The sequence below is a fragment of the Schistocerca gregaria genome, chromosome 5 (assembly GCF_023897955.1).
Source record: "Schistocerca gregaria isolate iqSchGreg1 chromosome 5, iqSchGreg1.2, whole genome shotgun sequence".
Classification (NCBI taxonomy): domain Eukaryota; kingdom Metazoa; phylum Arthropoda; class Insecta; order Orthoptera; family Acrididae; genus Schistocerca; species Schistocerca gregaria.
The window spans coordinates 246,315,772-246,459,950 of NC_064924.1; the positions used below are offsets into that span (position 1 = coordinate 246,315,772).

Genomic DNA, 144,179 nt, shown 5'->3' on the forward strand with positions numbered 1-144,179 from the left:
CGGGGCCCTTGTTTCGACTCAGGTCATTCAGTGCTCTGTCAAACTCTTCACGCGGTATCGAATCTCCCACCTCATCCTCATCCACATCTTCCTCCATTTCCATAATATTGTCCTCAAGTACATCGCCCTTGTATAGACCCTCTATATACTCCTTCCATCTTTCTGCATTCCCTTCTTTGCTTAGAACTGGGTTTCCATCTGAGCTCTTGATGTTCATACAAGTGGTTCTCTTATCTCCAACGGTCTCTTTAATTTTCCTGTAGGCGGTATCTATCTTACCCGTAGTGAGATAAGCCTCTACATCTTTCAATTGGTCCTCTAGCCATCCCTCCTTAGCCATTTTGCTCTTCCTGTCGATCTCATTTTTGAGATGTTTGTATTCCTTTTTGCCTGCTTCATTTACTGCATTTTTATGTTTTCTCCTTTCATCAATTAAATTCCATATTTCTTTTGTTACCCAAGGATTTCTACTAGCCCTCGTCTTTATACCTACTTGATCCTCTGCTTTCTTCACTACTTCATCCTTCAAAGCTACCATACTTCTTCTACTGTATTTCTTTCTCCCATTCCTGTCAATTGTTCCCTTACGCTCTCCCTTAAATTCGGTACAACCTCTGGTTCTTTCAGTTTATCCCGGTCCCATCTCCTTAAATTCCCACCTTTTTGCAGTTTCTTCAGTTTTAATCTACAGGTCATAACCAATAGATTGTGGTCAGAGTACGCATCTGCCCCTGGAAATGTCTTACAATTTAAAACCTGGCTCCAAAATCTCTGTCTTACTATTATATAATCTATCTGATACCTTTAAGCATATCCAGGGTTCTTTCATGTATACAACCTTCTTGCATGATTCTTAAACCAAGTGTTAGCTATGATTAAGTTGTGCTCTGTGCAAAATTCTACCAGGCGCCTTCCTCTATCATTTCTTAGCCACAATACATATTCACCTACTACGTTTGCTTCTCGCCCTTTTCCTACTACCGAATTACAGTCACCCATGACTGTTAAATTTTCATCTCCCTTCACTATCTGAATAACTTCTTTTACTTCATCATACATTTCTTCAATTTCTTCGTCATCTGCAGAGCTAGTTGGCATATAAACTTGTACTACTGTAGTAGGTGGGGGCTTTGTATCTATCTTGGCCACATTAATGCGTTCACTATGCTGTTTGTAGTAGCTTACCCGCATTCCCATTTTCCTATTCATTATTAAACCTTCTCCTGCATTATACCTATTTGATTTTGTGTTTATAACCCTGTAGTCACCTGCCACCGAACTTCACTAATTCCCACTATATCTAACGTTAACCTATCAATTTCCCTTTTTGAATTTTCTAACCTACCTGCCCGATTAAGGGATCTGACATTCCACGCTCCGATCCGTAGAACGCCAGTTTTCTCCCCCTGATCACGACATCCTCTTGAGTAGTCCCCGCCCGGGGATCCGAATGGGGGAATATTTTACCTCCGGAATATTTTACCCAAGAGGATGCCATCATCATTTAATCATACAGTAAAGCTGCATGCTCTCGGGAAAAATTACGGCCGTAGTTTCCCCTTGCTTTCAGCCGTTCGTAGCACCAGCACAGCAAGGCCGTTTTGGTTATTGTTATAAGGCCAGATCAGTCAGTCATCCAGACTGTTGCCCTTGCAACTACTGCAAAGGCTGCTGCCCCTCTTCAGGAACCACACGTTTATCTGGCCTCTCAACCGATACCCCTCCGTTGTGGTAGTACCTACTGTACGGCTATCTGTATCGCTGAGGCACGCAAGCCTCCCCACCAACGGCAAGGTCCATGGTTCATAAAGGGATACATATATTATGGGGTCCGAAAACACATATTTTCTTAGAAATACTGTAAACAAACTTGCTTGATTGTCGCTTAGGTACACGTAAGTTATGGGCTGTTGAACGAAAGCGCCGCTAGCGTAGTGAGCTAGGCCAGTTCCATTCCCCACTCTTACTTAATTTTTGTTTTTTCCTCATCGAAACTCGTAGGAACAGAAGAGTTAATAACGTAAGTAAATCAATAAGGAATAATAACAAAGTACCCAAATAAATTTCTCGAACTACATAGATTAATAAAGGATTAAAATATTAAGCCTCATTGTACGAAAACAATTCCAAGTAAGATAGCGGCGAATGTGGACTTCTAACCCATTTCGCAGCTGGCTGTGTTCATAAAATAAAGAATTTGTACACAGCGCTTATTTCAGTTGCTTCAAATCATGGAAATACACTGGCGGTAAAAAATCACAACACAAAAAAGATGTATCCAACATAAAATGAGAGTTGGTAGGCGTGTTTCTAGATCCGAAAGAAGATGTGTACTCAGATTTAGGATCAGTCGCATAAGAGTTGGGGCTAGCAGCGGCAATTGAGATTGGACGTGGTGAACTGATGTTAGTCAAGAATGCATTGAAGCCAACAAATGCTCCATTATGAACACCGCACTGAGTTCTAGCGAGGTCGTGTAAAAGGGCTGCGACAAGCTTGATGTCCAGTCTGCGATTTTGAAGAAGCTCCGCAAGGTCACATGGAACGACGGAGAGAAAAGACAATCGTATCCGGCGCATGACTCTTGCACGTCGTACAGCAGCTGCAGCAGCAATTTGAGCAGCAGTTAACACCACCGTCGTCAGTGGTTTCAAGCGAGAGCTCATTCGAGAGCAGAGTGAAGGTCTGTTGCGTTTTCTGCCAAAAGTTTGTTCTGCTTGGTTGCCAGTGATAGCCATGTGTTGGTTAGAAGGAGGCGCTTGCAACCAATCCGTTTGCGTGCGAGACACACTGGACCTCTATCTAGAGTTATTGTCTCGGGTGCAATTTCGTATGACAGCAAGAGCACTGTCGTGGTTATCCCACACACCCTGACTACAAATTAGTAAGTCAGTCTGGTGATTTGACTTGTGCTGCCATTCATGAACAGCATTCCTGGGGAGTTTTCCAACAGGATGAAGTTCGCCTACATATCACTGTTGTAACCCAAAATGCTCTATAGAGAGTGGGCATGTTGCCCTGGCCTGCTAGATCACCAGAGCACCCCACTGCCTAAAGCAGACTGCCTCTAGACCATGGGGGCACGTTGTAATGCCACGGTAATGACAGATAATAAATTAATCAAACTGGACAACCTTGACACGCATCACCAAAGTAGTGCCGACTCCTGCTGCTATGGAAATGTTGAAGACATATTACTGAAGCTCAGAGCATCCCGTGTGATATTTTCCGACTGTGGAAAAGTTTTCCCGTCGAAACAAGTAACAGAGATAATTTCAAGTTTTAATGTGACTTTGGAAGATATGCTATCGATGTTCCTCGGCGGCGAACACAGAGCTTTCGACAGAAATACTGCCCTTAGTGACGTTCGCGTGCAACACAGTGAAGCAAGACACTAAAAGCTTGATACCGATATTTCTGCTCCATGATCACGAGGTTAAAACTACGACGTATATTCTGTTTCCGTTGTTATCGTACTATACTTAAATGTCTACTTGAAACATCTAATCACATGGACCGAAGAATCAAGGCAGTTGAGTCGCTTACGGAATTCGACACTCAGCAGGTGGACTGCGGGTGTTATAAGGGCAGCTATCGGTCACTGAAATTCAGGCCGGGGACATACTACGGATTGTTAGGGCTGTGCGCATAATGGGACCATCGGAAAAGGAATACATGATGCCGTTCCGTTTCGTTCGTTGCCTGTCGAACGTAATGTATGAAGTCGAGGATTATGACCATTCATCAAGGAGACAAAAGCTTAGACACACCGTCCATGCCCTCCACATAGTTTCCTATTTCACTTCAGAGTCTCAAGTCTCAAATCGACGCGTGGGGTGGCAGCCGCAGGATCTGAGGCGCTTTGCCACGTTTTGGGCGGCTTCCCCCCCCCCCCCCCCCTCCCCGTGGGGGTTCAGTCCAGTCCTCCATCGAGCCTGGGTGTGTGCATTGTCCTTAGCGGAAGTTAGATTAATTAATTTGTAAGCCTAGGGACCTATAACCTCAGCAATTTGGTCCCATAGAATGTAATCACAAATTTCCAAAATTTTTCAATTCGATTATGGGCGGTTCAAGGAAAGAGAAGATCCACTCGACGATTGGTTATCTTCGCCGGGAGGGACTGCTATCAAAGCTCATCATATTGGGTGTAACAACGCAACCCGAAAGTGGGGATCTGCTAGCGCTAACGTATATACACTCCTGGAAATGGAAAAAAGAACACATTGACACAGGTGTGTCAGACCCACCATACTTGCTCCGGACACTGCGAGAGGGCTGTACAAGCAATGATCACACGCACGGCACAGCGGACACACCAGGAACCGCGGTGTTGGCCGTCGAATGGCGCTAGCTGCGCAGCATTTGGGCACCGCCGCCGTCAGTGTCAGCCAGTTTGCCGTGGCATACGGAGCTCCATCGCAGTCTTTAACACTGGTAGCATGCCGCGACAGCGTGGACGTGAACCGTATGTGCAGTTGACGGACTTTGAGCGAGGGCGTATAGTGGGCAGGCGGGAGGCCGGGTGGACGTACCACCGAATTGCTCAACACGTAGGGCGTGAGGTCTCCACAGTACATCGATGTTGTCGCCAGTGGTCGGCGGAAGGTGCACGTGCCCGTCGACCTGGGACCGGACCGCAGCGACGCACGGATGCACGCCAAGACCGTAGGATCCTACGCAGTGCCGTAGGGGACCGCACCGCCACTTCCCAGCAAATTAGGGACACTGTTGCTCCGGGGGTATCGGCGAGGACCATTCGGAACCGTCTCCATGAAGCTGGGCTACGGTTCCGCACACCGTTAGGCCGTCTTCCGCTCACGCCCTAACATCGTGCAGCCCGCCTCCAGTGGTGTCGCGACAGGCGTGAATGGAGGGACGAATGGAGACGTGTCGTCTTCAGCGATGAGAGTCGCTTCTGCCTTGGTGCCAATGATGGTCGTATGCGTGTTTGGCGCCGTGCAGGTGAGCGCCTCAATCAGGACTGCATACGACCGAGGCAACAAGGGCCAACAACCGGCATCATGGTGTGGGGAGAGATCCTCTACACTGGTCGTACACCTCTTGTGATCGTCGAGGGGACACTGAATAGTGAACGGTACATCCAAACCGTTATCGAACCCATCGTTCTACCATTTCTAGGCCGGCAAGGGAACTTGCTGTTCCAACAGGACAATGCACGTCCGCATGTATCCTGTGCCACCCAACGTGCTCTAGAAGGTGTAAGTCAACTACCCTGGCCAGCAAGATCTCTGGATCTGTCCCCCATTGAGCATGTTTGGGACTGGATGAAGCGTCGTCTCACGCGGTCTGCACGTCCAGCACGAACGCTGGTCCAACTGAGGCGCCAGGTGGAAATGGCATGGCAAGCCGTTCCACAGGACTACATCCAGCATCTCTACGATCGTTTCCATGGGAGAATAGCAGCCTGCATTGCTGCGAAAGGTGGATATACACTGTACTAGTGCCGACATTGTGCATGCTCTGTTGCCTGTGTCTATGTGCCTGTGGTTGTGTCAGTGTGATCATGTGATGTATCTGACCCCAGGAATGTGTCAATAAAGTCCCTTCCTGGGACAATGAATTCACGGTGTTCTTATTTCAATTTCCAGGAGTGTAGTATCTGTGACATTATGTAGATCTTGTGCAACAACGGGTTGCTTATTTTGATAAAATAATTTTGGATATTGGGCCTTGTCAATGTAACTACTAAAATAGTAAAATTGCCGAGGTTTCGACCGACTTGCTGTGGTCCTCTTCAGGGCGGTTCACTGCATTATACTGGTTCAAATGGTCCTGAGCACTATCCGACTTAACATCTGAAGTCATCAGTCGCCTAGACTTAGAACTACTTCAACTTAACTAACCCAAGGACATCACAGACATCTATCCCGGAGGTAGGATTCGAACCTGCGACAGTAGCAGCAGTGCGGTTCCGGACTGAAGCGCCTATAACTGCTCGCCACAGCGGCCGGCAAATATACTGGTGAATGTCTTCGGTTACATCGTGGCTACTGACGTCATATAACTAAATGTCATTGACAAATTTTAAGAGGTTCTTAGGGGTGGCTGTGTGATACGCTATTGCCCGTGCTACTCTAGTGACTGATTGGAAAGCGACTCTAGTGGGCGATTGGCAGAAGGTAGCGTATAGACTGTGTGTTGTCTGTGTCACTATGGTAAGTGACTGATGTCAGTAATAAACATGTTTCTGTCCTAAGTGCAACCACGCCTTCGAATATTGACTTGAATTTGTTAAGATACGATGGTATCACACTACCCTGCAGCGATATAAATTTAGTTTCGTGGTTTTACGTAACGTTTCCATCTTCAGTTTACACTTCTAGGTTCTTTTACTACCGATTAGGCGCTCAGATGAGCAGCTTTATCTCTGGTAACGTCTTTTTTTCATCTGTCCTAAAATAAATGAGAAACGGAGGGGCAGATGTAATTTGTCGGCACCTGGATATTAAGTTGAGCAAACGCTAACACAGAGACGCCAGATTTTCCCAAAGAAACGCTGAGTTTATTAACACATTGGTGTGCACTACATTAATTATTAACCTTCCCAATTCTATTAGATTTATATTAGTAGAATGACGCTGAAAGAGGCAACAAGACAAGGAAACTTAAAGATGGTAAGAGGCTCTTCTCCATTTATCATTACCTGGAGAATATTTAAATGAGTGGACTCAAACAGAGAGACGTCAAAGGTTTTGTAATTGATCTTCCCAAATAAGCGGCGAGTTTTTAATCGCGTTGTTGTTCGATTCTGTTATATTTGTACTATCTTGAGAGATTCAGCAATTCTGTAGATATTTAAGATAATTCTTATTTGTTGCACATTTTTAATTAGCACTCTGATATGTGGTTCTGAGTAGACAAGGTAGGTTGCTGACGCAACAGCCTAGACCTGAAGATGATCCAGGCTGATCGAAACATGTAATCTATTTAAAAACTGTGCAGCTGAGATGGAACAATAAATGACAGCTATCTTCAATATTATAGTTGTTGGCAGAAGGACGCTGAAGTGCAACGAGGCAAAGAGATTTGAAAAAGATATGACACTCTTCTCTAATGTACGGTCACAGACATACACACACACACACACACACACACACACACACACACACACACACGAGCGCGCACAAACACGACTACGAATGTGTAATAAAAATAGTTGCATTCACGAAGTTGGCAATGTTCACAGCCAACACAAAAATCGAATGAAGAAACACAAACAATACGTCGCATGCGGATCACTTGAAACTACAGAGGTGTTCCTCGTCTGAAGTTTTCAAAAGTTTAAAACTGCAAATGTAGAGTACGAAAAAACGGGTTAATAAAAGCATAAAATTGTAAACCGTTAATTTACTAGGAGATCTTACCCAACTTCTACCCCAGCTAGCAAAGAAGGGAAAAACAATGGACTTTCGAGCATGTAAGCAAGAGACAGAAACACCGTAAATAAATTTTGCCCCACATTATAACAAATAAAGTAATTAATCAATAAATATGAAAATGGAAAGAGTTCTACGTACGCCATAGTTCCAGAATGACCACTGAACAGTCGTTATAAATAAAAGCGAAACGTGTCTGGTGGAAACACTCTTTAATCACAGTAGGCTTGGAAAACAAACAGGAACTGAAATATAATGTATACGGCGGAAGATGACCATGCAAGCAATCAGACTGTAAATAGTCTTCACGGGTTTGCCGTCGGGAAAGCTTGAAGAGTCAGATCACACTATATCTTAACATTGCTTATTCTGTGTTAGGATCCTACTGATGACGTTACGTTCTTCTATAATTGGTTGTGATTTTAAATGCTTTGTAGTGTGTGGAGAGTGCTTTAGTTGAGAGGGCACAGATGTGAAGCTTGAGGTGGGAGTTGATCGTGTTTGTGCATTATAAAACAGATCTGGGTCACTGGTTTCCACAGGTCGCGAATCCACACACTCACTCATTATGACACGACACGCATTACCATCACTGTCAAAGAAACACTCAGGGCGCCGATGAAATAAGTCCAGAAAGGAGCAGAAATTTCATGTAGATCGAAAAACTAAATTTGCCTGTAGAAACAGACTATAACGTACGAGTATGCTTTTCCGACAGTGTATGTTCCGTGGGACATTTACATAGCACTTCATGTTGCACACAGAAGATATCCAAGGCGAGATTAGTCCAAATGAGATTAAAAGGACACAGTACGACTCGTATGACTCTATGTTTAGGAATTATACTGAGAAAATGTGTACACTGTGGTGATGATGGTATGCCTGAGGATCGTCTAAATGGCTGAAACTGTGTTCAGTAAATGAAAATAATTCATCTAGCTCCTGGAGGTGTCTCTGAACACTATGAGTTTCATGAATTATTTTTCAGGTATGAAGCTGCTCTTAAAATTTTTTTTGTAGACTATCGTCGATGCGATGAAGATACGATGACTCATGGTACTTATTTCGTAACCGAGTCAGGGGAAAGAGAAATGGCATACCAAAGTCATCTAAAGCCTTCGTTACACAGTTCCGTGAAATAATCCAAATCGAATCTGTATCGAAGAACGGTCTTGTGCGTTTTATGAGGCGTGACGGTAGGCTTCAGGTACCTGTAGAACGAAAGCGGAAGAAGTGATAAAATTCTCTGGAACTCCTAGCTGCGTGAGTAGGTTAAAAACCCACGAGCTTGAGACAGACTATTCCTCGGCAACTGTCAAGTGGTGATTGTCTTGGTTGATGGCTGTGATATCACTGGTGCCAAATGCAGCGCCATATATGGTAATGTTTCGATTGCAATACCGCCCCAACCAACTCAGTCTTCCGACGGTCATGTCCGTGATGTGCTTATCTATACTGAGGGTACTGGCAGAAATTTTTATTTCAATCGCTTCAGTTATAACACTATTTCACAACCGAAGCGATCGAGATAAACATTTCTTTCAGCACCCTCAATAATGACGGCAAACAGCAGCTAGCAATGAAAAGGACTCAGACAAGGCCAACCGATTCTAATCTTATTAAGTAGGTCGCTTGTGAACAACCTAAAACGAAAGACTAAGATATTTTGGCTCCATAACTAAGCAGATTCAGAAGGATGTAGGTTGCAGTAGGTACTGGGAGATGAAGAAGCTTGCACAGGATAGAGTAGCATGGAGAGCTGCATCAAACCAGTCTCAGGACTGAAGACAACAACAACAACAACAAGTTTTGAGGAAACTACCTCTAAAGTTAATATCGCTCAGTCAACTGAGAACAGAGGGCATCAATAGATAAGAGAAAATTGAACATTTGGTAACAGCGTATGAGTTCCGCCAACGCGTATTTTCCTAGAAATCGAGGAAAGAAACTTTCAACTGCCGCTCATGTTCCCATAAAGTAAGTGTAGCGACGAAGGCTTCAGAAAGGAGAACTTGTGTTCGATACCCAGTTGCGCTATGCAGTTGTTTTACTTGTATTTTTTCCGTTTCGAAACTGATGAGTATAGGAGGGTAAATAAAGCAACAGAGGATAATTACAAGGTAGGTATATAAATTTCTCAAATTGCTAGAATCAGTAAAAAATGAAGAATTTGATCCTGATCGATTTACAACGTCCCTTCCAATCACTCTGCAGGATCTCTTGATTTTTTTTTCGAAGAGCTGCAATGCCGGTACTTGCTTATACACATTCGAAGCAAATATAATCGCAGGACCAAGAACATCTAACGAATGCAACCAGAGGAAAACAAGCTTGGTTTACTTTTAAAAATATTTCTTTTCCTTTAATTAGTTTTGATGCATACCACGCATACGATAACATTGTCAGAAAAAGAGATGCTGAAAGTTGATCGCGCATTACGCCGTGAATTGTTATTGCGTCCTCTCGGTTGTGGAATTCGCACTAAGTTTCCAGAAGCAGACTGAAACTGAAGTCTTCAAAAAAAAATTTAACCTGGTGTGCAGTTTGGCGGTCCTTCTGTCGTGCAAGTAGGATGAGCCTCATCATTTATTAACATGCTATCACGCATGACGGTATTAATTTGTCCACCGCAGGTATCCAATATCATTCAACACTTGTTTTCTACAAAGCACGATTTTAAAGGGTTCTCAAAATTTGTTCTGCGAATTTAATTCTTTTACATTGACCACAAAAATACGCAGCACCCGAAATAATTAAAGTAGAGTAACGATATTTCGGAAATACATTTGTTTAGGTAACATATTTAAGTGATAACATTGCAAGACCACAGGTAAATGCAAGCTCGAGATAAGTCACTGCAAATGTGAAATATTGCTTCATTAATGACCGGTGTAGCCGCCAGAATGCTGAAAGGAAGCTTGTACACGCACACGCACTGTGTTGCAGCGGATATCAGTTTGCGAGACGGAGTTCCATGGCTGCTGCAGTTGGTCGCTTGGTCAGTCAATGATGGGACATTAATGCTGGTGTTGCATGACGCTGGTGTTGCCTCCTGATGCCGTCCTATATGTGCTAGATTGGAGACAGATCTGGTGATCTAGCAGGCCAGGGCAACATGCCCACTCTCTATAGAGCATTTTGGGTTACAACAGTGGTATGTGGGCGAACTTGATCCTAATTTATTATCTGTCACTACCGTGGCATTACAACGTGCACCCGTGGTCTAGGGGCAGTCTAGGCGGTGGAGCGGCACTGACCTGTTGTCCCGGCCACTGACGCTCGTGGATGAGGAAGTGGTTACACCGCCGGTACTTGCTCGTGTTGTTGTATGACTAGATCGTCATGGCACACAATTTTAGAAAGATTACGCCCTAATTCACGTATGAAAACCAATATACCAGACCCAATGCTTTCGAAGCAGAGCGTTTTTTGAGGGAAGTAGTTCGTTTACCTGCTACAGACCTAATTGGAATAGACCTGTCCATTGTAAGCAGTACAATGTACGTCAAGATTACCGACGAAGCTGCTTGTGAAAGAACTCTCGCCGCTTCCCAAAGAGGACACTCTGATGGCAGTGATGTAACAGTAGCTCCTTCAGGCTTGGGTGTCACAGTCATTCGGTTCTTTGAATTGCCGTTTGAGGTACCAGAATCTACATCTCCATATACTCCGCTAGCCACCAAGCGGTGTGTGGCAGGGGAGGCCACAATTCGCGCCCAAGTCATATTCCCCCCCACCCCCCGGCGCTGTTCCATTTGCGGATCGCGTGAGGGAAACTGACTGAACGCCACAGGACGAGCACTAATTTCCCTTATCTTTGAGTGGTGATCATTGCGCGACTTGAAAGACTGTGCTAATAATATATGCTCTACATCCTCAGTGAAGATCGGATTTCGGAATTTTGTGAGTAGCCCCTTCCGTTTTCCGCGCCATCTGCAAGTGTGTCCCACTTCAAACTTTCGATGAGATTTGTAACACTCTCGCGATGGCTAAATGTACTTCACGAATCTTTCCGTTCTTCTTTGGACGTTCTCAACCAATAACTAATGGATAATTTGGATATTTATTTACTATGTACTCAAGACTTTCCCTGAAACGTTCTGCGACGTTTATTGGGGATGCTGGTGGTCTATAAAAACATCCTAATGTAATGGTCAATCCTCGTCTGATTAACAGCTTTATCCAGACTATTTCACAGTCCGACCCAGTATCGATCTCAACTGCGTTTAAACAGCTTTCAACTTAACTGAACACACTACCTCCCATAGCATCAATCCTATTCTCTCTAAACATTGTCCAATCCGAGTTCAAAATTTCACTGCTTTTTATGTCTCATTTCAATCAGCTTTCGGTACCTACACACCTGGAAATTGAAATAAGAACACCGTGAATTAATTGTCCCAGGAAGGGGAACTTTATTGACACATTCCTGGGGCCAGATACATCACATGATCACACTGACACAACCAAAGGCACATAGACACAGGCAACAGAGCATGCACAATGTCGGCACTAGTACAGTGTATATCCACCTTTCGCAGCAATGCAGGCTGCTATTCTCCCATGGAGACGACCGTAGAGATGCTGGATGTAGTCCTGTGGAACGGCTTGCCATGCCATTTCCACCTGGCGCCTCAGTTGGACCAGCGTTCGTGCTGGACGTGCAGACCGCGTGAGACGACGCTTCATCCAGTCCCAAACATGCTCAATGGGGGACAGATCCAGAGATCTTGCTGGCCAGGGTAGTTGACTTACACCTTCTAGAGCACGTTGGGTGGCACGGGATATATGCGGACGTGCATTGTCCTGTTGGAACAGCAAGTTCCCTTGCCGGTCTAGGAATGGTAGAACGATGGGTTCGATGACGGTTTGGATGTACCGTGCACTATTCAGTGACCCCTCGACGATCACCAGAGGTGTACGGCCAGTGTAGGAAATCGCTCCCCACACCATGATGCCGGGTGTTGGCCCTGTATGCCTCGGTCGTATGCAGTCCTGATTGTGGCACTCACCTGCACGGCGCCAAACACGCATTTGACCATCATTGGCACCAAGGCAGAAGCGACTCTCATCGCTGAAGACGACACGTCTCCATTCGTCCCTCCATTCACGCCTGTCGCGACACCACTGGAGGCGGGCTGCACGATGTTGGGGCGTGAGCGGAAGACGGCCTAATGGTGTGAGGGACCGTAGCCCAGCTCCATGGAGACGGTTCCGAATGGTCCTCGCCGATACCCCAGGAGCCACAGTGTCCCTAATTTGCTGGGAAGTGGCGGTGCGGTCCCCTACGGCACTGCGTAGGATCCTCGGTCTTGGCGTGCATCCGTGCGTCGCTGCGGTCCGGTCCCAGGTCGACGGACACGTGCACCTTCCGCCGACCACTGGCGACAACATCGATGTACTGTGGAGACCTCACGCCCCACGTGTTGAGCAATTCGGCGGTACGTCCACCCGGCCTCCCGCATGCCCACTATACGCCCTCGCTCAAAGTCCGTCAACTGCACATACGGTTCACGTCCACGCTGTCGCGGCATGCTACCAGTGTTAAAGACTGCGATGGAGCTCCGTATGCCACGGCTAACTGGCTGACACTGACGGCGGCGGTGCACAAATGCTGCGCAGCTAGCGCCATTCGACGGCCAACACCGCGGTTCCTGGTGTGTCCGCTGTGCCGTGCGTGTGATCATTGCTTGTACAGCCCTCTCACAGTGTCCGGAGCAAGTATGGTGGGTCTGACACACCGGTGTCAATGTGTTCTTTTTTCTGTTTCCAGGAGTGTATTACAATATTGGCATTGCTACTGATTACTTCGGAGAGTAACTCGGGGATCTTGCTACAGACACTCCGACAGTTTAATAACTCGGGACTAAGCATATTTAAAGATTTGGGATGACTTGTTTAGGCGAACTAACAATTTTTACAGTTGGCACACCCACATCAGTGACATTAACTGGTGATTTTTCAGGCCAACGGGTTGTTTCCCGTGCGGACGAACGTAATCTAAAAAAAAAAAAAAGCTACACGCCACAAGTACTGTGCTACCCATGTAGCTGCTTACTGTGTGTGGTTATTGAACAGCTGCGGCCATGTGCAAAGGTACTCACTCATACGCCTGAACGCTGGGCGACTTTTAACACCTATCCCGTACTAAACGGCATGCGACAACTGCGGATCGTCATTAACTAATATATCCCTTCTTATTTGTAGACTAGAGGATGTAGAGCTATTGTGATTTACAATGGCCAGCCACGCACATGTTCTGGCTGTCGTAGAGAAAGTCATATTCTCTCGGAGTGCACCTTGTCATGCATCTCCCACATGGAGAAGCGTCAAAGCGAGAAGTCCCCACGCAACTGCCGATGACGTACGTGACGGTGACCCGCTGGGAGTTGTTGCCGAGTTCGGAGCGTGACAAGGACGTGTTGATGCGCGAGCAGACCGAGTTAGGGGAGCATGGAGGTGACACGGAGAATGCCCCTAGAGCCACGTAACGTCGCATGAGGGAGGAATCTTCCGCACCTTCACATGTAGCACGCGGCGTGGAAGTGGAGGTCGAGACGGTGGCGGGGGCAACGGACCAACAAACGATCGACGAACATAGTGATGCGTTGCCTACGGCGGCAGAAGGCAGGGTGCGCAAACAACGATCGCCGAAGCGTCGCAAAAAGCGTCGCCATTGTTCGGGTGCACGTCATCCCCTAGCCTAGGGGACACGGTACTTACTTTAGACAAATAAATGTCTGACACGGAACTCTTGTCTTTAGAGGACGCCGACAGGATGTCGTTTCTCTCACACAGTCCCTCTTCACTGACACCGACTGACCCAGCACTGCCGACGGAGGAGTCAGGAACAATGTCCCGGCAGCCACATCGAAATGCATCAGAGGGCGTTTCTGGGATTTATGACCACGGCGACCGGGCAGAACCAGTCGAAACATACAGGAATTGGCACCTGCAATTGATGACGACTCACTTACAGGATACACACCCCTAAACGAAAACAACGGAGGGCACCCCGTTGGTGGGCTCCCCTCCGAGCAACAATAATGGGCTAAAGCCGTTGCAATTCAAAATTACTTAGCACACGCATGACAACGACAACGGACCAAGCATATTAGTTGAGAAAAGTGAACATTAACACCGCACGTTCGCTTGCAAAGATGCAACTTTTCTGGGACATGGTTTACGCCACAGACATGGAGATTATGTTAGTGCAGGAAACCTGCAATGCTGCTTTTCCCGCCGTGCATGGATACAACACTTACCTAGCGCCGACTCCAGTCGTAGGACGTGGAACAGCGATATTAGTCCGGGAAGGGATTCCGATGTGTGATCTCGATTACTTCCCTTCGGCTTGGGGTTTGGCGATGACCGTAAACGGCATTCGTATTGTCAACATCTATACACCCTCCGGATCTGACAATCGATTGGTGCGAGCGCGATTGTACTCGGAAGAGACAGTGCCCTTATTCCATGGGAGATATCACTACATCTTGTTAGAAGGGGATTTTGACTGTGTTCTCACACCGAAGGACCAAACCCTAATTTCAGCTCCTCCTACACATTGCACACGATCTGCCGGGACATGGCACTAATGGACACGTGGAAAAAGATCCGTGGGCAGCGAGAGGGCTACACGTTTTTTTTTTACTAGCCACGCGGCGAGCAGGCTGGATCGGATTCACGTGTCTCACTGATTAGGGGGAGTACGTACGTCATATATCCACAGTGTTAAATGTGCAATATTGATGACCCATTATCTGAGAACCTGTGACTGATAGAGATCTGAAATTTTTAGGATGTATAGTATCACTCCTTTTCTGATTACTGAACCAGAATCAAAATGTACAGAGAAATAATTAGCTAGTTACGATTTTTTAAAAATGTTGTTCCATATTTTCTTTTAAAAGTCCACTTTTTCTTCCTTAAGTAAAAAAACCGTTAGAGGTAGCCATGTTTTGGGAGGTTCAGTAACTGCAGTATACCAAGTGGTAACATAGTGTAAAAGAAGAGATATGTATCTGTAATAGTTCCTGAGATAAAGGGTAAAATAATTTTAAAAATGTCATTTCCGGCAAATCAACATCAAACATTTTGTTTGATATTAACATACACAGGGATGCACGCCAGGTTCTAGAAACAGCCAGTCCCTTAATCAGCATTATCTGGTTACTGTTCTTGACTATCCTGCAAACCTAGAAGCTTCCTTCTTTTCCTGCCTCTTGCTTCTTTAGTCATTTCCTCTGCTGCACCCTGGCCTTCCATGATCCATTCGCTGAAAGACTTGCAGTGTGTTGGCACCTGGAGTGATACCAGTTTCCTCTAGTACCCTAATTCGTCCCTTTATACAATCATTAAACATTATCACAGCATCACAAATATCCCAGCATAGAGTTTTCCTTCCTACAAAGACATTTTTTGTTATGCGGGTCCAAATTGCATTATTGAAAGGCTCATTCGGGTTTTGTGTTCGACCATGGAGACATCTCGAAAGAAGGTCTGGATGAGCTAATTCTCTATATATTGATTTAATAGCTTCCATCACTGCAGATGGTGTGCTATTTTTGTGCCTAAATTGTCCCTCGCTACCCGCTGCCTGAGTTTTGCGGTACTTGCACCATGAATCAGCACCAAGTGGACAAAGACCATGTATAGGTGTATCATCAGTGGAAGATTTGTGGAAGAATGTAGCCCACACTGCTCGTTTTATCCCTTGTAGATCATGTGTATTGTTTCTTATTGCCATTCCGTAATAATGCTGGAGTTCATCAACGTTTTTGTCTATAAGTCTTCCTTCACCATTTAGAGTCTTTCCACCTGAAAACTTCTCTTTTCCTTTTGTCTGCTTCAGTTTTTGGAGACGTGTTGCCATCCGTTTTTGAACGTGACCCTCACATTCAATCTTAACAATCTGCTTATTACCATAACGTTGGCTTTCCACTACAGATTTGTAAGCTTTTGAATCACCATCCCCCGAGTGCTCAGTGTAACACACACCTCTCTCCTGTTGTGAACGTCTGAACATAAAAACAACTTCAGCAGCCTCCAAACCCCCACTAGTTCCCTCATAATTCTTGGCACAATTTGTTTTATGGCTTTCACTTCTTTCATCAACTGATTTACACTGATGACAGTAACTTATAAAACACGACAACCACAAAGTAAATAAAGAAAATGCATGTGCTATACCGCCATTTCTGTTTACACAGTACATCCTACCTCTTAACACGAACATTAACATCATGTCAAGGAATAAATAGCTGAAAACCACAGCCTTCTAGATTGAATAGTTCAAGAGATAGTGATACTTGGGCAACTCAGTGCAGAACGACCGGATAATTTCACAGACGCACTATTAATTTTGAAATGATAAAAACTACACTTCCAATTTGGATTTTTCGACAAATATGCGAAAAATTATTCACGAGACATCAAATATTATTAAGAGATAATAATCCGAAAATGTCAGTTTTTGACCCATTCAACCATACGTATTCCCATTAAGAGATCACTTGTTGGCTGCTGAACGTTGGCCCACAGCTTTTACGGATCAGCTTGCATATTTATGCACGTTAACCCTCCCACGGCAGCAGTTCTGGCGGAGCCGTAGTTCGTGGAAACTTAATTCATCCTTATTGGTGGATCTCGAATATCGCCAGCGGATCGAAGAAACATGGCAGACATGCACTCGCCGTGTTCCAATGCGCAGTACGGATATTTCGTGGTGGCTGCAATGTGCAAAACCGGCGATACGAAGAGCTCTCATAATGTCTGGCAAGGAAAAAGCGAAAAGACTCCGAGATACAGGTAATTATTACTAAATGGCGGTGCTTCAACTGTCCTAGTGGACACCATCGCATTTTATTGATCGCGAGACGTCGACTGGAGGGACGTTCTATCAATGCTCGACGATGAAGAACTTATTAGCATGCATCATGTGTCTAAGGGACATGCGCGTAACCGCCTGTTCTTGATCACATTGCTGCTGTGTTTCTGGAGCATTACCGCCTCCTTTTCACTGGGACGCCGACGGACAACAGGATAGGAGAAGAAATTTAGCGACAGATGCAAGCGGTGATGGATGGTCCGGATGCAGAGGCGTTATTGGAACCCCTAACGGAAAATCATACGGAGGACACTCACGAAGGGTGCGGTGCATAGATCCCCTTGGCCAGATTGGTTGTGCTACGGTCGCAGGTTCGAATCCTGCCTCGGGCATGGATGTGTGTGATGTCCTTAGGTTAGTTAGGTTTAAGTAGTTCTAAGTCATAGGGGACTGATGACCACAGATGTTAAGTCCCACAGTGCTCAGAGCCATTTGAACCATTAGAACCAGATTGGTTGAAACTGGAATTTTATAGCGAATTTGTGGATTTAATCATGTCTCAATTGGTGTCGATGTATAATGAGTTATTGAGAACTGACGCAGACGTTCCATCGCAATTCATAGCGGGACTGCTTATATTAATATCGAAATCTGCTGGGAGTATCAGCGCCCATCAATTTCGACCGTTCACAATGCTCCATAATTACTATAAGATCTTTACGTGAATGTTGGCGGCAATGCTCAAGACTGTAATATCAAAGACTTTACCACCAGACCAGGCTTGTCTAGGAGTTCGGAGCAACATACATTCTATTCTAGGCGTGACATAATTTCCCTGAAGGAAGCTTCTAACATGCGAGCGGCGTTCGTATCTGTGGATTTTGATCGTGCCTTTGGCAGGATAAGCCGTAATTTCGTCGACTCGGCAAAGCGACGAATGGCTATACGTCAGAATTTCATTACCGTTCTCATGCGCCTCCTTCGTGGCGCTCCTTCGACGGTGAGAGTCAATGGCAGAGAGGTAGGAACGGTTCCTATTTGCAGCGCAGTTTAGCAAGGATGTCCCTTGTCGATGATGCTGATTGCAATAGCGCTCGAACCGTTGATGCTGACTCTTAGACGGACTCTTACAGGCGCCCGACTCGGTGCTAGTACCTTCACGTGTCGTGCATATGCCGGCCACTTGACGATAATCGTTCCGTCGGAGAAAGATGTAAGAAGGTGGTTACCCTTCATTCTTCGTACGGGGTAGCAGCGGGTAGCAGGTCAACATGAATAAAACGAAGATTATGCACATCGGAGGAGTGCTGGGTGCTCTGCACAGTCATTTTACGACGGTGGACATCTTGCGGTGCTTACGAGTGCTGTTCACACGATCACTGCGGCAATCAGCGGCGACGAGCTACCGACGTCTTCTGCAACACGTCCTATTGCTTATACGCAACAATTCACTCCGAACCCACGACCTGCTCCAAGGTGTGGAACACACTAATGTCCATCTGGCCTCGCGACTGCCGCACCTGGCAAAGGTACTACCAATGCCCCATGGCATTGCTGACAGGTTAATGGCGGCCTTTGGATACTATGTCAGCCAAAGGATGTTGTTTAAGGTCAAATACGGGACTTTAACTCACGCACACCACTCTAGAGAACTTAATGTCACGAATGTGAGGAACAAGGCTCTTGGTCTATACCTGCGAGCGACACTACGGACATGGAGCCAATGGAATCATGTCGGCGATCCTCGACGTGCTTCTGCCCCCGTCCTATGAACCGCTGGCGGCTGTAGGCACTATATAGCCTTCTTTTTCTCACATCGCGCGATTCCATCATGTATTTAGTTACGTTCAGTTACATACACCTTCTACAGGGATCCCAACAACCATTGAGATACATCGATACGTGAGGCGTCATCATGGCAGCAATGTTGTCGAACGTGAATACACAACGAGCGATTGGCGGAGATTAGGCGAGCAGTCCATGCGCCTCTCCTCGCCACGATAGCGAGATCGTCTTGGTATACATTAAGAAACCGAAAGACAGTCAACCACAAGACAGTCAACCGCCAACGATTGTACGACATTCACATGGTAGATTCCCCGCTCTCCTTTATATGTTGCGTGCAGGACACAGACGAACATTCTCTGCACTGCGGTGTGGCAAAGGATGTTTGGCGGGTAACGCAACTCATCATGGCACTCCTCCGACGCACCGATGAACCCACGATCACGACGGACGCTTTTTTTCCTCAGACGCTGACTTTTTGCCCTCACAGAAAACGCCGGCAACCTGCTGGATTGGAGGACAAGCATCGCATACGTGCTCTCGTGGACCGTGATATCGGGCATTGATTACTGGCATTATCTACTGGCATTATCATCTATCATTGGACGTCACTCTAAGTACAAAACACACTTCTCGAACTTACTAGGCAATATGTTTCATGACACCCCCCCTCCCCCGTCCCCCCACAAGCGATAGGAAGTCTGACGTTTACGTTTACATAGTTTCGCGGGATACGATATTACTCCCATGAAGTGACGAGGATGCCACTTCGGCCCTATATTTGTTTTTCTATTTCATGTGTGATTTTTTTCTGGAACATTAAAATTAAATAAATAAAAAATAATAAAACAAATAAAAAAGTATTACATACGTGCACTATGTTTCCTTCCCGCTGCCTCTTCTTTATCCTGTCAAAAGACGGGGTCACAGTGGCCACGCCTCCAAGCACGACCCGTGCCTACTCTACCCCCTGATCTGCCATACCTTCAACATAAAAATGGGGTAGCGTTTTTAATTGGTAATCAAAGCGTTTTCGGTTCAGGATTCGTATTCCACCACCGATGGAGTTTTGATCAATAATCATCATTTGTGGCCGGAGACTTCTAGCATAAGAAGTCACCCTCAAACTGCCAACAGCATTGTCAAAGTAGGTGGAGGAGCGTACAGTGGTTTAGGCCACTCTCTTGTCCTAGGAGTGGAAAACTGCTCCTACAGGTGGAAGAATCAGCAATGATCAACGGCATGATGATGCAGAAGGCAGTGGAAACCACTGCAATGTGTATACACAGGACATGTGGTCTGTAACTGAGAAAGTGTCATTATGAGCTCTCCTTTGGCAAAAGATTCTTGAACAGTCCCCCATTCGGTACTCCGGGAGAGGCCTGCTAGGTGGGAGGAGGCCAAGAGAAAAAGATTGAATAATCAACGAAAGTATAACGTCCAGCGCGCATGGCGTGAGATGTTAGAATCTTGAACGTCATAGGGAAGTTAGAAAATCTGAAAAGCGAAATACAAATTCTCAATCTAGTTATTGTGGGGGTCATTGAAGTGAAATGCAAAGAAGACTAGGAATTCTGGTCAGTTGAGTGTAGGGTAATATCAATAGCAGTAGAAAATGGTATAACGGGAGTAGGATTCGTTATGAACAGGAAGGTAGGGCAGAGAGTGTTTCACTGTGAACAGTTCAATGAAAGGCGTTTTCTTATCAGAATCGACAGCAACCAACACCGACAACGATAGTTCAGGAATATATGCCGACGTCGCAAGCTGGAAACGAAGAGATATATATATATATATATGAGGATATTGAAAGGGTAATAAGGTACGTAAAGGAAGATGAAAATCTATTAGTCATGGGCTACTGGAATACAGTTGTAGAGGAAAGAGTAGAAGAAAAGGTTACAGGAGAATATGGGATTCGGTTTAAAAAAATGGCTCTGAGCACTATGGGACTTAACATCTGAGGTCATCAGTCCCCTAGAACTTAGAACTACTCAAATCTAACTAACCTAAGGACATCACACAAATCCATGCCCGAGGCAGGATTCGAACCTGTGACCATAGCGGTCCCAGGGTTCCAGACTGAAGCGCCTAGAACCGCTCGGCCACAGCGGCCTGCTATATGGGCTTTGGGCAAGGAATGACTGAGAAGAAAGACTAATTGAGTTCTGTAATAAAATTCAGCTAGTAATAGCGAATACACCGTTCAAGTATCACAAGAGGAGAGGTATACTTGAAAAGGCCGGGAGATACGGGAAAATTTAACTTACATTACATCAAAGTCAGACAGAGATTTCGAAATCAGATACGGGATAGTATTGCGTACAGGGGAGCAGCTATAGATTCAGGTCACAATGTAGTACGCTGAAGTTTAAGACGATAGTCAGGAAGGGTCATTATGCAGTGAAGTAGGATGCGGACGTACCAAGGAATGTCGAGATATGCCTGAAGTTCTCTAGGGCTATAGGTACGGCAATAAGGAATAGTTCAGTAGGTAGTACAGGAATGGACATATCTAAACAGGGCCATCACAGATGGTGGAAAGAAAAACATGTGTAAAAAGAAGGTAACTGCGAAGAAACAATGGGTAAGAGTAGATCTACCTCAGTAGACCGATGAAAGGAGGAAATACAAAAATGTTTTGGAAAACTCAGGAACACAGAAATGCAAGTCGCTGACGAATGAAATAAACAGGAAGTGCAGGGAAGCTAAAGCGAAATGGCGCATGAAAAATGTGTAGATGTCGAAAAATAAATGATGGTAGGAAGCACAGACTCAGCAGAAAGGAAAGTCAAAATAGCCTTCGGAGACATTGAAAGCATGGGTGGTAAGAGGAAATTCCACTGATAATGCAGATAACAAAGCGGATAGGACGAAAGAAAACATTTAAAAACTCTATGAGGAGAAGATTTGTCTGATGTGATAGAAGAGGAAACAGGGGTCCATTTTGAAGAGATAAGGGATCCATTACTAAATTCAGAATTTAAAAGAGCTTTGGGGTCTTAAAATGAAATAAGGCAGAAGGGATAGATAATATTCCATACGAATTTCTAAAGTAATTTGGGCGAAGTGGCAACAAAACTACTATTCACGTTACAGTGCTGAATTTGTTAGTCTGGTGACATAACACCTGACTTTCGGAAAAATATCATCTACACAATTCCAAAGACTCCAAGACCTAACAAGTGTTAGAATTACCGCACAATCAGCTTAACAGCTCATGCATGCAATTTGCTGACAAGAAAAACATGCACAAGAACGGAAAAGAAAATTGAAGATATGTTAGGTGACGATCAGTTTGGCATTAGGAAAGCTGAAGGCACTAGAGAGGAAATTCAGACGTTGCTGTTGATAGTGGAGGCAAGACTAAAGAAAAATCAAGATACATTTTTCGTAAAAGAATTTGACGACTGAAAATATCACTCCATAATGTAAAATGGTACAACAAAACGACTATTCACGTTGGTGTCTAGAGTGTACGAGTCTGGCGACACACCATCTGACTTTCTGAAAACTGCTCAAAATTCTGAGAAAAATAGGGGTAAGCTGTAGGGAGAGACGGTTAATATATGTACAAGAGCCAAGGGGGAAGAATAAGTGTGGACGACCAAGAAGGAAATGCCAGGAATAAAAAGAGAGTAAAACAGAGACCTAATTTATCGCGCCTGCTGTTCAATCTGTACATCGAAGAAACAATGATGGAAATAAAAGAAAGTTTCTGGTGTGGGGTGAAAACATATCACGATACGATTCACTGATGACATTGGTACCCTGAGTGAAAGTGAAGAAGAATTACTTGATTTGCTGAATGGAGTGAACAGTCTAATGAGTTCACAATATGGACTGACAGTAAATCGGAGAAAGACAAAGTAATGAAAAGTAGCAAAAATGAGAATTGCGAGAAACTTAACATCAGGATTAATGATCACGAAATAGATGAATTTAAGGAATTCTGCTACCTAGGCAGAAATATAACCAGTAACGGACGGATCAAGGAGGACGTCAAAAGCAGACTAATTATGGCAATAAGGGCATTCTTGGCCGAGAGAAGTGTATTAGTAACAAACTTAGCCCCTATTTGAGGAAGAAATCTCTGAGAATACGTCTGGTGTACAACACTGTATGGTAGTGAAACGTGGGCTGTGGGAAAATCTGAACAGAAGGAAATGGAAGCATTTCAGATGTGGTGCTACAGACGAATGTTGAAAATTAAGTGGAATGATTAGGTAAGGTATGAAGAGGTTCTATGTAGAATCGAAGAGGAAATGCATATTTGGACAACGCACACACGAGTTTGTTGCTAAACGTATTTGTGGTATTCCCCATTATTTTCGCGTTATACCGCTTTTCTTTGTCACGTTAATCTGTACTCATTGCACTGTTCATTCTCAACAACACGTTCTGTGATCCTTTCTTATGGTCAATGTCTTTCACCCTTAATTTTTATCTCAGTTATGAACCTTTCTTTAATTTCCGTCACTACTTCTTGATGTATAGATTGGACCAAAGTGGCGCAACGTTACATTCCTATCCTAACCCCTTTTTTATGCGAGCAGGTCTGTACTGACTTTCGCCGGCCGGTGTGGTCGAGCGGTTCTAGGCGCTACAATCTGGAACCGCGCGACCGCTACGGTCGCAGGTTCGAATACTGCCTCGGGCATGGATGTGTGTGATGTCCTTAGATTAGTTAGGTTTAAGTAGTTCTAAGTTCTAGGGGAGTGATGACCTCAGAAGTTAAGTCCCATAGTGCTCAGAGCCATTTTTTTTTTTGTACTGACATTCCATTCTTATCGTTCACTCTTGGTTCTTGTAGATAACTGCCATACACGTTATCGTGGAACATTAACACATTCAGAAAGCCGCCAAATGCTCGCAGTGGTACTACGCTGCATAATTTCAACGTTGTGTTGGTGTTACTGCACAAATTGTTGAACTACTAGTTCAAAGAAATAATGGCATCTTGAAAGAACGCTGTTTTACCCATTGTACTAAACACTCCATAATAAGGTGAAAAACACCGATGGTTTCTTCGAACGCAGCAGGAGCACTACCTTCGCAGAAGCCGTAAACATATACATTTACGTATCCCTCATTAGTGTAGATATGTCGCATTTAGGCCAGCTCGTGCACAACTAAAGTTAACCGGTGCTTCTCTCTGACACACTATCAGTTCCTCGCACTACTTCACTCACAACACGTTCGACGTGCTAGTTTTCTGACGGGAAGACAATCCGATACAAATAGAGTAAAAGCAACGATATAGGTTGTGTTAGTACAAAATATCGGAGAGCTTGGGTGGGTAAGATACTTTTGTGCGCGCCAGTAACTGGAAAACAATCGTACATTAAATGTATTCTATATCTCGGAAACCATTTTGAATAGAGCATATCCGTTTGAATTTTATTTATCAATTGAGAGTCGCTGTCATATCACTGAATATTCTCTTTTCCTCCTGGGACGCCATATATTTCTGAATTTCGTTGAACTATTTTGTACTTCCTTTTTTGATCTGGTAATTGAAGTATTTCTTCTGTCCCCAAGGTTTCTTCGCAGTTACCTTCCTTGTACCCATTTTGTGTCCTTAACTTCTGTGATTGCCATTTTTAGAGATGCTCATTTATCTTAGACTGAAAAGCCTATTACGGTATTTATTATCGCAGTATCTACAGCCTCAAAAACCTTCAAACACATCTAATCATTCTTCAGTAATTCAGTATACCACTTCTTGGCAAGTTGTCTTCCGGACAAGGCTCTTAAGATTCAACATATTCTTCTTCTTTACTAAATTGTGCCACGAATGTTATCTATAAGTGCCCCTGGGTACGCCTTACAATCCTGTATATGATATCGGAAACCAGCTGTAATCTTCCGTATCATCCGACCTCTTCCCAGTATACCTCCTCCTCTAGTGATTCCTAGACAGTATTCGCCGTTACTAGCTAAAATTTGTTGCAAAACTCAATTAGTCTCTCTCCTCTCTCATTCCTTCTACAAAGCTCATACTCAGGAAATCTTTCTTCTGTTACATCTCGTAATACCTCATCCCAGTCCCCAACGGTTATTAGACACCATTTCTTTTTAAATACTGAATTACCTGTTCATTATCCTCGTATACTTTCTCCGTCTCTTCATCGTCTGCTTGTGATATCCAGTGAATTATTTTTGTTGACGTTGGTTTCCCGTCTATTCGAATTAGTATTACCCTATAACTAAACGGTTGGTCTTAATTCACTCTCCGTCTTACTGTTCTATTCATGAGGAACGCTATTCATTTTATGCCATTATATGCTGCTGTTGCTGTTACTGTATACTCGTACGACCGGAAATCCCTATCTTATATCCATTTCACTTCACTGTGGCCCACTGAGCCTTTGTATTATGTTCATAGATTTGTAACTTCGTACCATGAGCAAATTTCTGACATTCCATGCTCTCACTCTTTGTATGTTACACTTTCGTCGGTAATTCAGTTTTGTCGGCAGACCCTACCTCATATTCGAATAGGGGAATAATTCGGAATGTTCTGCCAATGGGAAGATGATAAAGACACTTTTTTTTCAGTTCCTGTTAAAGGACATTGCACATCTTTATTTCACAGGTCCATTTTGCCTTCTGGGTCCTCATACCGATGATCACTGGTGATTTTGTCACCTTTTAGTGACTTTTCCCACCCCAACGGTGAGAGAGTTCCCTGAAACTCTATCCGCTCGTCCACCCTGATAAGGCCGTCGGCACAAAGACGGTGACAACTTATATCGGGATTCTGCCGTTAATTAATTTACTTAGGTATTTTTTTAAACCGTTACTCTTACCATATTTAGTAATGACAGGTCATACCAATATGTCGCGATGCCAGTTAATACGACTGAATCGTCCAGACACACAAGGTGCACAAGGTGCCCCTTTGCGTCAGAGCACGACTCCTTGCAAACTCGCTTAGAAATTATAGAATCATCAATCCGGATGTTTTAAATGGTAGCAGCAACTCCAACTCGACAGGTATCAACCAGTGGTCATTGACTGGAAAAGCAAATGGAGAATCAGTAACGCTGAACAACAAGTGAGTACATGCAGGACAAATAAGCAGCATATACAGAGATTAATACAGCTCAGGGCAATAAAATTCATGAAATGCTTAATTATTTAGAAATCAGTAGTAAGAGAATTCAAGAAAAAGATGACAATATGAATCAGATGAATTGTCTTCACACTATAATGGGCGTTTTTTGATCGGTATTTGGTGGTGCAGGAATAATACAGTACAAGTTCTTCTTTCAATACGCTTTTCTTCGTCAATCGTAGTGAAAAGTATTGATTTGGGATATCTGCTGAATTCGTTGTGCTAACCTATCTTACCCGAGCAAGCATATGAGGTACCAAGTAAATAAAAATAAAAAATAAAAAAAATCATGTAAAAATGGGAAATAAAAACATTGTTTTGTCAGTTTAACCTGTAGTTAACTATGTATTCTTAACATGCATTACTCTTCGAATCAATGAGACAGCAGCTACGACCTATTGTCTGTTGTTAGTGATGTTCTTTGTCTACTGAAATTAATATTGTCCGCTCATACTACTTAATATTCTCCATGTTGAAATCGATTCATAAAAGTTTTTAACTTGTGGGGATGATATCATTATTTCCTGCTTTCTTTAAAGGTGTAATTGTCGGAATATTCCACGAAAATTATTTCGAAGAGTTCACTACAGATTGATAATTCTAAAACTTTTCTACAGTTCTCAGCCACCTGTAATAGCAATTTTGCAAGTCCCTTACATTACAGTTACGTGCCACAGTGAGAATTATAAGATAATATAAATGAAAATTTGTCAAGTGATTCGTTTGCAATGAGTCGGGTTCTTTTAGTGTTCAGCCTTTATTTACAGCTTGTCCCTTGTCGTCAAAAGTTCTAAAATGCACTGCGTTCACTCTCTATTTCCGAGTATTTCTGTGTTTACCGTACACAAATACTGTAACACAGTTGCCTTCATGAATATTCTGAAGAAAAAGTTAAAACGGTTATCCGAAAATAGAGTCCTTAAAGCGAAGTTTTGAGACTGAAGTTAAAGTATTCAATGGAAATTCCAAAGCTGAAAAACACTTCCGAAACGTTGTTAATGAGTTTCTGAAACAAAGCTGTTTATGTTACAAAGTGCCGGGAATGATGCGCCTGCCAAAACCACACATTACCAAATGTTTTCATAAGTCTTCACTTTCACATGACGGAGGTGATTTCAAAGCAGTTGTTTACTTCACCGTTTGCACGAAATTAAGTTATTAACATCGTTAGGTGCCTCTCAGCGAGCTAAATCAGAAAGGGATCAGCGGTACATGTCAGACTATTGCACATGACAAAGGGCTGCAGTTGTGAATTATGTAGCCGTTTTGGCTTAGATTTGCCTTAGGTATTAATAATGAGAGAGGTAATAGATCGAGAAGCATTCTCCTAGGCCCAACTGCAAACTAACAGTTAAACGAAGTAAACTGCGATGTACACGTTTCTAGCACATTCTCATAAGCTGATTATGATAAAATGGTAACAGTATATTAGAAAATGAGCAATGTTCACATCGTCTGTACATTTTGTTACTAAGCTAGAAGTTGCCAAATAAATCAGCTCCTATGTCAAAATACAGAGTGAGAAAATAAGCAGGGAACAAAGATTAGCCAGACAGAAGAAAAACGCAGTAGTATAACTGGACCACAACATGCTTGGATATAGTTTTAAAATAATTTAAATGACTGAAAACCATAGTTAGGCAAATATATGACCACGGAAGGTGGCATATTATGTGACAATCAGTAGGATAAAATTTCAAATAATTATTTATTATTATAATACATGAATGAGAGCGCAGGCGATAGATTAAATACAGCGTCAACAGAAAAAAGTACACAAAACAAAATTCCTTAAGATCTTTCACCACTGAGCTAAGCGCAAAATTAACTCGGTAGATTACGAATGAAATTTTCCACCATGTCACTACAAGCAGACAAATATACAGTAACAGATGAAAAAACGATGGACAACCCTGAAGTGCCCAGCTTCTAGCCTAAAAAAACTGTAATGGTGAAAAATGAAAAACAAACTTGTCGAGACAGTTGCTTCTGTAATATGAACGTTAGACTTGCTGCGGTTCTCTAATTAACGAAATTTATAAGCTACAGTGAAAAGTTGTAGCTACGACTGGCGCGACTTTTATTTCGCGGACCAGAAGCTCTATGTACATAGTTGATATGGCTATTCTTCGGCGCTTGTTAATACAGAATCGTTACTGATGTAATTGCCTGATCGAAGTATCATACAAGATGTCACAAGGGAAACAATCCTACTGGACCCACTTATGCGCCTCGTGTGATTGTCAACAATTGAATACAGATACTCCCTCGTGTATTTGGAACTTTTAGATGAAAGTAGATCTCGTCGAAAAATTTTCTGAACTCTGAACGCAGCTTCATTATATTCGTATCAGGCATTACATATCACAATCGCTTAGCAAGAAAATTCACTTTCAAAAGTTTGTCACAGAATATTAAAGCGTTTTTAAAGGTAATTGCAATGTAGTTGTGAGGGACCTTGATATTTCAGTAACAGTTAATTTAAAGCAGTTACTTAAGGTTAGTAATGAGACCAAAGGATGGTTCGGTTTCTCGGAAAGTACTTTAATAATTTTCTGTAAACAATCGTTGTATGACAGTAAGCTACGAAAATCGGATATTTATTTGGAATTATAAATGCGCGATACGTCAAATGAAGCAACAGTACCTGAGGTAGGGGTCGGCATGATATTGTCACGGTTTACCTCTGTGGTCAAACTTGTTCACCTGCTAGAAAAAAAATTCTGACAGAACGAAAGTTGTTGCTTAATAGTATGCTTCCGCATGTTGTGCCAAGTTGTTATTTCCATTAGATTAAATTTACTTTCATTCCCAATGTTCCGTAGTGAGGAGGTCCTCCAGGATGTAGAACATGTCACAAAAACAATAATACATGACAAATATTTACAAATAAAACAAATAAGCTAATGTCGTCTTTTTTTAATGAGCACTATATGAAAGAATCATTTTACAACACTCATTCACTAAGATCGTATTAATGCACTGAATTTAAAATTTTTAAAAAATGTTTACTTTTTTATAAGGTAATAAACATGTAATAGAACTACTACAATACTTATTTACGATGAACACATTACTGCACTGAAATGGTGCAGAAGTTAGATTGTACAATATATAAAATCAGTTGGTTCTACTGAGAAATTCATCAATGGAGTAGGAGATGGCCACCAATAAATCCTTTAGGTTTCTCTTAAACTGAATTTCATCGGTTGTTAAGCTTTTGATGGCTGTTGTCAAGTTATTGAAAATGTGTGTTCCTGAATAATGCACACCTTTTTGTATGAGAGTAAGTGAATTTAAATACTTGTGAAGATTATTCTTTTCTATAGTATTGATTTCCTGAACTGAGATGTTGATTTGAAAAAGTGATATATTTTAATGCCAAATTTCATTAACGAATAAATATATTGGGAAGCAGTAGTTAGTATCCCTAGATACCTAAACAGACCATGATATTCTATTGCTGCTTAGTTTACAGATGCTTTGTTGATAGAGCGGTAGCTTAGATGTAACTACATTCTTCAGGAAATATTTTCAACATTTGGAATTTATTAACGTAGAAATGTCTCAGTTGCTGCACACATACACGGTAAACACTGCTTCTGTCTTTTTCATAACAAGAAGAAATCTTATCTATTGTCGTTACTGCACTCAGATGCAATGTGGTCCTTTCCGTGGAAGAAATAGTTACATGGTACTGAAGAATGATTTCGTAACATGTCTACAAATTGAAATTGATAATGATAGTACAAAAAGATGTACTTCGAAACGGAATTTGCTTTGATATATAATTTCTCCCATTGAAAACTTATTGGAAGCTTGTGTGTGACACAGCTCTGCACAGAAATTCTTTCTAGCCGAGACATACGTATCATTCCTCTTTAATAAATACAGTGGTGACAGCGACAACAGAGAAATGTAATTACTTATCAGAAAGATCACGTGGCTAATACAGTTATTGCATTTTGCACATATGCTTGAAGGTCCTCCAGAGACCACACCAGGTTCTGGATAGCTGTACAGCGGACCAGGCTGTCAGTTCCCGTTTTTTTTAACCGAGACCGCAGCCATCGACAAGCCTTTAAAAATAGCGGCGCGCCCCTTAGCTGTTGAGGAATATGGACCTCCAAGAACGCCGTTTATCGACGTCGCGAACAGCTTTGTGAACATTCAGTGGGTAGAAGCAAAACACGTCAGTCTCAGGTCTGAGTCGAGGCGGCCTCATTATTTCCCTCTCCACAGCGTGAAAGCAAACGATGCTAATAAGCTAGTCAAAGGAAAGTTTAGTTCAGTACGAAATGCTGAGCTTCAATATTTTCTTTCTATATTAGGGCGAGACTCAGATTGGTTAGTACTGCAGGGAGACCACTAACTAGATCCATCGACTCTGACACGAACAAATCAATGATGGCCCATGCCTGCACATACTAGTCTCAGACACAATACTGTCATACAGCTAAGTTTCTAGTGATCTCTTAATTGTTTGGACTACTTTGTCACGAAATGCTGAAAACACCTGTCGGTACAATTTTGCTTCCCCTTCCAATCCAGTCATTAAACTATTTCCTAACAGCGATGTAAAGTTTTTCAGCAGTCATTACAGACAGTCTGAAACTGTCGATAGACTGTTGTACTAGAATTTAATCTACAGTGGAATAAATAATAAAAAAGAACGTTTCAAAATTTCACAGAGTGTTAGAGAGATATACCTAGTGAATTGCACTGTGACATACATTAACATAGCGGGTCAGTAATCCCTTAGTTGTCATGAAGATTAACTGAGAAGGGTGGGATGATTCTAATGTGTACAAAGATGCACAAAGTATGTGAGAGAGCCGTAATTCATTCCTGAAGTATCAGGTGGAAGTAATTGGCAAGCGAGAAATCGATAACAAGGGTGCCCATTATGCAGAAAGCAGTTCCACTTACTAAAATTCTATGCAGAATGGAGTTCGATAGCTGTATGAACGGTCAAAATATGGTGTGCGTTAAGTTCTATACTAACAAACGATATATCAAAATAATGGATTTTTTATGATAAACGAAATTGAAACTAATAAAGCGAAGTTTTAAATTTGAAAGTGACTGTTTCGTTTGCTGCATTCATTATTCGATCCTAAATCCTATTAGTTAATGCAGATTTTCCGCGAACGTATAATTCTATACCTATTTATTGATTGCTACCAACATATTTCGTCACTGTATCAGTCTATGTGGTGTTCTGATGTAGCGAGCCAATCAGTTTCCTGCTCTCCTCGTGGTGAACTATGGGTAGACGACTTGAAGACACTTACAGCTGCATATGGAGATGGTATCTGTTCTTCTTCTTCTTCTGTGCCCACGCATTTCCCGAACTTTTACAGGACTCGGTCAGATTTTCTGCCGCTAGTAATGAGTGTCGTGGGCAGGGGCACTAGAAATGTAGTGTGTGGACATTAATTTGGCAATGTGGGTCTCACGGGGAGCCTTGTGTGGCTCAAATGGATAGAGCGTCTGCCATGTAAGTAGGAGATAACGATTTCGAGTCCCGGTCGAGACACACATTTTCAGCTATCCCCCTTGATATATATCAACGCCTGTCAATAGGTTGGGGTCTTGATGTAATTACCATTTTCCTTACTGCTGTGTCGTTCTTAGAGGGAGGTCTTCTTGAACAGTCCGATGAAGTAGTGCGCTGTTCGCAGCTCTACGATGTAGTAAGATGCAGTTCGAATGAGTGCTTTTGCACCTCGAGGTTGTTAATTAATCACAGAGATCTTGTAGTTCACGTGTAATTATTTTCTTGGTTCGTTTGGAAAAATTTTGGGTATAGGTTTTCCCTGAAACTTCAATGATTTGGAAGCGTTTTCTCCATGTAGAAATCTGGTCTTCGTGCCTGTGTGAGGCAAAATACAGAACCTGGTTCTTAGTGATCTATCCACATGATAGAAGATCTAAATTCGTAACATTCTTATACTTAGTCGCCTTAGTCGATATTTGTTCAATGTTTCCACAATATAAAGATTTTGATTTAATTCATTTTTTCATTGTGTCGAGAGCTATGCGTTCACGTTTTACTGAAAACTAAACGAAATTAGGTTTCTTTTTCACCTTTCGCCTGCTTGAAGGAATATATACTTAGTTGCCATAGCACACCTACGCTCGGTGTACAGTGTACAACTTGCCTTCAATAGTGGTAACAACTTTCGAAAATTCTTACAGCGAGTAATTTCATAAATAGAACCAGTCTGAGTGATCATCAGACGTGATGATTTTTAATCACAAATGGTAGGTGTAGACGTTTGGTGATGGTGTCATAGTCGCAGCTTCTTCATTTGATAAGCTGTGATTATCTGATGCCTTGCATTTGTTTGCTTTAATAAAAATGTGGGTTACATGCCCATGGCAATCTATAAGGCAAAAATACTTGAACGTCAAATTCTACCACTTACTGCAAACTCAGTTTATCTTTGTAATGCCTACTGAAAATCATTGCGCTACGTAAGACATCCCTGCGACGCTCATGTTCTTGTCTTTTTTGGAGTCACATGTCCGCAGTTTCTGGTCTAGTAATTACTGTCGCTTCCGCTAGATCCATGTGTCCCAGGTTCGAATCCGGGCCATATTGGAAGTTTCTTTTTGCTCGGAGACTGGGTCTTTGTTTTATCTTCGATGTTTCATCTTACCTTGATCGACATAAATGGCTTCAGATAAAAAGATTTACACAAACAGCTCCAGACGGGGCTTTCTGGTCAATGCTGCCGTGCGATCTTTTCATTTTGCCGTGAGATCGGAATGCTACTATAAATCATGAGAGGGCATTTCTCATTGCCAGAAATATTCCGAACCATTAAGTAGGTAACCCGTTTCTCAAAAAGTAGCAGGAACCTTACAACTTCACGAAACTAATGCAATCTTCGAATGAACATAAATGTTAGTCAGTTTACAAAAGTTAATAAACAATAGGGCGTTGTCAGTAAAAATAAACTGAAAAACTACGGTCAAATAAAGATGAAAGAAAAATAAAAACAGAATACCTGGCTAGTCAGTGAATGGATTCGTGCAACGATAGCGGATGCTGAGAAAGTAAATAGGCTAAAAATATAGGAATATTATAGGTTACGATTGACGTACAGGTAAAATATGTAGTTAGCAAAACAGTGATTGTTATTTGAAGAACAGTTATAAAATGGACCGCAACACAGCTTGGCATACGAGTAGTGAATTGAAAACAAGTGTGACGATAACTAACTTTTCAACATGCTTATGAATTTTTATGCAGGTTCTAACAGGTGACGCTGAGGGAATTATCGCATAGGGAAAGAGACACCTAAAGTAGTAGATAAATTTTGATATTTAGGCAGCAAAGTAACTGATGATGGGCGAAGCAGAGAGGGTATAAAATGTACACTGGTAATTGCAAGAAAAACATATATTTCTGATGGTGCCTAAGGACGGCCTACGGTTAGTACTTCCAAGTATACTTTTATTAAAAATGAAATTCCTCCAACTGTACTTAAGATTTTATATTTACTTCGCTCTTCGCTACTAGTTTCGACGTTGCATCAACGCCATCTTCAGGCCTGTACACTTTGACGAAATAAGTTGTGTGTCGCTCAGTCTAGAAGTTCGCGGTGAGATCATCACGTGCTCCACATGGATGGCCGGCAGTAACTCCCCGCCACTGAAGATAGCGACGACGCAACGTCGAAACTAGAAGAGAAGTAAATATAAAATCTTAAATACAGCTGGAGGAATTTCATTTTTAATAAAAATCATACCAGCTGTGTCCCACCATCGTCCAGTTTAAATACTGATGTACGAAGATTCCAAGTATATGTCCCAAAAGCAAGTCGTTAATGTTTATTTTTCCCTGGAGTACAGATCAGGTGTTGAAGTGTCGTCGCGCGAACGCAGGACAGCGAGTCTATACTGACAGGCGTAGTTCACTAACTGGTGCAATTATGGCCACGCAGATAATATAAGCTCTTAAAGTTCGTGACATGTTTGTGGGAAAAGTGTTAGATGCAGAGAAAAAACAACAGACATAATTACGTGTGATTGTATTGAGATACCACTTGCACTTAACACCGCCATCATCCTGTGTACTTTTCCTTGACTTCCACTAAAAGTAGAGTTGGTGGTAGCATCTAATCTTGTTGTAGAGTCGAGGTCTTACAGATTCGTTGATAGTGGGGCAGTGGAAATCCCAGATAAGATTATTTGACAGGTGAAATCTAGTTGCAGCATTGACATGCAGCTAATAGTTACCTCAGGAATGCCGTGGTCAGAGACAAGGAATGGGAACTGTTTTTAATTTGAGTCTGAGACATTAGGTCCTACACAAAAGTGTAAACGGCTACTGTATGTGTGGCTGTATTTGGCTAATGTATACAAAGTAAATTTAATACCATAGTCGACCTATTCAGTGTCCTCTGACGCTATCGCCCGGAGCCAATGAAGCCAACTGTGACTTGTTCTCATGGTAGCTGTACGACCAGCTTTATAAGCACAGAAGGAGGATGTTCTACCAGAAGTGTGAGTTAGTCATGTGCCAAAGTTGACATTAGTGTTTACAGAAAGTGTGGATCGTGATTTCGAGTTCAGTCTAGACAAGAGTCTCTCTCTCACTCTCTGAACAAAAATTCTTGTCGTCTTTCCATGTCATTTAACTGATATCTAGATTTTATAGCTTTCCTACCACGTTCAAGCTTCTGAATTCCACGTTTTGATTCGCAGAAAGTTGTCACCCAGATCCGAATAGGGGACTATTATGAAATCTTTTGCCGATGAAATGATGAGATCATCGTGGCACTTTTTCAATTACAGGCCACGTTAGCTCTGGATACACATCATGCGCCATTAATGCAGTGGTTTCCTTTGCTTTCTGCATTCTTATGCCTTTGGTCATTACCGATCCTTCCTTCTTGTCGGGGCAGTTCCCACCCCAAGGGCAAGAGGATGCTCTGAATGTCTGTCTGCTTCTCCTCCGTCTTTGAGTAGGCTGTGGGCAGAAAGTGGATGACTTGTAATGCTGACAGTCTTTGGTCACCATTACTGACTATTTTGATTCAAAATGTTCTGTAGTGACGTGGTTTGAGCTTGGGACCGAAGACATTTTGATTAATTATGAAAGACGTTATCACTAGACCACATTAAACTTAATTTAAATGGCAAGACATGTGGTAATTCCGACGTACATCTGGTGTCTGACAGGACTAGTCACTACTGTAAAAGTTTCAGCGTCGAATGAAGAAACGGAGGGAGAGGGGGGGCGCGTTTTGGGGGGGGGGAGGGAGTTGGGTGGGGGGGGGGTGGAGGAGCTCTGGGTCAGTTGTGGTCACTGTCTGGACGGGATATCGACGAGTGTAGCCTAGCAGACGCTTTGAGAGCCTCAGATGTGTGTGAGTTGGTCTATGGCGCTTTATAGGTTTTGCCTACAGCCAGTGGGGCAAAATGAGTCATCGAGATATTTCGTTACATCGATCTTACGATATTGTCTATGTACAGAACCCTAATACACAAACATTATTAGAAGTTGTTGTTCATTTCTTATAAAGATAAAAAACATCCCATACCTGAACGTATAACGCGGGGAACGAGCAATCTTCGAGCACAGTTGTGTACAAGATAAATATATCCACGGAAGATGGGGATTTGGGGATCGACATTATTAGTAGGGCCTCGAAAGAAAGATATTTAAAATAATAGTTACCAACATTCAAAAAGGTAATCGGTTTTCTCTTTGCCTCCCTAACATTGGAGACCAATATGTTAACGAGTGCATTAATATCTGCCTCACCAAAATTATTCGAGTTTCAGTTACATACGTACGTGATCAGCTGTTGCAAGCAGCCTTAGTAAAGTCAATAAGCATTGTTAACGAGGTAATGCTATAAGGAATTAATGATCTGATTTTGACATGATGTTCCACGTCAACAATACTGATACACCGGTTGTGAGACTCATTTATGAAGCCTATTTCCGTGACTTCATATAAAAATGGTTCAAATGGTTCTGAGCACAATGGGACTTAACGTCTGAGGTCATAAGTCCCCTAGAACTTAGAACTACTTAAACGTAACTAACCTAAGGACATCACACACATCCATGCCCGAAGCAGGATTCGAACCTGCGACCGTAGCGGTCTCGTGGTTCCAGACTGTAGCGCTTAGAATCGCTCGGCCATACCGGCCGGCACTTCATATAATATACACAGTTTTTTTTTAGAAATATCGCTATATTACATATGTGTTTTGTGCCCGAATTAATGAGGGGAACGGAGATGAACATGCCGCAGTCATCACTGGTTCCGACAGATGTACTTACAATAGTTTCCTGTGTTCAGCGCTACTGTTAGCTATGTTGTTGTGAGTAATAGCACCGGTACACCTTGTTGTATAAGACATCACATACGACGGTAAGGAGAGGTGCGCCAACTGTCGTCGTAGGACAATTGGACAAGAAAAGAAATGATTATCGAACAAGTTATCACAGTGAACGGAAGATTTAATTGACTTGTATTGCTCCAAACGTAGAAAGTATCATTACAAATGACACGGCAAGAATTGAAGTCCATCTCATAATGTTCAAAAGGAAGAGGTTCCCTGCAGTACTTCACGAACTATGATGTCGACTATCGGCGTGTGCATAGCAACAGGTAGGTGTGAAGAAGCTCTGAATGCCAATAGGCTGAGTCACTGCCGCCAGCCGTCCTATATCGCGTGGGCAGAAGGTGCTCGAGGTACAAAGCCGCTAGATGTGTGACTTAGTAGTTACGCTCCATTGTATCCGCCAGGTCACTCACGACCACTATCAGCGTTGGACGGAAACTTGCAATTCGGTTGTCAATTGTGATACTCCGGTAGAGTGGTATCGATACGTGACACTACACACCGAAGGAATTAACTGGAAGACATCTTCGAAATACATAGAGTACACTACGAATCAAACGACATGAATGCAGGGAACATTTGTCGAACTTCAGGCACAGAGATCAAAGTACCATTAGTCTGTGGGGTATTATTCCGCTATGAAATGTGTCACGTAAGAGACGAAACATCGAGCAGAAACATTATTTTCCGTTTATTTTTAATCCACTCTATAAATTCAGTGGCTGTGAGGAATCATTTAAGATATGATATCGTTTCCATCAGACAGTCATTTCAAACGAGTACGTTGTTATGACTGCTACGTAGTTCATGGCGTATGTTCGTTCCGAAGGGCGTAACAGATGTAACAAAGTAGGGTATAAAGGTAAAGTCTGTAGCGCAAGCTTCTGACTGTACTCTCGGCCGATTGCACTTGTAGTTCAGCCCTGCGATCCACTGTGTCAGCAGGAGGGAGAGATTGGCAAGTCGGTCACTCTGCCCGCCTTTCATCCCCGGAAAGAATCCCGCTACTCATGTTGACAGCAAACTGAGTGGACTTGGGCCATCCCAGAGAGATTAGGACAAGGGAACTTCCCCGCCCGCATCCTAAACTGAACCAGGGATGTGAATAATTCCATCCATGCACAGTTACGGACTGTATGCTAATTCGCTACGTACATGGTGACAATTATCGAAGTATACGAAATGAAATCGTCGTAACTTCTGAACAGTTTGCGTGGAAATTAGTATGCCCCTGTGCTTTGGTTTAGCTACGAAGCCCACTTTCATTTGGATTGATTCTTCAATAAACAAAATTGGCGCTTTTGTGGGACTTAGAACCCGCATTTCGCGATCGAGAAGTATCTTCACCCTCAACGAGTGACTATGTGGTGTGCAACGTCTAGTCACGGAAAAATCGATGCGATATTTCTTGATGGTACGGTAACCCCAAAACCTTTGTTAACCTGAGAATAGCCATTCAGGAAGTGGTCGACATCATAGACGCGCCGACACCTCAACGGGCCATGCAGTATATCGCTATTTGTCTGCGCCACATAATCATCAATGATGGAAGGCATATCGAACATGTCAGTACCTAAGTCCGAATATCTGTAGTGACGTTTACATGTTGAGTAAAGTGTGTGCACGCCGTAATTTGTAACTAGTATACTTTTTTCATGTACGAGTGTGATCCACATCCATCACGTACTTGAGAATAAACAAACAGTCGGAACTAAGTAGTAGTGAGTCAGTAATAGTTATTTAAACTGATAGCCTAGAGATACGTGACGGCCTAATGGAGGCTGGGCTTCTCACCAAGAAGGCACTGAAAACTGAGTAGCGGTGTTGGTTGTGCAGGTAACCTGCTGGTGATTGTGGTGGTGACCATGTCGCGCCGGCTGCGCTCCATCACCAACTTCTTCCTGGCGAACCTCGCCATCGCAGACCTCTGTGTCGGCCTCTTCTGCGTCTTCCCACACCTCTACCTGCAGCTCTACAACGAGTGAGTACCCTGTCAGGAACTACACTTCGTACAGACGCATGCTCAACACTTCAGCGTTGTGCGAAGCTATCATTTCATTACCTCATGAACTTTAATTTGTGTGGACTTTTGCAATAATGATATGTGTTACTAACTTATTTATAGAAGTTATGACTACTGAAGAACACAGAGGAATAATAGTGTTGTGAGAAGTTTTGTCCTTCAAGGTTTACAATGTTGGCAAATTCTCAATAAATTCGAAATCTGGGTCGTATTGAATACACATCCCTTCCTACCAAAGATCGCGGCAACATGTAGCTGTAACAGGCCTTAATTTAAGTAGCACGGTTACAGAATTAGAGACAGTACAGCTCCAAAGAGAGTATGAAAAATACAACCAACACGACGAAACGTAATGGGTTTTCTCTGTTTCCCTTTGAAGCATGCGTATGACATATGATGGCACAATGCTATAGTCAGCAAATGGAGGACAGATACCGTACCTAATGTCGTTTAGCATACTTTCTGCAACCTGAAGTCGAACAACATCGAGTGCCCTCACCGATCGGATTAGTCTGATTTTCTTATTTTTTGCGTTAGGGCATTCTGAGCCAGTTTCAATTTCTTCCTACATCTTTCATTGGTCCAATCTTTTCTTCTAGTATACATTCATTGTTTCGTTGTTTTCAGTTTTCCTCTCTAAAGACGACTTTTCGTTAGTTCTTCTTCCATTATGCTATTATTTTTCCAAGTCGATTTTCACTTCTTGAATAAATGTTGATGCTGCCTCCTTTCCCTCAAGATATTTTAAGATTATTTCGATTAACTTATAGTCATCCATTGTCTATGCCCAAAGAATAGTAATCCCCTCTTCCTTATGGTTTCTGATACGTCTTTTATGATATTAGAAATTTTGTTGTTTTTTTTTTAAATTACAAAATTCTGAAGAACCTAATATATTGTTTCGAATTCCTTCTTCCCTTTTTCTAATAATTCAAGTGTATACTTCAGTGCTAAGCATTCGCTACCTTGTAGGCATCCCAATTTCACAACTGTGTTGTAATTTGTTATTTTTACGTTTTTAGGGAGGTAGTATTTTTACCTGTACTCTTAATTATAACGAGAGCTCTTTCCATCTTGTGTATCCGTTCCTATACAGAAGATGTTGCTAAATTATGGTATCGTTTCTATAAATATTTGACATTTTACCATTTCATTTGGACCAACGTCTGTGCTTTAAACGCTTAGATCATTTTTCCTGTTCGTCGTAAATTTTGTCTCCTCTCCTCACATTCAAAGGTCTGCCATTTTGGCTATTCTTCCAGGAGACTGTGACGTTTGTTGCTGGATTCCAGAAAATTTTCGAGAATCATGGGCATACGTTCTCGTTCTTGGAAATATGTTCATTCTTCTTCCCAAGTATCAGTGGTAATGTTTTGTGAATTTTTCTTCTTTCAAGATTCTCACACTTTTTTCCTTGACGTAATGGAAAAGTAATGGAGATAAGTGAAGCTCGGAAGTGGAGTTTGCAGTTGCTTTATGCAACGCATAGGGTCTTAATGTTCCGAGGATGTCCAGCACCGGCAATAGGGGGTTCTCGGAGTAGCGTTAGAAACCTTCAAGACTTACATTAAAGGAGAAGCACCTTGCAAGTGCTCTGAATGCAAATTTCTTGCCAAAACCTGGCAAACGAAGAGTAATGGATATTGTGTGAAACATGCACAGACTAAGCTTTTATACCACTGTGTGTCGGAAAGAAAATAAAGTACAATACTTATAGGCGCGCCAGGACTGAAAGGTATGGGAGGTATGGCCTCCTATGTTCTTAAAACGGTCGTTGCTTCTACTGAAGCATCTTTTCTACATGTTAAACGTAATAACCAAACGTAAAAGTTTGTTAATCTGTCATATAGGAATAATGCTGACAATAAGAAGAATCTAAGTAAAGCAAAATATCTGTAGGAAATTATCTATGATGAAATTTTCGAAGCCTTATAGCTAAATGTTATGTCTTCTGGGTGAATTCAACGCACAAATAGTCTAATAGATTGACAGGAAATTCTAGGGGAATAAATCACACACGAAACAACAAACAAAAGTAACATAGGACTGATTAATCTCCTTAAATCATTTCAGCTGAAATGTATGTCAAATTTATTCAACAACGGTTCAAGGAAAGAGGAAATCTGGATACTTCCTCATGTGATTTAAAAATTCCTGATCTACCATGTAACGATATCTAAAATGAAAGCAGGGAAACTCAGAACGTCAAAGTACTGTAATAGGAAAAGTACTGTACTAGGAAATGGTAAATTTGAATCTCATCACTACCCTCCTAAAATAAATCCTAACCTTCTGCTCCGGAAAATCAAAAGCAAGCGAAACTATTTATTAAGTTACTGGATGAACAACACAAATCTTTCAAGAGAAAATTAAAATCATACGTCATAGTAACTGGCAAACACAGTACAAACAAATTAACATCAGGGCGACCAAGGCGTCTTCATTTTCCTTCAGTCTGGTTCCCATAATCAACCACAACATCAGAACTGACCATCTGGTGCTTTTATCTTTTTTGAATCCAAACTGATCCTCATCTGACACAACTTAATTTTTTTTCATTATTCTGCTTGTTATTTTTGTCACCAACTCGGACACATGAACTATTAAGATAACTGTACGGTAATCCTCGCACTTGCCGGCTCTTGTAATCTTCGTATTTGTATGAATGACATTTTTTTCCGAAATTAACATAGTATATCGCCAGACTCATACATTATACATACCAATGTGAATAACCGTTATGTTGCCACGTCTGTCAATGCTTTCAGAAATTTTGACGGGATGTTATCTATCTCTTCTGCCTTATTTGATCGTAATTTTTCCAAAGCTCATTTAAAAATAGATTCTAAAACTGGATCACCTATCTCTTCCATATATACTTCTTTTTCTTTCCCTATCTCGACATTAGACAAGTGTTTCCCATCTTAGAAGCCTTGAATGTAACCGGCCGGGGTGGCCGAGCGTTTGTAGGCGCTACGGATGCAGGTTCTAATCCCGCCTAGGGCATGGATGTGTGTGATGTCCTTAGGTTAGTTAGGTTTAAGTAGTTCTAAGTTCTAGGGAAGTGATGACCTCAGAAGTTAAGTTCCATAGTCCTCAGAGCCATTTGAACCACTTTTAGCCTTCAATGTACTGCTCTGCAATTAACGTTGGAATTTCAATTTTACTCTTAATGTTACCATCCTTGTCCTTCTGACAATCATTTCTTTTTCTATTTTTTCACATTTTCCCTTCAGCCATTTCGCTTTAGCTTCACTGCACTTACTATTTACTTCATTCCTAAGTGACTTGTATGTCTGTATTCCAGAATCACTGTGAACGTTTTTGTACTTCCTTCTTTCGTCGATCAGCTGAAGTATTCTTTCTGATATCGAAGGTTTTCTTCGCTGTTACCATCGTTGTAACTATATTTTTCTTTCCAACTTGTGTGAATGCCCTTTTTAGAGATGTCGTTCCCCTTCAATTCAACTGCCTAAAAAAGGTATTCCTTATCGCAGTATCTATGACCCTGGAGAACAATAAGTCTACCCCTTCATTTCTTAGTATTTCCGTATCCCACTTCTTTGGGCACTGATTTTTCCTGAGTAGTCTCTTAAACATCATCCTACTCGTCAGCGTTACTAAACTGTGGTCTATATCTCCTCCTCGGTACGTCTTACAATGCATAATTGATTTCAGGATCTCTGCCTGGTCATGATGTAATCAAACTGGATTCTTTCCATATCTCCAGGCCTTTTCCAAGTTTACCTCCTCTTGTGATACTTGAACAGAACATTTGCTTTTACTGCCTGAAATTTATTGCAGAACTCAATTAGTCTTTCTCCTGTCTTGTTCATATTATGAAATTCATATTTTCGTGCAACCCTATGTTCTACTCATTCCCCTACAACTACATATTATTGTCGGCGTTGATTTGTTGTCGATTCTGATGAGAACAAGCAGAGCTTTTCACAGTAACTCACTCTCTGGTCTACCTTCCTATTCATAACGAATCCTACTCCGATTTTACGATTTCCTCTCCTGTAGTGCCCTAGTTTCATCTGATCAGTATTTCTTGTTTTCCTTCCATTTAACTTCAGTAACCCCCACGATGTCTAGGTTGAGCCTTAGCATTTCCCTTTTCTGATTTTCTAGCTTCCCTACCATATTCAGACTTCTGACATTGCACGCCTCGCCGCGTAGATCGTCATCTATTGGTTGGTTATTCAATCTGTCTCATAGTCACTTCCCCTTTGGCAGTTCTATCCCGGAGATGCGAATGAGAGACTAGTCCTGAATATTTTGCCAAGAGAGGTCACAATGATTCTATTTCAATAACAGGCCACATCTCAAGTCTATACACACACTGTGTCTTTAATGCAGTAGTGTCCAGTGCTTTCTGTATTCTCATGCTTTTGATCAGTTCTGATTCTTCCGCCGTTCGGGGAAAGTTCCCACCCCAGAGGCTATGGAGTGCCCTGAACCTCTTTCCGCTCATCTACCATATTTTATAAGGCCATTGGCAGAGTGAGAGCGACTTCTTATGGCTGTGTTCATCAGTCGCCATTCTGACAATGTTTATTCAAAATTTAAGTGGCGGCGGTTTTCGAACCTGGGATCGAGGACATTTTGATTGGTAATCAAAGACGCTATCCCTAAAACAGTGGTCCTGTTCTAGTATTTACATAAGAGGCTTCCTTGTCACGGATCTGAAAATGGCAGTTCGTGGCCGAAACTAGACATTTCTATGGAAGATTTCAAATAAATCACATTTCTATGATGGTCACACAATCTCATGTTTTTTTAAATATTCGTATTTAATGGTCTGAAAAAAAACTTTTTTACTCTTATTAATAAAGCGAATAAATTTCTTCAAATAGTAAGAGTAAGAGAAGTCTTCAGACTCTGATATTTAAATTGCAATTAATATATTTGACAATTACTATAGGATAAGCGGGTTACTTACATAAGGTTAAGCTCTTCCTCAATGGACTGGCATATGGGGAGGGTCTCATGATCGTCAGTATAGTAGTTTTCGTGGGATCGCATATAATATGCCATGTATCATGTGTATGCTACAGCAAGAAATGAACTGATAGTCCAACTAAGAAATTGCACCTTCAGTTGTACTTTGGGATACGCAATTAAAGCGCTCGAATACGCAAGTAACTAGTGCCAAAACTGAAGAAATCGGACTTGCCATCTTATTTGATAGTTTTGAAGTATAGCTTACTTAGAATATTCACGTTATAATGAGCTTAAGGCAGTGTTGGCCGGGAGGCCCCATCCGGGAAGTTCGGCCCCCGGGAGCAAGTCTTATTTCAGTCGTCGCCACATTGGATGACTTGTGTGCCGGTGGTCAGGATGAAAAGATGATGAGGACAGCGCAACACCCAGTCCACAAGCGGAGAAAATCCCCGGTCCGGCCGGGAATGGAACCCGGGCCAATTGCATGGGGGGCAAGCACGGAACCACCCAGCTAAGCAGCAACCCACGTCATAATAATTTTATCCATTTGTAGCCAAAAATACTTTTATGAAACAAAATGAAACACGTAGTCCGTCCTTATGATGTCATTTATAATATGGCTACCCCCTAAGACCTGAAGATGGTGATCTGAAGCACCGAACTGGCAGCCAAACAATGAATAACATGGTAAGGACCGCTGTGATTGTTTCATTTTCTTACATAAGATAACGCCCGAGGTCCTCCAGACTCCCGATCACAGGGAGGGACATACAAAAAATACTTTTGGCCAAACAAAGGAATTGCCTTAAAACTGTTTTAGCTCTGTACAACGTTAAGAAGAGATTTTAAGGAAATACCTTTTCCAGTAATCTCTGTACCATTTTTACACGTACTCTGATCCAGTAGCACGAAGAGAACTCTGTTCTACACTGAAACTCTGAAGGATGATCATATTTTTTTCAAACAGATTCAGAATAATTAGACAGTGTGTTCCAAAAGGAATGGTCCGAGTTCAGGGGCTTTGTAGGAATGACATTCTAAATAAAAAAGTCTTGAAAACATGGGCTCTGGAATGGAATGAATGAACACTTCTTCATCGTCAACATTGTGAAACAAATCTCTTGTACTGCAAGCTCGTTGCTTTCAATATTTTGAGAGGTGGCAGTACGAACCAAAAGAAGGAAAAAATCCAGTAAACACAAGCTTTAAAGTGTATACCTTAAGAGCTGTCAGCACTTGTTCATCTTCGCTACTGCAAAACACATCTGTTCTAATGAACAAGTGCCCATAACTCTTTAAGAGCCCGTGTTTGTCAGACATTTTTTGTTATATTACTCCAGACTACCTCCTTCCTAGATAAGGAAACCAAAGAGCTTGCAGTAGCAGAGATTTGTGTCACAATATCGAAGATGAAGAAGTGCTCACAGCTTAAAGGTATTCATTTCAGAGCAAGTGTTTCCTAGACTTTTCTGTTTAGAATAATCAATCATCTCATATCCTTGAATACTGACTATTCCTTCTGGGACTTATACTTCTACAAGCCCTTACTAATTTTGTGAAATTACAATTTGCGTAACAACAGCAAAATTGTACGGATAATTCTTACATTAAATGTTACATACTTTGTATGTTGTTCTTTGTAATGTGGGATGCAGCTGTGTTTTGTTGCTTGCATGATCCAGGAAGAAGAAAGAAACTTTCCCTCATATTTCTTAGTTATTGTTTGATTCTACATGCTACACCGTTCATGTACGTTTAAAATATCATTGAGATTTGCAATTTTGACACGAAAACAGAGTTACGGAGAATGTTTTCCGCTCTGAGAATTTTTAGCTGTCTGAAAAGACGGGAATAATAAGTTTGGGTATATAGCCCTCTCCCTGAAACACACACGCGCACACACACGCACACACACACACACACACAGAGAGAGAGAGAGAGAGAGAGAGAGAGAGAGAGAGAGGTACACAGACGGGGGAATGATCGCCCGGACACGTATTTGAAAAAAAAAAAAGAAAAAAAAAAAGTAGTCACATTTCCGCGTGAGAAAATCAGCAGTTGAACATTTTTAAAAAAATCAAAAATGTAAAGTAAGTTGCCGAGAAATAGGCCGATACCCATAAACGGAGGCACAAAAAGATTTTCAGGTTTCCACGAATGGGCATGAGGGAGCACATTTATGGAGCGGTGTTTCCGGAACATATTTTTTCTGTCTGCATGAAACCCCATTTCAGGGAAACGAAACGTAATGAAAGAACGAAATAACAATTTATATTCACCTTGAGAAAGATTGGTGGTGCTGGAAATATGGAAGTAGCGGAGCGTGATGCGTGCTTATTCCGCCACTCACTGACATGATTTGTGCTAGCGCCGCGTCACGCCCACTGGAAGCTTTTCCAGTCGATTCCGATTCAACGACGTTGCTTCACCACACGAGAGTAAAAGCTTCTCACAACCGTATTTTTAGAACCCACTGTCAATCAATAGGTGTAGGAGACTAACACATAAAAAATTAAGAGGAAAATAAATTACCCCTATTGTTTATTGTTACATAGTGCTTTTTGAAAACATTTATTCTTTTCGTTTCCTCACCCATTGGACTATTTAGTTAGTTTAATACTATTGACGCTGTTCGTTTCCTATCTGTCATGAAGCGTATCTCTAGTAAATGTTTCCTTAGCTTTCATCAGTTATCAGTATGACTGAGGTGAATCCTTGGTAAGTGATTTTCCGTTTCATTCTATAGAAATATGTCCAATCTTTCATGCTTTATATTTTTAATGTAGCTCTTATTTCTCCACATCTTATCCAGGCACTTTGCTAACCTAATAACAATTCACTTAATGACTTCTCTTTCGTTAGTTCAACGCCTTCCTTTACACACCTTAGCGGAAATTTCATAACGTTCTCCCTTCCTACATTTTTTCTTAAATTTCTCTGAAGTTTACTGTTAATTTAATCGGATTATTCAGTTCTAATTTCAGCGTAACGTAGCGTGCAATTTGTGAAGATGAATTAATTTACCTTACAATTTGCTTATCGGCAATAAGTATCGTATTTGTAATGTACGCTCCACCTAACTTACTTGCCGGCCGCGGTGGTCTCGCGGTGGTAGGCGCGCAGTCCGGAACCGTGCGACTGCTGCGGTCGCAGGATCGAATCCTGCCTCGGGTGATGTCCCTAGGTTAGTTAGGTTTAAGTAGTTCTAAGTTCTAGGGGACTAATGACCACAGCAGTTGAGTCCCATAGTGCTCAGAGCCATTTGAAGCTAACTTACCTGTTAGATGGGCTGAGCAAATTACCTATACTATTTCCGGCTAATACACGGCACAAGGGAACGGTTGGTTTCAAGTAGCCATCTGGCTGCAGAATCAATTTCCAAAAGGAAGATGGCAAGCTTTTCTAAATCAGCCTCGAAAATTGCTATGGGGGTGACTCCTAAACAGAGCGATGTTATAGACTTAATGAAATGGGACTAAAAATAGTTCAAATGGCTCTGAGCACTATTGGACTTAACATCTGGCGCCATCAGTCCCCTAGAGCTTAGAACTACTTAAACCTAACTAACTTAAGGACATCACACACATCCATGCCCGAGGCGGGATTCTAACCTGCGGCCGTAGCGGTCGCGTGTTTCCGAACTGAAGCGCCAAGAACCACTGGGTCACAAAGGCCGGCAAATGGGACTACAAAGAAGACAGTATTCCCAAGAGTGAATATACAATAAAACTGTAATTTTTGGAACTAAGCTGACAGACAAGATTGTGCTAATTACAAAGGAATTAAACTGATGCTGCATACCGAACCAAACATATTGTGGAGGTTGTTGGATAAAACAGTTAGGTACGGATGTAACAATTGGTCATCACAAAAAGTACTAGTTTAAACAAGTCGAAATACTTATAGCGTAAGAAAAGAGGGTACTACTCCATGGAAGTCTGGAAAAATATCGTGGAAATCGGGTCAGAGACGAAACATCACAAGGAAGGTAACAGTATCGATTTGCCGCACCCTCTGCTGAGAGGTCAGCGCGTCTGACTGCCATGCTGCGGACCTGGGTTCGAGTACCGACCAGGTCATGGATTTTCTTCACTCATGGCCTAGGTGTCGTGTTGTCCTCGTCATTATCTGATCATCATCGACTCAGAAGTAGCCGAATGTGGCATCAGCTGCAAAAACTTGCAAATTGTTGGCCGACCTTCCTCACGTGAGGACTCCCGGCAATCAGTGCCGCACAATTATTTCATTTCAGTTTTGATTTATACCAGAAAAATGAACAATCGATGCGTTCTTTGTATTCCGCCTGGTAATGGCAAATCAGTGAAAGGGCACATGATATTCATAGATTTAGGTCAGGAAACATGGAGATGTGTGGGAAGTAGCTAGTGCTGAAGAAATGTGGCCGTCTCATACAAAACCTATATGAAATGCCAGAAAGAGGTTACATACAAATGTAGATTTGGAAGAATTGATACCAGTTTCGAGTTGGCTTGAATGATGGGTCAATGCTTAGCCCCTAAGTTTTTGATTTAGTTGAAGACATCTTGTCAGGGGAACTGGGGAAAAATCGCTATGCCACTAAACTGCCCACTGTTCGCACATACAATTAGTTAGTTCCATGTTCCGTGGATCAGTTTTACGATTAATAGTAATAATGCAGGACGGATCATTTTACATTCGCAATGGACTCATATGTAAATGTGGCTACATTGTGACCATTCACAATTGTTACCTGTCCTCCTTTTTTTAAATACAGTTTTAGTTAGTAACTCCTACCCACTATCTTCCCCACAACACAAAAATAGGGATTCTTCTACGGTCTAGAAGAAGCTTTTCAGTTAGTTTTAAAATTTACGTTTGATTTCTGTTAGACATTTTGTATCATGTCTAAAGTGAACAAATGTTTTTGTGGTAACGTGGTTCATCCCTTTTTGTGCTAAAGACAATCTTAATTTGGAATAATGAATGCCATTTCATTTTTTCTTCTGAAACTGCAGTTATGTTAACATTGTTCCTTCTGAACTGCATTGGTTTAAGTACAACAAATTTCATGAGGGAACAATTACATCGTGAGGCAGTAGTCGAAATGTCTAACTTCGTAAACAAATCTCTAAAATATCATCGTGGGTGAGCGCCACATATTATTCTTACATAACTTTTTCAATAAAGAGCATTTATTTCATAATGCTGAGTTACCACTGAACGTTAATCCATTTGACAGTATTGACTGACGAAACGCGATATATACGAACTGATTTGTCTCTCCAAAAGAACTGTAATGATTCGGATGTAAATGTGGCTGAACCATGTTGTTCAAGGGTCACAATTTTCTTTCAGTTTCCACTCTACTTATTATTTCCGCACCATGTGCTACACTTGTCAATGGAATATTACGTCTAGATGTACAGAACCGAATATATTGTTTTTTTTTTTAACTGAGTTTTACAAAAGTTTTGGAAAATAAGTCACTAGTGAAACGGGTCGATAGGTATTGAAATCCCTGGTATCACTTTTCTTGTAGAGGGGTTTAACAATAGCTTAACTAGATATGTCTGAAAAAGTGCCCTGTGTTGGTGCTGAATTACATGTTTCAGGAAAGACAGTACTTATCATATGAGAGCAAGCCTTTAGTACTCTTTTGGAAACACCATGGGATGGATACGAGACTTATTTTATGAGAGAATATGTAATTTTCTTAACATGAGGATATCGTTTTGTGAAGCGTGAGCAAGTGTGACAGAGTGCTAGCTGTAAGACTGGAGGCGATCGTCGCAGGACAGAGGACTTATAAACAGCAATAGAAAACTCATTATATTTCCTGAGTTTTGGGAAATGTGAAACAGTTCTACTGAACGGGAAAGATGACAATTTGCATTAGCATATCGATCAACTGTGACAAGTAGTGGTAAAGTGATATGCGGAGTAGGGAAGGAATTAGTGGGTCTCAGTGTGACAAAAACACAGAAGTTTAAGTCATCGTCAAAGAGAGGACGTATAAAGTAATCGTGAGAACATCACTGCCCTATAGAGTGACGTCACCAGCAAGTTTTAAAAATCAACACAAAAGAATAGATCGAGACAAAATGAAGATCGAGTGCTAAATGTGCAAATTCAGCAAAATTAGCATAACAAATGGAAAAATCGATATATAAGGTGTCACTAAAGCGTATATTATTGCGAATGAGGATACACGCGTGAGTTTAATAGTCATTAAGATACAAACTGTGTCCCACGTGGTATGACTCCAGTAGCAGAGACATATCATGAGTTCAGAAACCCACTGCAAAAGTCGTGATAGAGAAGGTAGCAGAATGCTCCACGGGTAGAGCACAATGAATGGAGAGCCGGGGCAGATATATTCGAGAAGACCCATTTTAGAAAGAACATACGCAAAGGTAAAGTTATCATGCACTAATCATCATTTTCAGTTGATATGGCATCGAATGCGTCAAGCATTGTTTGTTAAAGCTATAACTGGAATTTATAAATACACACTCAAAAAAATTCTCATGATTTTAAAATTTCTAAATATTAGCTTTTTACAAAAACAAACTTATTTAACAAAATCGTCCAATTCTTCTCAAATATAAATGAATACAAGTCTTGGATGCGACTGCTTTCATTCCTGTTGTGGGTTAAAAACTCTAAAGAAGCACAAAACTGAAGTGGATCTTGATGCACAAAAGTAATTTTTCTTGTACTTGATGCAAATCAATAGTCGTGTCGTCTCCTCCTTCTTAAATGACGGCAGCACAGCGTCTCGACATACCTCGAATCAGCTGTCGAATCAAATTGTGTTATGTTTCTTGCCACTCCTGTAATACGTTTCCCTGCACACGCTGCGCTGTAACATTTGTGCACATCTGCACGAGTCCTGACGCTTCTCTTCAAATAATCCCATAAGTTCTCTATGAGGTTCTGATGGCGTCAACATTTTGTTCACTGTAGTCGTCGACGAAAATCATGCACTAAGGGATTCAACATGGTAACGAGCATTATAATGCACCAGAAGAAATTTTTCCCCAAGATCTTGCGCAAAAGGTTGTACATGAGGATCAAACGTTTCCCTGATGTACTTCTTCGGTGTTAAACCTCTGTTTTTCCAGCTCTGTTATAGTGCCCACTGTAATTCCTATCACACATCATTATAGTGTCCCCTCCAAAGGGACTATTTGGGACATTATAGCTTCCCAACACCGACAACGATAGTTCAGGTATACATGCCAAATTCACAAGCTGAAGATGAACAGATAGAGAAAGTGTATGAGGATATTGAAAGGGTAATGCAGTATGTAAAGAGGGACGAAAATGTAATAGTCATGAGCGACTGGAATGCTGTTGTAGGGGAAGGAGTAGAAGAAAAGGTTACAGGAGAATATGGGCTTGGGACAAGGAATGAAAGAGTTGAAAGGCTAATTGAGTTCTGTAACAAGTTTCAGCTAGTAATAGCGAATACCCTGTTCAAGAATAAAAAGAGGAGGAGGTATACTTGGAAAAGGCCGGGAGATACAGGAAGATTTCAATTTGATTACATCATGGTCAGACAGAGATTCCGAAATCAGATACTGTATTGTAAGGCTACCCAGGAGCCGATATAGACTCAGATCACAATATAGTAGTGATGAAGAGTAGACTGAAGTTCAAGACATTAGTCAGGAAGAATCAATACGCAAAGAAGTGGGATACGGAAGTTCTAAGGAATGACGAGACACGTTTGAAGTTCTCTAACGCTATAGATACAGCAATAAGGAATAGCGCAGTAGGCAGCACAGTTGAAGAGGAATGGACATCTCTAAAAAGGGTCATCACAGAAGTTGGGAAGGAAAACATAGGTACAAAGAAAGTAGCTACGAAGAAATCATGGGTAACAGAAGAAATACTTCAGTTGATTGATGAAAGGAAGAAGTACAAACATGTCCCGGGAAAATCAGGAATACAGAAATAAATAGGAAGTGCAGGGAAGCTAAGACGAAATGGCTGCAGGAAAAATGTGAAGACATCGAAGAAGATATGATTGTCGGAAAGACAGACTCAGCATACAGGAAAGTCAAAACAACCTTTGGTGACATTAAAAGCAACGGTGGTAACATTAAGAGTGCAACGGGAATTCCACTGTAATATGCAGAGGAGAGAGCAGATAGGTGGAAAGAATACATTGAAAGCCTCTACGAGGGTGAAGATTTATCTGATGTGATAGAAGAAGAAACAGGAGTAGATTTAGAAGAGATAGGGGATCCAGTATTAGAATCGGAATTTAAAAGAGCTTTGGAGGACTTACGGTCAAATAAGGCAGAAGGGATAGATAAAATTCCATAAGAATTTCTAAAATTATTAGGGGAAGTGGCAACAAAACGACTATTCACGTTGGTGTGTAGAATATAGGAGTCTTGCGACATATCATCTGACTTTCGGGAAAGCACCGTCCACACAATTCCGAAGACAGCGAGTGCTGACAAGTTCGAGAATTATCGCACAATCAGCTTAACAGCTCATGCATCGAAGCTGCTTAAAAGAATAATATACAGAAGAATGGAAAAGAAAATTGAGAATGCGCTAGGTGACGGTCAGTTTGGCTTTAGGAAAAGTAAAGGCACGAGAGAGGCAATTCTGAAGTTATGGCTAATAATGAAAGCTAGGCTAAAGAAAAATCAAGACACAATCATAGGATTTGTTGACCTGGAAAAAGCGTTCGACAGTATAAAATGGTGCAAGCTGTTCGAGGTACTGAAAAAAGTAGGGGGAGAGACAGGTCATATGTACAACAACCAAGAGGGAATAATAAGAGTGGTCGATCAAGAACGAAGTGCTCGTATTAAGAAGGGTGTAAGACAAGGCTGTTGCCTTTCGCCCCTACTCTTCAATCTGTACATCGAAGAAGCAATGATGAAAATAAAAGAAAGGTTCAGGAGTGGAATTAAAATACAAGGTGAAAGGATATCAATGATACGATTCGTTGATGACATTGCTATCCTGAGTGAAAGTGAAGAAGAATTAAATGATCTACTGAACGGAATGAACAGTCTAATGAGTACACAGTATGGTTTGAGAGTAAATCGGAGAAAGACAAAGGTAATGAGAAGTAGTAGAAATGAGAACAGCGAGAAACATAACATCAGGATTGATGGTCACGAAGTCAATGAAGTTAAGGAATTCTGCTACCTAGGCAGTAAAATAACCAATGACGGACGGAGCAAGAAGGACATCAAAAGCAGACTAGCTATGGCAAAAAAGGCATTTCTGGCCAAGAGAAGTCAACTAATATCAAATACCGGCCTTAATTTGAGGAAGAAATTTCTGAGGATGTACGTCTGGAGTACAGCATTGTATGGTAGTGAAACATAGACTGTGGGTAAATCGGAACAGAACAGAATCGAAGCATTTGAGATGTGGTGCTATAGACGAATGTTGAAAATTAGGTGGACTGATAAGGTAAGGAATGAGGAGGTTCTACGCAGAATCGGAGAGGAAAGGAATATGTGGAAAACACTGATAAGGAGAAGGAAAAGGGTGATAGGACATCTGCTAAGACATGAGGGAATGACTTCTTGGTAATAAATGGAACTGTAGAGGGCAAAAACTGTAGAGGAAAACAGAGATTGGAATACGTCAAGCAAATAATGTAGGACGTAGGTTGCAAGTGCTGCTCTGAGATGAAGAGGTTAGCACAGGAAAGGAATTAGTGGCGGGCCGCATCAAACCAGTCAATAGACTGATGACAAAAAAAAAAAGCTTCCCTATTACGATCCCCACTTCTCCACACCAAATTACGACTATCGTTTCCATATAAGCTCACTCTAGTCTCGTCGCAGATCTGCATTGCCCTATATTTATGTAATCTGGCTAAATAAGGAACATTGTTCTGCCGCCTGTACCTAAAATGATTCTCGTGTAATCTATTACGGATTGTTTGATCACTTAGCAGTTGTGCAGTAGCTTGGAAAAAGTCTTGTTGTAGTTCACGCCCTGCTTTTTTTCCACGACACGAGAATTCAAAGTCATCGATCATCACCAGCTATTGTTTTCCTACTACCACCCGAAACTTGCTCTCTTGGAACAGTATGCCCTTCATTGTATCGTTTCTACTACTTAGATATTTCATTTCAACTTACACCAGCTTACCTTGCTACATATCACTGTCTTTGATTTTCCTCCAGAAGACCTATTCCACGACTGATTTCCTTGGTTGTTAATTATCCGTTTACCCTCTTTCCTATTCTGTCACACAGCTCCACGCCTTTGCAAAGTACCATACTGTGTTCCCTAACATGCTGCACGCTGCGAACTCACTTCGTTTTATGCAGTGCGTACGTCAGGTCTATCTGTTTACATGGTAAGTCTACAAGGCTAAGGATGATGTAAATTTGAGGATAATACGAAGTATATGTCACTGCTAATGGAAGTGCTACGATTTACATTATTTACACGTTTGCGCAAGACCTCAAAGTAGTGGCAACCGCTGTATTTTTTACTTTTTTTACTCATTTATTTTATTATTTTGACTGGTGTACAAATATTACGCGTGTCCCAAAACTTTTTTATGATGTATGTAAAAGTGGAAGTGAAGAACATAATTTGTGTAAAGAATTCTGCCTTTATGACCGTAAGTAATAGGATTATTAAGGCAAAATCATAATCCACGGACACTCTAAATACTGAAACCTTCCCGTCTCCTCTATATCTCTTTTGTTACGCAACCTTCCCTTGTACAATAACCTAGGAAACCTTCTCTTAGGATTTCTATCTCCTGCTTAATAATAACTGATGAAATCTTCCCTTTGAAATCAATTCTCTTTCTCACTAATAGTAAGTGCAATCTTCGAATACACATTTAAATGCTACTTATTAAAAGTGATTTGCTGATTATTTCGACGGAATATAGAATGTGTCGTCATCGTGGCCCTCACTCGTTACTTGCAAGAACCCAAAATGTTCCTTACCTCTTTTACGGTTACTGGATCACTATCTGTCTACTACATGGAACTGCGACATGAATATACTTACTCTGTTTTACTATACTCTATTAGCTGCTGGTGGGCTGTCATAATAAGTGGCTGTATTTGTTACCAAAGCTGTCGTTTTCTTTAATAGCAAAGGTGACGCAATACTTGAATTAATTTGACTGAAATTACGTAATTTATAGTTAAACTTTTTCTTGACTCCAATAAAATTTTGCAAAGTTTTACGGTGATGGTTTTTTGGATGGATTATAATCAGTTATACAAGATATCTGGCAAAAATTTATTATATTCTGAAAACGATTCCCCAAATATTTACTGTTGGTAGTGAAATGATTTTACAGACGTTCAAATGGGACTTAGTTTTTACAATAATATTACAACTAGCATTGCGCAAACATACCTTCAGTACTCTTGAGTTTCTCAAAAGAAAAATAATTCAATAATATTAATTCCCCTTATGATAATAGTTAGCTGATGTCTCTGTACATCCGTTTATAGTCTCTTCTAAATCATAGTTGGTGGCTGGCAGGCACACTGCTCCTCTCAGCCTCTCGATTCAGACCTACTACCGACTCGCTTCACATCTCGCTTACTACTGACTTCCTACGACCGCTAAAGTGCGGTCTCTTCCGCCAACAATGCTTTCTGGTGCAGACAATCCCTGCTACCATTACAAAATGTACCAATGCGCAGTCTTTCCCACTCTTTTCTTACAATGTATCCATACACGGTCTCTCTCGCCCTTTTAAAAATTATATCAATGAGCGGAAGTGAAACGTGGACGATAAATAGTTTAGACAAGGAGAGAATAGAAGCTTTCGAAATGTGGTGTTACAAAAGAATGCTGAAGATTAGATGGGTATTTCACATAACTAATGAGGAGGTATTGAATAGAATTGGTGAGAAGGGGAGCTTGTGGCACAACTTGACTAGAAGGACTAGAAGAAGGGATCGGTTGGTAGGACACGTCCTGAGGCAGCAAGGGATTACCAATTTGGTACTGGAGGGCAGCGTGGAGGATAAAAATCGTAGAGGGAGACCACGAGATGAATACTCTAAGCACATTCAGAAGGATGTAGGTTGCAGTAGGTACTGGGAGATGAAGAAGCTTGCACAGGTTAGAGTAGCATGGAGAGCTGCATCAAACCAGTCTCAGGACTGAAGACCACAACAACAACAACGTCAATGTGCGGTCTGTCCCGCCAACAATACTTTGGTGCAGACATTCCCTGCTACCACAATTATTTCCGAAATGACATATTAATTATTCCTAGTTAATCCTATTAATAAAATTTAAGATCTTTCATAAATTGTGGTTTCACTATAGAAAATAGAAATATATACGTCTTACAATACAAAAATGATGGTGTAGTTCCTCTGGCAAGGAGCACTGTCGATTTCCTTTCCATGTTCTTTGGTAATCCGAGTTCGTGCTCAGTTCCTAATAACCTCGGCTCAATGAGACGTTGAACTGTAAACTTCCTTTCCTTAAATATTACGTACAGACATAACATAGGGAATGTGATTCTATGAGAAATCATCATCATAAATGTTCAGCATAAATCCTGAATTTGGATAGATCAATTATTTTAGAAGTTATCGTATACGTTGTGTTTCATTATGTTGTCAAACTACACTGCCCAGTCACATTAACGTGACCACCAGCCAAAAGCCTGCTCCTACAGTAGCGAGACGTGCAGGGAGAAAGAGAGGAGTTTCTGGAAGGTCCCGACAGGGATGCGGATAATGCTGACTGCAGTGGTGTGGCCAGACGCGCTACGGTTCTCGGCTGAGCGTCCTTGGCGCGAACAGCGCGACCGAAGTGGTGTCACCAATTCTCAGCTGGGTTTAAATCTGGGAGTTTGGTGGCCAGGGGAGTACAATGAACTCAATCTGGTGTACGAACACTGCGAAATGTCGACATGGTGCATTGTCCTGCTGATAAATGCCATCGTTAAGGGGAGAAACAAACTACATTTAGGTGTTGATATGGCTCCAAGGATAGTTTCATGCTTGTGTTGATCCATTATCCCTTCTAGAAGGACAAGATGACTCAGGGAACGCCACGAAAACATTCTCCAGACCATGAACTCCATCTTCCGGCCTGGAACTTCCCGACGATTGTTACAGGGTGTTTGCTTTCACGCGTTTCATGCCGTCAACGGTCATCTGTACGAATGAGCATAAAACGTGATTAATCTGAAAACGTCACCTGTCGCCACTTCGGAGACATCCAGTGGCGGTACCGGAGTGTAAATTCCAGCCTTCGTCGCCGATTAACAGCAGTCATCTATGGTGCATGAACCAGGGATCTCCTGTGTTGGCCGAAATGAAGCAATTTTCACTGAACAGTCATTGAGGAGAAACATTTGGAAGCCCCTTGGTTCTTCTGGGCAGTTAGTTTCTCGAGAGTTTTACGTGTATGCGTCCGTACACGTCTCCGCAGCCGTCATTCACCCTTGTCCTCTATGGCCCATGGTGCACCACATGTTCCTCGCCACCAGTTTTGGATAGTGCCACTTTGTTATTCATGGTATTCTTTAACCACGGTAACATGCGAATAGTTTACAAACCGCTTCTTTTCGGGTATGCTTCCATCCTCGATCCGAAAGCCAATGATCATGCTCTTCTGGACGTCAGACGAATAGCTCCCTTTTCGTATAACTGCAACGATTGCACCGTCTTCCGCGTAAATCCGAAACACTTCACTCACACCCTTCACTGCTACCGCTGCTACCTGCCTTCTGTGAGTGGTTACTGAAAATTGATGTAAAAATTGGCATAAGTCAGAACAGTGTGACTGGACCTGGTAGTACGTTCTAAATTAAGAACCAGATATTATTGTAACTGAGATGTTACATTACAGCACGGAACACAAAATTCATGTTAACAAGTCATGCAATTGTACCAGATAGTACACTGAGAAGGTAGACGTCTTCGCCACAGCGTAGACTACTCTTATTTTCATCAATCCGACCACTTTCATAGGGTTTAGGGAAAATCGTTAGTTTCACTTTTTGACCGAGAGTGGTACGTTCAGCTGAGATTCGCTGAGCACATGGTGCGCTCTTCATGCGTATTTGTCAGACAAAAATAAATTTCCGACTTGGACATTTTCCGTTTTCCCTTAGAAAAATAGTTGTTTTCCTTACACCTTCTTCGCAAGAAGCGGCTGAACTGCTAGCTGGCAAGCAAGAACTGTGTTGCTAAAATGCCGGCGCTCGCTGTCGTCCGAACAACAATAAAGTTGTTAAAGGTTTGCTCCTATAACACAATTAAATATTTCTCTTGAGATAAGTATTAATTTACTCAAGATTTCTTGAAAAGAACGTGACTTGTCATCATACAAAGTATGTCGTAAAAGTTATCAGTGCAAATCGGAAATGTAAACTTCACGAAATTAATATGAGAGGCGTTCAATATGTACATTTTTATCTGAAAGCAAGTTAGTTTTATTCAGGATTCCAGTATACCATATTATTCCCCACTATTTACGCGACGGACCCTGTTTTTAACATAATCTCCGTTCAATGTGACGGACTTGTTGAGAGGGTCTGTTTGCCCACATGATACCACTCTACTGGCCGAGATCGGAGACCAATTACTGACTCTTAATTAACTTCCCGTCATACACGTACTGCTTCCCGCAAAGTGTCAAACAGATGTATGTGGGAAGGTGCGAGATCCAGGCCGTAGGGTGGATGAGGAAGTTTTGAATACCGCCTGGAAGGTGGCGCGTTGGTCTGCTCCTGAAAACTGAAGGGCTGGCCGAATGTAGGAAGCTAGGAGGAGCAGGTGAGATAGTACTCTCGGCATTGCAGTATGAACTAAAATCACCTTTACTCAACTTTGCGTACAGATGAGCACGTAGATGCGGAACCGTACATTGAGTTACTAAATTACAAGTAGTGGTTCGCCCTCTGTGAAACAGAAACATTGATGCTAGGTCGTCTCCTCAGAATCAAATGGGCTGAATCCGGAGCGCCGCTCATAGAGCTCTACAGCGCTGGCTAGAGGGCGCCGTCGTCGGTGTCTGTCGTAGTGCCAACTTAAGAACGTGCACCTTCGCCGTGGCATCGTAGCTATCGATACCACAGGAAGAAAAGTCCAATGAAGTTTTGTGAGCTCCTCTCGGGTGTGCAGACTTGTGTGAGGCCTTCCGTTGTCATGGAGAATTTTATTTACAGTTTTGTGGCTGCCAACGTACTGAAGTCATTTCTTCAATGTGAGCCCGGCCGGTACGCGGAAGGTGGGACAAGTTTGCCCGACCTTGTTGCGATGGTGACACGGGGCTCGCCTAACGACTCACCTTGTTTTTGTTCACTGCCATGTCTCCGTACACATTCTGCAACCGCCTACTAATATCTGTGGTGCTCTGGTTGTCAGCCGAGGGAACACATCGCCATTACCAACGCCATTTTGAAGGCTACGTATGGCGTCACCACCTATCGGAACTCCATTAAATTAAAGGAGATGACGCGGGTATATTCCACAATATCCCAAAACAAGTACCACATTTTTTCATCCGAAATTGACCGAGAAAAAATGTTACATTACTCACTGAAGGCCCTAGTAAAATAGTTGTGATCCAAAGAGATAAATTAACACTGAGTAGCCGGCCGGGGTGGCCGAGTGGTTCTAGGCGCTACGGTCTGGAACCACGCGACCGCTACGGTTGCAGGTTCGAACCGTTGCTCGGGCATGGTTGTGTATGATGTCCTTAGGTTATTTAGATTTATGTATTTTTAAGTTCTAGGGGACTAATGACCTCAGAATTTAAGTCCCATAGTGCTCAAAGCAATTTGAACGATTTGAACAACGGGCAACATGACTGTTGCAACCCATTTAGTGTTCAAGCAACACACGTTGATCAGCCAAAACATTATGCCCCCTGCATACCGCTTGATTTAATGTCGACTGGTGGCGTTGTCGGCACATGACGCGGCAGGGAAAGTATATGAGCGCAGCAGGCCAAACTGAGAATCATTTCAACGGTGGTATAGGGAGAAATGTGGAAATCCACTGCCATGAACTGTGCTGACAAATAGCAGAATTGTATGTCCGATGGCTGTGAACGAACATACAGAAAACGGACGTGATGATCGGTTATTGACGCGGTACTGTCGTGAGCGTCTGAGGAAACTGACAGTACACTGATGAGAGCAAGAACAGAGATCAAGTGTTGGACATCCACGCCTCATCACACATCGTGGACGTCCGAGGTTTGTACGCTGTGCAAAGATGCATAGGCGGGGACCTCTGGCAACTCTATGGAGCAGACTGCTGGTACAAGCACAACCGTTTCGTATCACATTATTCGGCGCACACTGTTGATGATGGGTCTCCATAGCAGATGACACCTTTCTGTTGTGACCCAACTAGAGAGCTTAGGATCATCGAGGTTGGATCGCGGATCAGTGGAGTCGTGTTGCTGGTTGGATGGATCACATTCCTGTGGACCATTTGTATCCCTTCTTCCTTGATGTCTTCTCCCATGGTGACGGCATTTTCCAGCAGGATAGCTGTCTTTGTCAAAATGCCATAATTTTTCTGTAATTGTATGGGGAGCATCATCAAGAACTCACGTTGATATTCAGGCCACGAAATTCGCTGAGATGCTGCCGTACTCCAGCTCTGCACCTACAAGCCAATATTCGTAATTTATGGGAAAGACATCAGCTGCCGCATACCTGTGAAAGAATGAAACTGTGCAGATCAGATGGCTTACATGGCACTCATAATAGCTGCTGTATTGCTTTCTAAAAATGGATCAACAGGTTATTAAGCGGTTGGTCACAATACGAGGATTGAAACTTTAATAGCGGCAACTGTTTATTTACAGGTCGTCCAAAATAGATACGTGTTTCAAAGTTTTACTGACCTTCGAAGTAGTCACCAGGATTGTGTATAATCCGTCGCCAGCGATGCGGAAGTCGTAGGATACTCTTAGCAGTGCTAGTTGTGATGACAGTTCGAGCGGCGCGGTCTATTGTCAGGCGAATTTGTAGCAGTTCTGAGGCGAATCCCGTGAAGTGTTTCCTTCAGTTTAGAAATCGAGTAGAACTCATGAGGGCTTAAGTAAGGGGAGTGCAGTAGGTGGTATAGCACTTAGCAGCCCCATCAGTCATTGTCCTGCAAAATTATGGTCACGTCCTGCAGAAAGTGTCATCACTTCTGTCTCTAACCTGGTCGTAGGTTGTGTTCCAAAAATGAACAGCATAGAGACTGAAGTGATGACCCTTTCTAAAGGACCTGACCATCATTTTGCAGGACGATGCTCAAGCACGTACACTGCAAGCTGTTAATGATTTATGTGACTGATGGGGCATCTAAGTGCTATACCACCTTCTGCACTCCTCTGACTATGCCTTCATGTGTTCAACTCGCTTCAGAATTGCTACAAATTCGTCGGGAAATAGACCGCGCCGGTCTAAGAGTCAACACAACTGACTCTGCTAAAAGTATCCTACGGCGTCCACTTATCTGGCAACGGGTTATATACAATGCTTGTTACTACTTTGAAAGTTAATGAAACTTTGAAACATGTATATATTTTGTACGACATGCAAATATATACTTCCAACCCTCGTATTTTCGTGTTCTTCCACATGAGGTTCGAACGTAGTGTAGTTGTAAACAAGTCTGATTCTGCAAACTGAGACGATAATCACTCCTCGGGTGCCAGAAATTTGGATAGAGTTCCTGCCACCGGTTAAGGTACCTGAAGTGGGATCATTTCAGACTGCATTGTGCGCTATGTAAAACTGATTTTTCGGGCGGACGAGAACAGATGTCAGACTTTGCCGTTTATGAGATTATTTTGGATGGCGTAGTTACGGTGAACTTGGGTACCGTATTCTGTTTTAGTTTTGTTGTGTGTTACACGGTGAGACACATACCGAATTGCGAATGAAACCAGCAGCAGAACAATATGAGGTGTCTAAATACTTGCTTATTGAAAGGGAATAGCTACTCAAGTGAGAAACGTGCTGCTGGTTAAAGATAGTTAGGAACTGTGCCGACTTCGAGTGTATAACGTTTGTCATTCGATTTTATGAGGTTGTTTTCCGACTAAACCAGCAATATTTGTAAATTTTTCATTGGTTTTATTCGCAATAATGCTTGATCTGCACAGTTCCATTGTTCTAAAATTTTCAGAGCATCATACCAGAGAACATAAAAGGAAAGAAAGCGTTTTTGTGTATAGTAACATCTAGTCCTCTAAATTCTGTGACTTAACCGTTACTGACCGAAGTACTCTATTGCTGTAAAATTTATAAGTGACTATGTATAAAGATTTCTTACTTTCAGTAGTTATTACCTAAGCTTTATCAGTCTTTTTCTTATTATCTTCACGTAAGATTTTTGTGCTAAAGCATGGTGGGAGCATTCGACGCAAATGGAAACATATCGTATGTAAGTCATAAAGGAGAAGTATCCAATTTCCAAGCCACATTGGGAAAATAAATAAAGGAAGAAGAGTTTCGATATGAAATTTTCATGGAAAATGCTCGGAAATATGCAGTTTACTATGAGAGCGATCCTAAACTATGTAATACTGAAACATTATCCTAGATAACGATCTACTGAAGACTCTGATCTGTTTATCAGGTAGAGTATTCTACAAGATAGCCGTTTTTCTCTTTCAGTATTTCTGCTACGAAAGATTTCTAGTATACAGTATCCTGTCGATTTGAGAATCTTCCTTTTTCCCCTTCTGATGAAGTACCAGTGATGTTAGAGTCCTTTCACAAAGTATTAGCAGTTTCGTTAAGGGATCAGATGTCCCCAGAAACGAAGTTCCTCGCAATTAAAAAGTATAAAATTTGTATCGATCGTACGCAATTAACGTTTTCACAGAACTAACTTCTTTCACCTAGATACCAGATAGTGTAAGTATCTTTGTAAGAATCACTTAGTACTGTACTAATTTGGTTTGTATTACTTTCCTCTTCGCTGATCACATTTTAAAGTGGACTCTGCCACCATTACCCAGAATAACGTCGAACATAGAACTCTAGGATTACTTTGTACATCTAAATGAAGCAGTGGGTGATCATGAGTTAAAAAATCTCCTAAAAATTTAAATTTTATAATTTTTTAACACGTTACTTTGTTTTTATGTATTATGCTAAGCAAATAAATATTTGCTCTTGGTGAACAGAATGGATGTCCTCTAAACTATATGCTCCTCTTGAGTAGCGATAACTGTAACAGTTCAGAGGTTTTGCTTCTGATGACTTTTCTGTATATCGACTAACTGATTTAGTTCAAAATAAGATATTTCTCTTATTAACAAAGGAAATTAATTACTAATTTGAGTCCAGGTTCAAAAAGTGCTTCAGAAATGTTGTTGTCTGGTTCGTGTCAGGTACTTTTATTGAAGTAAAACAAAACAAAAAAAGATCTGTTTGAATGTGAACTTAAAATGTGCTTCTCAGTTGCATTCAGCCTACGCTTCACCTAGTGCCCTGTAAGGAGCATTCTCCTTGTTGTTCATATGGCAGTGGAGAACGTGCTGCTGAAGTTTGTCTAGCTCATCTTCGACAGCCCACCTGGGGTCATCCCGTGATGAATCACTCCAAGTGTCTGCTGGTCCCAAGCCTGATCAGTTGGGTCTGTGGCAGTAGGTGGCTCAGTCTGTCTTATTTAGTTGATTATTCCCTCCTGAAACGAATTTTACGGACTTCATGTAATCACCGTTATGGGTGTCGTGTGCTAGTGTCTTATCGTTTGCAGACAGACTCATAGCAGAAATGTTGACTGTAGAGCTTCCAGTCCATCTCTCATTTTAATTTGACGAAAATTACGATTTACGAAATTATCAAACCTGATTTCCATGATTTTGATTGTGTTATATTTTTTATGGTTTTGAGAATAAATAAAAGGGAAAGATTAGATCGTCTATAATTTTGCGTTGACGTTCCAAAACACTGTTTTTAACTTCTTGGTTCATTAACAATAGTTTTCGTTATTGACACGATATCTTAGTGCAATGATCATGCTTGCAAAATCGATTCCAGGGTTTATTAATTATATAAATGTCACAGGCTATTTCTTTAAATTTTACACAATTTATTTAATTTTCTCAACTAATCACACCCAGACGACATAAGGTCCTTAATACAATTAAAAATACGAAACTTCTCGACGTAAAACTATAGCTGCTGCCAAATCATAATACTGACACTAACAGTTCATTGGTACTGTGTATTTCTTATGTTTTGGAACTATTTCAGTAGTGAAAGATGTTAATAATATTAATAATTGATAATGAAGTTTTAATAAATAAAATTCTCATTAATTATTTACATAAAATGACAAATCTCCGCAATATTTGCGAATCAGCACAGCTTGTGTGCAGACGCAATCTACATATTTTTTTAACATTCATACGTATTTGTACTTGGTTTGAATGTCGTGAATGTAATAAAATAGAAGTAAGAAAATGCAAGTCAAGAGCTGTGAGACTGTGTTATTTATTAAGCTAGTGTTAGAAATAAATAACGTGTACCTGTGTATACTTCATATTTGTCTTAAAACAGATCTGAAGATGGCAGTCTGCCAAAATGCGTCATCCACTTGCAGAAACAAAGTGCGATCTGCTTTGACAATTTTTGTATAACTGAGTCATCTACTCCATTCTTGTACTGAGTTGAGTACGTGCCTCCAGGAAAAAAAAGCCCCGAATATGGTCCCACCTTTACGCAGAAATTTGACGGAAGACCCAATTTATAATGCAGTCTGACCACCTGTTATACATGTACTTATGAGTATGCAGTGCTCACTTTCGTCAACGAAAAGCAATGGAGGTATAAATGAATGTTCGAATGAAATTTGAAACTATCGTTCCTTAAAGGAAGTTTATGATTGGACTCAGAGAACCTATAACTGATCTTCGTTATATGTAGATAACGGGCAATGAAGCTGCGCGACTTCTTTCCACATAAAACCTGCAATATAAAGATGTACAACAACCCCATCGAAAATAATCTGTTAAGCAGCAACTAATCTCGAACTCTCCGCTGCACCTTCAAAGCCGTACAGCATACAAAGAGTAGAAAACTGCATTTTCTGTCTGCAGTTTGCAATAGATTCTGCTACTTGGAGTTTGGAAAAAGCATCTGCTGACTGGAGTTTTGCTTCCAGTTCGATACCTTTCTGCTGAAGGCAGAATTCTGAATAAAGTTGTACCTGCAACTGAGTGCACGTTGCAAAACGAATACAAATCACGTAAATTAATTAACGATCAAATATGGGACTGAATATAAATCACGTAATCAGTCCCATATTTGAACGTTAATTAATTAATTAATTAATCGTAGAAGCTTTAGTTAAATTCTTTATTATTGACCCTGAAGCTATAACCATTCTTGCAAGAAGCGTCTTAGCAACGCGGACTTGCGCCACGTGGCATAGAAGGCCACCACATAGGAAAGAACTGAAGAAAGTGAAAGTGTAGATAAATCAGAAAATCTTGAAATCATTTATACACCTACAGCATGGACGAACTAATGAAAAAGCGATAGTGTGTCACGTGCATCGATGAATAACTACCTTTCTGAAAAAAGACGTGAATTTTTAACACAAGGGAAGAAACAGTCTGGGTCCAGAAAATACCGCTAACACATATTACTGCAGCTGCATAGTACATCCGCGGCCTCACCACATTTCTTTTAGCCGGATAAATTAGAATGGCCATCAAAAAATTACCTCAAAGCAAACTGCCACACCAGCAGTCTGCAGCTGCAGTCACGAAAATGACGAAAAAAAGCAGTACATGCTCTTAACAGGGCTCACAATAATACCTATCGGACCATGCAGGCTTGTGAGTGGCTTTTACCTACAACCTCATAGTTACTAGCTAGAAGATAGGCCTGTACACACCTAGCCAAAGACTGCAATACCTTAGGTAATCAGTCGGCTGGTACAGATCGTCGTAGCAACGTGATTATGATTCAGAACTTCAGAAACAATGAATAATTTAGAAACTTGATGAGCAAGTTTTAATCTTTACTCCTTTCGAAGCGAGCTGTATAATGTATCTCGGACAACCCTTAGTGCTCTAGGACTTATGTTAAGCTCGACTCCCATGCCTAATCAAGCTGTGGTGGTAAGCTTAAGACATTTTCCCCTTCGTAGACCTTCTAGCTAGTCTTCATTTCTCGGTCTCAAACAGAAACTACGTCTGGGGAAGTTGTAAAATATCAGAAGTACTCTACACCTGTTCTGAGTAGTGCCATTTACGAAATTCACTTTCGATTCCAATATATAAGCTGTATGTAATCTACTGTTCTGTCTTGGCTACTGATTTATCTTTCAAGGTAAGTATCCAGTTATCAGAAAATTTTTTCTCAGCACATCACTTAACACTGAATCCTCGGTGCACTCAAAATCTAAAAGAGACTCTTGAAGTACACATTTACTCAGCTTTATTCAGATATTCGACACAATAAAGTATGACGAAACTATTTTATAGGGCAAGCAAATTATACGAGACAGTCGAAATAATCTCATACTCCAAGACGAACACAGTAATTCCAACTCCAAAACAGGCATCTGTTGACAGATGTGAATGATATCAAACCAACAGTTAAATAAACCATGACTACAAAAGACGGACACGAATTGTTTATAGAAAAATGAAGGAACTGATAGAAAATGACATCAGAGATGGTCATCTGTGGGTACGGAAGAAATGCACGAACAATCGAGGCAGTAATGACACTTGATCTTACATAGAAAAAACAAAAACCAAAATTTACACCACTTGTACATATGGTGTGCTCTTTGAAGTTCTGGCAATGACAGGGATAAATTCAGAAAAGATAATATTATTTCCAGATTCAACAGAAACCACACAGCAGTTGTCAAAGACGAATGGCATGAAGTGGAAGTAGTAGCTACGAAGAAACTGAACACCAAGATAAATTTTAATTCAAAGAAAAGAAAAACAGAAACCATAAGTTTAGTTGGTGGTTTCACAACTGTCAGCAATGACGAACGGCTTGGAAGATCAGGGAACATAATGTCTAGGGTCTTGGCAAGCGACTGATTATCAGAGGGTCATGAATAAAACTACTGTAAATGACAGTAATAGGTCTACTCAGGCGATTCTAAGTGAATTACATAAGGAAACGAGACATTGGAACTATTAAATGAGGTTTTACACTGGAGAGCCAAAGAAGCTGTTACACTTGCCTAATATGTAGGGCCCAGCGAACATATAGAAGTGCCGTAACACGACGTGGCATGGCCTCGATCAATATCTGAAGTTGTGCTGGAGGGAACTGACATCGTGAATCCTGCAGAACTGGTCATAAATCTGTAATACTACGAGGGAGTGGAGATCCCTTCTGAACAGCACGTTGCAAGGCATCCAAGATATGGTTAATAATGTTCATGTCAGGGTAGCTTGGTGAACAGCGGAAGTGTTTAAACTCAGCAGATTGTTTCTGTAGCACCCCTGTAGTAATTCTGAACGTGTGACATGTAGAATTGTCGTGCTGTAATTGCCAAAGTCCATCGGAATGCACAATGGACATGGATGGACTGGTTACGCACGTATCAGCAATCACAGCCGTATCTAGATGTATCAGGGGTCCCATACGATTCCAACTTCACACCATTACAGAGCCTCCACTAGCTTGAACAGTCCCCTCCTGACATGCAGGATCCGTGGATTCATGAAGTCTCTATACTCGTATAAGTCCATCAACTCGATCCAATTTGAAACGAGACTCGTACCACCAGGCAGTATGTTTCCTGTAACCAACAGTCCAATGTCAATGTTGACAGGCCCAGGCGAGGCGTAAAGCTTTGTATGGCGCAGTCATGAAGGGTACACGAGTGCATCTTCGTCTCCGAAAGCCATATCGAAGATGTTTCGTTGAAAGATTCGCAGGCTGACACTTGTTGATGGTTCACCATTGAAATCTGCAGCAATTTGCAGAAGAGTTGAACTTCTGTCTCGCTGAACGATTCTCTTCAGTTGTCGTTGGTCCCGTACTTGCAGGATCTTTTTCCGGCCTCAGCTGTGTTGGGGATTTGATGTTTTACCGTATTCCTGATATTCACTGTATACACGTGAAATGATCGTACGGGAAAAGCCCCACGTCATCGCTAATAATAAATATGCTGAGTCCCACTACGTTCAACACACTTATATATTGATATCCTGCCATTGTAGCAACAGTAACCGATCTGACAACTGCGATAGACATATATTGCCGTATGTAGACGTTGTAGACATCTTGCCCTATTCTGCCTGTTTACATGTCTCTGTATTTCAGATGCATGCCTATACCAGTTTCCTTGGCGCTTTAGGTGGAAAAGAAACTGACAACGAAAGAGGTAGAGATGGTATAACAACCAGTCCGGCAATAGTAAAAGGCGTTCCTGACAAACATAAGCCGTTCGGGGTGGCCGAGCTATTCTAGGCGCTACAGTCTGCATCGGCGCAACCGCTACTGTCGCAGGTTTGAATCCTGCCTATGCCATGGACGTGTGTGATGTCCTTAGGTCAGTTAGGTTTAGGTAGTTCTAAGTTATAGGAGACTGATGACTTCAAAAATTAAATCCCATAGTGCTCAGAGCCATTTGAACCATTTGACAAGCATAAATTTGTTAACATTGAATTTCAATTTCAGCGTTATGAAATATTTTATGGAGTGTAGTCTTATGTGGAATCGAAATATGAACTATAAACAGCGTCTGAAATGCTGTAAAGCCTGGAACTGTGACGGTTATTTGGTTGCATTGTATAACAAATCAAGTAGCAGTGAAATTTGTGTCAGAATTTGACTGAAGTAAGGTGTTGCTTAATAGGACACATTTGATGATGGTGGGTAGTCTATGTATGTGTGTGTATGTATGAGAGGGTAGGGGGAATTGTGGAGTGATTCTATGGACTTACTATAGTAAGTAGGTACAAGTAGATGGACGTTGTGGTAGTTATGCTGAAAAGCAGGTGTTTGCATAGGACAGACTTGCGCACAGAACCGCATAGTCTAATATTCTTAGGACCAACAACATCAACAGGAACATCACTGAATCTGTTTAAGGTTCCCGCTTGACCTGCAAACCACCAATGATGTCAAGTAAAATTAATCAATTTGAAAGTTGGTAGCAGCTACACACTAAACATTGTACCGCACTGTATGAAATTGCCCAAGTCATATAATCTAATTGCATTTATATGTAACAAAAACTGGATTTTGGTATAAGTTTAAACTAAACATATTCACGCAACTGAAGTGCAATTTGGGTGCTATGCAGTAGGTAAATTTTTGCTTGAATATGTGCGATAGATGAGAGAGAAAGAAGGGTACAGATTATCTCATATGTAAGAACTACCTACTGATATAAACAGATAAAGTCTCTGCAGCACATGCTTATATCCAGAATACTTAGCAACGCAACGCGCAACAGCAGAAGGTGGAAGAGAAGTACGGCCCAGACAGGAGTCGTGGTAAGTCTAAATGGCATAACCCGTACGTCGTCGACGATTACAGCTGTACAAGCTACTGGACAGAATCTTAATGCCGTTGACTGATGTGCTGGCAGTTTATGCGTAATTAACATTTAAAAACCGACATCAAGAAGCCAATTTAAGGGGAGGTGTACTATCTTCTGCCCGAAAAAAGCATGTACTTTGAGAAATTTTTCTCAGGATTTGTTACAGATATCAATGTCAAATTAGGTCAAAATGTTTATTGGTATTTCCTCTACAAACTGGAATTTTTTCGACCGGAAATGTCGAAGATCAAAGGCGGAAGTGCCGTCGGAACGAAACCCAATTTTAAATGTAGACCTCCACGCGCGGAATGTCACAGGACATCCAGCTCGTCTGAAACCAAATTTGAGTTCAGGTTAGCGAATTATACAAAAATTTTTAGGAGTTGTACCTCGCTTAAGTTATTTGGATCATAGAAAACAAAATGGCGCCCATTTGAAAAAAATTGGGCTTTTTTCATAGTTTTTTCTACTTCGTCGTCCAAGTAAAAATATTTATAGTTAATGGATCGGAATTAAACAATTTAGTTAGTTTCGCGAAAACAAAGAATCATGTTAATCGGTTCAGCAGATTTAAAGTTACCATGCCGCACGATACAAAAAAAAGTCATTTAGAGAAAAACGCTTTTGAAGTTTTGACTACATATAAATGCAATGTTATGCAACTTACGTACAATCTTTTATTCCGGGTCCAGAAAATAGTCCTTCCTATTCCTCGTAGAGGGCGTTCTGCTCTATCTGGCCATCCTGCGCTGCTCCAGAGCCGCTCGTACGGCCGGTGACAAGCGGTTTTCGGCCGTTTGAATCCGGTGGTCGTCCGAATGCTTGACGAACTGCGTCAAATAGAGTCCAAGGGTGACGTCCATCATTGTCATGCTCTTCAGAGTTGTGAATACCCTTCTCTGAAGCTGCTCACTGCCAGGAAAGTCACAATCTTGACAGTCTTCGCACCAAAATGCAAATGCTTGGGGGATAACTTCTAAACATACGCGCTCAAACCTTTAGTTGAATTTTGTGTGTTTCCCCCTAAGCACCGATACAATAACGCGTCCTCTGAAGGAAAAAACTGGTGCTTGAAACAGGCCGATTTCAGGCAGGTGCACTTTTTTGATCAACCGCGAATAACAAACATTTCCGTTCCGTATTGGGAACAATCGTTTCAGGGGTAGATTCAAACACTTTTATGGATCCAAAAATTCAATTAAAAAAAAAAAACAACAGATTGTTTGAACCAAAAGATAGCAAACCTCCCCTTAAGGAGTATGCTTCAGGTAGTGTAATTTCTTCGAATTCTTTGGTGTACCTTGCAAGCAATTGTGTGGATCTCTTGCAGCTGGCTGCTCGGTGAGGCTATGTGCAAGATGACGGTGTTCGTCCACACTCTGAGCTACACGGCGTCCATCCTAATCCTGGTGGTGATCTGCACCGAGCGCTACGTCGCCATCATACACCCCATCGCCTGCCGGCGCATCCTCACGCCCGCCAGACTCATGGTAAATTTCAGCTTTATTTCTTTCCTATAGTAGCACGTACATCGTCGGGAAGGCTAGGTAGGTTAAACTATATGTGCACTCCTGGCCAGGAAAACTGCAAAGTAAAAAAAGTTAAATTGGCTTAACTTGCAGTATATGCTTAGATATAAAAAATTATTACCATTTCAGCGCAATCGCCAAAGTAGTTAGGTGCCACACACCAACTTTTCTGAGTTTCTTCGCCAGAAAATGGCATTCCATTCTTGTTTTTGATTGTGTTTGCATTATGACTTGCATAAGAAGGGTAAACACATGAGGGGCTGTCAAATGAAAACCGAACACCCGCCACAACGCGACCATGGAATAGTTCGATTCACAGTTATCACCATATACGTTAAGATATTTATCACAGTGGAGGGCGAGAGGGTCAATTCTCGTTTCGTAGAACGATTTCGGCCGCTGACGGGTTCACAAACGCACCGACTGGATCTGGATCTGGCGTGCACACATGGCCTTCTTCAACTTGTCAGAGATGTGAAAATCACACTGAAAGATCTGAGTTGTAAGGAGGATGTTATACAGTGTTTCCCAACAAATTTGCTGAAGAGTACTACACGCGGTGTCGAAGTTGACAATCGGCGCTGTGGCTGATGGGAGCGACCGTAAAAGCATTTCCGATTCACAGTCGCTCCCGTCAGCCATCGCGTCGAGTGTCAACTTTGTTTGCGCGAATAATAGCTTTCGTCTGAATGGCTGAAGGGGGATGGGGCAGAAGGATGATTTCATCCGGAAGCATTCCTGGGAGTTTTGACTTGATGGCTCGTTGTAATTTGCGCAGAGTGTCTTCATAGCGATGCACAGTGCTTGTGGATCCGCGATCGAGAAACTTGAAGAGCAGAGCGCACCTACAGTCGAAGGTTATCATGACATTTGGTGCCACCATTTCAAACCCGAGGACAAACGGCAAAGCCAACACTCCCCACTAAAGAAATCCATAACAATATATGTTTGACATTGTTTCAGTTTGGGGGCGATCTGAAAATTATGCTGTTCCTGAAGAATCAAATTAACCAAGATCGTTAGCAATTCTTTTTACTACTGTGACTGTTTCCGACAGATCTACACTGTCGTTGTTGAATCTTGTAACATTATTAGTTGTACGTGCTTGTTACAATATGTGACTTCACTTTGGCGTAAGAAACGTGAGCAACTATTAATATTAAAAGATCCAGTGATAACAGTGTAGATCTGTCGATACCAGATAGCAATTAGAAGAATTGCTAGCGATCTTAGCTAAGTTGATTATTGAATAATAATATAAATCCAAAGGCGTTGACACAAGTTCCGGTAAGGTAGTGATTCATTCTTCTTCGATGACAGGGGCCCTCTGCTCGGCGAGCTTCTCGAGAGTGGAACATCAGTCAATGTGCAGAGCTAGCAACACACTCTGCGGACACTGCAACCCGCCATCGAGACAAAACAAGCAAGGTTGCTATTGGACGGAGTCATCTTGTTGCACGATAGCGCAGACCAGTGCACTGCCGATCAGATAGTGGCTACACATGAATGATTTTCGTTGGGAAATATTCAAAATTCTTTGCGGACCTGAAGAAAGACATGCCAGGACGTCCGTTTCAATCAGACGAAGAAACGCAAGAGTGTGTGTGATTGTGAATACATCAGCAGCCAACCGTGATCTAGGAAACATGAACTGATTGTCTCGTTTCCCATGCCTTCATGTGCATCGTTTGAATGGAAAAGTTCCATATCTTATGTTGTGGCCGGCGGAGATATTGCTGCACTTGTTAGTCAGGATCTCACTATTGCCTTGCGAATATGGAGTAGATGGATTCAGATGGCCCATACACTGTGCCACATAGAACAACAACAGTCCTATACGACTAACACTCTGCCATGCACGACTATACAGCCACGTCACGTACCTTGAGTCAAGAGATGAGCATTTTTGCCACAAGATAAGTCTAATTAGACAATTCCCGGTTCTGGGTACAGCATCACGATTGATGCATCCTTTTGTCGATGATTCGAGGAGGAAGAAATTTACCAGATTCCATCCTTCATCATCGGAACAAAACATAGTCGCATGGTGTGCCATTAGTTATACAACATAATCACATATGGTTCGCATTTCTGCTAATCTGGACGGCAAATGTAACATTTATAATGCATTAAGGCCTATAGTTGTGCCCTCTTTTCTAGATGTTTCGACAAGATAACAAAACTGCAAGCTGCCCGTGCTGTCCCAACCTGACCTGATACAGAGCGTCTTTGAATGTCGTCCTGGCCAGCACCTAACCCATATCTCTCACCCACAGAAACCATCCGTTAATTGGTTGCTGCAGAGACTGATGCACTGCTACTGCCCTACCACTGCGACTGATGTGCTCTCGTATAGAGCTCAATGACATATTTACATCTGCCATAAAAGTTCAGTTCGAAACAGTGCGCAGCCCGCTTAGAGCCACTGTTTCACAAAGAAGTGGCATATCTTTGTACTAAAAGTAGCACCTTAGATACCCAACAGATTTACTAATTCACTCTGTAAGATATAAACGGACGCATCATGAAGGAATTGCCCTACTGGGACGGAAATCGGTAGGTGTGGCGTACATACACAGACCAACAATTGATTACCATTTCATAAAAAATTGATTGTTTATTCAAGGGAAGAACCTCAGAAACTGTTCAAGTTAATAACGTTGGTCTACCTCTGGCCCTTATGAAAGCAGTTACTGGCCTTGGCTTTGATAGAAAGAGTTGTTCTAAGAACCCTACCACAACATAGGTCAAAAACTAATTATGATTGTAGTGTCGCTCACGCTGCTAAATACTGCATTTTCGAGCAACAACAAAGTTATATTTTGTGGCAGGTGTCATTAGAGCACAGTTAATAAAGTCATTTCTTGAAATAATGGATATACTAGGCACTCATCTTTTCGTGTTTCCCACGCTACTCTCGTTGTGAACTCGTGGCTCAATCTTCGAAAATCTAGATAGTGAAGATTCCAAGCCCGGATGCAAAGAGGCCTAGGTGTTATTCTGCGATATTGAAAAGTTTTATAGATGTGTCTCATAAACCATTCTTGACGATTAAACTTTCGCTAGTTAGGACAATGGTGATGTAAAAAAAGTAATCAGCACTCCGAATTTAAGTTACACTTCTTTTTTGTTACTTTTGTTGCAATATCAAATAACTCGTTCCAAAACCTCACTGTTAAATTTCACATTTCATAAACTGACTACAATTAACGTCTTTTTAACATGACGGCCAAACCTTCACACTCTAATAACCGCTTACTGGTCCAAAAATCAGAGTAACAAGTACTTAAAAGATCATAGTGACAAAATAAAGAATACACATAAGAATAACATCATTGGAATGTATACATATCGATGTATCAAAATACCTCTACATTAATGAAATCAAATTTGAATGTTGTCAGAGAAATATGTTAACTACTTTACAGAAACACAGTAGAATATTGCTGGGATCGAGAGGTTGAAGTGAGGTGCTGTATTTCAGGTACCTTTACAATATCCTCCTTATGAATATCGTGTCAAAATCTATCTAACTGACGCGATAGATCGTCAAAACCCTGAGTTAGTTGGAGGGCCCCTGCCCACAATGCCCCACAAATTTCAATTAGGGTAAGATTTGGTGATCGTACTGGTACAGGCAGGATTTGGCAAGGACGAACACAAGTAGAAGAAACACTCGCCGATTGTATTTCAGCCGGATTGAGTGGCCGAGCGGTTCAAGGCGCTTCAGTCTGGAACCGTGTGACCGCTACAGTCGCAGGTTCGAATCCTGCCTCGGGCATGGGTGTGTGTGTCATCCTTAGGTTAGTTAGGTTTAAGTAGTTCTAAGTTCTAGGGGACTGATGACCTCAGATGTTAAGTCCCATAGTGCTCAGAGCCATTTGAACCATTTTTGATTGTATTTCTCCAGGGGTTGCGGATTAGTGGGGGGGGGGGGTTCGGGGGGCATTATTTTGGTGAAAAAATGAAAGCACAGAATGGTTTGCCATGAAGTACAACAAAACAGATCGTAAAATATCGTCGAGGAAACGGTGTGCTGTAAGGTTGGCATAGATTACAACCAAAGGGGTTCGGCTATGAAATGAAATGCGAGCCCACACTTTCATTCTTGGTTGTCAGGCCATATGGCGGAGACGTCAGACTAGCATCCCACAGCTGTCCGGGGTATTTTCAGGCACGTTTTCATCGGGGCTCATTTCGGAGCGGGACTCAGCACTAAGGCAATTCAGCTTCAGTCAATATGATCCTAGGGAAGGATCAGCAGCGAAGACGCCGCAGCCACTGTACAGCCCGACAACAAGGAATGTTGGTCTGGGGTGCCATCTCATTTGATAGCAGGATTCCTTTGATTGTTATTCAGTACAGTGGTTCCTCGACGATATTCTACGCCCCGCTTTGTTTCAGTTCATGGCAAGCCATCCTGGGCTTACATTTAAGCAAGACATTACCCTCCTGCAGGTGGAGACAGTTCTACAGTCAATCTTCGTGCTTGCAAAACACTAACTACCCAGAAAGGTGGCCGAATCGAGAACGTTTGCTTCATTATGGTCAGGCCTCACGAAGCAGCTCCTGACTTTGACGATCTATCACGTCTGTTGGATAGAATTTGGGACGATGTCCCTCAGGGGAACATCCAACCCGTCTGTCAATCAATTCCAAGCCAAATAACTTACTTACAGGGCCAGAGATGGACCAACGCGTTATTCACTTCCCCAATTTTGACGCTCTTGTACAAATAATGAAATTTTCTGAAGCTGTAGTAATTTGTTTGTCCATACGAGTAATGTCAAGTCTATCGATTTCCGTCCTATTTGGATAATTCTTTCGCAGTGCTTATTCTTTTTTCTACTTAGAGTGTATGTTATTCTCATTATATAAGCACAGTGAGTAAAATTGTATTATTTGGTATCCTGATGTTTCAATTTTCATGGTTAAGAGTGTAAATGGCGAACTGTGCACTCACTGTGTGTGAATTCGTTACGGGACGGACACCTGTAAAGAATCGCCGCTTATTTTGAAAGATACTATACGTCATAAATTTTATCCGCGAGAGTCAACTAGAAGTAATGAATTCCAATCCTCGAATCATAGAGCAACGAAGCAACGGCAAACCTTTTGTTACAGATTACGAAAAGCAGAGGCGGGGAACTGTGCACTGTTGGTGCAAGTTTTTTGAACAAAAGGCACGAACAGGAAACGTTTTTACCATTGGTTCTTGCACTGGCGCTGTGACAAGCAGATGCCTCAAAAATTCATTGTGTATTCCACACATTGATATTGAAGGAATGCGGGATTTGAAACAACAATGCTATTGTCGTCATACTCAAGAATTCAAGTGGGAATGAGATGCGTTACTGTGTGTCATAGAAATTGACTCATAATGAAGAAGTTGCGAAACTATTTGAGATTTCATTGACAATTGTACTCAAAATCTCACATTCCTGCCAACTCTGTGACATTCTGGTGGAAACTGGTGTCATCCGCTCGGACTAGAGAATGACAGGTTAGAGAGTCGTAGTCATTACGTGGATGAAAGTATACAGCTGCGCTTCGAAGCCCCATCCACAGTTTCCAGTAAATTTATGAATGACAAACTGCCTATAGGATTCTGTCTCGGGTTCTTCGGCCGACGTTCATCTAATGATTTTTCTGAACCCGAGACAGAAGCCAATAGGCAGTTTGTCAACAAGTGGCCACGAAAGCCTTAACAGTTTTGTAGATTTATGAATGTGCCCACAAGTGCGTTGTGCTCAGTGAAGAATATGTGGGATGTGAATATTGATATTTTGTTTGCTTGTTTGAGTTATATCATTATAAAAAAAAGCTAAACTCCCCCCGCACAGGGCATGAAGGCCCAAAGGTAAGGACAGGCCGCCGTGTCATCCCCAGCTCACAGGCTTCACTGGATGCGGATATGGAGGGGCATGTGGTCAGCACACCGCTCTCCCGGCCTTAGGTCAGTTTCCGGGACCGAGACCGCTACATCTCAATCAAGTAGCTCCTCAGTTTGCCTCACAAGGGCTCAGTGCATCCCGCTAGCCAACAGCGCTCGGCAGACCGCATGGTCACTAATCCATATGCTAGCCCAGCCCGACAGCGCAACTTCGGTGATCTGACGGGAGCGGTGTTACCACTGCGGCAAAGCCGTTGGCACATTATATCATTATACTATTAATCAAATACTTAACAAGCACATTGTACATCTATTTTCGATCAAGATGAATGTTCATTTACTTTATACTTGTTAAATAAGTAAGTGTAGAAAAATATAACACAGTTACCTCAGACACAAGGAATATGTCTTTCACTCAGTCACTCAGTATGGCCTTCAGCACTGACAATAAGCACATTCATTATTAGTAGCTCCATGACAAACTTAAAATCAGTGTTTCGTAAATTAACGGTTTTGGTGAGTCAGTCATATATCGGTAAGATCGTAGATGTAGTCATATCCTAACAGATTGCCCCACTTTTTGGACATACATTTACCGATTACTCTTTCCCGCATCTTATGATTAGTATTTGTCATCTCTCCATCGTTGATTCTGCGAAGAACGTCTTTGCATCTGTCGGTCATGTTCAGCATCATCGTAAAACATATTTCAAATGCTTAGATTCCTTTCTTTTCCGGTTTATCCAAGGTACATGAAATAAGAAGGTAGGCGATTCCGGCCCCTGACAAGCAAAAATTTCCCAGACGCCATTGCGTGCCTTGACTCCACTGTGAGTACTTTCGTGACCTTACATTCAGCAGAGGACGGAAATCGTGGTTTGCATCTAAAACAAATAATTCGTTTTTTCTCAATCATGAGCAAGGGCCAGTGTAACTGCGTCGTAGTATAATCCATTTACTATGGTCGATGGACAACAAAAGTTATTTTTCATGGTTTTCCCAAAGACGAGCACTTGCAACATGTGCGGTTAGTTCGATGCAAACGTGCGGATAAGTGCATGAGAAAACTACATGTGTTTGTTCAGTTAATTTTCGACCTGGAGGTTATCAATACTATTTGATAGACGAACTTCTACGGTTACATTCAAGAAAGAAGCTGCCATCAACAGCAATCCCTTGCGTGAACTTTCCAAAGTGGCACGGTTAACAAAGTACAGAAGGCTGGGATGCAAGCGAAAAGGAGAGAAGTCAGTGCTTAAACAACACTCGAAATAAATACAACTTAAAAATAACCTTAAAGTAATCAACTCACATAAATTTAATACTTTTTTCACGTGGTACTGAATTACTATACGACACTGAATTACTCGCTACATTGTGTAGGAAATAACGTTATTCAAATTTATTACCTTTTGGTCCTGTGTATTCTACCTTCATTTCTCGTGGAAATAGCCGTTATAATTTCGTATTTTCCAGGATTGTAAACAATTCCACACTTTCAGCTAGGCATTTTGCGTGATGTTGTGTAGCCGTAACAGTAACACCCTAGATCGATGTGGTTGTTTAGCACAGCTGGTAAGATATTTGTCTGGTATTCTGATGGTGGTTAGTTCGAAAATGTTGATCTCTTGAATTTTCAGTTCTAAATCACATTGAAATAAGATTTTGTAGTAATTTATGTCACTGATATTTTATCGCTTTGGTCTATTATTTATTTGATTAATAAAGAGAAGTTAAGGTGCTTGGTAAATAAGCCCTGACAGAACAAAGGTAATTTCATTCCTTAGTGATTTGGAAGTCGTGCGCAACACTGCGAAGCAAGAAGTTTGTAAAAACGAGCTTTGACCATTTGAGAAACTATGTCACCGGAAAAAAAAGTCGTCCAGAACACAGCTACAGCTCACATTCCTGAACTCAGTGAAACTGTGAATGAGTAAGAAATTAAGGAACTGAGAGCCCAGATTGAACTATTAAAGAACTCCACAGAAAGAAGTTGCAATAAAAGATGTAATGTAGCTTTACGATATAAAACGAATGCTCTTCGCCGCGTTATTTCGTTAAAGCGACTAAAATATCAACTGACGCGAAAGAAAAAAACCAAACTACAAAAAGGTGTAAGCAATGTGTCGTCAAAATATTTTACACCGGCACGGAACTGGTGAATGATGAACGAAAACGAAAGCGTAAATTCGGAGGACATTGCCCATGCATTGACCGTAAGAGCTCTACCGTGGAAAGCACATGCTTATTTGCGGAAACATTGCCGTGCGAAGCAACACTTCTGAAAAAGACGAAGAATTTAAATGTAGACCGCGTTTTCTCCAACGTATCCTATTGGTGTCCAAGTCAAACGCTTTTACTACCGGAGAGCTGCCCAAATGAATGTTGATGGCAGGATTTGTTAACATTCGTCGCAGAACATAATAGTTGATCCACATGCGAATATTCAGGTTTGCATAATCCGTGGATTGTGTAGGCATAGGAAGCAGCCTGTTTATTATGATTTAAACATAATTATCACTAATAGCTGGCTTCAAAGCGTCATTAAGAGAGATGAGGAAATGGGAACATATGTTTCACCTGTGACATGTGATACGGATGGAAAAATGTAAAACTTCGGAAGGAACTGTGTGTCGATAAAGATAAAACATATTTCGAAAATCTAGCAGAGGAAACCAGGAATGTTTCCTACGATATACCATATCTCTTAAAGTGGTTCGGGAACCATTTCAAAGACAGAGGAATCACGATACCTAAATATTCCAAAATACACTATGTGAACAAAAGTACCGGACACCTTCATAAACTTGCGTTTTTCATATAAGGTGCTTTGTGCTGTCACCTCTTGACAGGTACTTCATATCAGAGGCCTCAGTAGTCATTGGACATCGTGAGAGAGCAGAATGGGACGCTCCGCGGAACTCACGGACTTCGAACGTGATCAGGTGATTGGGTGTCACTTGCGACTTACGTCTGTACGCGATATTTCCACACTCATAAACATCCCTAGGTCCACTGTTTCCGAGTGGTACTAAAGTGGAAACGTGAAGGGGAACGTACAGGATAAAAGGATATAGGCCGACCTCGTCTGTTGGCTGACACAGACCGGCGACATTTGAAGACGGTCGTAGTGTGTAAATAGGGAGACGTCTATCCGTACCATCACACGGGAATACCAAACTGCATCAGGATCCGCTGCAAGTACTATGACAGCAGGAGGTGAAACAACTTGGATTTCACGGTCGAGCGGCTGCTGATAAGCCACACATAACGCCGGTAAATGCGAAACGACGATTCGCCTTGTGTAACGAGCATAAACATTGGACTATTGAACAGTGGTATAACGTTGTGTGGAGCGACGAATCAAGGTACAAGATGTGGCGATCCGATGTCAGGGTGTGAGTATGGCGAATGTTATGTGAACGTCATCTGCCAGGGCGTGTTGGGTTGAGAATAAAATTTGGAGGCGGTGGTGTTATGATGTGGCCGTGTTTCTTATGGAGGAGGCTTGCACCCCTTGCTGTTTTGCGTGGCACCATTACAGCACAGGCCTCCATTGACGTTTTAAGCACCTTCTTGCTTCCCACTGTTGAACAGAAATTCAGAGATGGCGATTGCATCTTTCAACACGAGCGAGCATCTGTACATAATTCAACGCTTGTGACGGAGTTGTTACACGATAATAACATCCCTGCAATGGACTGGCCTGGACAGAGTCCTGACCTGAATCCTATAATACACGTCTTGGATGTTTAGTAACGCCGACTTCGTGCCAGGCCTCACCGACCGACATCGGTACCCCTCCTTATCGGAGCACTCTGGAAAGAATGGGTTGCCATTCTCCAAGATACCTTCCAGCATCTAACTGAATGTATGCATGCATGTGAGAGTGGAAGCTGTCCTTGAGGCTAAGGGTGGGCCAACACCATGCTGAATTCCAGCATACCCATGGAGGGCGCCGCGGACTCGTAAGTTATTTTCAGCCAACTGTCCGGATACTTTTGATCATATGGTGTAAGTTACTACGTAAGTGCATATATCTAATGCATTTCAAACGGAAGTATTCTGGGAAACAGTTTCCGCTCATGTTCAACGATTGTTTTCTGAAAGCGACATGCGCTGCAAGAGTTTGGGGATAAGGGCCATGTCTGGTCACAAAATGAACCCTGTATCGGCTGAGGGTGACATAGCGAAACCGTAACCGCTCCCTGATACTGGGGAAAAATAAACAAACCCGACTGCCCTTATCACTGTCCCACTCTTTTTGAAAAGGGTCCACTCGCCAATTTTTAGTTGGTCCCTATCTTCATGTGCTGCCCACTGATCTGAAACAGTCTCTCCGGTCTACCAACCTTCATCCAGTATTTTGCAGCCCCATATCTGATGGTTGTATCGATCAGGTACATTCCAAGCACGAGATGCAGCAGATCGACACTCCAAAATGTTCTAATAATCGAATGAATTTATTTCCTCATACAAAACCTATAGCGCATAAAACACACCAGAAAATCTCTGCTTGCTCACAGGTAGATTCAAACACATATGTTCACAGGTTATTAACTACACAGACATTATCTGTGAAAATGGTACGACGGGGAAAGGAAGCTGGCTGACACGTAAATGGTGTTTTCTTGTAAAATGGTAAAATTATTAAGATTCTGATTGACAAAAATTCTCTTCACAAGACACAAGGATACCACATCATGCACTTCGAACGTGGTCAGGTGATTCGGTGTCACTTGTGTCACGTCTGTACGCGAAATTTCCACACTCCTAAGCCTCCCTAGGTCCACTGTTTCCGATGTGATAGTGAAGTGGAAACGTGAAGGGACACGTACAGTTCAAAAGCGTACAGTCCTACCTTGTCTGTTGACTGACAGAGACCACCGACAGTTGGAGAGGGTCGTAATGTGTAATAGGCAGAGATCTCTCCAGACCATCACACAGGAATTCCAACTGCATCATGCTCCAGTGCAAGTACTATGACAGTTAGGCGGGAATTGAGAAAACTTGAATTTCACGGTCGAGTGTCTGCTCAGAAGCCATAAATCATGTCGGTAAATGTCCAACGACGCTTGGTGTAAGGAGCATAAACATTGGACGATTGAACAGTGGAAAAACGTTGTGTGGAGTGACGAATCAAGGTACAAGATGTGGCGATCCGATGGCAATGTGTGGATTTGGCGAATGCCCGGTGAACGTCATGTGACATCGTGTGTAGTGCCTACAGTAAATTTCGGAGGCGGTGGTGTTATGGTGTGGTCGTGTGTTTCATGCAGGGGGCTTGCATTCCTTGTTGTTTTGCGTGGCACTATCACAGCAAAGGCCTACACAGTTGTCTTGCTTCCAACACCTGAAGAGCAATTCGGAGATGGCGGTTGCATCTTTGAACACGATTGTGCACCTGTTCATAACGCATGGCCTGTGGCGGAGTAGTTACACGATACTAACATGCCTGTAATGGACTTGCCTGCTCAGAGTCCTGCCCTGAATCTTACAGAACACATGTGGGATGTTTTGAAACTCCGACTTCGTGCCAGGCCTTACCAACCGACATCGATGCCTCTCCTCGGTGCAGCACTCCGTGAAGAATGGGCTGCCATTCCCCAAGAAACCTTTCAGCTTCTGACTAAACGTATGGCTGCGAGAGTGGAAGGTGTCTCCAAGGCTAAGAGTGGGCCAACACCATATTGAATTGCAGCATTACCGATGGGGGGGGGGGGGAGGGGGGTCACGAATTTGTAAGTCATTTTCAGTCAGGTGTCTGGATACTTTTGATCACATAATGTAACAAGCTGTACAGGAGTTTTTTGTACACCAATAAAGTGACATAACGGTAACACAATAACACAACACATTACTGAAGCCCACTGAATTATAATATCGCGAGAAAGGCAGAATGTAAAGATCGCAGCAGTCCAGGTTTTACGACGAACAGCTTAGGCCTTGAGGTATGCTCTTCACAAAGTCATTGAAAATGATTTTGCTGAGCTTGTTAACAACGTCATTGTTGTATTGAATTCCACAGTTCCAAAAGATGACTTTTCACCCCTGCGTAGTGGATATAGAATGAATCTCACAATTCGCAAGAGTACTCTAAAGAGTCATAGGCTCAGGAATGCGAGATGGTGATAGATTGTTGTCTTTCTAAAAAGATATCAACACTCTTTGTTCACCTCGAAGGCCTAAAAAGTTTTAAATACAGTTATGTATTAACTTCCGTACCAAATCATGATTGCTTGGAAAGTATATATTACAATAACGCTACCGCTTTTGAAATAAGGAACAGGGTACATCTCCTTATATTGGCGGATAACGCAAGCGATATTTCTTTCTCTAAAACACTTCAGTTACTGAATAATTAAACGCAGAGTTATCTCAGTGTGACGTCGACTCAGATTCTGCATCCCTAAGTTTAAGCGCCAGTGAGCTCTGTGTAAATGTTTTTCATGCCAGAAATCAAAGAAACTATGAATTTATTAACACATGTGGTAACAGTGTGTGATGAGGCATCTCTGGGTCCTTCCAGAATCGGTGCAGTAAATTGGCGGCTACACTACATTTAAGTGCTGAAACGTTGATAAATCCTTAGGTTTCCCAGTAGCAAGAAGTGAAGTAAAGGAGCCTTATGCATACTGGAAACCAGTTATATCTGATAGTGGTCTTTACTCTCCAGTGCCAGCATAGACAGAAAAAGAACTACAGTTTGAAGAAGAATATGTTATTTCTCATGGAAATCCAATGAGCAAAGAAAAAATAATTTTGTAAAGTCCTTATCCTCTATTTAGAAACAATAAATGTGAATCAAGAAGCAAAGTTGGCAATCATGAAAAAATGTTCCACAAGGAGGAAGTAGCTATGAACTGCATCTTAGCGAGTTACTTTCATCTTTCAAATTATCATTTATTTAGTCATTATATGTAATTCATGTGTGTTTTGATTTGTCCAAGTGTGTACTCAACCAAACAGAAGGTAAATGAACTTGTTACACAGCACAGCGTATGTGGTGCGACGCATCTCACATGTAATCACGTTGCTTTGCTGCACTATGCATGGTCACCGTGACGTCAGGAGACTCCAGTCATTTACAAGCGTTTCTGTCGGAATAACCACCCCTGGCTTTACAACATTCCTTTTTGACTTCCATGCAGTACACGTAGGGTATGTGGTGTAAGGCACCGAGTTTTTATACTGGCTGCCATCGATTCAGGAGTTGAACACCAGGCGGTCGATTTGTCTTATGGTAACATTTTATTCTAAGCTCTAGCTCGTCCCAGCAGGTCGCTCCAGAGGTGAGAAAATGAGATATGTCTGTTCTTTACTACTCACATGTAGCTTTTGCAATGTTTTACTTGAACGTTGTATAATGTAGGGTTTGAAGAGAAGAATCCACAAATTACTCGTTGACACTAGTGCACTTAAACTTCACTTTCGCTCAGAAATAATTGTACCATTTAGTCCGCAAAATCAAGAGAGGCGTCTTTCGCTGAAAATGGAGGAATGGGGCAAATCCCCACATTTGGTTAGTGGCAAACCCCGGCAGCTACAATAATGTGACGACAATTCGCTGTGGTAACAGCCGCAAAAAATGACATTCAACACACACTACGTGTCATTATGTCAGTGAAGGTAAAATTAAAATGTTAAAAATAAAGATTCAGGGTAAACTATGTGATAAAGCATTAGAAACTCTGCTTCTAACGACGACACCCAACAAAGAATGAATGAAAGAAGAATGCACGTGGAAAGTACAGTTTACTATTGAGAATGAAAGGCGTCCCAATGAAACAAAAAAGCGTACTTTTGAAACAAAACGACGTAAACTAGTTTTCATTTCATTAGTGCAGAAAATTAAAGGAAACAGCCGTCAAACAGTCAGCTGATTATTCTTCAGAATCAGATTAAGGCTTAGATATAGATATGGACATATTATTTGGCGGAGAAACATCTGAAGACGAAGAAGAAGAGTCTGGGAGTTCAAGGAACAATCAGTGGTACAATGTTTACTAGGTAACTCGATAGCTTAACCTCGATAACTGAAGACTTTCAAGTTACTCTACTAACCCCGTATTCGCGGAGCAGGAAGTATTTTTTTTTTTTTTTTGCACAGATATTTTTATGGATTATGTCCAAGCTTATGTGACATATCAGTTTCATACTGTGTTAGGTAACTTGGCTAAGTTCTTTTATTACTCACTCATGAATTTTTATCCGTGTTTATCTGAAATGGGACAAAGACCTCCAGTGCGTTTTATGGAGTCAAATTGTAGATTTCTCTATAATGAATGATCAGACACAGCTAGAATTTGGAGGGGATAGGTACCAACTACTACAATTACTACTACTACTACTACTACTACGTAATCAGGCCCAGTGGACCGCACGCATCTACAAGTTTACTCCTCCACTGTATTCTGTCCAGTGCTGCTATCCGCCATCCATTTACATCGATTGACACTTGGTTTAAATCTTCATGGAGTCCATCCCTCCAACGCTACTTGGGTCTCCCTGGCGGTCTCTTTCCCGTAGGTGTGAAATCCAGGAGCTTCCGAGGCCATCAGTCATCCTCCATCCGGGCCACATGCCCGGCCCACTGCATTCGTTTTGCTTTGACAGTTCCTGCTATGTTGGGCAGCTGGTATAGTTCCTCAAGCTCTTGGTTGTATCTGATCACTCATTCCCCTGTATCTGCATCCAGAACTGGACCGAAGATCTTCCGAAGCACTTTTCTCTCAAAAACAAGGAGCTTATGGAAGTCCTGTTTCCGGATACTCCATGTCTCACAGTCATATAGAACAACAGGCTCGATCAGGGTTTTGTACAGTCGAATCTTGAACTGTCTGGAGAGATATCTGGAGCGAAGCAGTTGTGCTAGGCTGTGGTAAGATCGGTTTCGTGCTTGTATTCTGGCATTGATCTCGGCTTCACATGACGAGTTCTCAGTGAAAAGTGGCCTTAATTATTTGAATTCGTGCACTCTCTTGTAGGACTGGTCCCCAACCTGCAGTGATTGTAGATGATCAACAGTCTGACAATGTCCACACCGCATAACGAGGTACTCTGTTTAGGCTTCGTTTATGTTTAGCCCAAATTTGCTGGCTGCCTCCTTTCGTGCTTTGGTCATTTGCTCCAGCTCCTCTACCGACGTAGAGAGTAAACCGATGTCGTCGGCATAGGCTAAGTATGCCAGTCTCTTTCCATCGATGTCAATCCCTTCGTTCTCTTGGAAGGTCTCGCGTACGATCTTCTCGAGGGCAAAGTTGAACAGGATAGGGGACAACCCATCTCCTCGCCTGAGTCCTGTCACATTTTCAAACTCCTCAGTGACGCGATTTACTACCTTCACCTTTGCACGTGTTTCGCTCAGACAGATCTTTATCACACTGATGAGTTTCTCTGCTATGCCAAACTCCCTTAAACAGTTGAGCAGTCTCTTGCGATGTATGCAATCATAGGCCTTGTTAAAGTCAACAAATAAAATATGTAAATCTTTACCATATTCACCCAGTTTCTCAGTGAGCTGCCAGAGCCCATCTCTGTGGCTCTGAGATCTCCCATCTGGTGACACCCTGGTTCCTTTATGTATGTTTTCCCGCTCGAAGTTTGTCCTGGAGATGAACAACACTGATGATGTAGCGAAGCTGATGAACCTTCCCCCATTGTTATTGCTAAGGTTGTGTGGACTGTGGCTTCTTGCTGTGTCTTGGAATATTTGTTCTATCCCAACCTTGGCATTCATATCACCAAGGAGTGTCCCCAGGTGTCCATTTGGTATAGCGTCCAACACTGCCTCTAGCTGTGCATAGAACTCGTCTTTCACTTCACTTTCGCTCTCCGCCGTGGGAGCATGACAGTTCACAAAAGTCGCCTTAATATGCTTTGCGTCCAGTGTTAGAACAGATATTCTTGGGTTGACTGAAACGAATTCTGAAACATTAGTGGCCAAAGTCTTACTGACGCAGAAACCAGTGCCTAGCAAATGACCTCGTTCCCGGGCTTCATACAGAATAGTAGAGTTTTCAACATTAATGCCCCCAGCACCGACCGACCGGATTTCTTGCAGGGCAACTAGGTCTAGTTCGTACCTCTGAATTTCTTTGACCACACTGATTGCAGCTCCTTACATTCCACGTTCCAAATCGTATATCGTTTCTTTGCCATTGACGTCGCATATTTTTATCAGTAATGTTCCGAGGTTTACTTGTAGTCTTGAAAACATGTTTAATTTTTTACGAAGAGAGGGTGCTAGCCTCCCGTCCAACCTGCGGTGTTACCCTCACAGCTTACAGGACTGCTGGCATTTCTTAAGGGGTGTGCTCCCCTCAGGAGTTAGGTTAGAAGTAGGAATAAGAAAATTGGAAAGACACCCTCGGGCCTCGAAACCTAATATCGTTGGGGTCGAAAAAGCAAGAGTTGGCCAAGGAAGTTCGACAGGGAAGGAGAAAGAAGGAGCCTGACACAAGTAAGTGGAAGCAAAGTGAGACTCAGCTCGGGTCCCCGCGGTCGCCAACCGCGTGCTTCTATTTGAATTTCCCTGTGGGTACCAATACAAAAAAATTATTTCAATAGGAAATCGCAGGAAGAACGACCTCTTGGAAACACTGAAAATTTCGGAGCCTCACCTCCACCTACCCTACATTCTCAGAGACGCTTCAGTTTGATGGTTGTACAGTTACTTTTTTAAAGTGATGAACTCTCCCTTTGCGTGTGTCAGTCTACGCGTTATTTTGCTTCCAAGGTAAATGAATTCCTTCCCTATGTCTACAGAGTAGCCACGAATTTTGAAGTTACGTTTTTCACAGACATCATTTTTAGTATTCCTTCTGATCTTCCTTAATACACGATCAGTCTACATTCTGTGGTATTGAGATCGTTCATTTAATTCATCATGTTCTGTAAACCTTTCGTACATTCACGGCAGAGAGGCGGCATCAGCAATTCTACTCGCTGATATACTTTCGTCCAGTAAATTAATCACAATCCTGAATCTTTCTTACGTTTCCTTCGTCACTTATTCAACAGGCTGAATAGTAGACCAGAAAAACTGTATTCGTAACTTGCAGCCTTTCTGATCCGAGCTTCTCTCTCCTGTCTTCCAGTCGTGTTGTTCCGTCTTGGTTCTTCCTCAAACATTTTTCAACAAGTATCCAACTATCGCTACAGTGAATACTTACTTTACTTAAGGCTTCAAAAACCTTCTAACACTTTACATTGATGTCAAATCTAGCTAGTTTCATTTTCTTCAGTATTGGTTACATTACAAGTCGTGACGTCAGAACTGGTACACTGCCTTTCTAAATTTGCTTTTTATTGCACAGAAGTCGTACGTTATTCTGCTGAGTATTTACCAGTTTTGGGATTGAGCAAGTCGTTACTTTCCCAGTATTATCAGTCATCTACCTTACACGTGTATTCCAGTCCAGTTACAATGTATACAGGGTGTTACAAAAAGGTACGGCCAAACTTTCAGGAAACATTCCTCACACACAGAGAAAGAAAATATGTTATGTGGACATGTGTCCGGAAACGCTTACTTTCCATGTTAGAGCTCATTTTATTACTTCTCTTCAAATCACATTAATCATGGAACGGAAACACACAGCAACAGAACATACCAGCGTGACTTCAAACACTTTGTTATAGGAAATGTTCAAAATGTCCTCCGTTAGCGAGGATACATGCATCCACCCTCCGTCGCATGGAATCCCTGATGCTCTGATGCAGCCCTGGAGAATGGTTTGTTGTATCACAGCCGTCCACAATACAAACACGAAGAGTCTCTACATTTGGTACCGGGGTTGGGTAGACAAGAGCTTTCAAATGTCCCCATAAATGAAAATCAAGAGGGTCAGGAGAGCGTGGAGGCCATGGAATTGGTCCGCCTCTACCAATCCATCGGTCACCGAATATGTTATTGAGAAGTTTACGAACACTTCGACTGAAATGTGCAGGAGCTCCATCGTGCATGAACCACATGTTGTGTCGTACGTGTAAAGGCACATGTTCTAGCAGCACAGATAGAGTATCCCGTATGAAATCATGGCGGTGAATCGAGGAAGTACACTACATACTGACGAAACTAAAATGAGCTCTAACATGGAAATTAAGCGTTTCAGGGCACATGTCCACATAACATCTTTTCTTTATTTGTGTGTGAGAAATGTTTCCCGAAAGTTTGGCCGTACCTTTTTGTAACACCCTGTAGAAGTACCGAAAAAGGTTTAGAAGATAGTGTAGTGAATTTACCCAGTAAAAGTACCCTTGCAAATTAAATATTGGTTTACCTGCTTTGCAGCAAGTAACGTTCTAGCCACTGCTAATGTTTAGTACTCGGGAAGGTTAGACAAACCTAAGCTCGTTGTCGATGCATGTAGACGGCTTCTTTCTAACCATCCAGGCACAGACATCAGCAGTGTGATACCAGCGAAGGGGCAGGAGAAAGTGTTGCAATATCGAGTTAAACTAATACATGATGAGTATCGGTCTCATCAGAACAACCAGTATTCAGACCATTGTAACAGAAATTAGCGTCTTTGTGTTACGGCAAGAACAATGAAGAAATTTTTGAAAGAATGTGTCTTGCCTTGCAAAATATGATAAAGGTATTAAAGAACTGATTAAGAAATATTTGAGTGACTCTTGACGAATATACATATCATCAGCTGATGTGCATATTAAGCAAGGTGCTTTTCCTGAGTAACTCTGCACTAGTTGAATCCGTTTTCTTCACTATTTGCCAAGGTCGTACTGAAGTATAACGGCCTTGAAAGGTGTTTAACGTAAAATATTTCCCTGACGATACGTTCCACATACGCCCAGTAGTCCTTTAGTTTATGGAAGTTGCAATACTGTAAAACAGTGTACCAGAATTAAGTGGTTTAGCCCAACAGCGTCTTCACATGTGAAGTTATCAGGTCAGAGTTAAACCAAAACTTTGAAATGACTATCAGTTTGGTTTGGAGAAGCCCAAGTGCATCGCATACATGCGAATTGTTACGTACATAGTATTCTCGTGTGATTCTTGTGCCAATTTGTGGAACAGCCGATTTGCAGCATATGCTGTCAAGTTGTAAATCATCTCTGTGACACCACACACACATACAAACACACACACACACACACACACACACACACACACACACACACACACACGAGTGCGGGTGCGCTCAAGTCCACACACACACACACACACACACACACACACACACAAACACACACCAAAAAATTTTCAGATGTGTGTTAAATCTTGTGGGACTTAACTGCTAAGGTCATCAGTCCCTAAGCTTACACACTACTTAACCTAAATTATCCTAAGGACAAACACACGCCCGCATCTCGTGGTCGTGCGGTAGTGTTCTTGCTTCCCACGCCCGGGTTCCCGGGTTCCCGGGTTCGATTCCCGGCGGGGTCAGGGATTTTCTCTGCCTCGTGATGGCTGGGTGTTGTGTGATGTCCTTAGGTTAGTTAGGTTTAAGTAGTTCTAAGTTCTAGGGGACTGATGTTAAGTCCCATAGTGCTCAGAGCCATTTGAACATTTTTTTGACAAACACACACACCCATGCCCGAGGGAGGACTCGAACCTCCGCCAGGACCAGCCGCTCAGTCCGGGACTGCAGCGCCATAGACAGCTCGGCTAATCCCGCAGGGCTACACGTAAACACACACACACACACACATACATACATACATACATATAAGTGGCGCGAGAACGCACCATATACTCCACAGCAGTAACAACTAGTTTCGCGACAGTTCTGCCCAATTCATGACTAGTTCAATGAAAATAACATTGTGACTGGCAGTTCCCGGTGGTGCGGGAAGGGGAGGGGACGACAGCATTGCCTGTGAGCCGCCTGCCACGTTTGACGGGTCGCTCCATGCAACATGACGAGCACGTGGAGCTCGATGAACTAATAATACTGGCTGGGCTCAACCACTGAACTTGCAGAATCATCATTCACAACTTTATTTGAATCGAAGTATATTCACTGCATTTCACTAAACTTTATGACGAGATAAGGAGCCTATAGTATAACGCAACACGCAAAAAAAAAATTGAGTTTTAAATGCTGTAATCTTGTCACGTGGTGTACCAATCCCGTATTGGAACCTGCTGTGTAGGAAGCGTTGCCAGATTCGAATAATGCACTCAGTATGCGGTCACGTACACCTTCATGAATAAATCAGCTCTCTGATTGGCTTGTGTAATCAAGCGTGCTCTAATGCATTCGAACTGTGTTTCCTCTCTCTGACAATTCACACGAATTATATTTGATTCCACTAGCGCTTTTAGGAATCCTAAGCGACTTCGTTTCATCACAGTCAACAATGTGACAAACAAACGCTAATTTCAGTACAGTTGCAACAACACCTTTATCTGGGACGTTTAAAAAAAGTGATCCCTATTCCTATAGCAGGAAACACGTGTTAGAACTGGGAACAACTGTTACAAACATATGTCGGGGTATCAACGGTTTTTGAGATACGGATCATTTTATTGGTGTCGAGAACGGTCATTACTCACCAGGCGAGCTAGTGGAGACAAAAATAATAATGAAAAGTATCTTCAGGTAGTAATGCTGAATTATCTGGCTCAGATGTCTGTATTGGGGTAGTTCCTAATTTATGTTTTCAGTTCTACATATATTAGCAAATGGAAATCATAATTAACAAATACTGAATAATACCCGTTAATAAAAGTAAAATCCTTTTGTCTTTAGTGACTAGTACTATAACTCAGAAAATATGAAAAATGTCTCTTGAAATAATAAAGTAAGTTATTTCATGTTAGATGTTCTGCATTTCTGTAATGAATTAGAATTTTCTGTGAATACATTTTCATGCGAATTATAGGGGAGGGTGCTAAACTTAATGCAGAAATACCACAGTTGTGTTCTGCGGATCACTGGTGTTCCACGGGAATTGAGTAAACGTTCTGCAAAGTCTATTAACAACATCGTGGTTTTTATTCGAAATTTTTCCTGTACTAATAATTTTTAAAATTTTTTTAATGATTTCTGTGTTATTAGTTAGAAATTTAATAAAATAAGTTTTCTCATTTTTAAAAATTTATGAACTTAAAAATAAACAGGCGGTACATCTGGTTACCAGAATTCTCAAAGTACCCCTACAGGGGAAAAGTTTGGACCCCTCACCAAGACGATAGTGTACCTAGCAACACATGGTGTGGATTGGTTGGTATTTCAGTCTAGTGATTAGTTTTCGAATCACATGAAATTACATAAGGAAATGCGTACTAGAGATCGTCATAAGCAGACCTGGATTAAGGTTCAGAGTGAAAGAATATCAATGATAAGATTCTCTGATAACTTTGCTATTATCATTGAAAGTGAAGAAGGATTACCGGACTTGTTGAATGAAATTGACGATCTAATGAATATAGAGTATGAGGTAAGGCTAAAGCGAAGAGAGACCAAAGTGACGAGAAGTAGCAGACATAAAAAGGATCGAAACTGGAGATGAAGAGCCGGCCGCGGCGGTCTCGCGGTTCTAGGCGCGCAGTCCGGAACCGTGAGACTGCTACGGTCGCAGGTTCGAATCCTGCCTCGGGCATGGATGTGTGTGATGTCCTTAGGTTAGTTAGGTTTAAGTAGTTCTAAGTTCTAGGGGACTAATGACCACAGCAGTTGTCCCACAGTGCTCAGAGCCATTTGAACCATTTTGGAGACGAAGACCTAGATGAAGTTAAGGACCAAGATAACTAGAGTGAAATAAGGAGGTGCGGGGGGGGGGGGGGGGGGGCAGCATTCGTGGCCAAGAGATGTCTGTTAGTATCAAAAATCGGCCATAATCTGAGGAAGTAATTTCTGAGAATGTACGTTTGGCATTGTATGGCATTGATTTAAGGACTCTGGAAAAAACTTAAAGGATTCTAAGCGTTTAGTTTGTGATTTTGTAGATGGATTTTGTAATTAGGTGGACTTAAAGATTAGAAATCAGGATGTTTCCACCGAATCGGCAAAGAAGAGAGGTAGAGAAAAAATTTAAAAGAAGGGACAGGAAGGTAGGACAAGTCTTAAGACATCGTGAAATACCATCCGTAGTACCAGAGGGAGCTGTAGAGCGGAAAAACTGTAGGAGGAAGCAAAGTTAGGAGTACATTCCAGAAACAACATGCAGTTTATGTAAGTGAAGGGGGTTTGCACAACAGGGGATTTCGTGGCATGCCACATTGAACCATTCAGAAGACTGAAGTCGACAGACCTCTCTCCCCCAAGATAAATAATTAAATAAATTTTATGTCGCAGCCTCTCTGGAAAGACACTTACCGAATGTCGTTTGGTGAGGTCACTACGAGTGTCTTTTGTGCCAATGGGTAGACAGCCATAGAATTCAGAGACACTCGGGGTTTTCTGCTGCCAACAAGCAAGCACTGATTCTAGCACGCGTCAAGGTGCAATGAAACCAATCATACGACGCAGCGCACTAATTCTCTTTTCCTTTTGATCCCGAACACTCGAAAATCGCTCGAACTGAAAAGTGGCTAGTGATTAGAAGTAGGCACCAGAGTGCGTAAGCCGTAGTTTGAGTTTATAGCGAATGTGTGAACGTTAAAAAGATAAGCAAAGATAGGGGTGATCATTTAATAAAATAACACTAGCAGACTTAGATTTTGTTTGTATTTTTGGTGAGATTTACAATGTGACGCTGACTCAAGTAGGTTTAGGACATTGCAGTTGCAAATTTTAATTGAGTCTTCGAGGCCTAGTAATGATGATTAACAATGACGTATAAGAGAATTTACAACCTTTTATCTCATTAAGTAACAACAGTGAGCATGTAATACCTTCTTCGAGGTAAGTAACGTAGTGGGCGACGTGAGAATTGAACTGTGCAAACATGTTATACCCGACGTAGAGTTATATCGGCATTGACACGAACGGACAAGAAATATGTCGAAAACTTTTCATAAAACCAGCATTTGGTTTGAGTGATATAAAGAATTCAGTGATAATCTGAATTGTGTGAGCAGACGAACACTCTAAATCCTACAAATTCGACAATGCGAGTTAAGTACCTACACCACTGTGGCAGGAATATTTTAATTCAGAGAGAAGTACAATAATAATTGATGGTAGACGTGCATGCTGGACACGTACCTACTCTAGAGAAATCGTCTGCAGGCTCTCGACGCTAGCACAGAGGTCAGAATCCTCAGCGCGGCTGTCACATTTGGCTGATAGGACGTACGACTGGTGGTGGTGTGGGGGTGGGCACAGCTGCCGTTGGTTGTGACGGGCAGCCGCCAAGGGAACTGGGAAACTGTGGGACGTAGCTGGCCTCTCTCTCTCTGCATCTGACAGCTCTATCCGGGAATGAAGCGTCATTCAGAGAACAGGTGAGCAGGCCGTGCGGAGTGCACAGGATTGTTAATGCAGTCACTTTACCACACTGTGCATAAGTGTTTGCCGTGAATGACGGCGTTCGCAAACTTTACCCAAATAGAAATGGATTGTTACTGCACTCCAGCGTCGAACAGTTAAGAAATGGGAGCCTGCTTCTGAACAGATTATCGAAAGAATTATGGTAAAAGATGAAAAGTAAAATCGTATGACATTCTTGGATGGGAGACTAGGAAGTACGTTTCAGCCAACGCAGTGAAAATTAAAAAAAATATTTTACTGGCTACATTTCGCTGCTTCTCTTCATATACGTTTGTTGTTGCTTGGTTCCAACTAGGTCTCTCGACTAAATATCGATATTTTGATATATCGAAATATCCATATATATCACCGATAGCCATTTCACCTTTACATCGATATCGAAATGGCAAAATCGTGTATCAACATTTTTATTTTAGATTATATTTTTTTCGCAGTTTTCGATAAATATTTGAAGTTCTTTTGAAATAGTGCAGATCATTATTTTGCTTTCACTGTGCGAAGGAATCCTATTATTTTTTGAGCTCTCATCACATCCAGTCTTTCTCTTTGACTATGTGTCTTTGCACTGCTGGGTAGGAGGGACGGTATGAATAGCCTAACGAGGAATTCGATGTGAAGATGCAGCACAACAATTGCGTTAAAAAATAATTTTTGTCGCAACTATTGTGCCATTTTTTCCCATCAGTATTCTTCAAAGACAACTGCTGAAGCTGATGAACAATAATCTAAATGACAAGATTGGTCTCTGGGTTATGCGGAGGCATGTGACTGAAAGGTTGACGTAATCGGCGCACGACGCTACCGACAGAAACTGAAGTGTTACACTTCACCACGCAATTATGACTCCACAACTACATCTATCTACATCTACATCCATATTCCGCAAGCCACCTGATAGTGTGTGGCGGAGGGTACCCTGAGTACCTCTATCGGTTATCCCTTCTATTCCAGTCTCGTATTGTTCGTGGAAAGAAGGATTGTCGGTATGTTTCTGTGTGTGCTCTAATCTCTCAGATTTTATCCTCATGGTCTCTTCGCGAGATATACGTAGGAGGGAGCAATATACTGCTTGACTCCTCGGTGAAGGTATGTTCTTGAAACTTCAACAAAAGCCCGTACCGAGCTACTGAGCGTCTCTCCTGCAGAGTCTTCCACTGGAGTTTATCTATCATCTCCGTAACGCTTTCGCGATTACTAAATGATCCTGTAACGAAGCGTGCTGCTCTCCGTTGGATCTTCTCTATCTCTTCTATCAACCCTATCTGGAACGGATACCACACTGCTGAGCAGTATTCAAGCAGTGGGCGAACAAACGTACTGTAACCTATTTCCTTTGTTTTCGGATTGCATTTCCTTAGGATTCTTCCAATGAATCTCAGCCTGGCATCTGCTTTACCGACGATCAACTTTATATGATCATTCCATTTTAAATCACTCCTAATGCGTACTCCCAGATAATTTATGGAATTAACTGCTTTCAGTTGCTGACCGACTATTTTGTAGTTAAATGATAAAGGATCTTACTTTGTATGTATTCGCAGCACATTACACTTGTCTACATTGAGATTCAATTGCCATTCCCTGCACCATGCCTCAATTCGCTGCAGATACTCCTGCATTTCAGTACAATTTTCCATTGTTACAACCGATCTATACACCACACCATCATCTGCAAAAAGCCTCAGTGAACTTCCGATATCATCCGCAAGGTCATTTATGTATATTGTGAATAGCAACGGTCCTATGACACTCCCCTGCGGCACACCTGATATCACTCTCACTTCGGAAGACTTCTCTCCATTGAGAATTACAAGCTGTGTTCTGTTATCTAGGAACTCATCATTCCAATCACACAATTGGTCTGACAGTCCATCTGCTCTTACTTTGTTCATTAAACGAGTGTGGGGAACTGTATCCAACGCCTTGCGGAAGTGAAGAAACACGGCATCTACCTGTGGACCCGTGTCTATGGCCCTCTGAGTCTCGTGGACGAATAGCACTAGCTGGGCTTCACACGACCGTCTTTTTCGAAACCCATGATGATTCCTACAGAGTAGATTTCTAGTCTCCATAAACGTCATTATATACGAACATAATACGTGTCCAGAATTCTACAACTGATCGACGTTAGAGATATATGTCTATAGTTCTGCACATCTCTTCGACGTCCCTTCTTGAAAACAGGGATGACCTGTGCCCTTTTCCAATCCTTTGGAGTGCTACGCTCTTCTAGAGACCTACGGTACACCGATACAAGAAAGGGGGCAAGTTCCTTCGTGTACTCTGTGTAAAATCGAACTGGTATCCCATCAGGTCCAGCGGCCTTTCTTCTTTTGAGCGATTTTAATTGTTTCTGCATCCCTCTGTCGTCTATTTCTATATCTACGATTTTGTCATCTGTACGACAATCTAGAGAAGGAACTACAGTGCAGTCTTCCTCTGTGAACAGCTTTGGAAAAAGACATGTAGTATTTCGGCCTTTGGTCTGTCATCCACTGTTTCAGTACCATTTTGGTCACAGAGTGTCTGGACATTTTGTTTTGATCCACCTACCGCTTTCACATACGACCAAAATTTCTTATGATTTTCTGCCAAGTCAGTACATAGAACTTTACTTTCGAATTCATTGAACGCCTCTCGCATAGCCCTCCTCACACTCCATTTCGCTTCGCGTAATTTTTGTTTGTCTGCAAGGCTTTGGCTATGTTTATGTTTGCTGTGAAATTCCATTTGCTTCCGCAGCAGTTTTCTAGCTCGGTTGTTGTACCACGGTGACTCTTTTCCATCTTTTACGATCTTGCTTGGCACATACTCATCTAACGCATATTTTACGATGGTTTTGAACTTTGTCCACTGATCCTCAACACTATCTGTACTTGAAAAACGTTTGTGTTGAGCCTCCAGGTACTCTGTAATCTGCTTTTTGTCACTTTTGCTAAACATAAAAATCTCCTACCTATTTAAATATTTCTATTTACGACTGAAATCATCGATGCCGTAACCGCTTTATGATCACTGATTCCCTGTTCTGCGTTAACTGTTTCAAATAGCTCGGGTTTGTTTGTCATCGCTACGAGTCGGATCTTTGTTTAACTGCTCAGGGTAGTTTTCAGATAAAGCACTTTACAAAATTTCACTGGATTCTTTGTCCCTGCCACCTGTTATGAACGTATGAGTCTCTCAGTCTATATCCGGCAAATTAAAATCTCCAACCAGAACATGGTGGGGAAATCTACTCGAAATATTTCCAGATTATCCTTCAGGTGCTCAGCCACAACAGCTGCTGAGCCAGGGGGCCTATAGAGACATCCAATTACCATGTCTGAGCCTGCATTAACCGTGACCTTCACTCGAATTATTTCACATTTCGGATCACCGTCAAATTCCTTCGATAATATTGCACTTCTTATCGCTATAAACACGCCTCCCCCTTCACTGTCCAGCCTGTCTCTGCGGTATACTGCTAGTTTGCTGGCATTTACAAAAATGAAGAAGCAGGAAGTCGACAAGAAGTGTTCCAGACAAATCCGATATGTGACGAAACCGAACGACGGACCGATCGGACACCTTATATTGTTCCGCTCATATGCCATATACCATTGTTAGCAAAGTGGTTAACGTCAAGCATGAACGTGCATCGTTTTCCTTTCAGTTATTGCTCTCAGGGGAATGAACAAGCTGCTAGCTTGTTGATGTGCAGAGTATCTAATAATAAATTGAAACTTAAATACACAGCTCTAAAACAGACAGTATATTTACAAATTGCAACCGATATTTCTTTTTGGCGGTACGTATACATCGATATATCATAGATTTATCGATATATGGGGCGTGGATAATGATATTCTTCTTAAATATCGATACTTCGGATTCCCGATATTATTAAAAATTTCAACACTCCTAGTTAGAAGTTTCCAATCCCCTAGTCGTATAATGACTCCTGTGATTTCCTCGAATCCCCTATCTGGTCTGCAACTGTTATCTGTGCCAAATTGCTCTCCTTATAGACAGTGTTTCATGTGGGCGCAGAGATAAAATCGGAGGGAGCCAAATCCGGGCTGTAGGGTGTGTGATCAAAGTAATCTCATCGAATACGCTGCAGGACTATCGTAGTTACTCCTGCAGTAAGTGGCCCAGAATTATCATAAAGAAGAAAACGTGATGAAATCAGACGAAATACCTCAGCAAAACTTCATACCTGGCGGGAGACACTGCATCCGGGACGTCTTTATGTGATCCCTACATATCAATGTTTCTATCAGTAAAGCCTTATTATTACTTTCGGTCCTCATGACAACAGTAAAGGTAAGATTATGTACATCAGTCACAACGCGATTGTGAGCAACGTGGGATTCAAGCCTTCGTCTCGAGAGATGCTGCGCTGTAGTGGCGCGTTTCTTTTATTTAAAGCTTCAACTTCGCTTTGAAACTTCTTGGGATGTAATTGTCATATTGCGGTGCAACCAGCCCCTTTCCTTTTGTTGTATGTTATGTTATTGATTGTTTAAGAAATACTACAGGGTGTCCATTTAAAAAAGACTCAGGTTTTTGTTGAAACTAATACTTGTCTACGTTTTAAAATGTCTCAAAGTATTTCTTTTCACGAGCCCCTGTCTTATATCCATACTAAACGATTAACTGGCCCACACTATTGTTGATTCATAAACCCTTTTGACTCCTGTTAGATACGAAACGAGAATGAATTTCACAACAGCAATTCTTAAAAGCAGAGAATAAGAAGCAGAAATAAAAGTGAACCAGTAACAAGAACCCATTCGGTCTACCGATAAAAGTGCCCTTAACTAAAAAAAATAGTGCAATAAATCGCATCATTCTGCATGGGCGCAACATACTAGAAGCACAAGAGCCCTAGTGACGCCGCGACATCACGAATAATGACAGAAGGTAGTACCGAGTTTTCCTTCCCCAAATTTCTGTGATTTTGTTCTAATTTTTCCAAGCAGAAGGGCAATTTTATTTATTTATTTATTTATTTACTTTATTTTTTTATTTTTTTCCACTGGTTGTACACGTCCAGTTACTGAACTAGTTTTCTAAACGCGTGTTTACCAGGGCCATACTGTACATCATTATGCGTCCACATTAGAACGAAGCGAGTTTTTTTAAGTAGGTACCTTTGTTGTTGTTGTTCTTGCTGTGGTCTTCAGTCCTGAGACTGGTTTCATGCAGCTCTCCAAGCTACTCTATCCTGTGCAAGCTTCTTCATCTCCCACTACTTACTGCAACCTACATGCTTCTGAACCTGCTTCATGTATTCATCTCTTGGTCTCCCTCTACGATTTTTACCCTCTAAGCTACCCTCCAATACTAAATTGGTGATCCCATGATGCCTCAGAACATGTCCTACCAACCGATCCCTTCTTCTAGTCAAGTTGTGCCACAAGCTCCTCCTCTCCCCAACTCTATTCAGTACCTCCTCATTATTTATGTGATCTACCCATCTAATCTTCAGCATTCTTCTGTGGCACCACATTTCGAAAGCTTCTATTCTCTTCTTGTCTAAACTATTTATTGTCCATGTTTCACTTCCATACATGGCTACACTCCATACAAATACTTTCAGAAACGACTTCCTGACTCTTAAATCTATACTCGATGTTAGCAAATTTCTCTTCTTCTGAAACGCTTTCCTTCCCATTGCCAGTCTACATTTTATATCCTCTCTACTTGGACAATCATCAGTTATTTTTCTCCCCAAATAGCAAAACTCCTTTACTACTTTAAGTGTCTCATTTCCTAATGTAATTCCCTCAGCATCACCCGACTTAATTCGACTACATTCCATTATCCTAGTTTTGCTTTTGTTGATGTTCATCTTATATCCTCTTTTCAAGACATGTCGATTCCGTTCAACTGCTCTTCCAAGTCCTTTGCTGTCTCTGACAGAAATACAATGTCATCGGCGAACCTCAAAGTTTTTATTTCTTCTCCATGGATTTTAATTCCTACTCCGAATTTTTCTTTTGTTTCCTTCACTGCTTGCTCAATATACAGATTGAATAACATCGGGGAGAGGCTACAACCCTGTCTCACTCCCTTCCCAACCACTGCTTTCATTTCATGCCCCTCGACTCTTATAACTCCCATCTGATTTCTGTACAAATTGTAAATAGGATTTCGCCCCCTGTCTTTTACCCCTGCCACCTTTAGAATTTGAAGGAGAGTATTCCAGTCAACATTGTCAAAAGCTTTCTCTAAGTCTACTAATGCTAGGAACGTAGGTTTGCCTTTCCTTAATCTTTCTTCTAAGATAAGTCGTAATGTCAGTATTGCCTCACGTGTTCCAGTGCTTCTACGGTATCCAAACTGATCTTCCCTGAGGTCGGCTTCTACTAGTTTTTCCATTCGTCTGTAAAGAATTCGTGTTAGTATTTTGCAGCTGTGGCTTATTATACTGATTGTTCGGTAATTTTCAAATTTGTCAACACCTGCTTTCTTTGGAATTGGAATTATTATGTTCTTCTATAAGTCTGAGGGTATTTCGCCTGTTTCATACATCTTGCTCACCAGATGGTAGAGTTTTGTCAGGACTGGCTTTCCCAAGGCCGTCAGTAGTTCCAATGGAATGTTGTCTACTCTGGGGGCCTTATTTCGAGTCAGGTCTTTCAGTGCTCTGTCAAACTCTTTACGCAGTATCGTATCTCCCATTTCAACTTCATCTACATCGTCTTCCATTTCCATAATATTGACCTCAAGTACATCGCCCCTGTATAGACACTCTATATACTCCTTCCACCTTTCTTCTTTCCCTTCTTTGCTTAGAACTGGGTTTCCATCTGAGCTCTTAATATTCATACAAGTGGCTCTCTTTTCTCCAAAGGTCTCTTTAATTTTCCTGTGGGCAGTATCTATCTTACCCCTTGTGAGATAAGCCTCAAGATCCCTACATTTATCCTCTAGCCATCTCTGCTTAGACATTTTGCACTTCCTGTCGATCTAATTTTTGAGACGTTTGTATTTCTTTTTGCCTGCTTCATTTACTGCATTTTTATATTTTCTCCTTCCATCAGTTAAATTAAATATTTCTTCTGTTACCCAAGGATTTCTACTAGCCCTCGTCTCTTTACCTACTTGATCCTCTGCTGCCTTCACTACTTCATCCCTCAAAGCTACCCATTCTTCTTCTACTGTATTTTTTTCACTATTCCTGCCATTTGTTCCCTTACGCTTTCCCTGAAACTCTGTACAACCTATGGTTCTTTTAGTTTATCCAGGTTCCATCTCCTTAAATTCCCACCTTGTCACAGTTTCTTCAGATTTAATCTACAGCTCACAACCAATAGATTGTGGTCAGAGTCCACATCTGCCCCTGGAAATTTCTTACAATTTAAAACCTTTTTCCTAAATCTGTGTCTTACCATTATATAATCTATCTTAAATCTGTCAGTATCTTCAGGCTTCTTCCATGTATACAACCTTCTTTTATGATTCTTGAACCAAGTGTTAGCTGTGATTAAGTTGTGCTCTCTGCAAAATTCTACCAGGCGGCTTCCTCTTTCATTTCTTATCCCCAATCCATATTCACCTACTACGTTTCCTTCTCTCGCTTTTCCTACTACTGAATTCGTCACCCATGACTATTAAATTTTCGGCTCCTTTCACCATTTGAATAATTTCTTTTATTTCGTCGTACATTTCATCAATTTCTTCTTCATCTACAGAGCTAGTTGGCATAGAATCTTGTACTACTGTAGTAGGCGTGGGCTTTGTGTCTATCTTGGCCACAATAATGCATTCACTATGCTGTTGGTAGTAACTTACCCGCATTCCCATTTTTTTTATTCATTATTAAACCTACTCCTTCATTACTCCTATTTGACTTTGTATTTAGAACCCTGTATTCGCCTGACCAGAAGTCTCTTTCCTCCTGCCACCGAACTTCACTAATTCCCACTATATCTAACTTTAACCTATCCATTTCCCTTTTTAAATTTTCTAACCTACCTGCCCGATTAAGGGATCTGACATTCCACGCTCATATCCGTAGAACGCCTGTTTTCTTTCTCCTGATAACGACGTCCACCTGAGTAGTCTCCACCCGGAGATCCGAGCGGGGGATTATTTTACCTCCGGAATATTTTACCCAAGAGGATGCCATCATTATTTAATCATATAGTAAAGCTGCATGCTCTCGGCAATACCAGCAGAGGGATGCTGTTTTGGTTAGTGTTATAAGGCCGGATCAGTCAATCATCCCGACTTTTGCCCTTGCAACTACTGAAAAGGCTGCTTCCTCTCTTGAGGAACCACGCTTTTGTCTGGCCTCTCAACAGATACCCCTCCATTGTGGTTGCACCTACGGTAAGGCTACCCTTATCGCTGAGGCACGCAAGCCTCCCCACCAACGGCAAGGTCCATGGTTCATGTGTGTGTGGGGAGGGGGGGGGGGGGTAGGTACCCCTATGGAATAAAAATAAAACAAGTACGCTTTTCTTAGTCGTCTTATTTTTGTATGAAAACTTTTATTTTAATTAACAGTTCTACATAATTCCCAGGAATATTAAGACTTTTATCGTATCGTACAGCCAGCTTTGAATACCATCTTCTTAGAAATGGGCCTTCTGAGCATAACTTTTAATAATTTAAGCCCTCTGTAACACATGCATAAGGCGCACGTATTGAGGTTTATGAACGACAGGCTCGTGCGGAAATAGGTGATAGCTCTTAAAGATGGCCGCACGAATGTGCTTGAAGACGAACTAACTGCGACCTTCAGGCATGACTGAAGATTTAGTGCAGAACCATTTCGACATTAGTAAAATTGCTAAGATCAGTCTACTTGCTTTATTTTCATTTCAGACTGGTGAATAAACACATGGCAATATTGTTGTGTGGCTCAGCAATATTAATGATAAAACATACCGTGACAGGTGTTCGCTGTGGTATGTCAGAAGTTTTGCCGGTGTTGTTAACATACGATGGAAAGTATTTCTCATGCCTGCAAATGCTTCTACCTGACCCTCAGCCTTGTTTGCTCTTTGTCACGCCAACGGCGCTGTCTCGCCAAGTAACGTAAACCTAATGGCGACACACTATCTGCGCTGTGGGCAGATGAGAGAACCATCAATTTACGAATGTAATACCCACATTTGCGCAAAGAGCTTTGGAATAAATCAAGTAACATACACAGTGACTGCGGTCTGAAGAAGGATATTCTCGCTGCTACTGTCGTGGTAGAAAACCTGAGTAGAGAGCCATAACTGTATTCTTAAATTGATAAAGTAAACAGCCAACCTAAAGACAGAAGTTTATTAATTTAAACTTTACCCAGGTTTCGGTACTACTAAAGGTATCTTTTTCAGAAGTACATGGTGTAACACTGCTTACTTGAAAATATATTAACACGAATCAGGAGCTGAAGTTAAATACTGTAACTATTGTATTCTTAAGACATCCAAACTTTTTGGGGCTTCGTCACGTGTGTTCCCATATTCATGGACAATCCTTCTTAACTGTCTTTTTTTTATTACAGTCCTCTATACATTAATTTTTTCGTCACGTGGCTGTGGTTGTATGTGTCTCGCGTTTATCAAATTCTTAGTCATCACACTATGCTACTTTTCTGAATAAAATATTAACATAAACACTTTATTATTATTATTTGCAAATAAGCCCACTATAGCTTCGAAAAGCACTTACAGGTGAGCACTTACATTCCTTTGTGGCCATATTTCTTTCATCTTCTTCCTGTGAACTATGTTTCTCCCTTCCGACTACGTTTTTCAAATCTTTTTTCTTCGGTTTTGTCTCTTAGTCGATTTTCCATTTGTGAATGTTGGACCTGAAGATTTCGCGGTTTTGAGCATCTGCTGGAGTAGTTCATGCCAGTTTCGATCTCATCAAACCATATCATCGTGTCCGTTTTGGTTTTGCTCTTGTTGTCACAAAAATCGATTATTAGCTTTTAAATCGGTCTGATTTCATTTAAAATCTTAACCTCCGATTTCTAAAGTTTCTATGGAAAACTGTGTATTGTTTGGTATCCTGATTGTTCCTGAATCGTTATTTTTCATCTAAAAGTGTTGAGTGCAGAGTTTTTGTTAAGATTTTTCTCTCCTTTTTTTCATATTTTTTTTGTTTCTGTTTTTCTGTTCAAAATTTGTGTTTCTGATCCATAAAGATATTCTGGTTTATTTACTTTACTGTAATGTCTTAGTTCTCTAAGCCTGTAGATACATTCGTTCTGGTAGATATGTCGGGTTCGGTTCACCTTTCCTGGATGTTTTCTCCATTTAAAATTGTGAAATTCCTTCAATTTTGCCATATTTCGTGTCCATGAATATTAGTGCCTTGTTTTTGCAGGTTATGTACTCTGTCTTGTCAAAATGTATCTGGAGACTTTTTCTGTGGTTCGCTTATGTTTTCTATCTGGTGTTGAGATGATGAACGGTCGCGAGTTGATATTGCTAAATCGTCCGCAAATTCCAGGCAATATATAGATAACACACCTGAACCTAAATTGATTTGTTGGTCAATTTATACAACTGGTTTCCTTTAGTGGCATTCTTGTATCAGTTAGTCAACGACACAGTTGAAAAGTATTGGATGCATCCTATCTCATTATCTTACTCCAATTTTAATTACAAACGGGCCTGAGAGTTCTTCCACGTATTTAACATTCGACTTCGTATCTGTCAGTATTTACACCTAGATCTCGCTTCTTGAATATCTAGAGAAGTGATTAGCGGTCAATTGAGTCATAAGCTTTCTGAAACCATCGAAAAGGGAGACTAAATTTTTGCTACATATTCTTTGATGTCTTTGGATTAGCTTTTGGTACAATATATTCCTTGGACACGAACGGTTTGTTCTGAATCCTGGCTGATATTCACAAATTTCTGCTTCAAGTTGTTTCTGGCTCTATCAAGGAGACACTGGGATACAATTTTATATGCAACATTCCCCTGTAGTTATACACATCTGTTCTGCCTCATTTCTATTGGAATGCGTGGAGTAACCAAATTTTTTAGTCCTCTGGAATTTTTTTGTTTGCCAAATGTCTTGCATGGTTTTAGTGATTATTTTCATGGTGTTAGAGGCGGCTAATAAGAGAATTTCTGCTAGGATTCCATCTTCCCCAGACATTCTACTGTGTCTTGGGTCCTTTCAACTGTCTGACAATTAAATCTTCATCTGGGATAACAAACATTTTATTTTTACTTCAATCTATCCTAATGAATTTCTCGAGTTTTTCCACCAATGCGTCTGTTACAAAGAGAGATTTAAGAGAGAATTACAATTAAACCAGGTATGCTTCCTTACTAACCGGCAGTAACCAAAAACAGAAGGGTGATCATTACGCCGCTCAGGATTAGGCGAGCGGTCTTCGGCGCTGCAGTCATGGGCTGAGCGCCTAGTCCCGGTGGAGGTTCGAGTCCTCCCACGGGCATGGGTGTGTGTGTTTGTCCTTAGGATAATTTAGGTTAAAGTAGTGTGTAAACTGAGGTACTGATGACCTTAGCAATTAAGTCTCATAAGATTTCACACACTTTTGAACATTTTTGGTGACCACCAGTCAGACTGTACCTGGTATACAGACTTTCTCACTGATAAAAGCCTGAAAAGTGCTCGGAAAAACTGTCAGTACGATATATTCACTGTTCTGAACAAGCTATGAGTCCATCAGCAGTTCACGAATTAATCTTTCGGAAGCAATTTGCTTACTTAACAAAGGGACACTGCCACGTCACCTCCTTTCTCCTTTGTTGCTTTTTCTTGTAAAATGCAAATGAAAAACAGCCGCACTACCTTCCACCAGCACTCTTTCGCTCATCTCGAGGCCATACTGCGCCCTGCGTAGATCTTCGTGATGTGGAAATCTGTTATTGTTAATTTTAATGAAAGTAATGGGTCGATTTTGCAAATGATTTTTTGTATAATTACGTACGAGTGGTTTTTGTCTCAGTAGACAATCTTCAGACCAGTCGGTGTAACTGAGACTTTATAAATTTCTGCGAGGCAGTTGAGAAAGTACACACCTATAAGCCTTACACAGAAATTCATATACAATAAAATTACCTCAGCTATTATACGGTAACATTAATTTTTACTTATTAGTTATTATAAAGGTTTTTAAATCCATTTGTCAAGCCGGCAGGTGTGCCCGAGCGGTTCTAGGTGCTTTAGTCTGAAGCCGCGCGACCTCTACGGACGTGGGTTCGAATCCTGCCTCGGGCATGGATGTGTGTGATGTCCTTAGGTTAGTTAGGTTTAAGTAGGTCAAAGTTCTAAGGGACTGAAGACGTCGGATGTTATGTCTCAGTCATTTGAACCATTGGTCAATTACTACAGACTTTTAAGGTTTTACATCTGCATTATGCAATGTTAGGCGTTATGCATTCGTTATTTGTAATGTTTCAATGCTCATTAGCTTCTCCACTTATTATGGAGAGAGCGACAGCCTGAGTGACCCCTCTACACTGAGGTGATAAAAGAAAATGGGATACCTCCTAACGACGCATCGGACCTCGTTTTGCACGGCATTGTGCAGCAACTCTGGACTGAATAATCATCTCGTTGGAAGTCCCGCGCAGAAATATTGAGCCGTGCTGCCACTATAGCCGTCCGTAATTGCGAAATTATTGCTTGTACAGGTTTTTGTGCAAGAACTGGCTTCTCGATTATGCCCCGTAAGTGTTCGATAAGATTCACGTCGGACCAACTGGGTGGCCGTATCATTCACTCGAGCTCTCCGGAATGTTCTAAACAATCGCGAAGCCGATGACTTTATGCATTCTCATCCATAGCCATTCCCAGTAAATGATCGGGCCTGTTTGATCAGACGAGCATTCCAAGTAAATACAGTCCTTACCGTCACGGAGGCACCGGTGCAGTCTCGACAACTTGGGTCCATGGCTTCTGGGGTCTGCGCCACATTCTGATGCTACCATCAGCTCTTACTAATTGAAATCGGGACTCATCTAACCAGGCCACGACTTTTCAGTCGTTTAAGGTCAAACCGATATCGTCACTACCTCACGAGAGGTGCTTCTAGCCATACCATGCTGTCAACAAAGGCATTCGAGTCGCTCGTCTGATGCCATAGCTCATTAACGCAAAAATTGGGAATTAACTTCTGAAGTCACCATTCCCCTATAACTTTTTTTTTTGGTCATCAGTCTACTGACTGGTTTGATGCGGCCCGCCACGAATTCCTTCCTGTGCTAACCTCTCCATGTCAGAGCAGCACTTGCAACCTACGTCCTACATTATTTGCTTGACGCATTCCAAACTCTGTCTTCCTCTACAGTTTTTGACCTCTAAAGCTCCCTCTAGTACCATGGAAGTCATTCCCTCATTTCTTAGCAGATGTCCTATCATCCTGTCCCTTCTCCTTATCAGTGTTTTCCACATATTCCTTTCCTCTCCGATTCTGCGTAGAACCTCCTCATTCCTTACCTTATCAGTCCACCTAATATTCAACATTCGTCTATAGCACCACATCTCAAATGCTTCGATTCTTCCGGTTTTCCCACAGTCCATGTTTCACTACCATACAATGCTGTACTCCAGACGTACATCCTCAGAAATTTCTTCCTCAAATTAACGCCGGTATTTGATATTAGTAGACTTCTCTTTGCCAGAAATGCCTTTTTTGCCATAGCGAGTCTGCTTTTGATGTCCTCCTACTCCGTGCGTCATTGGTTATTTTACTGCCTAGGTAGCAGATTTCCTTAACTTCATTGACTTCGTGACCATCAATCCTGAAGTTAAGTTTCTCGCTGTTCTCATTTCTACTACTTCTCATTACCTTCGTCTTTCTCCGATTTACTCTTAAACCATACTGTGTACTCATTAGACTGTTCATTAGGTTCAGCAGATCATTTAATTCTTCTTCACTTTCACTCAGGATAGCAATGTCATCCGCGAATAGTATCATTGATATCTTTTCACCTTGTATTTTAATTCCACTCCTGAACCTTTCTTTTACTTCCATCATTGCTTCCTCGATGTACAGATTGAAGAGTAGGGGCGAAAGGCTATTGCCTTGTCTTACACCCTTCTTAATACGAGCACTTTGTTCTTGATCGTCCACTCTTCTTATTCCGTCTTGGTTGTTGTACATATTGTATATCACCCGTCTCTCCCTATAGCTTACCCCTACTTTTTTCAGAATCTCGAACAGCTTGCACCATTTTATATTGTCGAACGCTTTTTCCAGGTCGACAAATCCTATGAACGTGTCTTGATTTTTCTTTAGCCTTGCTTCCATTATTAGCCGTAACTTCACAATTGCCTCTCTCGTGCCTTTACTTTTCCTGAAGCCAAACTGATCGTCACCTAGCGCATTCTCAATTTTCTTTTCCATTCTTCTGCATATTATTCTTGTAAGCAGCTTCGATGCATGAGCTGTTAAGCTGATTGTGCGATAATTCTCGCACTTCTCAGCTCTTTCCGTCGTCGTAATTGTGTGGATGATCTATCCCTTCGGCCCTTTATGACCGTAAGTCCTCCAAAGATATTTTAAATTCCGATTCTAATATTCGATCCCCAATCTCTTCTAAATCGACTCCTGTTTCTTCTTCTATCACATCAGACAAATCTTCACCCTCATAGAGGCTTTAAATGTATTCATTCCACCTACCTGCTCTCTCCTTTGCATTTAACAGTGGAAGTCCCGTTGCACTCTTAATGTTAGCACCGTTGCTTTTAATGTCGCCAAAGGTTGTTTTGACTTTCCTGTATGCTGAGTCTGTCCTTCCGACAATCATATATTTTTCCATGTCTTCACATTTTTCCTGCAGCCATTTTGTCTTTGCTTCCGTGCACTTCCTATTTATTTCATTCCTCAGCGACTTGTATTTCTATATTCCTGATTTTCCCGGAACATGTTTGTACTTCCTCCTTTCATCAGTCAACTGAAGTATTTCTTCTGTTACCCATGGTTTCTTCGTAGCTACCTTCTTTGTACCTATGTTTTCCTTCCCAACTTCTGTGATGACTCTTTTTAGAGATGTCCATTCCTCTTCAACTGTACTGCCTACTGCGCTATTCCTTATTGCTGTATCTATAGCGTTAGAGAACTTCAAATGTATCTCGTCATTCCTTAGAACTTCCTTATCCCACTTCTTTGCGTATTGATTCTTCCTGACTAATGTCTTGAACTTCAGCCTACTCTTCATCACTACTATATTGTGATCTGAGTCTATATCTGCTCCTGGGTATGCCTTACAATACAGTATCTGATTTCGGAATCTCTGTCTGACCATGATGTAATCTAATTGAAATCTTCCCGTATCTCCCGGCCTTTTCCAAGTATACCTCCTCCTCTTGTGTTTCTTGAACAGGGTATTCGCTATTACTAGCTGAAACTTGTTACAGAACTCAATTAGTCTTTCTCCTCTTTCATTCCTTGCCCAAGCCCATATTCTCCTGTAACCTTTTCTACTACTCCTTCCCCTACAACTGCATTCCAGTCGCCCATGCCTATTAGATTTTCGTCCCCCTTTACATACTGCATAACCTTTTCAATATCCTCATACACTTTCTCTATCTGTGCATCTTCAGCTTGCGACGTCGGCATGTATATCTGAACTGTATCGTTGTCGGTGATGGTCTGCTGTCGATTCTGATTAGAACAACTCGATCACTGAACTGTTCACAGTGACACACCCTCTGCCCTACCTTCCTATTCATAACGAATCCTACACCTGTTATACCATTTTCTGCTGCTGTTGATATTACCCGATACTCATCTGACCAGAAATCCTTGTCTTCCTTCCACTTCACTTCACTGACCCCTACTATATCTACGAGGGTCAGTCAAAAAGTAATGCCTCCTATTTTTTTTTCTACGTTTAATTGTCAGGAAATTTAAATGCAATTACATAGGTTGAAAACCACAACATTGAGGATCATTTTGTCATTTCTCAATGTAATCTCCGCCCATCTCTACAGTTTTGGTCCATCTTTGAACAAGGGCATGTGTCCCAGCACGGTAAAAATCACAGCTCTGCTTCCTAAGCCATTGACGCACGGATGTTTTGACGGCCTCCTCATCTTCAAAATGAATCCCACGATGAGCTTCTTTTAGTGGCCCGAACAGATGGAAGTCTGATGGTGCCAGGTCAGGGCTGTATGGGGGATGAGGCAATTTTGACAATCTCGTCAGAGGTGTGACGACTGGTGTGTGGTCTTGCATTGTCATGCAAAAGAAGAACATCTGCCATTGATTTTGTTGGGCGAACTCGCTGAAGACGTGCTTTAAGTTTTTTGAGGGTTGTGATGTATTGAACAGAATTTATTGTGCATCCCTGCTCCAAAAAATCAACCAGAATCACACCCTCTGTATCCCAGAAAACTGTTGCCATAACTTTCCCTGCCGATCGCACAGTTCTGAATTTTTTCTTCCTCGGCGAGCTTGTGTGACGCCACTCCATTGACTGCCTCTTTGATTCGGGTTCAACAAAATGCACCCATGTTTCGTCCCCGGTCACAATTTTTTTCAGAAACTCATCTCCCTCCAAACGGAAGCGCTGCAAGTGTTGGGAGGCTATTGTTTTCCTTGCCTCTTTATTCTGATCGGTTAACATTCTTGGAACCCACCGTGCACAAACTTTTGAGTACCCAATTGTTTAATAATCGTGATCACACTGCCTTTACTAAGAGAAATAATGCGACACACTTCATCTGCAGTCACCCGACGGTCACCACGAATGATGTCATCAACTTGCTGAATGTTGTGTGGAGTCACTGCACTCACCGGCCTGCCGCTCCGCTTGTCGTCAGTCAACGGTGTTTGCCCTTCAGCTTCCTTACAACGACGAACCCATCGTCTAACAGTGCTGACATCCACTGTCACAACACCATACACCTTCCTCAGTCTTTCATGAATGCGTATGGGCGTTTCACCTTCTGCATTCAAGAATTCAATCACACAACGCTGTCTCAAACGAACATCGATGTCGGCCATCTTACAAACTTCTGCTGTGCTGCCACCTGTTGACACAGAAAGTTACTACTGCAGTGGATTGCAGAAGAAGGTTTGAGGAATGGCGCCAAATTCAAATTTTTCACTTAACTTAATTTTTTTAAGTAGAAAAAAAATGGGAGGCATTACTTTTTGACCGACCCTCGTAGATTGAGCCTTTGTATTTCCCTTTTCAGATTTTCTAGTTTCTCTATCACGTTCAAGCTTCTGACATTCCATGCCCCGACTCGTAGAACATTATCCTTTCGTTGATTATTCAATCTTTTTCTCATGGTAACCTCCCCCTTGGCAGTCCCCTCCCGGAGATCCGAATGGGAGACTATTCCGGAATCTTTTGCCAATGGAGAGATCATCATGACACTTCTTCAACTACAGGCCACATGTCCTGTGGATACACGTTGCGTGTCTTTAATGCAGTGGTTTCCATTGCCTTCTGCATCCTCTTGCCGTTGATCATTGCTGATTCTTCCGCCTTTAGGGGCAATTTCCCACCCCTAGGACAAGAGAGTGCCCTGAACCTCTATCCGCTCCTCCGCCATCTTTGACAAGGCCGTTGGCAGAATGAGGCTGACTTCTTACGCCGGAAGTCTTCGGCCGCCAATGCTGATTATTTATCAAAATTTAGGCAGTGGTGGGGATCGAACCCGGGACCGAAGACGTTTTGATTATGAATCAAAGACGCTATCGCTTTTTTTTTTTTGTAATCTCATTTTGTTCGTTATTGTTCGTTTCAATAGTTCGTGGTGGACGTCACCTGACGCCAATTGAAGTTCGTTACTGATCCATTCACTCAGTTTTTTATTACAGAGGGCAACTAACCCTCTAACCGAACACGCTGAGCTACCGTGCCGGCATTTTTGTTCGCTTTCGTTCGTTTCATCTGCTCGGGGCGGACGTCGTAAGACATCCGTTTAAGTTCGTTGTTGATCGATGAACTCAGTTTCTTTATTACAGAGGGCACGTTACCCTCTGACCAAACACGCTGAGCTACCGTGCCGGTGCCCTAGACCACAGGTGAGAACTACTTAAACCTAACTAACCTAAAGACATTACGCACATCCATGCCCGAGGCTCGATTCGAACCAGGGACCGTAACGGTGGCTTTGTTCCAGACTGTAGAACCTAGAACCGCTCGGTCACCCCGGCCGGGTCATTAACGCAAATTTCGGCCCACTGTCCAAACGGGTAACTTCATCGTACGTCAGACATTGATTTCTACGGTTATATCACGAAGTGCTGCTTGTCTGTTACCACTTGATACCTCTATTCGAACGCCTCTTTTCCCGGTCGTTAAGTGAATGCCGTCAACCACAGCGTTATCTGTGTAGATAAGAAGTGCCTGATATTTTGTATTCTCGGCACGCACTTGACACTATGGATCTCCGAATGCTGAATTCACTAACAATTTCCCCTCCGTCTTATATACACTACTAGCCATTAAAATTGCTGCACCAAGAAGCCTCTGGCCGTAATAACGTCCTTGATACGCCTGGGCATTGAGTCAAACAGTGCTTGGATGGCGTGTACAGGTACAGCTGCCCGTGCAGCTTCAGCACGATACCACAGTTCATCAAGAGTAGTGACTGGCGTATTGTGACGAGCCAGTTGCTCGGCCACCATTGACCAGACGTTATCAGTTGGTGAGAGATCTGGAGAATGTGCTGGCCAGGGCAGCAGTCGAATATTTTCTGTATCCAGAAAGGCCCGTACAGGACCTGCAACATGCGGTCGTGCATTATCCTGCTGAAATGTAGGGTTTTGCAGGGATTGAATGAAGGGTAGAGCCACGGGTCGTAACAAGTCTGAAATGTAACGTCCACTATTCAAAGTGCCGTCAATGCGAACAATAGGTGACCGAGACGTGTAACCAATGGCACCCCATACCATCACGCCGGGTGATACGGTAGTACGGCGATGACATGAATCACCTAAGTACAAATAACAGCACCGCCAATACATTACCCATTTATACCTTGTGTTCGTGATAGTACTGCCATCTGTATACAAGCACATCATTATCCACGACTTGTCATTTCAGTGTACGATAGCTTTTAGTACCAATTCGCGATTCTTGCTAATCTGGTGTTGTCAGTATAGGGTATAAAACAGGACATTATTTCCTACGTGACACAAAGTTGGAGGGGCTGTAATTGTAATTAACTAGTGAATAAACTATGACTGCCTTTGAATAAAATATAGAGTAGTAAAATTTACGATGGTTTATTAACAATGTAACGTCTTTAGTGTTCTCGGGTTGAAGGGTACCGTTTTGGTGCCCCATCTGCTGTAGTTGCTGACGGAGCCTTGTGTACTGTGCGCGCAGGCGGTGGTGGCGTGGGCGTGGCTGCTGGCGGCCGGCTACTCGTCGCCGCGGCTGCTGTGGATGAAGACGGTGCGGCTGGGCAACCAGACGCTGTGCGCGCCGGACCGGTCGCGCTACGACCAGGGCCTGCTGGACGGGCTCACGTTCGGCCTGCTGTACGTGCTGCCGCTCGCCGTCATGCTGGCGCTCTACTCGCGCATCTCCGTGGCGCTCTGGCGCAGCAGCCGCGGCCTCTCGCCGGCGGGGCACTGCCACCAGGTAGCGTAGCCTCGGCCACCTGCTATGCAGGCGTACCAACATAGCCCTTGTAACGTGACTTCTGATGCTCGCACCCAATGAAAATCAAAACTTATAAATCCTGTGCTTTCAAACCCTCTCCTTTTGCTAGTTCAGGACAAGAGTAACAGTTTAAAACAAGTGACGCACACATACTTTAGCGGCGTAATGATTTAGTCATCAGACCTGCCAGGGTAGCCGAGAGCTCTAATGCGCTGCTTCCTGGACTCGGGTAGGCGTGCTGGCCAGTAATCGAATCCGCACTGCGAATTAACGACGCGGGCCGGTATGCCGACTCAGTTACTCGACTCACAGACATTGGAAAACGTTCGCACTATTTGATAGCTTACACTAGACGCAGGCAGCCAAGATGCACTAATTCCATCGTGGGGGATTCGGGGTGGCGTCAGGAAGGGCATCCGGCCATCCTCTGACACTGACATTGCCAAATACATAGTAACTAGGCCGCTCCCCAACATGAAACGCGACAAAGGCCTAAAGAAACCGATAATTAATTATTTAATCATGAGATATCACGCATGAAATATTACAACATTTCTCGGCAGTATACTTTTCGCATATCTTCGAAGTGAGTTGATAGAATGAAGCAATTGCATTAAAGATGAGAGTTGCGTCACAATGCCTAAGTTAACACAGTGCGCAAGGGTAAAGGGTCCAGAATGAAAGTTTCTCTCTGCAGCGGAGTGTAAGCTGACATGAAACTTCAAGATCACAATTGTGTGCTGTACTGAGACACGAACTCGGGATCGTTGAGGACGGGACATGAGTCGTGCTTGGGTAGCTCAGTCAGCCAGCAAGGTAGCTCAGCGGGTTGGCTGACTGCCCCTATAATTTAAAAAAAATTAAAATATAGAAACTGATTGAAAGGATCAAAGATGATGTTGAACGTGTCTCATGTGTAATCCACCCCGACCAAACCCAACTAACAATAATGAACAAAATTGACAAAAAAAGAGAAAGAAAAGTAGGGTCAGCACTTGCCTGAGAAAGGAGGAGGTCTCGAGTCTCGATCCGGCACACAGTTGTAGTCTGCAAGGAAGTTTAATATCAGCAGGCAATCGGCTACAGAGTGTTAATTTCGTTTTGGAAACATCCTCCGGCTGTGACTAAGCCATGCCTCTGCAGCATCCTTTCTTTCAGGGATGCTAGTATTTCAAGTTTCGCAGGAGAGCTTCTGTGAAGTTTTGGAGGTAGGAGACGAACTACCGGCGGAAGTGGAGCTGTGAGGACGGGTGGTGGACAAGCTTGGGCAGCTCAGTCGGTACAGCACTTTCCCGCGAAAGGCAAGGGTCACGATTTGTTGGTCCAGCACACAGTTTCAATCTCTCAAGTAGTTTCATGTAAGAGATGTTGATTTGTGGCAAAGAGCGCAGATCTGCCCCTGTGATTAGAAAACAAAAAACAAAAAAACTGATTGAAAGGATCAAAGGTGAAGTTGAACGGGTGTTATGTGACAACCACCCCGACTAATCCCAACGAACAATAACGACCAAAATTGACAAAAAAAGCGAAAGAAAAGTAGGGTCAGCCTTTGCCTGAGAAAGGCGGAGGTCCCGAGTCGAGGTTATGGTGTTTCTTTTGTTGACTCATCTGTATACTGCATGAGAATGTCGAAACTATAACGTCGACTTCATCTATGACTCGTACTGAAGAATCTGATTAGTAGGCAGGGGTTTCAGCATGGACAAAGAATGGAATATGGAGCTTTCTTTGATAAACTCGGGAAAACGTCGCCGCTATGCTGCATATCCCTGTATCGATCGAGCATCCGACCACAATTTCAGTTCGCACAAAGCTCCATCCCTTCTGTACTCTTCGACACAAGCACAGTATTTAAAATAACGGATGCGAGTGCTGTTTCTGCCGTCTGTCACCTCACACGGCAGATGGGAAAAAGGCTATGATCGAAATGTTACTTGAGAAGGTGGAATTTCTGCTGCTGCACTCCCGAACTCTTAAAGGATGAGCCCAAAAACCGGTTTCCACGAACTACGTTTCTCTGAACTTGGTTAGACTTAGACCCGAGGTGAGCTAGGAATGAAACAATAAGGCTTATGAAACTAAAATCGCAAGTTCGTAGGCTAGAGTCAGTTAACGTTTCTTTTTATGGTGCCAATCTTATCATAAAGTAACTGTCACTGAATAAAACTTACGTTTCAGGCACGACTTTACTAGTCATTTTCTTGGTATGCTGGTGCACTGTACTATCCGGGGTCGGTTACATTTTGCCATGACATCTTTACTGAGAATGACATCGTGCTACAATTCAGGAAGACCATTTAAGATGTTGCCCCCTATGCTGGAGACAGTGGGAAATTTTAATTTATTTAGTTAGGTGAAAGGAGTGGAGATTTGCTGTTGTCCATGGCCCAAAGCGGTGTAACTCATGATTTGTAGTCATCGACAAAGGGTGAGTATAACCCTGTTTCTCTCGTGCGAGTCCTGGGTCGTTGTTTGTTCTACCCGTAGGACTTTTACGACTGACAGTGAGGATGGTGCGAAGCTACAGCCATGCTCCGCATCACATTATTAGGGTGTTTTAATATTGGAGTGGTGTGTCATCCTGCACTGGTTGCTTCAACTACCCAAGCAGAATGTGACGTTCGTGCTCCAAGATGCATGTCGCAAGTGCCATACCGCTTTCGGCGATAACTTCTTTGCAGTCACTGCAGTGACAGTCCGCCTTGTGCACGACGGAAGGATGCAGAGCATCTATCCTGTCCCTTGTGGAACCTAACCTATTCTGGAAAGTACGGTTGCTGTAGAACACCAGATGTTCGTCAAACTAAGCGAAAAATGTTTTTCGATTCTGTCAATGACACTGTTTACGCATGTTGCTGGCTGCCGTTTATCTACGTTCTGCCGGCAGTTCGTTCTTTTATTACTTAACATTACTCTGCATATCAATTTGGGACTACAGCCTCGTCGCAGAGCGTTCTTCTCAGCCGTTTAAGCTCAGATGTTAAATTGTGAACATTACTTCTGTGTTGTGGTCGACTGATCAGAGGGTGGATGACTGAGTTCTTCTGTGCCGGGATTGTGGTGAGATTTTGCATGTAAATACCTGTCCGTATGTGTTTGCTTCCAAATACTCAAGTCATAGTTTACCATCGAATGCCCTTTACACTTTCACATCTAGGAATGAGACTGCACAATGGTCTCTACTTATTGCAGCATAAGCTGAGTCTTTCTGCGCAGGGTGTTCAAATAAAAACCCGCTGCAGGTCTCGTTCCTCATAGAGAGTGTATCGTTCACGTGTCTGAAACAACATCGTGGACGTTCTGAAACTAAACTGCCGTTACAAATATCCAATGGTCATCCCCGTTTTCAAGAAAGGACGTCGAACAGATGTGCAGAACTATAGACTTGTATCTCTAACTTCGATCAGTTATAGAATTTTTGGAACACGTATTCCGTTAGAGTATAATGACTTTTCCGGAGACTAGAAATCTACTCTGTAGACGATCGTGTGATACCCAGCTTGGGCTATTCGTCCACGAGACTCAGAGGGCCATAGACACGGTTTCCAAGGTAGATGCCGTGTTTCTTGGCTTTCGCATGGCGTTTGAGAGTTCCCCACATTCTTTTAATGAACAAAGTAAGACCGTATGGACTATCAGACCAATTGTGTGATTGGATTGAAGAGTTCCTAGGTAACAGAACGCAGCATGTCATTCTCAATGGGGAGAAGTCTTCCGAAGTAATAGTGATTTTATGTGTGTCGTAGGGGGGTGTCATAGGACCGTTGCAATTAACAATATATATAAGTGACCTTGTGGATAACATCGGAAATTCACTGAGGCTTTTCGAGGATGTTGCTGTAGTATATCGAGAGGTTGTAACAATGGAAAATTGTACTGAAATGCAGGAGGATCTGCAACGAATTGACGCATGGTGCAGGAAGTGGCAATTAAATCTCAATGTAGACAAGTGTAACGTGCTGCGAATATATAGAAAGAAAGCTCGTTTATCATTTAGTTACAATGTAGCAGGTCAGCAACTGGAAACACTTAATTCCATAAATTATCTGGGAGTAGGCATTAGGAGTGATTTAAAATGGAATGACCATATAAAATTAATCGTCGGTAAAGCAGATGCCAGACTGAGATTCACTGGAAGAATCCTAAGGAAATGCAATCCGAAAACAAAGGAAGTAGGTTGCAGTACGCTTGTTCGCCCACTGCTTGAATATTGCTCACCGGTGTGGGATCCGTACTAGGTAGGGTTGATAGAATAAAGAAAGAAGATCCAACGGAGAGCAGCGCGCTTCGTTACAGGATCATTTAGTAATCGCGAAAGCGTTACGGAGATCATAGTGGAAGACTGTGCAAAAGAGACGCTCAGTAGCTCGGTACGTGCTTTTGTTGAAGTTTCGAGAACATACCTTCACCGAGGAGTCAGGCAGTATATTGCTCCCTCCTACGTATATCTCGCGAAGAGACCACGAGGATAAAATCAGAGAGATTAGAGCCCACACAGAATCATACCGACAAACCTTCTTTCCACGAACAATTCGAGACTGGAATAGAAGGGAGAACCGATAGAGATACTCAAGGTACTCTCCGCCATACACCGTCAGGTGGCTTGAAGAGTATGGATGTAGATGTAGATGTAGATAATAGCAGGTCGCAAATCCTTGTGCAGCAGGAAACCAATGCAATAAAGTTTATCACACCTTGCACCGCAAGATTAGTAATACCAACCGTTTCCAGAATTCTGACTTGTCTTGCTCTTTAGAATAGTCATGAGGAAATGTCAACGGATCATGGACAAATAAAGTACACCACTGGACTGAAACGAAAGTCCCTACAGCCGTGTCCGTAACGTTATATATACTGTGCAAGAAAACTTGTCTCGATACTGGAAAACGTTGTATGTTAAAGAATAAACGTACACGAAGTGAAATCAACGTATTAAAAAATAAACGCAGTGCCTTAAAACAGTGCTCAGACGCTGAAAGCCTAAGGAATACGACATCTCAATTGGAAAGCAATAGAACAGCGGTTCTGCGTGTCATAGATCCTAAAAGTTCTTGACACCTTTCTGTGTGTATGTGGCAACAGATGGCTGTGTACAGGTGACTTAGTATCCAAATATTACAGCTCGGTGTTCAGTGGGCGCGCTTAGTGCTGGCGCTCTAACTTGTCTCGGAGTTAAGATCAGGCGAAATGGAAGCCGAACATCAGCATGTATTCACTGCAATATTCCTCAATCTGGTGTAGCATCATTATGGGCTTGAGACATCAGCAGTTCTCCTGCCTGAAGATGCTATGACCGTCTGGAAAGACCTCAAGCATGAGTGGATGCAGCTGGGCCGATATTATGTTCAGGTATCCCACAGAAGTCAAGGTCTCTTCGCTCAATATCACAGGCCCCATGGAACCACAGGTGAATGTGCCCTATAGCATAGCACTGCCTCCACTGGCCTAAATCAGTTGCGTGTCGCCAAATTTGAGCAGCAGTTAGCCATGTTGTAGCATATTTGGACATGACGTTCGACCTGTTACGGAGTGTCCGCCCCGACAGCTGAATAGTCAGCGTCACGGACTGCTGTCCTGAGGGGCCCGGGTACGATTCCTGGCTGGGTCGTGGGTTTTCTCCCCTCAGGGACTGGGTGTTCTCTTTATCGTCACGTCATCTTCATCCGGTTCGCAGGTAGCCCAATGTGGCGTCGATTGTAATAAGACCTGCACCAAGGTGGCCGGACCTGCCCCGTAAGGGACCTCCCGGCCAATGACGCCAAATTCTCATTTCCATTTACCTGCTACGGAGCCCCATGTTCAACAATTTGCGCTGACCGCTGTGCCCGAAACAATTTCCTCGTCCTTCAACTGCTACCCACAGATGATCACGACAGCTGTTGGCGAACAGCATGCTGGCTTCGCTGTTTTGCGAGATGCTCGTTCCAAGGCGCTGATGCCCTTTCACAAAGTCCCGTATGAAAATGTACTTACCCTTCTATGGCCCGCATCGTAGCTTTAATGAACCTCCAGTCGTCTCTGCCCTGTTTGTTTACTTTCCTCGCCGCGTTACGTGCCCTTTACACCGACTGGTGGCTTTCGGCCGTATGGCGCACAGACGTTATTTGTTTGGCCTCATCAGTGTGAGTTTCACAAATCGTAATTGTTCATATACTCCTCTACGTGGGTCATCCGTCAGACAAATCTTGTCAGTGAAGGTTCCAATCAAAGTGTTGCCTCTCACATCTTCTCTGACCCATCCCCACTGTGGGGAGGTTTTCGTATTGTTGCGTTGTGCAGACCTATAGGGCCTAATTTGATCGCATGGACACGGTTTGTGTACTGTTGGCTACACATAGACCTCCAAGGGACTTCTAAAAACGCAGCACTCTATTATAACACTTTCTCCTAAGGGTGCGCTAAAAGCTATAATTCGTAGGCAACGGTAATCAGCTTGTGTTGTTCATCATGGGTGGCGTATGTTGCATAGATCTTCGATATTTTGTGTCTCTTGAAACGTTTTTGAAACCTGGTGGTAGTCAACGGAAGGTAGGATTCGGTTACGATTGTGGACGGGGCCGTAATCAGGTAGTATTGGTTGCCTTTTACAGTTACACACAATTTATTTTAAATCAGTAATCCCGGACTCAACAATAAATAAAAAATACCACACTTTATTAATGAAGGAACAAACAACAGTGTAAATAATAGTGTTAGCAAATCGCTATTAAATACAAATACAGCACATAATGTATTAAATGCAACGCACTGTGATCTGAGCAGAAGGCCACACACACGCCAGCAATGGTAAAAATTAACAGTTGCTTAAAACTCGCTGCAGAATTTTAAGGAAAGCGACCACAATCACCGCTGAAGGCAGGAACGGAAATAATACAAAAAAGTTTTTGAAACATGCTGTAAAACAGCAAATACAATAACAAAAGTTAATTTGAGAAACAAGCAACTGATCCAGACGGTGCTCCAGGAATCGATCTCAGAGAAAGTCCCGCAGCAAGCACTTTCGCGAGCGATGAGATAGGCAGCCAAGAGTTGCATTCACTTCACAAGATCATAACTCAGACTAGTAGCAGTCTAATGAGTCGCTAATGATAATCTTGCTGAAGCAACCTGACGTCCGGTAAACCAAATGCAACGATGGAACAATACGCCAAAGCCGGAATCGGCGGTCTGCACTACGGCCGGAACGAGAAAGGGACCATTACCACCAGAGTAGAGGAATCACCAACCGGCATCCAGGGCAGGTAAATGGGGTGTTAGCGGCCATAAGGCAAGAAAACTTACTGTGTGTTGATCCTAACAACTTGTAGCAAGTTGAAAGCAGTAAATAGTAGTAAGAAGCTTAGGAAAGCTAATCAGATCCACCTTCTCCAAGCACTCCACTCGCTGCTCTTCGCCTCGGCGACACTACGAGCAGCAACACGAACCCAAGTCACTGGAGAATCGCCGGATATCACAATGGTGGAGGCTTCTCAACTTGGATTGAAGTGCACTCATCTAAAATTTGCTGGATCCGCTTTACGACGACGTTGTGCACACTCCTGACCACAGCCCTTCTATCCGGCAGTCCATGCGTGCCGGCGGAGGTTCCGGCGTGTTCTCGCACTCCAACGACCTGGCTTCTCCTTAGTCAACCGAACTGCCACACACACACGACATTGAAAAACAACGACGTCGCCCCAAAGATAGGGCAACAGTTACTACATATCGATAACCGCCGCTGCTGCCACTAGCGGACAGGCAGCGCTTGCGAAAGGAGTGGCGCCAGTCAAGACTAGAAGAAGACAATCAGGCGCAACCATACCAACTAAAGGATACGGTCTGGCCTCGAACAGACGGCGGAAACTTACAAACAGCACCAACGCGAGCCACAGCAGGGCTCACGTTTACTGTTGTCACGATACTGTTACAGTGTACTCCATTTTCGGAGGCCAACTTCCCGTGTTGGTAACTGTTCTTATGAAAAGTAGCTATGCACGTAAGAACTAACGTTGAAATAAGGCATTGCGGCCGACAGACAGCCGACAAGTAGTATTGTTCTCTACACCACCGGAGCTACACTGAGAATGCATGTTTACGTTTACCTCCATTAATAAAATTGTTCAAATGGCTCTGAGCACTATGAGACTTAACATCTATGGTCATCAGTCTCCTAGAACTTAGAACTACTTAAACCTAAGTAACCTAAGGACATCACACAACACCTAGCCATCACGAGGCAGAGAAAATCCCTGACCCCGCCGGGAATCGCACCCGGACCCCAGGCGTGGGAAGTGAGAACGCTACCGCACGACCACGAGATGCGGGCTCCATTTATAAGGGGGCCCATCTCAGTAGTTGAGTGGTGAATGCGAATGGTCTCACTCTCAATTTCAAACACATTAAGTTCCGTACATCTAGAGGTACTACACCAATGGTAAGGTGACAAAATAGTAAGCAGTGTTGAAAGTTAAAAATGTTTGTTTTCCATGTTGACGAGAATTCAAACGGGAAGAAGTACATTTTGGATCTTCTAAAACAATTTAGCACAGCTGATTTGGCACTAGCTTTTAGGGACAGGCAGATTAGTAAGTTGACATATTCTGCATATTATCATCAAAAAATGTCATATGGTATAACGTTGTGGGGTAACTCATGCTTCAGAAACAAAATCTTTATTGATTAAAACCGTGCTGTAAGAATAATATGTTGTGCTCATCCACAATTACTTTGAAGACGTATGTTTAAGGAATCAGGCATTTTGACTAATACTTCACAGTGTATTTACCCCTCATGGTATTTTCTGAGCCGGCTGTGGTGGCCGAGCGGTTCTAGGTGCTACAGTCTGGAACCGCGCGACCTCTACGCTCACAGGTTCGAATCCTGCCTCGGGCATGGATGTGTGTGATGTCCTTAGGTTAGTTAGGTTTAAGTAGTTCTAAGTTCTATGGAACTGATGACCTCAGAAGTTAAGTGTCATAGTGCTCAGGGCCATTTGAACCATTTGATATTTTCGGAAAATGATTCACTCCAGTTCAAAAGGAACAACAATGTACATAATTACAATACCAGAAGAAGGAAAGAGATTAACTAGTCCACATTAAGATGTTCTGTAGCACAAGAAGAGGTGCACAATGGTTGCAACCAACATTTTTGACGCGTGGTGTAGCCGAGTGGTCTGAGGGTCCTAGTCACGGTTCGTGCGGGTCACCCTGTCGGAGGTTCGAGTCTTCCTTCGGACATAGGTGTGTGTGTTGTCCTTAGAATAAGTTAGTTTAAGTTAGATTACATAGTATGTAAGCTTAAGGACCCATGACCTCAGAAGTTTGGTCCCATAAGACCTTACCACAAATTTCCATATCTACAACATTTTTGATAACTTACCCACTGATTCTTCATACGTGACAGACGGCAAATTAAAATTTGGAAACAAATACAACTCCTCGTATTCTATAGAAGAATTTTTCTTGCTGCAATAAAAAGTTGTAAGTGATCAACCTGTAACCATATTGACAAATTAATTTGTTTTTTGAATATAAAATGACTCGTTCCACATCATTACATTTTACCGTGCTAATGATCCATGAAACATGAAACTGACGTCATCAACGCATCAGCGATGTGGTTGGCACGTGGTTTACACGCTTTCAAGCGACGGGCACTCACTGCGAGGAGTCGATTTTGACGACAAAGTCGCTCATGTAAAATGGGCTATAAGTAATTGGTGAATGATAAAAGCTTACTACCCCTACCAACATTTCAGAGACTAGCCAAAAACATTTTTGTAATTTTTTCCTTCCACCTCTGCCACGTCCCAGATCCTAGGAAACTGTTTGTCGCTTGTCCTTTCAGGGACATAAAAGAGAGCCGCTGGCGCTCCATAAAGTGAAATATCCGTTGACCAGCCATTCAGAAATAGCCAATCGTTGTAATATCTGTTACAGCTTGCAGTGAGATCAGACAGAGTCGTATCGTAGGAAGAACAGGTCTCAAACAATTTCCTGGGTCCCCTTATTTAGATTGGTTTCCGTATATCGAGACCCTTCCTTTACAAGTCAGCATTCATCACTTCATACATCCTGACATCCATACTGCGTGAAAATATTGGCTTGCTTTCATCCTCGTATGAGATACATAATAAATACGCCAGTGACTTTTAAACTCCTTATTACCACTATTGCCATTTCGGCCTTAGGCCATTATCAAGTGCAGATGTTTTGGCTTTAATCATGTCAACTTTACACACACTGACACATTTGTATAAAGTTGACATGGCTTAAAGCCAAAGCATCTGCAATTGATAATGGCCTAAGGCCGAAATAGCAATAGTAGAAATAAAAAGTTTAACGGTCACTGGCGTAAACATGATGTCTTTCAAAAAAAGGTTTACATGACTGTGAATCCCAGTTATGAAAAGTTAATTCATACAGACTTCATTTAAGCATGGGATGTATTATTTGCGCTTTTATAAAAATCTGAATGTAGATCAGCCTGAGTTCTCTCAAGCGAATCATTTTCGTCGAATCAAAGTGTAATATTACAATAAAAGTGGCGCTGACCTGAGATACTTGCTGTAACACTTACATTTTATATGAATAAAAGTTATTAACAGTATTCATAGTCTCAATGATAAAATTATTTTATTAATGTTTTACGTATTAATAAAGGAAATGAATTTACTGTATAAAATCACGACAATAGTCAATATTTTGATAATAACCCTTCTAGATTGTTTATTAATATTTATTTATTTATTTTGATGTTTCGACTGCTGCCAACGACAGATACCAAACAGCTTAGGAGTTATCAAAGAAGGTTCTGTGTCAGTAGTATAAACTATGTGTAATCGCGTCAATTATTTCCCCCGGCTAGGCATAGGTTTTTATAGGTTTTTATACTGACACAGATCCTCTTTCTAAATGTTCTAAGCTTTTAGATATCTGTTGAGGGTTTCAGTCGCAATAAGTAAAGAAATTTTAATAAGCGGTCTGAGCGGTTTTATTCACCAAATAATGTTTTATTCGCCACTGAAGATTTTGTCTGCACAGGTTGATGTAATGTAACTCATTGCACAAAGATTTCAATAACCAAAGAGTGAATGCAGTCCCAAATGAGATTTTCACTCTGCAGCGGAGTGTGCGCTGATATGAAACTTCCTGGCAGATTAAAAATGTGTGCCGGACCGACACTCGAACTCGGGACCTTTGCCTTTGGCGAGCAAGTGCTCTACCAACTGAGCTACCCAAGCACGACTCACGCCCCGTCCTCACAGCTTCACTTCTGCCAGTACTTCGCCTCCTATCTTCCAAACTTTATACAAGCTCTCCTGCGAACTCGGTCCGGCACGCAGTTTTAATCTGCCAGGAAGTTTCATATCAGCGCACACTCCGCTGCAGATTGAAAATCTCATTCTGGAAACATCCCCCAGGCTGTGGCTAAGCCATGTCTCTGCAATATCCTTTCTTTCAGGAGTGCTAGTTCTGCAATGTTAGCAGGAGAGCTTATGCAAAGTTTGGAAGGTAGGAGGCGAGGTACTGGCAGAAGTGAAGCTGTGAGGAGGGGGCGTGAGTCGTGCTTGGGCAGCTCAGTTGGTAGAGAACTTGCCCGCGAAAGGCAAAGGTCCGAAGTTCGAATCTCGGTCCGGCACACAATTTAATCTGCCAGGAAGTTTCAGTGAATGCAGTATTTGTTATTGTGTGTCATCCAGTGTGTGTTCCTATTATCTGACCATTCCATAACTTCTGTTGACTTTTCTTGTCAATGTTTTCCAGTAGCAGGGATTTAATTGCATTGGACATTGAATTTGAGGCACAATCATTTTCAGTTAATTTGATGAGGTATACCACCTCCATATTTTTTTATTGAAGCAAACTATCTTCTGATTTTCCTTGGCAATTAACTCAGTCTGAATCCCATAGAAACAAATGTGTTACCATTTGTGGGTTAGATCATCTACTAACATGTAAATAAACAATGCAATCTAAAAAGCATTTAGCAAAGAATTCTGAGTATTTAGAAAAGTAAAAATGTTTGATTTTAAAAAAAATTCATTTCTATATGTCGTGGTGTTCACAAAATGTAGGTTGATAAAAACTGCAGAATATAGAACTAGAGATTCTTAGATAATTGTTCAGTGGTGTGCCAGTCAACTGTACTGCACGTAAACAAGTTGCGATTTCACACAGAAAGGAACCAACAACTTTCCAATGGAAAAGAAGCTTCTACGTGTCTGAAATACTTAAACCTCCCTTCTGAATGAAGATGGGGAAGGTACCTCACCTGCCAAGGGACGTTATTTAAAAAGTGGGAAAGGATCTCGATGGCACAGCAAAAGTCGCTGGGCAAGGTAAATAGGGCTCCACTCCACCGTGAGTGGGCGGCTTCTTTACTTCAAAAGTAGGAGCCAGGCGGCGGCAAAACGGGTTAAACGGCACAGCAAAAGGCCTCTTAATTGGACATGAGAGTAGAGAGGAGTTGCATTTACTTTGTAAAACCTACTTCCCGACGTAATTTTCTGGACCTGGCTCGTATTCATGTTGCATCGTCCAACAAAATTTAATCAGTTCTCTTTACCATTTATGAGAACAGCAATATTCTTGTTTACGGTAAAGCTATGAAATGGTGATTAGGATGGAAAGCTACCTGAAATTTTGGTTCTTTCAACGTTACAGAAATAATAGATTAATACGAGACAGTATTGTAAGTCTAAGTTTCGTATCACCCCGTTTGATGCCTGGAAAACCAATGACACAGATCTGAGCCATGGGAACAATCTCGAAGAGAATAAGACAGTAGCGTTGAAAACTTAGTGAACAGAGTCGATACAGAATTAGTATTCATGTAACAATACGAAACAGCAACTTGGACGATTGTCATATGAAGACCAAGAAATACAAGTGGTTGTTTGAAAGAGACTGAAAGAACAGTAGTAATAATAAGACAGTGATAAGCGCATGTTACACCATAAAGCGACCCCAAGATCTCTAAGCTTAAGAAGCAAATATACTAGAATACAGAATCCGTGATGGAGGTTTTAGCGCGATATTGTACAGTCGTAACAAGACAAAATACGAACGTTATTTAAATAAGCTTATAATAATAGGATCCTCATGTAAATGTAATGTGAACCTCATGTTAGGAATAAGTATTCCGTGGACGAAATCCTACATGTAAATCAAGTAAATAAAAATGAATTGTCAAAACAAAAATGATTACAACAGTTAAAAAAAAGTCATCTCACGTGAAAGCCGCGTATAGAAACGGAATATCAGGTAAGAATTATCTAAAGCAGTGATTATACATGAGTAAAATAGTAAGGTTAAGATAAAACATTACAGAAAACGAAAGTAATCAAGCCTATGTAACACGATCAAGATCTAACGCCAATATACACTCACGTCGAAACTAGCTAAGTAGTATGCTTAAGTACTGCATAAAGTATTTGTAGTGCAAATACCTACGCTCACTTCATTGTTGCGATTATTCTGTCAGACATATGAGAGGTGTATGGTGGAGAATCTTATCAACATTTTTCTTCTTTTCATAAAGTAACATCGCTATCCCAGATGTCGAGTTTTGGACGTTATTTTGTCCATCATGCTAGTCGAATATCCGTTATTGACAGTTATGTGTCTGAAGACCATTTTTTTGTGTTCAAGGGGAATACTAACCCTTCTGTGGCACCTTTTCTTGGAGGATCTTAAATCTTTTGACTGGCTTGGTACGGCCAGCCCCGAATTTCCCTCCTGTGCTAAACTCTTCGTGTCAGAGCAGCACCTGTATCCGATGTCGTCAGTTATTTGTTGGATACAGTCCAGTCTAAGTCTTTCCTTAGAGTCTTGTACCTCTAAAACATTCTCTTGTACCGTGGATGTTACTCCCCGATTTCTGAACACCTGTCCTACCTTCCTGAATGTTTTTGTTGTCAATTTATCCACAAGTTTCTCTCCTCATCGGCTGTGTGAAGAATCTCCTCATCTTTTATGCTATTTGTCCAACTAATTTTCAAAATTCTGCTAAACCATCGCATCTCAGATGATGGATTTCCTACAGCCCATGAGACACTTCTACGTAACGCCGTGCTCAAAAAGTACGTTCTCAGATATTTGATCATTCGATTGCATATCCATGTATACGTCAACGTTGGAAAGTATACACTTTCAGCTAACCTAACAAAATACACAGACTCTGTCTCATGAACGATGTTACTACAACCTCTGAGACAAGGGATATAACAGAGAGTTCTTGTTACAGATAACATGAGCGTTGTTTCCCTAACAAATTTTTATTTTCCAGTAACAGGGAGTTTGTCAAATACAGAAAGGAACAGGCGGTACATTTTGACACCTACAACAAAGGTTGTGTTAGTTTAATTAAAAACACATGGAAGATAGACCTACATATTCCGTCATTTCTCACTTCAGGGAATGCAATTTATTGCTTAACAAAAGAATTTACGATTACAGATAATAAACCTTGTCAAGAAATGAATAACAACGCTGACAATAATTTAAAAATCTTGAACAGGATAAACTCATTAATAAAATACTTTAACAATTTATACCCTTAAGAACAGGGCCTAAAACCATTAATATACATATGTTCCCAAATACAAGACAGAAGTCACGCCAACTAGGTGTGACTGCAACCTGGTTCAACGAACTGAGTTTTACCTACAAAATGAATTACAAATGATTGCCACTTAAAGTACTAACAATTCATAAGCATGGATGAAACTTTAAACAAATACGCAAGACACACCCAAAATACAGAAAGTATAACAAGTCAGGCCACTAACTGTGGCTGTTTGAAAGCCCTTACAATTTAGAAACCACAATAAAAGACGTTAATCAACAAAATACACAAACCACCAAGGGAAGGCATGCAATTTAAATGTAACTCCCAACTGGTAGATACCAGGATAAATATTAATAATGACCCTTAAATAAATATATAATCCCTCAGAATACAATAAAGGTGACAAATTAAGCAGCCAGTTATCACAGCAAACAGGCAGGCACCTCGCAAATTTTACAAAGAATGGAGTTAGCTAATGACTGAGGACAAAAGAAGTCGGCACTTTATTTTCATAAGCCTTTAAAACTTAACACGCTCCAGCACTAGCAAATGAGGCTTCAACATTTAAACAAAAACACACCTTAAGAATTATGTGCTTGCTCAACTCCCAATATTTGGATAGATCAAGGGTTCCGGAATTAAATAGGCGACACTCCGCCGTGGGAGTTACAAAAACGATAAAATTTACTTAACTTGAGCTAACACAAGACACCTGATAGAGAAACCTGGCTGTGGGAAACCTAGACGTCGAGTGATGACGGAAGTAACCCCGCAGCTTGAAGGAAACAAATAAGGCTACAAACGACAATATCTAAGATCTAGCAAATATTAAATTATTGCGGAAGTGGCTACACTAAAAGTCATGAGGTTGACTCTCCTTAATATTACATGAATATTGACGACGTAACCACCAGAAAATCCAAATTCCAGGGAACCCTCTCTCATAACACTGCATTGCCGTCCACACAGGATACATCTTAGTCGCAATTACATTGACTCAGTTTACAACAGAGATTAATCATACACTTACAATAAATATGATTCCGCTCAAGTGCGAAGGAGCCACGACTTCCAGGATACCAAGCAAAGGAGTTATTCCCTGCAGTCCATGCAGGTGATCAACAGGTGTCGTAATGTTTAAGCCTCCGTAGTTGGCCCAGTGCTTGCTCATGAGGCTGCATGCAACATGAGCTGCCAGCAACTCGCCACTATCAATACTTAATCCAGCCAAAAAACGTTGGCTGCGACTACTTAACAACTTGTGGCTTCACGAGTTCCTCTACCGGGCAGCAAGAGTGCAGCAAAAACCAACTCGCCGGCCACATGGCCTCCAGCTAACTGCCAGGACGACGGACCGCCAAACCCAACAACACATTCCTCGCCAAAGGCCCTAACCCTGGCATATGACCAGGATCGACATCAGCTGTTCAAGTAGTTAGTGGGGGGGCAACCCTTCAAAAACCAGCTCCGCCACGGCGCACATTTGAAACTCTGCGTCGGTGTTCGTGGGGAACTCAGACGGAACAATTCGTTAGACGTTAGCAACGTGGGCCCATAAACGTGCTGCCACATACCAGAGATATGTGCCAACTCGAAGAAGTCAGCGTCTTATGTAATTTCCGTCTTGGCCACGTCTGTTGTGTGTGTATTGTCTGGCGAGAAGGGTTAAATATCAGAGATACTGATATAAAACAATGCAACGGAAATGCTATGACCGGTCGGGCTACAGGTAGACGTTACGTGCATTATATGAAGAAGAAATCATTATTCACCTCCATATTACATCCGACACACTTTCTCATTCATTCTTGGGGAAGGTGTAATATGAATGTGGAATAACATGATGTTAAATGGAAATATTTGCAAAACGGATTACATTCATAGCGATAGGTAGTTAAGGAAGCAATAAACAATCTTAAATATGCAAGTTGGCGAAGATTACAAATGAAATTACAGTCCCTTAATTATAATGTGTGTATGCAGAAAGAATCAGTCTTCTACAGGGTTTGATGTGGCCCGCCACTTTTCTCCGAACACTTTTGTACAATACTTTCATCTATCGTCGATCAACTTTTTTCTGTTACCCATGGTTTCTTCGCACCTGCCTTCTTTGTTCCTATGTTTTTTCCCACTTCTGTGATTGCCCTTTTTAGAGATGTCTTCAACTGAATGGGCTACCGAGCTATACCTAACAGCAGTATCTGTAGCCTCAGAGAACTTCCACTGTATCTCTTTATTCCTTAGTTCTTCCGTAGCTCACATTTTTGCCCATTGATTGTTTTTGATAGTTCTCTTAAACTTCAGCATACTCTTCATTACTACTAAATTGTGATCTTAGTCTGTATCAGGTCCTTTGTACATCGTACAGTCCAGTAATAGATTTCGCAATTTCTGCCCGACCATGACGAAATCCAACCGAAACCTTTCCATATCTCGGGGTCTTTTATGAGTATACCTCCTACTGTTGTGCTTCATGAACAGAATGTTCGGTATTACTACCTGAAATTCATTACAGAATTCAATTTGTCATTCTTCTCTCTCATTCGTAATACCAAGCCCACAGTTCCTGCAACTTTCTTCTACTTCTTCTTCTAAAACCACTTTCCAATCCCCCATAACTATCAAATATTCATCTCCCTTTACATGCTGAATTACCCGTTTAATAGCCTCATATACTTCTCATCTTCAGCTTGCGACGTTGGCATGTATGCCTGAACTATGGCTGTCGGTTCTGATGAGAACAACCCTATCACAGAACTGTTCACAGTAACACACTTTCTGCCCGACCTTCCTATTCATAACGGAATCTACTCCCGTTATACCATGTTATGCTGCTGTTGATACTACCCTGTATTCATCTGACCGGAAATCCTTGTTCTTTCCATTTCACAACAGTGATCCCCATCATATATTTATGGAACCTTAGCGTCTCCGTTTTAAGATTTTCTAGCTTCCCTACAAAGTTCAAAATTCTATCTTCCACACCCCGACTGATAGAGCTTTATCCTTTTGTAGGTTATTCAGTCCCAGAGTTGCGAATGGGGAACTAATCCGGAATCTTTTACCAATGGAGATATCATCATTACACTTTTTCATTCACAGGCCACATTTCTGCGGATACACATTATGGGTCTTTAATGGAGTGGTTTCCTATGCTTTCTGCACCACCGTACGGTTGATCATTGCTGATTCTTCCACCTTTAGGAGTAATTTGTCGCCTCAAGGGTAAGAGCGTGAGCTGAACCTCTGTCCACTCATCCGCCCTCTTCGACAAGGCCGTTGATTGGATGAAGGTGAGTTCTTATGCCGGAAGCCTTAGGCAGCCACTGCTGATGATTTTTACTTCAAATTTAAACGTTTTCGAGCACTAGACACGGGACCGACGATGTTTGGTATACTAATCAAAAACGCTACCCCTAGACCAGGGATATGACGGTCATATCGGGGTATGAACTTTCTGATGGGGATAGGGTAAAAACGGACTTTATCGTGTAAAGGAAAATTATTCTGTGTTAATTACTTATGAGAGTTGAAAATGTCTCAACACATGAAGGAAACTACTTTAGTAAGCTACAAAGGTCACAAGGAACGAATGAGAAATTCCCTTCTAATGACATTAAACTCCATATTTGTCAAATTAACCAACAAGAACTTCTCGAAATGGAGTATGAGTACGTTCCGCATTACCTTCAGTGTTGTGCGCAAAGGAATATCCTTCACCTGTAATCTCATAAACTTTTCCGCACTGCAGACAAGATCGTGCCTGAAAGTGTGAGGATTAACTTCTGGGTGGCGCGACCTGATTCACGTAATAGTTTTATTAGAACACAAGTGATAGCAGAAGGCAGTAAACTCGTTACGGAGTGACCATTACTCTAGAGATATGGTTCATCACTCATTTGAGGTTAAATCCGGCCAAAACGCGGTAGGCTACCAAAATCGAAACCTAACGAGGGCAAATTTAACGCAATAGTCCATTATCAAATAAGGCACTGAATGTAATGAATCAAAAGAGAACCCACTGATGAGAGCACATGTTCGCTTTCAGAATTAAGAAAGCCATAGTACTTGTACAATTATTACTCACGAAAATTAATGAAAGGAGGAAAAAATAAACACTTTCCTTAAGCTGCATTGCGACTGCAAGGTCCAGCAATTGTATTACTTTACGCAGGCCGTAGTTCCTAGCCAGTGCCCGGGGCCACCACCGCGCAGCACAAATGCTCTACGCAGATGAGGCCACGGCCACTGTTGTCCATGCAGCACCATGTGGAGATGGGGCTGCGGGGAGTTCTTTTGTCTGCACTTTGGTGTTATCTTTTATTTTCTTACAGAAATTACACTTATTTTTTTATCGAATGTTACAGGATTTGGGAAGTAGGAAATTATACATTTATGGTATAGTTTAAGAAGAGAATAAAAGAAGACTGGAAAGAGTAGATATAGATATACCTTCACCAAAGGCACCTGTGGAAAGAGACGTAGTACTGAACTTCAAGCCTAGCGTCCACATGTGGTGCTACCGATTTTAATAATTATCGACATGAATCTTCAGTTCGGGAAAACTCGATTTCTTCAGTCCATGCGGATACAATCTATGTTGGTATTGTCTGTGTGAGATGATATTTGTTAGGTTACATAACAACTACTATTAGTAGGTTCGTTAGTAAACAAATTCTGCATGGCTTTGGATCAGTGTTCTGCCTCAATCTAATCTAGTTAAGTTGTACAATGTTTCTGCAAAGCTGCAGGATGGGTAGCAATCAATGAAAAACCTATTATTTCACTTGCACAAACATTTTCGTAGATTAAATCCATACTTCTTTTGAATTGTGAACCCATTAGTTTTGTATATTTGCTTCATAATTATGATCTGTTTCTGTTGTGTATTTAAATTGTTAGATTTTGCTTGTTATTATTAGATTTACAACGATGTGTTCATTTATGTAACTACTTAAAAACGTTTAGTACGGTTTTAACGTGGATTCTGAAAAAATATCTAGCGGCAGACTATTCTAATTACTTATACTTTTAATTAGATTCGTTCATAGTAGGATACAACTTGCAATCTTTGATTAATGTTCACCTGAGTAGGTGCGCATATTTTACGGGTTTATGATAAGTATGTTTTGTCTGTAAATGTCATGTCAGTGTCGTCACTGTCACTCGTATCATCGTCAGTACTGGAGGTACTGGAGCTACTTATGTCGGTGTATCTTCGTATTCTTCGCCTTCTGTATTGATGGCCAGCCGTTGTGGCTGAGCGGTTCTAGGCGCTTCAGCCGCTACGGTCGCAGGTTCGAATCCTGCCTCGACCATGGATGTGTATGATGTCCTTAGGTTAGTTAGGTTTAAGTAGTTCTAAGTTCTAGGGGACTGATGACCTAAGCTGTTAAGTCCCATAGTGTTCAGAGCCATTTCAACCATTTTTTTCTGAATTGATGAGTGTGTTTGTATATGTCATATGCTGCTTTTGAGATGTTGTTGGCGATTGCGTTCAACTGTGTCTATGTATCTGGATTCCTCATTGCATCGTATAGTGTTGGTCCCGTTAAGTGTTCTACACAATGTGATCAAAAGCATCCGGACATCCCCAGAAACATACGTTCTTCATATTAGGTGTATTGTACTGCCAGGTACTCCATGTCAGGGATCACAGGAGTCATTAGACATCGTGAGCGAGCAGAATGGGGTTCTCTGCAGAACTCATGGACTTCGAAAGTGGTCAGGTGATTGGGTGTTACTTGTGCCTTTTCGTAGGCGAGAATTCCACTCTCTTAAACATCTCTAGGTCCACTGTTTCCGAGTGGTACTGAAGTGGAAACGTGAAGGGGCATGTACAGCATAATAGCGTATAGGTCGACCTCGTCTGTTGACTGACAGAGACCGCTCACAATTGAAGACGGACGTAATGTCTAATAGGCAGACATCTATCCGTATCATCACACAGGCATTCCAGATTGCATCAGCAACCACTGCAAGTACTATGATTATAATTTCAAGCAATTTGGGTGCATAGATCCTGAGAAATCAGTACCCAGAACAACCACTTCTGGCCGTAATAACGGCCTTGATACGCCTGGGCATTGAGTCAAACACAGCTTGGATGGCGCGTAGAGGTATAGCTACCCATGCAGCTTCAACACGATACCACAGTTCATCAAGAGTAGTGAATGGCGTACTGTGAGGAGCCAGTTGCTCGGCCGCCTGTGACAAGACGTTTTCAATTGGTGAGAGATCTGGAGAATGTGCTGGCCAGGGCATCAGTCGTACTGGACCTGTAACATGCGGTCGAGCATTATCCTGCTGAAATGTAGGGTATCGCAGGGCTCGAATGAAGTGTAGAGCCACGGGTCGTAACACATCTTAAATGTAACTTCCACTGTTGAAAGTGCCGTCAGTGCGAACAAGAGGTGACCGAGACGTGTAACCAGTGGCACCCCATACCATCACGCCAGGTGGTACGCCTGTATGGCGATGACGAATACACGCTTCCAATGTGCGTTCACCGCGAAGTCGCCAAACACGGATGCGACCATCATGATGTTGTAAACAGAACCTGGATTTATCCGACAAAATGACGTTTCGCCATTCGTTCACCCAGGTTCGTCGTTGAGTACATCATCGCAGGAGCTCCTGTCTGTGATGCAGCGTCTAGGGTGACCGCAGCCATGGTCTCCGAGGTGATCGTCCATGCTGCTGCCAACGACGTCGAACTGTTCGTACAGATCGTTGTTGTCTTGCAAACGTCCCCATCTGTTTACTCAGGGATCGAGACGTGGCTGCACGATCCATTACAGCCGTGCAGATAAGATGCCTGACATCTGGACTGCTAGTGATACGAGGCCGTTGGCATCCAGCACGGAGTTCCGTATTACCCTCCTGAACCTACCGATTCCATATTCTGCTAAAAGTCATTAGATCTCGACCAACGCGAGCAGCAATGTCACGATACGATAAACTGTAATAACGATAGGCTACAATTCGAACTTTACCAAAGTCGGAAACGTGATGGTGCGCATTTCTCCTCCTTACACGAGGCATCACAACAATGTTTCACCAGCCAACGCCAGTCAACTGCTGTTTGTGTATGAGAAATCGGTTGGAAACTTTCCTCATATCAGCACGTTGTAGGTGTCGCCACCGGCGGCAACCTTGTGTGAATGCTATGTAAAGCTAATCATTTGCATATCACAGTATCTTCTTCCTGTCGGTTAAATTTCGCGTCTGTGGCACGTTATCTTCGTTGTGGAGCAATTTTAATGGCCAGTAGTGTATAAGACAATCAGTTAGCATCAAACAGTTGGCTTATGCAATTATCCCTTACCTTTCTTGTGGAACTCGTATCCGGGCTTGTTGTCTTTCTCTGGATTAAAACTGACACGACATACGCAGTACAGATTGAATTCCGCTACAGAGGGAAACCTATACCGAACTGTCATTGTAAAGTACTTTCTCATTCGAAAATCAATCAGCATTTTTCTCTTTTCTTTTCATTCCTTGCTCCTAGTGTGACACTGTGTGCCATAAAGTATCACTGAATGTCCTGCTGTAAAACGTAACATAACTATCCTCCTGATGGTGTGGTCTGGTATCTCCACTATCCAGCGGTTTGCCTTCTTCTCCTATTCTCTGCGCGGCGCCCCAGAGTGCTGCTGTCTCTCCGTCTCTAGCACTCCCCGCAGGATGTTCGTTAATGGTCGTAGCACCGCTCGGACTATTAGCGCTGGGGTTATTTAATTATTCCGCTCAGTCCCCGGTGCTCGCAGCCACATGCCGAGGCGTGTGCGGAGCTTCGCAGCGCAGGAGGTGCGCCCGAAATCCGTGCAATCCGCGTGGACTAGTGGTAGTCCCGCGCTATTGCAGCTGTTCAGCCGATAAAATATGGAAATCGGTTGTTCCGCCAAGAGAGCTTGGACATGATACGTTAGAGCCACGCTGATTGTTCGCTAATTCTACACACCATTCTCTTTACAGCTGGCCATTTAAAATTTCTGTTCGAGTAAACCATGATTTGCCTCGATGTACCAATTTGACAGTTAGAGTTTAGATCTCTTCCAGGCTCTTCTTAGTGAATTATGCACTTACTGGACGTATTATTGTGAACATTCGCTAGTATCAGAAACAATTAATAAGTGTAGCATACACAACAGATGTACAATGTGGAAGAAACTCGAGGAAGTGGTCATTAGATCTTCATGGTTATCTCAATATATGATCAGTAGATTTTTGTGTACATTGGTGCACAGCCGCTGCCAAGTTTTGAGGGAAATCCTGCATAAAACGTGTATTTAAAAAATGAAAACAGCCTTCACTGGAAAATTTCTTCCATCAGTGAATCTATCATACCTGATATGCTTGTTGCATCTGTTCCACAGTAAGTGCTACAACAATGAGACAGCGCAAACAACCGTTCAAGTACCCACACAAACGTTCTATTCGTTACGATCACACGAAAGTAAGATGAGAACGTGCCCCGACTTTTCGAACCATTCAAGGACACCTCCATCTCTTGGACAAGGCGTTTTCTGACATACCTAGTGAAGACTATGATTTACATGAATCAGCTCATAAATAAATCACTGAACAGTGCCTTTCAAGTACATAAACAGTACTGCAAATTGAAGCGGATGCGAAACTGACACCATTGCGTTACACTCACCACTTTGTCATGTTTTTCTAGTTGTCGCAGCGTATTTGATCTCTACGTTTGCTGGCCTCAGCCCGAACATTCTACTCCTGTAGAGTATAAAATACCCGTTATCAGACGAACGTTCCAGTCTGTGGTTAACGGTTACTCAGTTTCTGTAATTCGCCTCATCGGCACTTTTTGTAACGAGACCGTGTGCTTCCCGAAGCGCAGGGTAGCATACTGTATTGAATCCCGCAGAATGAAAAATAAGGTTTAATAGACCTTCGACAACGACACTATTAGAGACGCGCTGCGTGCTCTGAATGGAGGATGACTGGAGAAGAAATCGACTGTGTCCTTTTACAAGGCACTACTCCGACATTTGCCTCAAACGGTTTAGGAAAATCACGAAAAGCTGCATCTGTATGTCCGTATGGAGATTTGAACAATGGTTTTCTTGAGTGTTAGTCCACTGTTGAAACCACTACACCACAATTCTGGGCGACTGAATGACGCAAAGCTTTTATCGGTAACGCAGGTTCAAATGGCTCTAAGCACTACGGGACTTAACGCCTGAGGCCATCAGTCCCCTAGACTTAGAGCTACTTAAACCAAACGACATCACACACATCCATGCCAGTGGCAAGATTTCGAACCTGCGACCGTAGCAGCGACGCGGTTCCGGACTGAACCGCCTAGAACTGGTCGACCACAGCAGCCGGCGGTAACGCAGGTTTCAAACAATTTTCTATAAATTACAGTTTACATAGTCCAGTGAATACAAATTCTTTCCGTAGGAACACCTATTTTAGTTCTGGTGCACAAACCCATAAGCAGTAGAGTCCACTGGACACTTCACTCAGACTCAAGTCTGTAGCTCAAGGTTTACTTCGTTAATTACGTGTTGCACTGTAAACACTCGATTGATTTTCAAATATTTTTTATGGAATAATATCTGACCAAACCGGCATCGCCAGGGTATTCACTTTGCCAATTTACTTTTGGAAACGAAAACAAAAAAGTTGAACTGTGTTTATAAAGTAAGGCTGAAAAAATTTCATTTCCATGTGTTCATTAAAACACAACTGAAATTATGAAACCGACGTACAAAGAAATACGCATAATGTACAAATTTATAAATACCCTTGCCGTGCCCGTCTACAACGCGATTTTGTGAACGCTTTTCTAGCTCTATGGTTGGCTGTTGTTTTCGCCTGTAGCTGTTTGCGCTTCGCAGCATAAAGCCGTTGAAATTGCTGCCTCGTGTTAGGGATTTCCTTAAGGTTACTCGACTGTAGGTGTGTCCTGTTACTAAAGAGTAAATATAGTAAAACTCCATGCATGATGCAGCATTTATTCGCGCAGATCAGTGTGTATGACGTCATATTTTTTAACTATTTGTTGTACAATGGTGTATTTGTGTTGGTACATTCAGCGGCATATCTGGATACGGTCTGCGAAATTTGTTGCGAATAAAATTTGTAGCAAAGAAGTAATAAATTTAAATGTCATGCATGCATGGAATATATTTAATGTTATAATCTTTTGTAATATTATTCAAGTGAATTGTACCGTTTACTGTATCATTTAATGTTTGCAAAGGCTTATATGCCATCTGCTGGTGGTCATCAATGTCATTTCCTGCGTTACTAATGTATCCGTCCCAAACTGCGGCTGAGACTTCTTCACTGTTCCTTTGCGTAATACCTTTTCTTTTTATAGATTAGTCCACTTTACTGGGTAGGCTTTGAAATTTACTTTTAAATGCTGTTTGTTTTTCCTGTATTGCTTCCTTAATTTGGGTTGCCCTTATTGATTATCCACGCAGTAGCTTTGCAAACGACAAAAAAGGGAAAAAAATCGAAAAGCAACATGTTAGATGTAATTAAGGCTACATTCTTTAAACATGGAGAATTATTCCTCCACTTTAAACTACCACAACTATTTAATAAGTGTCAAAATCAACAAGATGTACCACAAAACAGGAAGGATTCAGAAGTAATATCGATTAATGAGAAAGGGGAAAGAATATTTGTGGAGTCTACGCAGTGATAAGCTTAGTTGACACAGCATATAAACTCATACAAAAATTATAAACACAAGTTTGAAAGCAGTATCAGAATATTGACTAGTGGAAAATAGGTCGGGTTTAGAAAGGGGCCATCAATTACTCATGCACTTTCTGTTTTAAGAGAGTTTATTGAAACGCAGAGACACTTCACCAAAGAGACCTATATCGCTTTTATAGATTTCGAGAAGGCAGCCGATAACGTAGTTACGGAAAAGTTATGGAAAATAATCAAGCACAACAGTAACCCAGAAAGCACATATACATAACCGTTGCAGAAAAAGAGGCTGAGAGAAAGCTGTAGCTTATCTCCTATGCTGTTCAACATTTACTGTAGACTGTCGATGAAGTTCGCACATGGAATTCTACGAACAACACTGAGATGTACTAAGCAATTCGGTAACGCTAAAATCACTACGGTATTTTCCAGAATGAGATTTTCACTCTGCAGCGGAGTGTGCGCTGATATGAAACTTCCTGGCAGATTAAAACTGTGTGCCCGACCGAGACTCGAACTCGGGACCTTTGCCTTTCGCGGGCAAGTGCTCTACCATCTGAGCCACCGAAGCACGACTCACGCCAGGTACTCACAGCTTTACTTCTGCCAGTACCTCGTCTCTTCCTTCCAAACTTCACAGAAGCTCTCCTGCGAACCTTGCTTTACTAGCACTCCTGGAAGAAAGGATATTGCGGAGACATGGCTTAGCCACAGCCTGGGGGATGTTTCCAGAATGAGATTTTCACCCTGCAGCGGAGTGTGTGCTGATATGAAAATGTAGGCGTAAGAAAGGTAATTCCGAAAACCTTGTGGGTAACAGATGTAAAAAGTAGCCCATAGGATTGACGAAAGAAAAGAACACATGCAAGTTCTAACTCATAAAAGTTATTCTGCAATATAAGTCACTTACAAATGAAATCAGTAGGTGAATTTTGGTGATTCTAGGAATGGAAAGAAAACGGGATGGAAAACAGACAGAAAGGGTACTCCGGCATTATTACGGTGAAAGTTGAAAATTTGTGTCAGACCGGGAGTCGAACCCGGATGCTCCGCTTCTGTAGAACAGTTTCCCCATCATCCCTGTCGCCGCATCGGATCGACCCACGACGATTAACACCCTACTGTCAGATTTCAGATTCTGGTAGGAGTTCAGATGTTGGTTGTGCACCTGCACTGAAACCTTTTCATCGAACAACCACCGCGCCCATAGAATTGTAGACATGAGTGTTGTCTGTTCTATTGGACATTCAGAGAGAACAAGTAACTCATTGCCCCTTGTCTATTTCAATATAATCTTTTCTAAGTATTACACAATACTTTCCTTATACACTTTACCACATCAGTGAAAAGAATAACGTGGAAATCGCTAAAGATAGTCAAAAACTTAGCAACAGGAATTCAGCACTACATACAGGTTAAAAGAAATCTCGTGCATATTCGCAATGATGCTAGTTGTTTCTCAGTGCTTTTCAATGCACGTTAAGTTATGAAACGTTATCATACGTATTATAACAAGGCGACAATAAACAAAATATTCAGTACATGCGGTTAAGTAACAATTTAGTAGTAAAATGCATTATCAAGTTTAACGTGTCTATCTCAACAAGCACTTCTTCTTCGTGAAAATAGTATGAAATTATCCCTTTCATTTATTTAACTTCAAAACCAATTACTATCATGACAAATAGCAACAATCAGCACAAAGGAACATGAATGTGCGACACTAGCAATATCGCACAGGTGATAATCTTCTGTATTTTAAATAACGTATGTAAAGCGCTGTTTCACACTTTCCCGACGTAACAATTCCTTCATTGGTATATGAACTTCGTTTCCGACTTCCAGCTTGGAGTTCAATATTAGAGCAAACAATTAAACTTTAACGTGGCCTACAGATCATTGTCACAACGTTACAATGTACGTAATACGTGTGATGCTGTAGCCGTTGATGTCTGTACTTGGAATAATAAAGGCTTCCTCTGACCGTACACTAGCTTCTTGAAATGAAAGGTTCAGCGATTAGCCCATGTCAGAGTTCGATAACTGACGTTTCATTCACATAATTCTCTACACAGTAAACAATGAACTCCCCAGTGCGAACTCGATACTAATTTACGATGCATTCTGCCAATACTTGCCAACTCTATTCACAATTTATATAGCTTTAATTTGCTAATTTCTTCGCTACAATCGCATCTGTCGTCTTCACAGTCAATCTGAGCCCTACTAATACTTAATACGAATAACGCACTTCCTTATTCATCTCAAATTCATGTATTTACTGCAGATATTAGGTGTAGCCTTTCCTAAAAGGATAGCTCAATTCCAGTTTTTCTGAAACATAGACCTACTTTCACGTTGATTTCTTACATATTTACATATTTTCTTTCTCTTTTCCCCATAATATCTAGCTATACTCACTGCTAAATATAATTATATGCTGTAGGGAGAACAGTTGCTTGTATTTAGTCTGATTTTATTCTTGACGATATGTCAACAATAAGACACCGAGATTCCATTGGAATATTCCGTATTGCATTAATTGAAATGACATTGTCAGATGGAAACAAGCGGTTCATATCTCGACGTAAATAAAACAGAAGTAAAAGTCGCTCTTCCTCTTTTTTACCACTTTCCGGTTACAGTGCAATGGACAGCATCACACAACTTCCTAAAAATCTATCATCTTACTTCTTCCGAAATACCCACTATGACCATGACCATGATGATCAATGCCCCGAATCCAGCAATAAAAAGGAAATGTCACTTGCTCCTTTTTTTGATTAGAATGGCATTGTTTTGCTCGGAATCCTCATCTTCTGCCATTCCTACTGCTTTCAGATGCAAACACTTGATAAAGAATAAATGAAATTCTTACAGATGTCTTTCACCAGACAGTCATTCTATCAAATTGTGTTATGACTATATATTATTAAATATCTGTACTGTTTTCAGCTCTGTTCAATAAGTCCTACAGTTTTTACAGTAATATATTTACTTTGGCTGCTTCTCTACCAATACCGCAAATAGAATGGAAGACCCAGTGCTGTGATGGCGGTTCGTGAGTCAACCGTTCTCCTGTGGCCCTGCAGCCGAGATGCTGTCACCTGAAGCAGGTTCCGTTTAGCGGATATTGAAAATAGGAGGCAGATAGTCTAGGGGATTCAAGGACGTATTTCTGCGTTCGTTCAGAAAAGGCAACACTGCGTTTGTTGCTCGCTTGGCGAGCATCTTGGAAAAAGAGATATTCAGTTCATATCGGTTCTGCAGAATGCTATGGAAAGGCAAACTGGAACTCTTTTCGCCTGGCGGAGATTGGAGAGTTCTGCTGCGTGCAAGAGCCGCCGTCTCTTCAACTTTGTTTCGAGGGAATCGGGGCAACAGCTGCTGGCGTCAGAGCCTCGCCCGCATCGGCACTGGAAGGCGTTTGGTGGCCTTTAACGGAAGCACATACAGTTACGCTTTCAAAGCAAAATACCATCTGCTATCAGTATCGTTTATTTGAGTTGAGACAAGAATGGCTCTCAGAAATTTTCGAATAAAAATGATAGAATAAAAGCCAGTCAATTTTCTATCATCCACACGTTTCCCTAGTGTTAGCACGTGCGGTTTATAGCATCATATGGAATTATGTATTGATGAAGACTGTTCAAAATGTATTGAACATTAAACACATCAGCGTGTATGTATCACCTCAGTAGAAAGAATATCGCACCCGGTTCCCTACATAACGTAGTTGTCCGAATCTTGCTCAGTGATCTATGTCTGCGTCTATGCTTAGCATGAGAGATAAAACTTCGATCGTTTGTTGGAGGTTTTCTCAGTCCTGTCATAATCGATTGATGGAAGAATAACAGTGTCTGTCACTATCCTAATTTCATCTTTCTAAATAAGCGATACGCAAAGGTTTCGAAAACATTTATTGATACCAGCATAGATACCTTGAAAAGAAATTTAGGACCACATGAGGCAGCAATGATCCTACCCCTTGTCTCGGAAGAAAGATTGATGTTTGTAGATTTGGAGAAAGCTTATGACAATGTTGACTGGACTACACTCTCTGAAATTTTGAAGGTAGCACACATAAAACACAATGAACTAAAGTTGTAGGGACACCTGAGGTAGCCGTGACGCTACATTCAATTTTAGAAGATAGGTTAAAAAAGGAAGGGTTACATTTGTAGCGTTTGTAGTCTTAGAAAAAGCTTATGAAAGTGTTGACTGGAATACATCTATGAAATTTTTAAGGCGAAGGAGATACAGGGTACGAAAGCTTATTTACAGCTTGTACAGAAACAAGATTTTTGTGACCAGAAAAAACGTGAAAGGGAAGAAGTGGTTCAAAAGGAAATGAGACACGGTTGAGTACGTGATGAGACACTAAAAGTAGTACATGTATCTCGCTGTTTGATCTTGAAATAGCTGATTATGGGCGTAATACGAAGGATACATTTATGAAAACGAAGGTGTTAATAACATCTAATATAAATTCAGGTGTTACAAAGTCTTTTCTGAAGGTATATGTCTGGAGTGTAACGTTGTATGGAAGTGAAATATGCTACTCAGAGAGGGTGGGAGTTGACACATTTCATACGTGGTGCTATAGGAGAATACCGATGATTAGACAACCAGATCAAATAATCAATGGGGAAAATGTTGTGGCAGAACTTCACTACAAGAAGCGATAGGTTCACAGGACAGATCCAGATGGATCAAGAAAACTGTCAGATTGATAACGGAGGGAAGCAAAGGCATTAAAATTATTTCATAGATAGAAATAGGCACCATTACAATAAACAGGTTCAATTATATGTAGGTTGCAGTTGTTATTCATAGCTGACGCCCGGGTTCGTTTTCCGGCGGGGTCAGGGATTTTCTCTGCCTCGTGGTGGCTGGGTGTAGTGTGATGTCCTTAGGTTAGTTAGGTTTAAGTAGTTCCAAGTTCCAGGGGACTGATGACCATAGATGTTAAGTCCCATAGTGCTCAGAGCCATTTGAACCATAGCTGAGGACTCTTGCACAGGGTAGACTGTCGTAGAGAGCTGCACAAAAACAGTCTTCAGACGGAAGACCACCATAAACAACTCAATTTTCTCGGCTCGTGACACTTAGTTTTTTTAATTCTGGTAGATATATTTCCTCTTTCAGCGTCTCCCAGTTAATGCAAACAAGACAGAACGACATCCATGTTGTTTATTCTTCCTATACCCGAAGTTCCTCGTCAGTACGAACTGATTTGAAACCCAAAATTCAAGCAGTATCTTGCTGTAGATAGTAGATATGTCAAGTGTATAATATTTTTCGGGGACAGGTAATAACGTGACTGAGGCTGTTGTCAAAATCTATATCATATTCGCAGTTACATGTGAGTCATTGTAACACAATACTCGCTTCGTAATTCCAAACATGGTATTGCGCCAGAAAACAGAGTGTCTAAAACGAAGGAATGACATTGTCTCACGTGTTTTCCAATGACTTCGGTGAATTTATTGTATTTAATTGTATCCATGCAGTGGTACACACAGCTAAAGTTGATAGTTACACATGCTCCCAGTTTTTGTAATAAGTTATTGCACAACCTCTGACTTTTGAATCCTGCTTA

The 144,179-nt window shown here is 41.9% G+C and overlaps 1 protein-coding gene across 1 annotated transcript; it reads left to right on the forward strand.

Moving 5' to 3' along the window:
• Positions 1–13,756: 13,756 nt before the first annotated feature.
• On the forward strand, positions 13,757–113,314 carry LOC126273304 (trissin receptor-like). Its single transcript, XM_049976850.1, has 4 exons — positions 13,757–13,856; positions 38,338–38,482; positions 70,277–70,436; positions 113,048–113,314. The coding sequence occupies exons 1-4, from the start codon at positions 13,757–13,759 to the stop codon at positions 113,312–113,314; spliced, it is 672 nt and encodes a 223-aa protein (XP_049832807.1).
• Positions 113,315–144,179: the final 30,865 nt, after the last annotated feature.

Coding starts and splice junctions, on each gene's coding strand:
- LOC126273304 (XM_049976850.1), top strand. CDS start 13,757: ATGACGTACGTGACGGTGACCCGCTGGGAGTTGTTGCCGAGTTCGGAG. Junction 13,857..38,337: donor CGAGTTAGGGGAGCATGGAG/GTGACACGGAGA, acceptor TTGGTTGTGCAG/GTAACCTGCTGGTGATTGTG. Junction 38,483..70,276: donor TACCTGCAGCTCTACAACGA/GTGAGTACCCTG, acceptor GATCTCTTGCAG/CTGGCTGCTCGGTGAGGCTA.